We start from the raw sequence: 117,179 nt of genomic DNA on the forward strand, positions 1-117,179 counted from the left end.
GAAAGAGAAGAAAACAATCCCATTTACAATTGCATCAAAAATAATATTATATCATGCTCATGGACTAGAAGAATTAATATTGTTAAAATGAACATACCCAAGGCAATCTACAGATTCAATGCAATCCCTATCAAAATACCAAGGGCGTTTTTCACAGAACTAGAACAAATGATTCTAAAATTTGTATGGAAACACGAAGGGCCCCAAATAGCCAAAACAGTCTTGAGAAAGAAGAATAAAGCTGAAGGTATCACACATTTTGAACTATATAACAGAGCTACAGTAATCAAAACTGTATGGTACTGGCATAAAAACAGACATAGATCACTAGAACAGAACAGAGATCCCAGAAATGAACCCACACTTATTTGGTCAATTAATCTATGAAAAAAGAGGCAAGAATATACAATGGGGAAAAGACAGCTTCTTCAATAAATGGTGCTGGGAAAACTGGACAGCTACCTGCAAAACAACTGAACTAGACAACTTTCCACACCATACACAAAAATAAACTCAAAATGGATTAAATACTTAAATGGAAGACTTGAAACCATAAAACTCCTAGAAGAAAACATAGGCAGTAAGTTCTAAACTGGCAGTTCAATTCAGTGGGGAAAGGGTGGATTTTTAATAAATGAGGCAGGGCTAACTGGTTCATCATCTGGAGGAAAAAATACAGTATCTGCTAAAAATTCTAGCTGGATTAAAGACTCACGTGTAAAAAATAAAATAACATCTTTCAAGAAAACCCAATGGCCAACATATGGAAACAAAGAAACTACCAGCTGAGAAATGACTGAATAAATGATGGGACATATACACCCTGGACATGACACAGCCTTTAAAATGGATTAGAGCTTCAGCAGAAGGTGTGGGGAAAAGAAGGCTCCAAAAATTATGTACAATGGAATCCATCTTCTGTAAAACAGAAACTCCCAAATATGGACCTGCAGATACATACAGATGCTTTATATTGGTGTAGCAAAAATAGAGAAGAAAATACCCCAGGGTATTAACGTGGGTTATTGTGGGGAAGCTACTGATACAAGAGGTAGGAGAATGAAGGGTGGAGTCAGCAAAAAAGGAAAAGAAAAAAGTGGGAGCTGCACTTTAGCAAGGATGACTATGAGGAACACTTCTGCATTTATATGAAATAGGAGGGGTATGTATGAGGTGAGCATATGCATAAAGGAATTAAACATTTCAAAACTGTGATAATCTTGAAGCCCATGTAACATTGAGGAAAGTGTGTCAAAAGACAAAAGCAGGATTCTGAAGTTAACCCACATGGAGGACACACCTGACTCCAGCAAAGGAGCTGCTAAGCTGGGGTTGTCCCCACGTGATGGAGACCACAATGCCCTTGGAGTCCACAGGTCGCCTTACCATCTCGGCCTGAACTGCACCCCAGGATCTGGAGCCCCAGAGGAGACAGCAGACCTTGGGGACTCAGAAGCCACAGTGGAAAATCAGTGTCTGACTTTTTTTTTTTAACAGCTTTATTGAACTATAATTGACATACAATAACTTGCACATATTCAAAGTATACATTTTGGTAAGTCTGACATAGTATACATCTGTGAAACCATCACCACAGACAGTGCACATATCCACCATCCCCCAAAGTTTCCTCACACTCCTTTATATCCCCTGACTCCTCCCCAATACCCTCCTCACCAATCCTGCTGTCCTCAGGCAAACTGTGATCTACTTTCTGCTGCTACAGATTAGTTTGCATTTTCCAGAGTTTTATATAAATGGAATCTGCTATAGAATGGAGGTTTTTGTTCCCTCAAAATTCACATGTTGAAATCCTAACCTCTAAAGTAAGGAGGGGAGGGCGTTTGGGAGGTGATTAGGTCATAAGGGCACAGCCCTCACGAATGGGATCAGTGTCCTTATAAAAGAGACTACGGAGAGCTCCCTTGCCATGCCCATCATGTGAGGACACACAGCAAAAAGACAGCTGTTTGTGAACCAGGAAGCAGGACCTCGCCAGACAGTGAATCTGCTGGTCCCTTGATCTTGGACTTCCCATCCTCCAGAACTGTGAGAAATAAATTTCTGTTGTTTATAAGCCACCTAGTCTTTGGTTTTTTTTTTTTTTTTTTTGCAGTATGCGGGCCTCTCACTGTTGTGGCCTCTCCCGTTGTGGAGCACAGGCTCCGGACGCGCAGGCTCAGCGGCCATGGCTCACGGGCCCAGCAGCTCCACAGCATGTGGGATCTTCCCAGACCGGGGCACGAACCCATGTCCCCTGCATCGGCAGGCGGACTCTCAACCACTGCGCCACCAGGGAAGTCCATTCTTTGGTATTTTGTTACAGCAGCCTGAACAGACCAAGACAGAGCATACAGCATATACTCCTTTTTTGTCTGGCTCTTTCACTAAGCATCATTATTTTGAGATTCATTCATGTTGTATCAATACATCAGTCATTCCTTTTATTGCCAAGCATGGATGTATCACAATTTGTTATCTGTTTTATCTATTTTCTCTACCACTTATTGAGTGTCCTTGAGTAGGTCTCCTCCCCACCCTTTATTTGCACATGTATAAAATGGGGATATCCCTGCTATCTCTTCAACCAGGCTGTTGGGAGGATCTGACAAGACCTGATATGCAATGCTCTATAAAGAACCAAGGAGAGACTTCCCTGGTGGCGCAGTGGTTGAGAATCTACCTGCCAGTGCCAGGGACACGGGTTCGAGCCCTGGTCCGGGAGGATCCCACATGTCACAGAGCAACTAAGTCAGTGCACCGCAACTACTGAGCCTGCACTCTAGATCCTGCGAGCCACAACTACTGAAGTCCGCGCACCTAGAGCCCGTGCTCCACAACAAGAGAAGCCCCCACTTGCCGCAACTAGAGAAAGCCTGCGCACAGCAACAAAGACCCAATGCAGTCAAAAACAAATAAATTAAAAAAAAAAAAAAGAACCAAGGAGAGCTCTGTTTGGGATGGAGGGGGCCACACATCTTATCTGCTAAGGCAACTGTGTCTGAACTTCTCCCCAAACCATCCCAAGAAGAGAACAGGCCCTGAAGCCCTGGAGAGCCACTGGAGGGGTATGAACAGGAGAGTGACACAATTTTGGTTTATAACTTTACAATTTCACTCTGGCTGCTCTGCTGCCTATAGACTGCAGAGTGCACAAGGGTGGAAGTGGGGGCACAAGGGTGGAAGCAGGGACACCACTTAGGAGGCCACTGTAGTGATCCAGGTTCTAAGGGATATGCTGACAGTGTGGACTAGGATGGAAGCAGAGGATAGAATTGGATTGGAAATAGAGTCAACAGAACTAGGTCATGGCTTAGCTGATGGAGATGATGATGATGAGTAACTTTCATCCCTTCCCCCCTCTAAAACCCAGCACTGGGTTCCTGACTAAACCACTGGGAAGATGAGAGATACACTATGAGGATGGGGAAAACTAAGGGCTGACCAGGTTTGAGGTTCCACTTTGGACATGGTCATACTGGGACATATCCAAGTGCATATGTGAATCTGCTGGCCCAGAGATAAGACTCCAGATGCCTTCCTCACATATGGGAAAGGGCAGTATCAGCTAGGGAGAGCTCACTCTGAGCTCCAAGGCCTCTTTATATTTGGAAGTTAGAAAGAGGTGGAAGTGGGCAGTACCAAAGTGGAGAGAAGAGATGATCATGATCTCTGAGACAAGAAGAGGTGAGCATCTCCAGACAAGGGAGAGAGGGAAAGTGAGGGGCTTGTAAGGGCACAGACCAGGCCCACTCTGGTAATATCAATCTCTGTTAATGGTGCAAGAATAGCCCTAACCACAAGAATCCAACCTTCTAAGAGAAGTGGGTACCCACCTTCAGGAGGCCCCCAGGCAAGTGAAAAAATTGAATTAGAAATTAAAAATCATCCTTCTAATAACAGGCCCAGATGGCTTCACTGGTGAATTGTATCAAATATTTTAAAAAATAATACTAATTCTTCACAAACTCTTAGAGAAATAAGTAGGAAACACTTCACTCATTCTATAAGGCCAGTATCAAAGGCCAAAGCCATCACAAGAAAAGAGAACTACAGAAAATAGCTCTCTAGTGAACACAGATGCAAAAACTACTCTTAAAAAAATCAGCAAACCATCCAGCAACATAAAAAGGATTACACACCATTACTAAGTGAGATTTATCCCAGGAATCCAATGTTAGGTCAACATCTTGAAAATCAATTAATATTATATACATATTAACAGCTTAAAGGACAAAAACCACATGATGATCTCAATAGGTGCAGGAAAAGCATTTGATAAAACCTAACACCCATTCATGAAAAAAACTTCTTCAGGGCTTCCCTGGTGGCGCAGTGGTTGAGAGTCCGCCTGCCGATGCAGGGGACATGGGTTCGTGCCCCGGTCCGGGAAGATCCCACGTGCCGCGGAGTGGCTGAGCCCGTGAACCACGGCCGCTGGGCCTGCGCGTCCGGAGCCTGTGCTCCGCAACGGGAGAGGCCGCAACAGCGAGAGGCCTGCGTACCGCAAAAAAAAAAAACCCAAAAAAAACTTCTTCAACTTGAAAAAAGACATTGATAAAAAATCCACAGCTTAACATATTTAATGGTGAAGGACTAAATGTTTAATGTTTTCCTCCCTCAGACTGAGAACAAGGCAAGAATGTCCACTTGTGCAACTTCTACACAACACTGTACTGGAGGTTCTTTTTTTTTTGCCCAGGCCGTGCAGCTTTCAGGATCTCAGTTCCGCAACCAGGGATTGAACCTGGGCCATGGCAAGTCCTAACCACTAGGTCACCAAGGAACTCCCTGTACTGGAGATTCTAGCCAGTGCAACAAAGCAGGAAAAAATTAAAGGCTTCTAGATTGGAAAGAAAAAAAGTTCAACTGTCTTCATTCACAGATGACATATCATGCATGTAGAAAATCCCAAGGAATACACATATACATTTTTTTTTTTTTTTGCGGTACGCGGGCCTCTCACTGCTGTGGCCTCTCCCATTGCGGAGCACAGGCTCTGGATGCACAGGCTCAGAGGCCGTGGCTCACCGGCCCAGCCGCTCCATGGCATGTGGGATCTTCCCGGACCGGGGCACAAACCCGTGTTCCCTGCAATGGCAGGCGGACTCTCAACCACTGTGCCACCAGGGAAGCCCCAATTTTTGTTTTTAAAAGATAAAATCTAATAGGGAGTTCCCTGGGAGTCTAGTGGTTAGGTTTTGGCAGTTTCACTGCTATGGCCCGGGTTCAATCCCTGGTTGGTGAACATCCCTCAAGCCACGTGGCGCAGCCAAAAAAAAAAGAAAAGAAAAACTAATAGCTAAATTTAGCAAAGTCACAGAATATAAGATCAATATACAAAAAAACAACAGTATTTCTATATACTAGCACCAAAAAACCCCCCAAATTAAAATTAAGCAAGCACTTCCATCCACAACAGCATAAAAACAAAAATACTTAGGATCAATTTAACAGAAGGAAGTGCAACACTCATACAACAAAAATGGCAAAATATTGCTAAGAGAAATAGAGGAAGATCTAAACAAATGACATTCCATGTTCATGGATTGGAAGCCTTTGTATTGTCAGTATGGTAATTCTCCCCAAATGAACTATAAATTCAAGACAATATCTATTAAAAACCCAGAAAACTTTTTGTAGAAATTGACAAGCTGACCTATAAAAGCTATATGGGAATGCAAAGTACCTAAAATATTCAACAGAATTTTTAAAAAGAACAAAGTTGGAGAACTTACATGATCTAATTTTAAGACTTACTTTAAAGCTGGAAAACTCAGTACCATACAATCAGTGTGGTATTGGCTCATGGACAGCCATAGAGATCAATGAAACAGAATTGAGAGTCTAGAAGTAGAAGTTAACACTTATATTTATGATTAAGTGATTTCAACAACAGTACCAAAGCAATTCAATGGAGGAAGAGATAGCCTTTACAACAAATGTGCTGGGACAAATGGATATCCACGTACAAAAAAAGATGAATTTTAAAATTAACTCAAATGGATTATATACCTACACAAGAACTAAAATTATAAAACTTCTAGAAGAATTTCTTCATGACCTTGGGTTGGGCAAAAGCTCTTAAGATATGACACCAAAAAGCACAATCAATAAAAGAAATAACTGATAAAACTAACTTAATCAAAATTAAAAACTTCTACAACATTATTAAGACACTATTAGGAAAATAAAAAGACAAGCCACAGACTGGGAGAAAATATTTGCAAATCATTTATCTGATAAAGAATTTGTATCAAGAATATGTGAAGAATTCTTTAACTCAATAAGACATATGACCCAATTTAAAAATGGGGAAGTTTTCAGTAGATATTTTCCTACAGATAGACAAATGGCTAACAAGAACATGAAAAGATGCTCAAAAACCATTAGTTGTTAGAGAAATGCAAATTGTCAGTTTCTTAAAATGTTAAACATAAACTTACCGTATGTATGACCCAGCAATTCCACTCCTAGGAATATATTCGAGGAATGAAAATATATGTCACACAAAAACTTGTACATAATAGCAGTACTATTCATAAAAGCCCTAAACTGGAAACAACCTAAATATTCATCAACTGGTAAAAAAAAAAATGGATAAACAAAATGTGGTACATCCATACAGTGGAATACTATTCAGGAACAATAAAATAAAAAGAACAAACTACTGATATATTCTATGACATGAATGAATTTCAAAAACATTATTCTAAGGATAGAAGCCAGACACAGAAGACCACATATTGTATGATTCCATTTATATGAAACATCTAGAACAGGGAAATCTATAGAAACAGAAAGCAAAATAGTGGTTGCCCAAGGATGGGGGTGAGAATGGGGACTGTGTATGGGCACGAGGAAACTTTATGGATTGATGAAAATAGTATAAACTGGGGTAGTGGTAATGGTTGCACAGCTCTGCACATTTACTACAAACTACTGAACTGCACTTACAATGAGTGAATGTTAAAGTATGTAAATTATACCTCAATAAAATTGTAAAAAAAAAAAAACCCAACAGTGATGCAAAACAAAGGGAAACTAGGAAGCATGATTAGGTGAAATCTGAATCTGGCTATACCTGACCTCAAGTTCGTCAAGAAACAATGGTTGTGTCTCTTCCATGTGTCTGGTGTTGGTACACAATTGTGGAGATTCTTAAGGAGCTCACCATCTAGTGGGTGAGACAAGCAAACAGGCCACTGCCCTGCTGGGATACAGTCAGGGACAAGCATGGAGGAGAAGTACCAGGCTGACCAGAGATGCCAGACCACAGCAGCCTTCTATGCCATGCTAGGTAGTTTGGGTTTTTATTCTGAACTGCAAACCTAGAAAAAGAGAATTAAATAGGGAACTGAGCTCCGTTAGAGGAAAACATTTGTGTATCACTAGAGATAAAATAGGAAACAGTAAGCCTGGGATAATTTCTGTAAGAACTGTGAGATTCCCTTGCCATTTTTCCATTGGGTACTGTTATGTTATTGTGAGCAGCAGTAAAAACCAGTACTGTTGATCTTTGGGGTGAAGAGGAGTGGGCTCTGCTGCTAGTTGGGAAAGCAGAGGAGTTCAAAGAACAACAACAACAGAGAAATGGAAAGTCAAGCGGATGAGTCTAGCTAAAGTTCACTTGTCCACTCTCTACCCATGAGCTCTTTGGTTCTGAGCAAAGGGGTGTAGGTTACATGGAAAGGGCTGTTAATACTTTAGAGGCATTTGACCTTTCTCCCACAGTAGAGCCCACAGATAACCTGGTTTCCTCTGTTTCAACACAAAGGTACCTGTTTCCATAATCCAAACAGGGTTCTTCTCTTTCTCTTGCTGCTCAGTCTGCTTCTCGAAGGCCATCACAGTACTGGGCAGCAGACCTCCACACTCGGGGCATGGAGGCTGGATGGATCAGCTTCTCCAGAGAACGAAGACGCTGCTCTTTCCTCAGGTGAACTGGACTGTGAATGTGAAGATCTGGTCTCAATTCTTGACGATACTACCAGTTAGTTGATGAATCAGGTCAGTTACTCAGCCCTTCTGAGAAAATTTATGTTAAAATGAGCTATGTCACCTATTGCACAGAGGTTACTGAGAGGACCAAGTGAGAATCAACAGTATTTATATGTGAAACGTGCTGGGGGGTTGTATGTGGGAGTGACATACCCTTCCAAAAACTTTTTTAAAAAGTTACCATCCAGGGCTTCCCTGGTGGCACAGGGGATAAGAATCCGCCTGCCAATGCAGCAGACACGGGTTCAATCCCTGGTCTGGGAAGATCCCACATGCCGCAGAGCAAATAAGCCCGTGAGCCACAACTACTGAGCCTGCGCTCTAGAGCCCACGAGCCACAACTACTGAACCCGCATGCCACAACTACTGAAGCCCGTGCGCCTACAGCCCATGCTCTGCAACGAGAAGCCACTGCAATGAGAAGCCCTGCACTGCAACGAAGAGTAGCCCCCGCTTGCCACAACCAGAGAAAGGCCACATGCAGCGACGAAGACCCAACACAGCCACACACACACACAAAAAAAAGAAAGTTGTCATCCAAGAGTACAACCATTACCCACTGGATGAGGTTGACCATAAGCTGACTTTTGGTAAAGTGTGAATGAAGAATTTCCTAAAATCCACCACCACAGTAACCAGGATGCAATCTCAGGAAGGCAGATCTGGAATGTGGCTCTATCTGGGAAAGAGGAAACTAAACACTGGAGTCCGGTTCTCACACCGGGATAAGCATACCAACCATGGCGGAAACTTGCCTGCACAAGGGCCTGAGCTGAACCCCAGCCCTAGGGAATTGGTCTCTGGGGAGGGTTCTACAAGTCAACCCGTGGTTTAAAAAATTTCCAGTGACTTTTATGTGCACCAAAGCTAAGCACCTCTGGCTTGGAGGTATAAAAAAGGAGCTGGGGGTTTTGGCTCCAGGCGGTCACAGGCAGTCACATTCCACTTAAGAACTCTAGGAGTTTTACAGCAGGGAGTGAAGAAAAGGGGAAATCCAAGGGAAGTGGTGATCCGGACAGGAGCAAATATGCAACACGCTCATGAACTCTTTTGCATATATTTTTCATCAGAACCCATTCTTATAAAATACACGTCTCTCCAAAGCCTACTTTTGCCATGCTGCTGGGCTTTTTCCTTATTTTCACAGAAAGATTTTCACTTTATCCAATATTTTTTCACTGAATTACAATAAAAATATGATTTATCTCTAATTTAAAAGAATAAAATCAGGAAAGGGCAAGAAGATATTACGAGTGTACTCTTTATTTCTCTTTGGTTTCTTAACACAAAAGACATGCGTTCTATAAATAAAAGGAATTTAAGATTTTTCTGGGAAACAATAAATTGGGGGAAGGGGGAATCAGAATTCCTACCTACTCACATCTCTGTGGCCAAGTCAAAAGGTTGGACTTCAGCTCCCATCCTGGCTTTGCTCTCGGATGAAACCCAGAAGAGAAGGCTCCTTGTGTTATCTAAGGGGAAATACCCTAGGACAGCGAATGCCACAGTCCTCTGCTCAGAGCTGGGCTGGACCCCAAGGTTCACTGTCCACAGTATCTGCCCTATACCCTTTTCACAATATCTATGGGTAGCATCTCTTCTTTTCATGGTTTTACTGGAAAGGCTCCAACACCAAAGGATCAGACCAGCCACCTGTAAACAGTCATCACCATCAGACTGAGGAACCAACTGTGGAGAGTGTGAAAATGTTAGTGTTTGCTCACTTGTGCTCAGAGCCCAGATCAAGGCACTGGCTTCACCTTACTTGGAAACACTGACCCCAGGTGGAGCAGTGTAACTTCTACACCAGGAGGTGGGAGTAGATGTAGGAAGGCTATCACAAGAGCAGCAGATCATGGGAAAATGATCTCTCAACCCCAATGGCAAAATCTGGGTCAGCATCCTAAGGACCTGGTGAGGCCCACTGGCTGATTCTTAACACATTCACAACCCAGGTTTGTCAGTGCTGTTGCAAATTCACAAAAGAAAGGGGCTTATAATAAGAATACAAGCACTGATAACTCCTCTCTAACAGGAAACACAGACCCCACCCTCCTTCCAAGTCTACCTCTAACAGGCAAACCGACAGGGAGCGAGAAATGCCAGAGCTCTACCACGAGCCCAGGCTAAACTATATCAGATTGTTAAGTCTTTTAAAATAAAAACATCATTTTCAAGTGCTTTTAGCAGAGGCCCAGCTCCTAAGTGGCAGGTAACAAAGGTACTTCCCTCTGGAAACATGGCGATTGCACACACTGGTAAACCTCACAGTCCCAGGGTAGGAGAGATGTCTCAGGTGTCACATTGTGCCTTTCTGAACAGGCTTCCAGGACACCCAGGCAGGCAGCGATGGGCAGGAGACCAACCAAGTAAGATTGGGACCCTGAGACCCAGTCTTTTTTTTTTTTTTTTTTTTTTTTGTGGTACGCGGGCCTCTCACTGTTGTGGCCTCTCCCGTTGCGGAGCACAGGCTCCGGACGCGCAAGGCTCAGCGGCCATGGCTCACGGACCCAGCCACTCCGCGGCATGTGGGATCTTCCCAGACCGGGACACGAACCCGTGTCCCCTGCATCGGCAGGCGGACTCTCAACCACTGCGCCACCAGGGAAGCCCTGAGACCCAGTCTTGCACTGGAAATGTATCCTCTTTTAGTCTCTACTGGAAGAATTTTAGAAAACCAAATTTTGGCAGCAGCAGTTGAAGGACAGCTCCACTGCCCAGTGCACTGGTAAGAGAAGAGTCCTCCTGTTGGGGTCCCACTGTGCAGCATCAAGGTCCCATCCAGGGAGGAGGAAGGAGGAGCATGGAGTCTCTTCAAGAGGTCATTAGGTAAGATCATAGGAAGAAATATAAAATCTGTTCTTTGCAGCAGCAAGAGATTCTTTCGGCTTTTAGTTCTTTATGTCATTAAGCCAGCTTTGCTAGAATATAAAGGTCCACCTTGCTGGTCAGTCTGCCAAGGGCTGGAGGGGAGACCAGACCCCTGGAATTGGCGAGTGGATGGAGGAGCAGTGGACTGGCAGGGTAGATAAGGTTACTGGACCACGCCAGCCGTGGCTGGTGGAAGGACCAAGTCTCTGGTTAGGTTCTAGAGGTACAAATGGTCAATGTACCTCAGAAGCATCACGATGAAGAAAACTACCCAAGAATGATAGATGGGCAAATGAGAATCTGGCCAGACCTGCTGTTTCCTGCTGGTCAAATAAGGAAGGAATGAAAGTGGGGTGGGAATCTGCATGAGTGCCATGGTGGCAGTGGGAGATAACCACAGGGGCATCTGGAGCCTCCAGCGACAAGTTGGAGCTCCCACCTAGAAGAGTGGCAATAACTTAGCCAACTCGCTAAGCCTACGATTAAAAAAGTCCTCTGATAGTGGGTGTGAAGACAAACCCCACGAGCACCTTGCTACAGGACTGGTCGAGTGCGCACTGATTCTGGACACGCAGGGGCTCAGAGGGAACCCCGAGTGCCATGCGAGGCCTTAGGACCCTGGGATCCGAATGTGAGAGCGGATACCACCCTTTTCACGTTGGGTGGTTTTCCATTTAAACACATATTTGCCTCTAGTGTCTTTTATGTTTTCTTCTTGCAAAAAAATGTTCACTTTAAAAAATTATTTTTCTTTTCAGTTTCTTTCAAGTGTTTCTTTAACTTTCCTTCAGTTTCTTTCAAGTATCTTTTATCCTCTCCCTCTGTTTCTCCTGAACAAGATGAAAAAGACCTCACTGAAATCCCAAAATTAGACACAGGAAAAGCTTCTGTTCTTCCTGCTTACTCAGCAATGCAGACAAAATTCTCGGTGCACTCGGATGGGAGGAGGAGGTGCGTGGGTGCAACCAGCACTACTGTGGCTGCAGCCTCGCAGTGAGGACAACCCGGCCTGTGTCCCTCCTCTCCCACCCACACCCCACAGTTTCCAACACGCTTGGCCACTGAAGCCACCCCATCGCAAACTGGCCACAACACAGCTGCCGGGCAGTAGGCAAGGAGTGTCAGACGGAAGACACTCTGCAGATGGGCGACCCACAGAGCTGTGGCAGGTGAGAGCTGGGCTTGGATGGAGCCTTTGGACATGTGGACCAGCAAAGCAGTCCTGTGTCACTAGCTGCGGGACCCAGAGGGGCTTCTGTCCCACGCTGTGCATCTTGATGACCTAGGCCTGATGGTCACAAGGGCTGCACAGGGAGGGAGGACTTAAGCACCTGGAAAAACTGTACCTCTGGCGAGCTCACATTTCACCCTGTCTTCTGGTCCACCACCTCTTCCGAGGGGGACTATCCCTGGAAGGAAGTGACTGTGTTTGTACCAGATCCCTACCCCACCACATCCCACCCTTCGCCTTAGATGGTGAGGAGAGGGATGCAGCCCACACCGACCCCTCCCTCGTGACATGCCATGGGGGCCATAAACGTCCAGCGGTCCATGTCTGGGTCGTACATCTCCACCGAGCTCAGGTTCGACTGTCCATCGTAGCCCCCCACGGCGTAGAGCCGCCCACAGCTGGCCACCAGGGAGACCCGGCTCCGGCGTGTGTGCATGGGGACTATCAGGCACCACTGGTCCGCCACAGAGCTGTACACCTCGGCAATGCTGAGGAAGCCCGAGCCGTCGTAGCCCCCGCACACAAACATCTTGCTTCCCAGGGATGCAGCTCCGTGCCGGCAGCGCTTGTTGAGCATGCCGGCCGCCGGGTGCCAGGTGGCTGTGTGGTGGTTGTAGTGTTCCACCTGCAGCGGGGAGAGAGGTGCAGGTTCGGGACAGTCAAAGCCAAAGCTTGGTCACCAGTGGCCCACCTGGCATCAGGCCCCAGGGGGAGGCCTGGGGACAAGGAGCTCTGCCAGTGTGTGCTCTGCCCCTGATGCCCAGTTTCCTCAGCTGCACACCTGCTCATGGGCTTATAGGGACAGGTGAGAGAGAGATGGCCTAACCTGACCAGTTCTGTTTACACCTGAGGAAACAAATCAAGGAGTTGCCCAGGATGCACTGCTATGTAGTGACAGAGCCGGGATGAGAGCAGGGTCTCCTGAGATCCGTGCAGTGTGTTCCCTCACAGCACTGACTGACTTTGGAGGGACCAGTAAATGGCTCTTGAGATTTTTTTAAAAGAATAAATGCAATTTCAAACAAATTATCCAGAAGAATGCAACTATTTGAAAATTCACCCTCTGTATATGACTGGGCTTACTTTGGGCAGGAATTTCACTGGGTCTCACGCAGCATCCGCTGGGAAACTGAACAGGGTGGGGGTGTGGGTGGTATGGCCACACCCTATCTCTCTCCTTTGTGCACACTGGTTCCCATTCTTGGAGGCATTTCGGAGCATGTAGCAGATGGCCTGAGGCCTCTAGATGACACCTTACCTAGCAATGGCAAGGCTGAGGCTTTTTCCAAAGAATATCCTTTCAAAATAACTCTCAAAGATAACAAGAGTAGGTGCCCTTAGCCCAGGAGGAGCCCAGACTCACACTATTGAAGATCTGCAAACCGTCATGGCCGCCCGACACGTATATCCTGCCCTCAAAGACTGTAACCCCTGCAGCACTGCGATTGGAGCTCATCGGGGTCACCACAGTCCACCTTCAGGAAAGAGGCAAAGTAGAAGGGGAGCCATGAGATTTGGTGTTCCTGTCCTCCCAAGACAGCTTAGAAGGATTCAGGGGAACTGTGCTGTGCTCTGTCTTACCCTGGACAATCTCCCCACTTCTTATCGCCTCCCACACCGCCTCTGCTAAGGGCTCACTCTGGCTGCCGCCTCTCACTTTAAGCTTCGGGCCCATAGCTGGTCACCTCTGCCGGCACTCAAAATTAGCATTGCCCAAGCAAGACCTCTCTGATAGATCTGCTCCTCCATCACACTCCCTGGTCTCGATAATGGGACCATTAGCTACTTAGTTGCTATACGTATAATCTCAGCATTTTTATGACCTCTTCTCCATCATCCTCAACATTCTGTGGTCACCACGGCCCCCCTGGTTTGCTTCCTAGTCACTGCTTGTCCCCATCCCACTACTGCTGCCCTAGCTCTGGCCTCTCACTGGACCACTGCAACAGTCCCCTTACAGGTGGTCTGGCTTTCAGACCATCCCCATTCCGATCCTGCACAGCAGGTCCTCTAGTGAGGACTCCTGTTTCCTCTAAGGCAGAATCCAAGTTCCTTAATGCGGTTCTTTACCACTTGGTCCTCATCCACTTTCCAGCTTCGCCTCCTGCCATGCGCCACCCACACATGCTCCTCAACCACACACAGCTCTTTCTTATCTCCAAGCCTCTCTTCCTGCTGTCCCCCCACCTGGGATGCACGTCTCCCACTATCCACGATGGGTCTCCCCTTAGAAGACATCTCTGCAACCTGACTCTCCCTCCCAGCTGTGGGGAAGATGAGAGCCCTCCCCACTCTGTGCCCAAGAGCTCTAGACATAGGTACCCAAGGGAGGACGATCATCTTGTGCTGTGGCCCCAACAGACTAGGTGCTACTTAAGGAGCTGAGACACCCTGCTCGCTGCCCGATACATAGTAAGTTGGTTAAGTGAATGGAATATTGGCTTAAAAGCACTGTGATGAATCCATTCTACTAATGTGCTTATATTGTTATAGTAAAAGCAGATTCAAATACTGAAATGAAGAACTCGGGCTAACCTTGCCAGTGTTTTCCAAAGAGTGTTCCGCAAAATAAGTCCACCAGATGGTGATAGGTGTTAGATAAAATGAAGTTAAGAGGTTTCTCTGCCGCATAATTTTTCAGTCTTTAAAATAGTAATATGTATTATGGGAAGATGAGGCCTCTGGTGGTACAGACATCAATGTTTCCCAAGCTTCTTTGAGTATTTGAAACATAACTTTTTTTTTCCAAATCCTATCTTACCCACTTTGGAAAGTGCTGTTCATCTATTTCTCATCCCCTTCCACCTGCATTTCTATTAAAATGCGCTGATTTAGTTAAGAGGTACAGAGCATTAATAACTGTTTCCAAGTATCTAAGCAGACTGTTTTTAGAATTTATTTAATCATTCATTCATTTAACCAAAAGTTATTAAATACCTATTATATGGAAGGTACTACAGGGGCTAAATAGGTGAGATATTCCCTATCCTTGAGAAGCATGATTAAAAGACTGCAGTTCTGATTTTTCATACTCTGTTTAGCAAGCTCCAGTTGCCCCAGGGGAGCTGGAGTCCTTACTTGTCCGTCTCAGGTGAGTAGGTCTCCACAGAGTTGAGAGAAGAGTTGCCATCATAGCCACCACAGACGTAGATCTGCCCGTCCAGCACGACCGTCCCCATGGCACTGAAACAGAGGTGTCATCCCGATGGGCCTCAGACTTCTTGGGGCAACCTCTCACGCTCACTGAGAAGTAAACCTAGCCCCCAACTGCCTCTTTCTAGAACAGACCTAAATCCCAGGAATGTGACTAAGCAAAGTGTAACACTGAGGGGAAAGGAGCTGCCCTGTGGTTCCTCTTGCCTCCCGCCCCCCTTCTTGGGGTTACTTCCTCTCCCTCCTCCTCAGTCCCTGATATGCTCATCTTCCACCCTGCCGTGCTCAGGGTCTGATTTACCTTTAAGGCCCAGGTCAAATTCCTCTCTCTCCTCCTCCAAAAGGCATCCTGAATCCCCCAGCAAGAATTACTCCCTCCCAACCCCACACTCCCAGAGCAGCTCCTTTATCACAGCTCCTGTCAGTCATCCATTCGTTCAGCACGTTTTCATCAGGCCCTCATGAGGCACACCACGCACCAGGTTTAGAGAACTGAGCAAGCCACACTCCTGCCCACGGGGTACCAGGAATCGACCTGCCATCTCTTAACAAGTGGGGACCTCCTGGAAGACTGGGGTCTCTATCAGTGTGACCCTGACAGTACTTAGTGTGGTGCTTCGTACGTAACAAGCCCTCAACATACGTTTGTTGTGTTACCTTGATTTCCCCACGCAATTCACTATAAAGTTTGACAGACATCTTTTCATTACATACATGGCCCTGCATGTCCCCTAATTTGTCTCAGTGGGTGAGGCAACAGCTTCTGTTTGTTTCGTACTTACTACACACATCGGGTGCTCCACACTTGCTATTTTCCACTCTCACACATCCTACATGAAGTATCACCATCACCACTGTATAGATGAGTAGCTGTGGCTTGGGGAGTCTGGGCTATCCTCTCAGGGCTGCCCAGAGAGAGGCATGCCTTAGATTTCAATGACACAAGTCTGATTCCCACACTGTTCATCATGCCAAGCTCTCCTAAGAATCTTCTACATAAAGCCTCATGAAAAATTAAACATGAATGCCAAGCTGCCCGATTCACTGTTTTCAAACCTGATGCTGGAGAAGATTAAAAATGAATCTGGGTGCCTAACAAATAGGAAAATAAACTATACCAGGCTTTACAGCCCCCTTTCAAATGTACACAGCAAATCAAAGTGATCCACACGATGTCCCTGAACCAGCCTGAAAGAGGAAAAGGACCTGCCTTGGGAGAGGACTGTGGGAAGGTCACAAACTCACTAGACATGTCACTATCCTCCTAGAAGTGGACAAAAGTAACAATTTAGGAGTTCAACAAAAATGTAAGGAAGAATTGATAGGTGCCACAAAACTGTGTGAGATTAACTATCAATGAAACGGTAAAGACAGTGTGAAGAGATAAGGGGAAGAAATGCTGACCAGTGTGGACTGGATAAGGCATGGGAGAAGCCTCCACGCAAGCAGCCTGGAAGACTGGAGAAGGACAGGGAATGACGGCAGAAAGGAGGCTGTCACCAACTGGCAGGACAGAGGGTGTGTGGTTCATCAGGGGAGAAGTGACTATGAACATTTTAAGGTAGCCTCTAATTTAAAGGGGACGAAATGGAGCTGGGCCCACGCTACTAATAACAGGGCATTAACCACAGTGAGGGAAAGGGCTACCCGCAGGGCCCCTCCCAGACAGCACTCCAAACCCTGTGACATCACAGCTAGCAAGTGGCCCAGAGCAGACACACAATGAAGAACAACTGATTGACATCAAAGCGAAAAAGGTCCTCCTCGTTGGGGATATATATGGAGCAGTGAGTCATTCGAGGCCACAGAAAGCTGCAAAGTATCCAAGGAGCAAGAAGGGGAAGCACGGAGGCTGAGGTGGCGGGGGAGGAAGGAACCATGAGAGTGTAGCTTACGGCTTCGGGAGGAGTAGATCTTATATACATACTTTTTCTTCCAAAAACGAAGCTACTTTGGCCTTTTGTGAATCTTACTGGTACAAAGGCAGATTCCCCCCTGCTCAAGGCCACAAACAAACACTACTGAACGTGATACACCATGTGTATCACAGACCATGTGTGACAGTTTTGTGTGACAGTTTCATGTGGCAAAGGACTTCCACACTGAAACATGACTCTTCTTCCTGACCACAGTCAGTGACGATCTTTTTTTTTGGCGGTCATGTGATCTTACAAGTAGAAAACCCAAATCATGGCCAGACAAAGGGGTCTGTAAGGCAAACACTCAGACGAGAGAATTACAAAGCAGAAAGGCCTTTAAAGGGCAACTGGTCCAGTGGTTTTCGAACTGCCCCTTTCAAAAAAAAATTTCATTTAACTTTTGCCTCCTAAAGTTGGGCATATGTCAAGGAAGCTCAATACATAAAGGGATAAATGCAGAGCTGTTCTGGTTAAACGGGTAGGGGGCCTTGGACGGCTGACCTATCTTCCGTTAGTTTTGGAAGAGAAACATCAGAGCGTCATCTGAAACCACGATCTCGGGGCTTCCCTGGTGGCGCAGTGGTTAAGAATCTGCCTGCCAATGCAAGGGACACGGGTTTGAGTCCTGGTCCAGGAAGATCCCACATGCCACGGAGCAACTAAGCCCGTGCGCCACAACTACTGAAGCCCGTGCGCCTAGAGCCCATGCTCCACAACAAGAGAAGCCACCGCAATGAGAAGCCCACGCATTGCAACGAAGAGAAGCCCCGGCTCGCTGCAACTAGAGAAAGCCCACGTGCAGCAACGAAGACCTAACGCAGCCAAAAACAAACAAACAAACAAACAAACAAAACACCACAATCTGGGGCGGCTACCCCAAGGGTAAGAGAACACAGAGCCTGTCCAGTTACACTCTTCCCCTCCAAAGCTCCTGCCGTCTAACCAGGACAATACCCCACACACGGCTGACGTAAGGAAGGATGCTGCCAGTCACTTTGGCACTAAGAAGACTAAATGGAGGCACTATGTTCTCTTACTCAGGAAATGTGAGCAGGAGGAGACAAGTGGCTGGAAGGCGTTAAGAGAAACAAATTCGGGACTTCCCTGGTGGCACAGTGGTTAAGAATCCGTCTGCCAATGCAGGGGACATGGGTTTGAGCCCTGGTCCAGGAGGATCCCACATGCCGCGGAGCAACTCAGCCCATGTGCCACAACTACTGAGCCTGCGCTCTAGAGACCGGGTGCCTAGAGCCTGCGCTCTGCAACAAGAGAAGCCACCGCAATGAGAAGCCCGCGCACCGCAAGGAAGAGTAAGGCTGGCCGCAACTAGAGAAAGCCTGAGCACAGCAATGAAGACCCAATGCAGCCATAAATGAATGAATGAATGAATGAATGAATGGATAAATAAATAAATAAATAAATAAATTAAAAAAGAAGAGAGAGAGACATAAACTCGGTCCACCTCACAACTAGCTGTGTGCTCATGCCTGGGGGACGTGTGGCATCCAGAAGTAAAGAGCACTGTTGTGGTTCACACACTCCCTGGTAGTGAAAGCACATGTGGGTCAGGGATCCTGGGGGAAAGAATATAAAGAGGAGCACCTCGGATTCCCTTTTATGACTAATAAAGTTAAATTCTCCTTATTCTTCAGGTTTCAACTTTAATCTCACCTCTCCCCTGAAATCTTCCAGACGTTCCAGTCCAGCTTCTCTCCTGCCTCGCGTCTTCCATAATACAAACCTTTAGTCCTTACCTGGCACTTAAATAATAATACAACTTCCACACGTCCCTGTCTTCCCTGTCTTGTCTCCCCAAGTTCCTCAAAGGACAAGGCAGGGGTTTTACTTTTAAGCAGATGGGGGCTGGCTTCTAGGAGGTACGGGCAGTGGCTGGCCTGGCTGCAGGGGATCCCCAGGCTGAAGCTAGCGTCTACTTTATAATGTGCCCTGCTTGTCTAGCATGGTGTCCCCCAGAGGCCTGGTGTGTATGCTCAGGACATACAGACTGGCTCCCAGAATACCTTCTCTTGCTATTCATGCTCCCCACTCGGGTCCACGTGTCCGTCTCTGGGTTGTAGACCTCCACAGTGCTCAGCCGCAGCTGGCCGTCATACCCCCCGATGGCATAGAGGAGCCCGTTCACCACGGCCACACCGACACGGCTGCGGGCTGTGGTCATGGGATGGCACTTCTCCCAGCGATTGGCAATGGGGTCGAACACTTCCACCACATTCAGGGAATCACCTGCATAAAAATTTGCTACTCAAATTAAAACAAATGAGACCTCTCGTTTAGATCACAGCTGTTGTGCAATGATTATACGGAATGTTCAACTTCGTCCTATCAGCTCTTCCCGCAGAATTACTCAAGTCAGGAGGGCACACTAAGAAACTGCAGCCATGATTAACCTCAAACTTAATTCTTTAAGGAAAATCAGAATCAGACAGGAGGCATTTATTTACTTTCTAGAGAGGGCAGTTTTAAGTTGCAAGGAGGTTCTTCACCTGCTTAAAGGCAGAGGTGAAGGCAAATGGATCCACTATTTCCCCGACACAGAGCAGGAAATGGCTTCCAATGCGACTCTCACTTCCTAGTGGTGACCCTGGGCAAGCTGCTTTGTATCCCCATCTTCTGTTCTCACATGTGAAATAATCTCCATAGCAGATTTCCCATGAGGATTAAATGATATAATATGTAAAACACCTAGCACAGTTCTAGAATATACTAAGTGCTCAATAAATAGTAGTCACAGAAGCAAGGAATAATAACTCCAACCCTACCGTTTTCATCAGTTTTTTAAGATCAAATAAAATAACTCCCTCCCTGTTTTATTCTGCTTTGGGACACTCAGCACCTGCTAAGCTCTAGCGTTTACTAGTTGAGGACTTACCTTTTCCAGGTCATATGGTTAACAAGTAGCGGAGGCCAGTACCCACCTCCCATTAACTTTCAATTAAAAACAAAACTGCCCAGGACTGCCCACCAGCTCCCCACCTCCCACAAGCTTGGGCTGACTCTGAAAAGACCTGGCCTTCACATCCGAGGTGACGACTCCCTGTGCCACTGCACTGCAAGGATTCACGTGTCTCCACTGCCCTCTCCTAGACTGCTACTGCCCTGCAGTGGTGCCTGGGGTGGGCAGGAGTGGGGGTGCCCCATGGAGGTTTCCTGAAAACTTGACTGTATGATACTAGAACTGCCAATAACACATGGACTACAAGGCATGTGGGTTTCACTGGAGGTAAGAGGTGAAGAGTAAAAAATATTGATAGTGCAGACCATGCGTATTTGGAGAATCTTCCTTCTCATGGTGACACTCTCACAGTCTAAGTCCAGAGATCCACATGACCGAATGTGATTAGCCTGGTAACAGAATTGGGTCTCTGATTATATCCTATCCAAAGCTGAGTAAATCCCATAGGTGACGTGATATTAGGGGAAGAGTGCAGGCTCAGGAACCAAGACCTGAGTTCTAGTCCTTGCTCAGCCAAAAGACTTGTGTGAACATAGCTAAAGTTCCCTGGGCCTCTACTTCCCCATTGTGAAGGAAGGGGGCCAGGCCTCTGGAGTTTCTAAAGGTCCCTTTTGTGCTGATATTCTGTTTCAATGGTATTAATATCTGACATGCGCTAACTGCAGAACAATTATATAAAATCAAGAGGGATAAAGGTGGTGACATGCAAGGGGGAGGAAGCAGAGGGCCAGGCTAGGTTGTTTGGTGCTTCTTCAACCACGGCATCCAAGACAGGGCTCTACAAAGGGGAGCTGCAAGATACCTGCTGAGTTGAGGCCCCCCACGGCATAGATGAGCCCAGCGATAGACGTGCAGCAGCGAGGCCGAGTTCTGAAAGCTGGCAGGTGGGGCCGGCGCTCTGGCATGAGGTGATAGTCCTTTGCTTCATCCACCAGGTCCCTGGAATAAAGTGCAAGATGCTAGGACAGGAGGTATTCTCTCCACTTGGCCCACATTTGTAGGTCTGAGCCTGGCTCCCCCAACCACAACTGCAGGGGAAACATGGGAGGAGAAGCCTTCTGGAAGGTTTGCTCTCAAAGAACCCAGGTGAGTCCAGGGGAAACTATACAAAGCTATTGGGATGTGCTCAGCATCGGAGAGGCAAGATGAGCAGAGCCCATCCCTGTTAGTTTAATAGAAGAAAAACAGGGTGTTCCCTAAAATAGCCAGCCTTGGGGAGGTTCAACAAGCTGCTTGCATCCTGTTGCCACTCAGACCCCGCTCTTCCTTTGCATCCCTATGGCTCACACCCAGCAATTAACCATCTCACCTGGACTGTGGCAGCAGAAGCCAACTGCTCCTGAGAGATCTCCCTGCCTCCAGCCCCACCCCTCCATTCCAGCCTCCACACTGGGGTCCAAGCTGGTTTTCTAAGACCCTTCGATAACTACCCACTGCCTACAGAACAAAGCTCAAACTCCCCAACAGCACTCTTGAGACTGCTCATCACAGGGTCTCAGCTACCTCCAGCTACACCTCCACCCCTCCCTGACACACACACTTTCACGCTGCGTGGACCACGCCACTGACTTCCTCCTGAACCAGCTGTGAATATGAGGAGCAGTTTGAAGGAAGATGCGTATTTTCCTCTGCTGCTCTACTTTTATAACAATCCTTCTACAGGGCTGCCGTGTCCTGAGCTGTTTTGGTGGCTCTGCTGCACCCTGTTGTTTTTGATTTATTCTGGCTAACAGTTTTGCATGCTGCTAAACATGCCCCACCCCTGCCCATCACTGTAGCTGGGCAGACCCACCTGAGGCCAGCACACTGACTAATGTTTACTGAAGAGGATGAGGAGCCCCAGGAAGTCACCAATAAGTCAGCTGCTGGTGTGGACAGGGTCCGGGCAGGCAGTATAGACGCCTGTAGGTCCATAAACAGCTCAATGGAAAGAGATGTTAGAAAATCCTCAAATAACTTAGGGGAGGAGGCACCTTTTGCCTTGATGCTCCCATGCGGCACATTTCTTTGCCCAAGGTGAGAGACTCGGGCTCTTCCAGGTTCTAGACAGAAGGCAGATCAATCTGTGTGCTGTGAATTAAAAACGACCACTCCAAATCCTTCCTCCCCTGAGCTAAGTGGCCAAGTTCTCTTCTCCGTCCAGACCCTCGGCATCATCCTCGTGCAGGCCCCACCTCTGCTCACCTGCATTTGTGGCAGCAACGCACCAGGTCATCCTGCTGCACTCGGTCTGACAGGAACTGGGGCCGGCAGAGGGGCAGGCGGATATTGGACAGCAGCTCAGGCAGGCAGGGTCCCCTCTGCTCCCGGTCGTATCTGACCCAGGCCAACACGGCCTCAAAGACCTGCCACAACAGAGACGGGAAGCTCTGGCGGCAACTCCTCCACCCGTACGCCACAGCCCTGTACCCCCCAATCTCAAACCCTCTGCTCCCTATACTGGGCCCACCAATCTTTCCTCCTACTTGTCTCCTGAATCCACTGTTTTCTCTCCACGTCCCCAGCTACCCCATTCAGTCCACTCTCTTGAAAGGCAAGCCTAGGTTACTGCAACACCTTCCTGGCTTTCATTATGACTTCCTAACGAAAACCTGTCAAAGCTTCCTTCTTCCTTCCTGTACTGTAACGAAGTGCTGTTGACCTTCCCTCCCACTGCTCCTGCACCCTCTTCTCTAGCCAGGCCAGGTGTCCCTTTTACCTCGAATGCCCCCATCTCTTCCTTTCCATCTAAACCCTTTCCCATTTCTTTTAAGGCCTGGATCCAGATCCGTGTTCTCCAAGGAGGCTTCCCTAATGGCTCTGGTCACAAGGATATCTCCCTCTAAAGCCCCACAGCCTTTGTAGAATGCATCACTGCAATAGATGTGAGCTGCCCTGGGTCATATTACCTAGTGGAAGAGCCAGGGACAGAACCCCTTGCTCTTGGGATGGGGTTCTTTCCTACAAATCTCAGGGCCCACACTGCTGAGCTCAGAGTTCACTTTTCTAACGGTCACTAATACGGAAGGGTGAGGACTCTTCAGACATTAAGGAAATGAGCTGAGTTGGGACTAACATCCCAACGGCTTGCCTCCTGGAGCCTGGGGCTCCTTCTGCCGAGGCACAGCTTCATGATAGGCCAGGACTCATGACCAACTGACGAGACAAGCAGAGGCCTTGCTGCAGTGGTGCTCTGGGTGCCTGCAGGGCCAGGTCCAATTCCCCCCACATCCGACGCCCTTCACTGCTCAGTCCTCGTCACCCTCTGCTCAAAGAAACATTGACTCACTGTCCTCTTAAGACACCTTGCACCACACTTCAGTTGAACAGAAAGATGTCCCTCACTCCTCTCTGGCTACTAACACCCTACACTCTCATTTAATCTTTTCTTGACCGCTCCAAGAAGACGTCTTCTTTGTCCTCAGAGGACCCTGTGATCACCCACACCTCACCTTGCCAATAGCTTCACCTCCTCTTCCATGCAACCAACTCCACTTAGCCTTGGGCATGGCTCCCTCTCAGGTCCCCTGCAGCCTATTTCCTCACCTTTCTCTCACCCGACACGGATTCCAAGGGTCATTATTGTCATGCTAGTCTCCTATCTCTCTTAATCACACTTACCTGGAAAAAAATCTGTACCCTGCTGAAGTCCAGCTCTTTATATCCAATTCACCCCCTACCCTGCACCAGTATATGCAGCTGATAGAAAACACACAACAGGGCTGACCAGCTCATATTGAACTTGTGACTGAAAATCTCATCTGGCCCTGCTTCCTATCCAGCCCTCTCCATTTCCCGAGCTTCATCCATTTACTCTCCCCCTTTCCTAGAGGACTGGTTCATACCTTTTCATCTCTCCTCAAACGTCTAACATTCCTCCCTCATCCTCACTCTCAGCTGAGAACACAGAAACAAACAAGAAGAGAGTGTGAATAAAAACTCCCAGCATCTCCCTTCCCACCCATCCATCCTCCCCCTGTGCCGGGCATGTGCTCTCCTTCTCCCTCTTGTGGCCGTGGATGTGAACAGCCTAAGCCCCTCTCAAACACACACCCCGTGCCCTACACTCTGTCTCTTCTCACCTACCCCAGGACACCATTCTCCCTTTTCTCCTACATTACCAATTCTTCCCTCTCTTCCGGAAAATTCCCATCAGCAGTCCAACTGTACTGTAATTTCTCTCATCTTAAAAAAACCAAAACACTCTTGACTTCATATTCCCCCCCCCAGCAACTGCCCCCACACTCTACTCTCCTTTAGAGTAAGACTCTTTCAGAAAGTTATCTATGCTCATTTCCGGTTCACAGAAACATTGTTTCTAATAGTAAATTTTGGAAATAACCTGAACATTGAAGAATGAGGGTCACAGGATTGATAAAAATCAGCTGAATATTATTTAGACACTAAAATGTATAAAAAGTTTTCATGAAAAATGCATATGGTGTGATAAAGCAAACCCATAATAAACAACAGCTGCACACACACCATGATCTACATTTTGAAAAAAGTAAAATAGAAAACAAAGGTTAGAAAGAGCAGCAGCCCCCATGTCACCTCTGGACTGCTCTACAGACCTGCTCCTCTGATTTCACATTCAGCTCATCCCGAGACACCAGCTCAAGCACGTCTTCCAGCGGCAGGGCCAGGAATTCTTCCGACATGGACACCTCCACAAAGTGCTGGTGGATGAAGCTGTTGGCCGCGTCGTATAGCACAGCACACATCATGGTCTCAGCAAACTGGCGTACACCCAGGCAGTTTTTGGGGTGAAGCCTTTTGGCATAAGATAAGATAAAAAGAAAAAAGTTAGAGAAAGAATGTTATCTTTGATCATTCTCAAGTTGGTTCTGGGTAGAGTTACAGAATGGAAAAAAAAAACAAGCTCTGTCCTCAGCTTTAGTGGAAACCCCCTGTGTGACATCAGGTGAGCTTCTCTGGGGCTCAACTTGTAAAGGTATAAAAATAAGGCAGGGGCTTTCCTGGTGGCGTAGTGGTTAAAAATCCGCCTGCCAACGCAGGGGACACAGGTTCAAGCCCTGGTCCGGGAAGATCCCACATGCTGCAGAGCAGCTAAGCCCGTGCGCCACAACTACTGAGTCTACACTCTACAGCCCGCAAGCCAGAACTACTGAAGCCCACGCACCACAACTATTGAAGCCCACATGCCTAGAGCCCATGCTCCTCAACAAGAGAAGCCACCACAATGAGAAGTCCGCACACAACGAAGAGTAGCCCCTGCTTGCTGCAACTAGAGAAAGCCCGCGCGCAGCAACGAAGACCCAATGCTGCCAAAAAAAAAAGAAAAAAAAGGCAGATTATCCTCAAAGGAGCCTGCCTCTTGGGCCTAGTGCTCCGTGTGTCTATGTGGAGTGAGCTCTCTGGGAAGTCCTAGGAAGCAGCTCTCAGGAGAGAGGAATAGAGCACATACTGGAAAACTTTGCTTTCTTTCAGTGGTTGACATTCTTGATTGAATGTCCGCCTCTGGTCACTGGGAAGGCCCTGAAGATGTAGAATGAGAGTTTAAACCACATGGACAGGTGACTTCTTTAATATCAGGACCCTTACACTTTTTTCTTTCCTTTTTTTTTTTTAAACAAAAAGAGGCTCTATGGGCCTGACTGTTCAGTCAACAGCGGCAGCTATCACTTATTTGGCACCATCAGTGAGTCAAGTACTTTGCCAGGGCTTCTAGACACATTCTCCAGGATCTTTTAAACACTCCACAGTAGTAATTGCTCTCATTTTTAGGTGGAAAACTGAGGCTCGGAGAAACTAAGAAATGTGCTCATCATCCCTCTACAAGCAAGTGGTGGTGCTGAGATTGAACTCTGGCCTTTTGTGCACATTCCCACAGTCCCGAGACAGACCTGCACTCATCAGGGCCAGGGAAACCCAGGGTAAATTCTGACCCTGCCACACTGGGCAACTTGGGTGGATTCCTTAGGCTCCTCAAGTGTCAGTAATAGCCTTGCCTAGAAAAGGTGATGACAACAGCTACTCACCTCCTAGGGCTGTGGCCATGACTAAGTAGGAATGTAGGAAATGCATCCGACATAGTGCTTGGTATGAAGTTAGCTTCTGGTTTAATTTTTAATATGGTTGTTTTTCTTACTACTATTACACTTGAGAAAATTCCAAATGAGCCCAATGTGGTTCCAAAATCTTGGTGACAGCAGTGGACCATGGGGGATATGGCTTTTCTTATTTTGATTTTGTGACTGACAATCTTGTGATGGGAGATGGTACATATTAGATTAAAATTGCCCAGGTTTACTCTTCTTTGTGAGAACGTTTTCTCTTCCCCCCCTCCCCCATATTGATTTAAGGGTTACAGTAAGCTATACTTACTAATCAATATTCACCATTGCCCACCGCCAGTAAGTAGCAAACCTGTCAGGGACTGAAAGGGCAGAGCATCTCAGGAGCCTGGCTTTATGACTAGTCTAAATTCTGCATAGCTGTTGTTTCATTCCAGCCTAAACTGGCTCTGTCCATTGCTTTGGAAACCTAGGCCATTTCCAAAGGCCAAGGAAACATAAGCATTGAGCACCCCTGGGCAAGCAGCATGGCCAGGGAGAAATACGGGACTCAGGGTCAGAATGTCAGCTCAGTCATCTGTCAAGTAACGTTAGCCTTTCTCCTGGTTGAGACTTGTTAAAAGCACGTATGGCAGATCAGATACGAGGACAGACCCTCCCTGGGCCTCTACAGCATGTGCTTCACTCATCCCTACTACTCTGACATCAAGTCAAGAGGAGGGTTCAAATACCACGGATAAGAAACTGGATAGAGTCCAAAGACACAGGACAGGATGATCCACTTTGCTGACTGGCACACATTTCCATCCTTTCCCTCCCAGGTTAGGATTCCTGTGCCTCACCTTTGGTTGTCTTTGACTGGCTTGGAATAATTAAGCACAAAACACACTTTCCACTGAAGTGGGCTTTCACATCTAAGAGGGTAGGATGTGGGGAGCCTGTCTGTAAGCCAACTGGTGGGGAAAAGGGAGGGAGAGCTGCCATGCAGGAGAGGGGACCATTCAGGAGAAGGAGGAAGACAAGAGGGACAATAACCCAAAGGGCAGATAGAGACCCATATCTGTCAACAGCCACTTTACAACCTCCTTCCTTGCTGACATAGCTTGACCATGATAAGATGTAATGCTTTATTGACTTGAATTAAATAAGTTATTGGCTTGGTTCATTGACGCATCTGATGTTCTGATCCAGTTCTGAGAGAAGAATTTTGGAAAATACACACCTCCAATCCTCACCTAAAAACAAGGAGGTCCATTCATCTGAAGGCTGGATAAGGAGCCACAGAAAAAAATCAACCCCAACCTCATGGGGAAAAAAAAAAAATCAGCAGGCCGAATATCTAACAGGCAAAATGGCCTCAGGAACTACTGCTCTAAGAACTCTGACGGCTTTGCAGCTTTTCTGTGCTGTCATGCCCTGTCCTTTTCACAACCGCTCAGGATGGTTTCCCTCAAGTCTTCAGTAATCAAACCTTGAAACTGAAGGGCCCACATGCTTGTCTTCAAGAACACACAGGAAGGGGGCAGCTGGGAGACTCCATCACACTCTGCAGCCAGGCTCAGGGAAAACCACCCCCAGGAACACAGGCAGTGATGGTAGCTATTGAAAAGAAAACAGAAAGGCCAAACCTCTGGGGCCTGTGGCAGAGAATAAAAACAGGAATAAGGTGTGAGTTTAGGCTTCAGAATGGGGCTCCCCGTGCTGAAAAGAAAAATGTCAAGGACAGACTCAAAGCATCAGGCTTTGTGCTAAAAGTACCTTTTCCTAATATGTCACTGGTGCATGTAAAAACTGCACTGGTCTAAAAATCACTTCTAAGCATCTTTTACATGACACTACTTTATAATAGAGCCTGGATCCAGTGTTGACAGTGAGGAACTCAAAAGCCCCTAGGTGGAGCTGTTGTCCCCTTGTGAGAATGGCCAACTTCATCCTTTCCACAGGGCCTTAGTCATTCTCCAAATTCTGTGGGAATACAGAGATGAACCAAGTCCAGTCTGCGTCCTTAAGCTCGCAAATAATGTAGGACAGACAGTGTGCGCCCTACAGCCCATCACACGCAGCTCTCTAGCCTGACCCAGAAGGCATCCTAGGGCAGGTTAAGCCAGGCTCTGGGGCTGCACTCACTACGTGGTCTCCAGCTGCAAAACCCGAACAGGCCACCTACCTCCCAACGAAACCAGCACAGAGCGCCTCTGAGTGTTAGCATCATTACCACGGTCGCTAAGACCATCTGCACACACAGCAGTGCTCACTGATGCCCGTCAGCACCATAGGCAGGATGTGGACCTCAGGCAGGGTCCACAGAGCTGCTAAGTGAGTTGAGCTGGTGGAACAGAAATGGGGGAGGGAGAGGTTGGCTCTAAGAAGGGATGAGGTTCAGGAAGCCAGGTCTGAGGCAGAGGAATGCTGGTCTTCAGGCCAGGGGCCTTGTGATTAGAGGAGCTCAGGCGGAGCCAGGCCTTGGAGAGACCACAGAGGGGCACTGTTCTGGTTTCTCCCTGCCTGTGTGTAGCCCAGCACTAACCCTCACCCCCAAGCCTCTAGTGGTTAAAGGTGGCTTTTACCTTGTGACTAAGAGCTCTGCCTCTTGAGGGGGAGGAAGAGCCTTCTTATCTGCTCAGTCCTCAAAAGGTCATGGCCAAGTACTGGACGTAGGTAGGGGTATAATCCATGGTCCTTACTCTAAAGGAGCATATAATGATTGCTCCCAGGGGACTGAAGGGGACAGAGAATTTCAGGAGGTGAAATTTGGGTGGGCTCTTGCAGAGCAGAAGGAAAAAAGAAGGCCAAGAAATTCAAGGAGGGAGAAGGACCTAAACAAAGAGGGAGACAGCTGTGGAACAGTTAGGGAGCACTGAATAAATCTGGTGGTGGCTGGTTAGATTGGACAGAGAGGACCAGAAGAAGAGGCACATGTCAGACCAAGGGAGAGTGCAGGCAAGGCTCCATAAATCATGTCCCTGAAAGGTTCATCCCAAAGAACCGGGTACTGCTTGATATTGATTTCAAGAAGGGTCATTTCCGCAGAGTTATCTTCCCAGCTCACTCCCTTCTTGCAACTCTCCATGCCCCCAAAGACTCAGCAAACTGGCAGGGGGTCCCAGAAATGAAACGGTCTGCTCCCCGACACAGGCCAAGCCCATCACATCACCTCACCGTTCTCGGAGGAATGTGCAGCAGGCGTCTTTGATGCTCTGCAGCTGCAGGAAACTTGCCCCCATCAGCAACGACTGGACGTTTTGCTGGTCAATGGCAAGGTGGCCGTTGTAGGCAAAGTTGATCAGAGCTTCCAGGGCGCTAGAGGAAAGAGGAAAGACGCTCTTCAGAGATGGTGTTCGGCCCACAGGATACTCAGGCCCTAAGGAAGCTGACATTGTTACCTGAGGAATGGGTGGGCCCCGCTCTCAAATACATTTAGCCCACGCCCTTTGAGAATCTACCTGAATGGAATAATTACTTCACCATAGCTATCATTCTACTTCTTAGGTTGTCTTTACTGCCCAAATGATTTTATTATAGAAGGTTCTGAAAAGACAAAGCAATGACCCAGAATCTCACTACTGAGTCAACTGTAGTCATTTTTCTAGATTAAATTTCATTTCCTATTTGCCTGCATGCTTAAGTCGTATGGATATAATCATGTAATACTTATGAAGCCCTTTCCCATGTTTCTACACTGACTTCATGTTCAACTTTCTTTTTTTTTTGGCAGTGCCACGCGGTTTGTGGGATCTCAGTTCTCCCCAACCAGGGATTGAACGTGGGCTATGGCAGTGGGAACGCTGAGTCCTAACCACTAGATCGCCAGGGAACTCCCCATGTTTGACATTTTCAACGGCTGCTATACAGTAATCCAACATGTAAATGTGCTATAATTTATTTCCTTTATTGGTAAGCATAATAGCTATTATAAATAACATTTTTGGATTATTTCTTTGGGATAAGTTTCCAGCCTGAGGTTTCCAACATTTTTTTCTGCCTTCCAATTCACACCAAGAATGAAATCCAAATTCTGTCTATAGGGCTGTATGTGGTCTGGCCCCTTTCCATCTCTCTGACCTCATCACCTTCTACTCTTTCCCCCACACTCTATTCCAATATGCTGAACACACTCTCACTTCAGGGCCTTTGCACTGGCTACTCCCTCTGTTTGAATGGCTCCTCCCCCAGATGTCTTGCTCCCTCACTCCAACTAAGGTCTTGGCTCAAATATCACCTCATCACAGAGGGCTTTCCTGATCACCCTGAAATAGCACAGACCCTCACCATCATTCGCTAGCCTTTATTCTGCTTTACTTTTCTCATATCACTTTCACTTCCCAGCCATATCATGTATGTATTTGTTTACTGCCAGATCACCACTACTAGCAAGTTGGAATAGTAAGAGGTGCTTTCTGTTTCCTCTGCTATACCTCAGTACCTACAGCAGCACAGATCACAGGTGCTCAGTCTGTTAAATGAAGCACTTGGATGGTGCATGGTGATTAGCATGGCTCTGTCAGACACAGACCTCAGAGATGAGAGTGTACAACTGCCCTTGGATATAGACACACTTCTATGTCTTTCATTACAAGTAGCTGGCCTGAGATTGCACCCTTGCAGTGGGTATACAGATCCTCTCCATGTACTGGGGCAAATCACCTTCAATCATCCAGAAGGTACCATACAGTTTCCTAGCTCCTTTCCTTCAAGTTTTCACCACGGGGAGATTAAGACGTTAGGCAACAAATGACAGCTTACTGGCTAATATTTTGGAGTTATTGGTTTATTTATTGTCTCTCTCCCAACAAGAATCATCTTGCGTGTCCTGTTTGCTGCTGCATGCCCAGACCCCAGAACAATGCCAGGTACATAGTAGGTGCACAGTGGACCCTTGGATGTAGCCTAGGTTATAAACACACAGCCTCGGCTCACAGACTTGCAGTAAAATCTTTTAAGTCATAAAATATGCCTTTTTCCTTTCAAGGCCCCAAAAGGCATAATGTGGAATATGTTTATATAAAGCCTTTATACAGAAGTCAGGAAAGTATTTCTGTAAAGAGGGTCTAGATGTAAGGATAACTTTAAGTAAGTGTGTAAATGATGCAATTTCAGGGTTTATAGTACTGCCTCCTGACCCTAAAATTTATCTAGGGCAGAATTTCTCAACCTCAGCACTACTGACATTTGGAGCCAATGATTCCGTTATGGAGGGCTTTCTGGGACACTGAAAGACGTTTAGATGGGATAAACTCTGGGCTTGACCTCCTTGGACTTCAGTTTTCTTCTATTTTAAATTTTACTTATTTATTTTTTTCGCTACATTGGGTCTTCATTGCTGCGCGTAGGCTTTTTCTAGTTGCAGCGTGTGGGGGTTACCCTTCGTTGTGGTGCGCGGGCTTCTCATTGCCGTGGTTTCTCTTGTTGCGGAGCATGGGCCCTAGAGCGCATGAGTTTCAGCAGTTGTAGCACGCGGGCTCAGCAGTTGTGGCTCGTGGGCTTTAGAATGCAGGCTCAGTAGTCACGGTGCACGGGCTTAGTTGCTCTGCGGCATGTGGGATCTTCCCAGACCAGGGCTCAAACCTGTGTCCCCTGCATTGGCAGGCGGATTCTTAACCACTGCTCCACCAGGGAAGTCCCGGGCTTCAGTTTTCTCACCCATCAAATAACCATGATTTCTGCTACTTTCTCGACCTGCGTCATCCCATTAACAGCCAGTAGACACACGTGGCTAATTAAAACTAAATTTATGATTATGTTTTATTTATCTATCTATCTATCTATCTATCTATCTATCTATTTATTTATTTCTTGGCCACACTGCGTGGCTTGCAGGATCTTAGTTCTCCGACCAGGGATTGAACCCAGGCCCTCGGCAGTGAAAGCATGGAGTCCTAACCACTGGACTGCCAGGGAATTCCCCTAAAATTAAATTTAAATGAATTAAAATTAAATAGTATTTAAAATTCAGTCCCCCAGTCCCACTAGTCACATTTCAAGCGCTCAACAGCTACATGTGTTAGTGACTACCAATTTGGAGAGGACAAACAGAACATCTCCATCGAGGCAGAAAGTTGGACAAGAGTGGACAACAATGTTCTGGACTGATGGGAAGGGTAATGAATGAAGACACTTATTTGAAAGACTAGTCTGCCAGCTAAAAAGCCTAGCACAGAAAAGTGAAGAGAATAATATACCACTAACTTTGTACCCAGTCCTAGTTTTAAAAACGTATCTTGGACTCTAGTTCCTATGAGACGTGTTACTCTCATTGAGTTAAAACACATCAAAACTCTCCTTATTTTAACCCTGTCTCAGGCCCCTGGCTGAGGTTCTAGCTTGTTTACTGGTCACCTACTATGTGTGTGGAGCTGTGCTAGATACTGGGTCCTGCTGGAAGGCCCTCAAAGGGCACCAAACACAAGGCTGAAACTGCACCTAGAAAGCAGGTTGTGAAACCTGATGGAGGAATTTAGTACCTTGGGTCCATTCCTTGCATTACAATCTCATCCTGCTTGCACTCCATCATGTCATTTGTAAACATAGCGTGGAAATACGGGATTGAGGCTGCTAAGACGATCCGGTGAGCACTGAATTTGTGGTCCCCAATCTGCGGGCAAAGTAAAATACAAAGACAGATATTGAGGAATGCAAATACAAAAACCCACCCTGCTCCTTCCACAGCTCAACTCTCTGCCCACTGGAGTGGTACTGAAGGCATCCCAGTATGTGACAGCCGAGGCTTTTCATGGAGACCCTGAAGTATTTTAAACTCAACATACGCGGTTATAGTAGGAGAATGTAGACGACACATTTTCATAAGGTATTAAAATGGTTAAAAGTTTTTATTTATATGGCAAGCTTCACTGCACCCCTCCAAACTCCCCCCACCAACTCAAAGACCTGATTTCTCGAACACTTTATCCTGATTCCAATTTTATTAGATGGCAGATGGAAGAGACAAACTGGCCAAGAACGCTGAAGCACCTAACAGTAGGTTCCTCCAGAAGAGTAAACAGACAATGACAGGAAGAGATGAGGAGAAACAAGACCAAGCTTGAATAGGGGGTGCATGTGGGGATCAAGGACAGAGGAGGCATTGTGGGCACAGATGTTAGGGGGTCCCTGGGCACCAACCAGGCTGTGGTAGACCACAAGGAGCCCAGAGTCCTCTAAGGAACATGACCCTGGCAGCAGCAGCTGGAAGGACTGGGGCTGTGGACTGGCCAGTGCTCTGCATGGCCCGCAGGGCTCATGTGGACAGAGGCAGACTCTCTCTCTAACTTGTATCAAACGCTCAGGAACACATCCTTAGCCTGGGGAGTTCCGTAAAGTGCTTTCCAACTATCTGCCAAAAGGATACTCCCTTTAACTTTGCCATTTATAGCTCCAAGACACATAAACATTTCCACTTCAGCATTTTCTACTCCTCAGAAAGAGCAAACAGTCTTTTTTTCCTTCCCCTTCACCTAAGTTCCACATTAGTGAAATGCCAGAGCCATCTCACTATCTGATGCTCATCTCTTTGTGTCATATTTATTCAAGGATTCTAGCTCAGGTTCTGTCACTATGTCCTCTTTTTCACTGAACTTTAGGTTTATTATCTGTAAACTGTCCTTCAAGATCAAGCACACAACCATCCAAATACCAAAGGATCCTTACTAGATTCAGATTCTAGGAGTTCCTCATATAATCCATGTGTTGTTCTACTACCAGTGTTGGGGACATTAAATGGCTGCATGCTTTGAGGGTTTTTCATAATTAAAAAAAAAATCACAGTAATAAATGCAAATATTTCTTAAAGTTGTTCTACAAGGCTTATAATGAAAACCAGAAGTTTCTGTTTCCCTGATTTCTGTTCCCAGGGCAGCCACTTTCTTCTGGTATTTATCTCTATCTTTCTAAGTAATATGCCTCTAATATTATTTCTTGAATTTTCACTTTTAGTTATTACTTGTGGTAGTCAGCCTCCAAATAGCTCCCAACTCATCCCTGCCTTCTGGTATTCATGTTGTGCAGGTCCCTCCCACAGTGTCTCAGGGTTGGTCTGTGTGACTGATGGAACGTAGCAGAAGTGATGATGGTATGTCACGTTAAGGCTAGGTCATAAAACACACTGCAAATTCCTCTAATTGTCTCTCCTGGGTCACATGCTCTCAGGGAAGCCAGATAACAACATATCCTGAGAGGCCCAGATGACTGCAGCCCAAGGTGACACCTGGACTGTAACCTCATGAGAGCTTCTCTAATCCTGCTTCTCAATTTCTGACCCACAGAAACTGTGAGATAATAAATATCTGTTATTTTAAGTCACTACATTTTGGGGTAATTTGTTATGTGGCAAAATATAACTATTATGTTACGTATTTAATTCTTATGATGGAAGATTAGGATTTTGCTCTGACATGCTCTCTTCACATACTACTCCATACTACTTCACATACTATCTCCATTTTCCCATAGAATTATGCCAAATTTTGGTCAAATTAACATTAAGAATTGCATTATTAGATCTATGTGAATACTATTTGTAGACAAGCCAGGATGTATACTATGATTACATTTCTTTGTTGGTATCATTTCTGTTTTCCCTGAAGAGAATAATAAAGTGTAAAACTCCCTTTAATATGTTCCATCAGGTACCCTATCAGTTTGTTCTTGTGACATCCATACTGGAACTCTGTCTTTCTGGGAATTCCTTTCCCCTTGCCTATACTGGAACTCCTGTTTCCTGGATCCCATTTAGTCCTCTTCTTTATTATTCCCTTGTTCTGGTGAAAAGTGTCTTCTAGCAGAGCTTCCTAAGAAAGGGTGTACTATAAACTGTTTTTAACTCACAGCGCTTCTTTCACGATATGTGTGGGTTTGTTCTCACACCAACCAATTCTCCAACTTTCCAGATACCAATTGGTATCCTACAATTTAATTCAAATCTGACACTAACTACCTAGAGTTAGTGCAGACCCCACAGGTTAAGGACTCAGTCCCACCAGACTGCCCCTGCTTCAGATGCTAACTGGGCCACTCATACTTCTGACCCATCAGCTATAAGGTCAGGGTGTGGGCGGTGTCCCCAAAACCTCCTCTTCAGGTTTGATAATTTTCTAGAATGGGATTTTTCTGTAGGCATGACTGATTAACTCATTGGTGATTAACTCAATCTCCAGCCCCTCTCCCCTCCCCAGAGGCAGAGAGGTGGTGCTGAAAGTTCCAACCCTCTGATTACATGGGTGGTTCTTCTGGCAATGAGCCCCCAACCTGAAGCTATCTAGGGGCCCACAAAGAGTTACCTCATTAGTGTAAACTTAGCTGACTTCTCCTCTTACCCCTATCACTCAGAAAATTCCAAGGGTTTTAGAAGCTCTTGTGTCAGGAACTGAGAACAAAGGGCAAATATTACAACAAAAGATGCTCTTATTACCCTTACTACTCAGGAAGTTATAATGATTTTAGGAGGTCTGTGCCAGGAACCAGGGACAAAGACCAAAAACACATTTCTTATTATATCACAATATCAGAGGGCATATGCACAAAATGTCTGAAAATGTCTTTATTATCCTTAAACTTGAGTGACAGTTTAGCTGGCTATAAAATTCTAAGTTGAGAATATTTTTTTCTGTCAGAATTTTTTGGTTTTTTGCCATGCCATGTGGCTTGTGGGATCTTAGTTCCCCAACCAGGAATCGAACCCACGCCCTCGGCAGTGAAAGCAAGGAGTCCTAACCACTGTACCGCCAGGGAATTCACCTGTGTCAGAATTTTTTTTTTTTTTGCGGTATGAGGCCCTCTCACTGTTGTGGCCTCACCTGTTGCGGAGCACAGGCTCCGGACGCGCAGGCTCAGCGGCCATGGCTCACGGGCCCAGCCGCTCCGCGGCATGTGGGATCTTCCCCGACCAGGGCACGAACCCGTGTCCCCTGCATCGGCAGGCGGACTCTCAACCACTGCGCCACCAGGGAAGCCCTAGTTTGTGGCTTTTGAGCAAGCTAATGCCATTTTGAATACTAACATTATATGACTATTCTCTCTAGAGGCTTTGGGACTTTCTCTTTATCCTCAGAGATCTGCAATTTCACAGGGCTGTAACTTGGAGTTGGTTTTCTTTCATTCACTGTGCTGTATCAATATATAGATATGATTTTAGTTCTGAAAACATCTTTTCATACCATTTCTTTGATAATTTCCCCCTCTCTATTGTTTATTTCTTCTCAAATTTCCATTAGTCAGGTGTTAGAACTCTTGGAATGATCCTCTATAATTTATTTTATCTGTTCTCCCCAATTTTCCATCTCTTTCATTTGGTCTATCTTCTGGGAATCGTCTTTAACTTTACCTTTCAATATTTCTGTGTTGTATTTTTCATACTTGCTATCATATTTTTAATTCCTTTTTTGGGGGGGTGGCATGACATGTGGCATGCGGGATCCTAGTTCCTCAACCAGGGGTCGAACCTGTGCCCCCAACATTGGGAGCACAGAGTCTTACCACTGGACTGCCAAGGAAGTCATCATATTTTTAATTTCTAAGAGGTCTTGTTTTCTGGAGGTTCTTTTTTTTTTTTTTTTTTTTAAAGAATCTAGTTCATCTTTTATGCATGCAATATTTTCTCTAATCTCTCTCAAGATATTATAGTTAAAATCTTTCCTTCTTCTCCTCCCTGATTTTACTGTTTCCTGAGTTCTTTTCACCTCCATTTGATTTGGACTCTTTTTTTTTCCCCCTAAGGAACCATTTAGAGTTTCAGAACAGTACTTTTTATTTTATTTTATTTTTTGGCCATGCGGCATGTGGGATCCCAGTTCCCCAAACAGGGATGGAACCCACACCCTCTGCATTGGAAGTGCAGAGTCTTAACCACTGGACCGCCAGGGAAGTCTCCTGGACTCTGTCTTTTATGTTCTTTAAATGTCTCATGACACTTGGCTATCTGCTCATACTTTTAGAAGCTGTTTGAAAGCTCTGTGTATGGGAGCTAAGCTTGCCAACTTGTGCGCTTCACATTAGGGTGATCAGGCAAGAAGAATCTGCCATTTTATTGAGGATCCCCAAAAGTAGATAGTATCGTTAAGACTTTTTCTCTGGGATTAAATTTATCAGAGAAGGATCTTTCAGTCTCTTGCATGAGAGCACCTGCCTGCAGATATTCTGAAAACTGTGAGAAAGGGGAATGGTCCTATTAATCACTATATAGAACTTTGTCTTAAAGCCCCTATTTTCAGTTTTGCTCCATATTCCATCTCATCTTCTGTGCTTGGTGTGCCTCTGGTTCAATATCTAAGACTAAAATATCTGTCTCCTGAGAGAGTAGAGGAGGGGCTGTAGGCATCTAACTGCTTTTCACATAGACTTTCAACTAATCTTCCTGTTTTCAATATTTGGTTTCTCTGATTCTGGAGCTATTCCAGGGTTCTGCATTACAAATCCTCTTTGTTAGTTCCCCGCCACCTCTCCCTGCCAAAGCAGGCACCTTCAGTTCCTCTGGCCCACTAAGTTCATCACACTTGCTTCCTGGCTTCAACATTCCGTTGACCTCTCATTTGCTGATCTCTCTTTTCCCTCTTACTATCATTCTAATGGGATTACAGGAGGAAATGAGGGCAAAATGTGCATTCAGTTTGCTGTGTTACACTGCTATGCATTTATTTTCCATCTACAAAGTAAACAGAAGACAAAAGAACAAGCTGTATGTGCACGAACTAGGTGACCTGATTTCCCAAAAAAGCTCAGCTAAAGAGAAGACAGGCCTATCTTGGGATATGCTAGGCAGATTACATCTGAATTCTGTGTTCAGTTAAGGGGAACAACTAATTTGTCTTTATCTAGAAGAGGGAGACCAAGATGGAAAAGGGTCTGGAAGCTACATCTTACGAGGAATGGCTAAAGGACAGGTAATTTAGGGATGACTATAGCTGTCCTCAAAGACTAGAAGGGCTATCACATGGATGAGGGCAGATCTGCAAGTTACAAGGAGGCACATTTTAGTTTATCACAAAGAATAACAGCTTATTACCTAAGAACGTTTAGGGAAGTCCTTCACTGATTCTAAAACTATTAAGGGACCTTCCAGTTCTACAATCCTAGGATAATACACTATGGTGAAAAGCTTAAAAAAACCCCAAATACTCTCACTGTACTCTTAGTTAAAAAAAAAAAAAAATGAGATGATCATTCATTTATGAAGTTCCTTTTGCTAAGTACCCATTACACATATTTTCTCATTTTAGTCCTCACAGCAACCCTCTGCATTAAGTAGCTACTGTGAATTCCATTTTATAGATGAGGAAACCGAGATTTAGAATTAACTTGCCCCAGTTAAGTAGCTATTATGTGAAAGAAAATTATACTCGAGTTGTTTACTGGTGGAGTTTGAGAGGGATCCAGTAAATAACACACCCCTCCCAGCTCAAGTTCTCAGCCAACTGGGAAATTTTTAGAATTAAAAAATAAACTAACACACATAATAAAAGTATATAGAATTAAATACACACAGGTGAATGAAAGTAAAACTGGGCAAATCTGAATAAGAGTAGCTGATTGTGTCAATGTCAATATTCTGCTTGTAATGCTGTACTATAATTTTGCAAGATATTACCACTGAGGGAAACTGGGCAAAGGGTACACGGGAATCTCACTGTTAATATTTCTTAACTGCATGTGAATCTACAATTATCTCAAAATAAAAAGTTCCCTAAAAAAAAAAAAGGGACAAAGCAAATGGGAAATCCAAATGATAAATCTAATATTGTAAACTACAGCTTATACAGGAGGACAGTGTGTTCCCTATTTTAACATCTTTAATTACACAGGCCCATGCAAAGGCTACTTTCTCCACTGATCTTCAATTACACACTGTTACTGCAAATCTCCTCCCTTTTCCATCCCTAAGGTGGCAAAGAAATGTGAACTGCTGCTACAGAAGTTAGGAAAAAATAATCAATAAGCAACATATAATTGATTGGTCAGAAAAGTTAAGGCTATCTGGCATATATCTCTACCTTTAATCACATTTTGCTATACCTACCTTTAAATAAACAATATTATAAATATTAATAAAACAATATTTATTATAATCATAAAGTATTAGCAATGCAATTGAATCAGACAGTAAATTAAATGAATTTAATTAAATATTAGTGAATTAAATGGAATCAGATAGTAAAGTATTGGGAAGACCCAGGTTCAAAGTCCAAGATAGGAGGGAAGGAAAGAAATGAATCTATGGTGTCATGAAACACTCTGAACTGAAAGAGCTAAACTCATGAACACACATGTGGAAGTTACCCAGGTGGGATCAAGGTATTAGGTACACAACACACCTCTAGTGCCCGTGCTCAAAGGACCACTTACTACGTGTGTATCAGCGCCAGCCACTTAACCACTGTGGGATGATTTGCAATGACCAGCATCTGTGGAGCAAATTAGGGGCAATCACAAGACTTCCTAGGTATATACAATTCTGCGAAATTTGCTTCTAAGAAAAAAAAAATCAATTCAAACGGGAAAGCCCAAACCACTTCCACTAAAACTGCAGCAAAGACTGAGCATTCTTGCCACTTAGCTTCTACAAAGAGTGGACACAGAGCCTTTTCCTGAGCAGTGGTGGTGCACCAGACAGGTGGTGTAGCATCAACATTGGAGTTAGAAGGCCCTCACCAGTTATGTTACCTCAGACGCGTCCCCTCCAAGTTTGGCTTCCCAACTAAAAAAGTGAGACCATTCCTATTCATCTGACTTCTCAAGTGTATTTGAGAAGATCTAATTTAAGAATGGTTGATATGAACATCATTTGACCAAATGACCAGGGTCACTCCAAATTCCTGAAGCTCCAATGGGAAAAAAGTATTGTCCTGTGCAGACCAAGCTGATGTTGCTGTCAATCCTGGGTCTTGTTTGGAGGGATGGATCTGTGCTGATTTGTCCTAGCCTGGCCACCAATGGGAATAATTCAAGGGCACTTTTGCAAACAACAGAGGTGCTCCATAATGGTGAACAGATAAATAAATAAATACCTGGATGGATGGGCTTTGGAGCAGAGTGCTATTTAGCTTGTTCTGAGAGGGGCCTCAGCATTGCCACTTTGTTCACGTTAAATTAAGTTATATACAATACATGTGAAAACACCCAGCTCAGCATCAGGCACTTAACAGAGATTTAAAAGTTTTTTGTTGCACCCAGCTGAGAGCAACGGCCATGAAAGACCAAGATATAAATAACTGAAATCCTCTCAAGTTCCGTCTGATTAATAGAACCCTGGTAGAGAGATTAAATCTCTGAGTTTTAGGGCCAGCTCTACTATAGATACAAGCAAGCTGCCTAATTTTACCATACCTCAGGTTTCCAGGTTGGAATATAGGATTATTACTTATATGCGCACAGCAAGGAATATACTCGTTTAAAAAAACTTCTTAAAAGCAGCACCAAAAATACTGGAAAAAACATCACAATCAACCACTCTATTAGGCATTATTAGAAAGTTCAGCATGGGGTCAAAGGTCAAAATACTTGCCAGTCTCTACCTGTGCCCATGCCAGAGGAGACGGAGAGCACAAGCCACATGATACATATAAACTGCACCGATTTCAAGGCCAGCTGTTCCTTTTCTGTATGACCCAGGCAAATCTCTTCCCTTTATCCCTGAGCCTCAGTTTCTTCATCTGTAAATAAAGGGCTTTAACTGGATCAGGGTTCTCAAAAGGTAGTAGCTGTGTTAATAACAGTAGCCTATCACGAATTCAGTAAAGCTTTCTTTTTAATCATGATGGAATCTACATGCATTTGAAAAATAACTGTACCACACCTAAACGATATAATTTATCTGGCCCACAGATTGGTGCACATATAGATTTGAGGGCCCCCTGCAATAACTCTGCAGAATCCCTGTAGCACAGGAACCCCTGCACCAGAGGTTCTCAGAGGTCCCTTCTAGTTAGTAGTGTCTGAGACCTTGACTGAGCAAAAGGAACCAGAAATCCTGAGCACCTCATGTCTACCTAAGTTTTGACTTGGTTTAACACACACACACACACACACACACACACACACACACACACACACACACACACACACACACACACACACACACACACACACACACACACACACACACACACACACACACACACACACACACACACACACACACACACACACACACACACACACACACACACACACACACACACACACACACACACACACACACCCCCCTCCCATTTTCTTCCTTGGAAAGACTGGGAAATCTTCCATTCCTGACCCTGCCCTGGTGGTATCTTTGGATCAACAGGGATAGTGTAGCGTGACACCACAAATTCTGTTCCCTATCACAGGCAGGTGAGGCGCAAGATTCAACCAGTTGCTTATTCAAGCAGGAAAAGCAGCAGGACAAAATCTGAGTTGGAAGTAATCTGAGACAGGTGTTCCCAAAGAAAGCAAAAGATACACCCAGAATTGATTTCTCTTTGATGGAAAACATTTTGATACTATTGCTCCTACCTTCAAGGAGCCCACAATGAACATAAATTAAACAATAAGTGAACAGTTAAGTGCCCTGCCTGTGCAGACAGAATACCCTTGGGATCAGTGGGGTTTAAGACTAAGCGTTTAGGCAGTCACAAGAAATGCTGAAAGTGCATAAATAGTAATCCATAATTTTACTAAGGCACACATTTGAATCATAAAGGCTATGAATCTTGTGTGTAAGAATGAGCCTGTAAGAATGAGTAGCGATGGGTTAATCTCTAAAATTCCTTTGGGCTAGAAAGTCAATAATTAAGAGAGACAGTATATCATGGTAGATAAGAACATACTCTGGAACTAAATTACCTGGGTTCAAATCTAGGTTTTGCCATTTACTAGCAGTGTAACTCTGGACTAGTTACTTAGCTTCACTGTGCCTCAATTCACGAAATCTGCAAAAATGGGGTAAACAGTACCTCCCTCATTGGGTTATTGTGAAGATTAAATTAGCATTTAATGCATGGCATTTAAAACAGTGTGTAGCACATATTAAGTGCTAAATAAGTGCTTGTTAAATAAATAAAATGTCCTTAAATTGAGAACTTTATAGAATTTATTTTTAAGACCTTTAGAGAACGGTTTGGCAAACCATGGTTATGGGCCAAAATTTGGCCTTCCTGCCTCTTGGTTTTTTCTCATGAGCTAAGTGTAGTTTTTTTTTGTTTGTTTTTTGTTTTTGCGGTATGTGGGCCTCTCACTGTTGTGGCCTCTCTCTTTGCGGAGCACAGGCTCCGGACGCACAGGCTCAGCAGCCATGGCTCACGGGCCCAGCCGCTCCGCGGCATGTGGGATCTTCCCAGACCGGGGCACAAACCCGTGTCCCCTGCATCGGCAGGCAGACTTTCAACCACTGCGCCACCAGGGAAGCCCCTAAGTGTAGTTTTTACATTTTTAAATGGTTGAAAAAAATCAACCCTAATATTTCATGACATGTGAAAATTGTATAAAATCCAAATTTCAGTGTCCATATATAAAGTTTAATTGGAACACAGACATGCCCATACAATGGCAAAACTGAGTAGGTGTGATAGTGACCAACGGCTTGCAAAGCCAAAAATATTTACTATCTGCTTCTTTATAGAAAAAGTTTGCTGACCACTGCTCTAGAGTCACAGGAAGAAATATTATGAACAGGGATGTGAACACATTCTCTAGAAAGAAGAAGATGCTGATCACTTATCTAAGACCGCCCCCCCATTCTCCACCCACGTCACACCTGATTTTCTGCTGGTATTCACAGACTCCCCTGCCAAACCAGTATGATCTGTCTGCACTTTGTGGAATCCAACACTGAGATAAAGTGTCTTATACAACGCTTGCTCCTCTTCAAAAGGAAGTGAGCTAAGGCATTCACTCTGGAGTCATGAATAGCCTGTAACCACCAAATGCCTTGTTATTTTTTTGTTTGTTTGTTTGTTTGTTTTTGCAGTACACAGGCCTCTCACTGTTGTGGCCTCTCCTGCCGTGGAGCGCAGGCTCAGCTGCCATGGCTCACGGGCCTAACCGCTCTGCGGCACGTGGGATCTTCCCAGACCGGGGCACGAACCCGCATCCTCTGCATCGGCAGGCGGACTCTCAACCACTGCGCCACCAGGGAAGCCCCAAATGCCTTGTTTTAAAAACTTCAGTTTCTTTCTTTTTTTAAAAAAAATTATTATTTATTTTCTTTATTTTTTTGGCTGCATCGGGTCTTAGTTGCAACATGAGGGATCTTGGTTGAGGCATGCAGGATCTTTTGTTGCGGCACGTGGTCTCTTCGTTGCAGCACGTGGGCTTCTCTCTAGTTGTGGCCTGCGGGTTTTCTCTCTCTCGTTGCAGCGTGAGAGCTCAGTTGTGGTGCACAGGGCATGTGGGATCTTAGTTCCCCGACCAGGGATCGAACCCGAGGTCCCCTGCATTGGAAGGCGGATTCTTTACCACTGGACCACCAGGGAAGTCCCTAAAACTTCAGTTTCTTAATCATAGTTATACAATTATTCTTTCTCCAACCCCCCACCCCCATGGAGTTTCAATGCTAATTAGCCTCAGCAAATAATGCAGCCTTGTCCATCAGATACATAGGAGATGGACTGCGTGGAGATGCCTTGAAGCATCTGCCTTCCAACCTCAGGTATCAACCTATCCTCCACGTTATTCAGCGACCACCCAGCACAAAGCCAGCTCAGCCCACCTCTCCACGGCAACCAAAATCTTACACGTGAGACAAGTAAGGCTACTCCATGTTAGAGATGGGAAGCCTCAGTCTCAAGAATTGCACTTTTCTGGGCTTCCCTGGTGGCACAGTGGTTGAGAGTCCGCCTGCCGATGCAGGGGACACGGGTTCGTGTCCTGGTCCGGGAAGATCCCACATAGGCCCATGAGCCATGGCCACTGAGCCTGCGCGTCCGGAGCCTGTGCTCCGCAACGGGAGAGGCCATAGCAGTGAGAGGCCCGCGTAACGCAAAAAAAAAAAAAAAAGAATTGTACTTTTCTGTTCTTACCTACTCCAGTGGACTTCAAACTCTTTGAGGTAATAAGGGTCTTGTACATCCCCTAAACAGTTCAGTAAATATTTATTGAAATTAAAATACCAACTCTATCCTTAATAGCTGCCCAGAAAATCAACAATTCCCTGTGAAAATAAATTAACCCTGTAGACAAAAAGGCAGTTTCACTAAAAGTTATAGTCAAAATGGACTGCAGGTTCTTTCAGTTAAGTTTACAAAAGGATATGGAAGACTGAGAAGGAGGCACTGTGATTTTTCTACTCATTTCCTTCAAAATCTTCTTACATATATAAGTAGGTACAGTAAATCTTCAAATAACCACAACACTTGAGGGCTAGTACAACAATCTATTATTATTATTTACTATCAACTAGACATCATATGATCTCTATATAGCTATGTAGTATAAATTTAGCTATTAATTATGTATTAATACTGCTATAATAATATATTAATCATGAATGATCTATAATAGTACGATGATGATGATCTATTAACAGTTTTAGGTTACTTGAAGGTTAACAGAAACACTTGTAGCTTCAATACATGCCACTAAAAACCTTCCAAACAAACATGACTAGCTATGGACTCTACCTCATGTCAGCTGTATTCAGTGTGCCTTACCTTCTTCTGGGAATGTCTTCTATCTTCATTCCCACCACACTATACAAAATATGACCTAAGCCCTACCAATTAGACCCTTCCTCAGGATTTTTCAAATAAGGAAGAAGGAAGAGGGACAATCCCTCCAGGTACCAAGGAGCTATCAGGTGCTCCATCCCCTTCCGTGTGTGATGAAGCAGTCTGCAGTGGGAGAAGGATGCTGACCACAGAAGGGACGAGTCTTAGCAGCATTTCAGTCCCCCAGGCCCATCATCAACCCTATCTTTTCTCCTGTTTGATTACATAAGCCAATAAATGATTGGTCTAGACTACTGAGGCTAGTTCTGCCATTAAGAGCCAGAGCTCTGAGCACTGTGGTCTGGAGAAAGCCCTGGGGAAATGCAGGAAAGGGGGACCTTCCTTCCTGATCTTAATAGATGGGCTCTAACTAAAAGTGGTTTCGGCTCTGATTGCACCCTGGTGGTGCCTCAAGGCCCCCACTCTGCTCAACAGTTAGGTCTTAAAGGATCCCATGTGTGAAAACACCAGGGTGACAGCATCCGCTACAGGCATCATAGGCATAAAGCAAACACAGTGTTTTATTGACTGGGAACACTGCGGGGGATGCAGAAATGGGCAACAGATACCTGTTGCATGGATGACTCATTTTTCGAATTCCTAGCAGTTTATCTTCTGAGAAAAATATCGTAACGTTGGATAGGGATAGCCAAACCCAGCATCTGAATCCCCATCATAACTGGGGTATGTGACCTGCCTGAGGTCAGATGGACAGGAGCTAGGGCTACTTAGTGTCCTCCTCTGTAAGTGTGAACAGTAGACTCTGAAGAAATGTTACTCCTAGCTCACACTCCCCCTCCCTTTCCCCCTCCAAAATGAGACCCTGATCATTTTAATAGCCCTATAGCTAATAAAGAAATCGATTTTGTAATTTTAAAACCCCTGAAAAGAAGGTCTCCAGGCTCAGGTGGTTTCACTAGAGAATTCCACCAAACATTTAAAAAAGAACTAATACCAATTCTAAACAATCTCTTCCAGAAAATAGAAGAGGAGGGGACAACTCAAATTTATTTTATGAAGCCAGTATTAGCCTAATACCCAAACTAGACAAAGATCGTACAAAAAAAAGAGAAAACTACAGACCAATATCCCTCATGAATATAGATGCAGAAACCCTTAACAAAATATTAGCAAATAGAATTCAGCAATATATGAAAAGAACTATATACTGTGACCAAGTACAGTTTATTTCAGGGATCCAAGGCAGGTTCAATATTCAAAACTCAATCAATATAACCCACCATACTAACAAGTTAAAAGAAAAAGAAGTCACATGATCCTCTCAATCAACGTAGAAAAAGCATATTACAAAATTCAACACCTATTCATGATAAACACTAGGAGTAGACGGTAATTTCCTCAACTTGATAAAGAATGTCTACAAAAAAACTTTAGCTAACTTCATACTTACTGGTAAAAGACTGAATGCTCTCCCCTAAAATGAAGAAAAAGGCAAGGATGTCTACTCCTACCACTGCTATTTAACACAGTTCTGGAAGTTCCAGCCAGTGCAGTAAGGTAACAAAATGAAATAAAAGGAATACACATTAGAAAATAAGAAATAATACTATCCCTATTTGCTAATGACACGACAGTTTATGTCCAAAATCCAAAGCAATCTACCAACTCCCACCCCACACAGAAACACCAAACCCCACACAGAACTAACCTAGAACTAATGAGTGAGTTCAGCAAGGTCACAGTACATAAGGCTACAGGACACAATACTGACATAGAAAATCAACTGTATTTCCACATACTACCCATTAACGTGTGTAAATCAGAATTTGAAATATAATTATATAATTGTTCAAAAAAGTAAATACTTCAGTGTAAATCCAACAAGCTGATTTAGAGGACTTACATGCTACAAATGCTGATGAAAGACATCAAAGATCTAAATAAATGGAGAGACATACTGTGTCCAAGGATGACAAGACTCAATGCAATAAAGACGTCAATTCTCCCCAAACTGGTGTACAGATTTAATGCAATTCCTATCAAAATTCCAGCAAGATTATTTTTATAGATATAAAGATTATTCTCAAATTTATATGGAAAGGCAAAGGAACGAAAACAGCTAAAACAATTTTTAACAAAAATTAAGTGCAAATGGCCAATAAGCACATGAAAAGATGTTTAACATCATTAATCATCTGGGAAATATAAATCAAAACCACAATGAGACACCACTTCACACCACACTCACGAGGATAGCTATTAACAAAGAAAAAAAAAACAAACAGAAAATAACAAGTGTTGGTGAAGATGTGGCGATACTGGAACCCTTGTGCACTGCTGGTGAGATGCAAAATGGTGTAGCCACTGTGGAAAGCAGTTTGGTGGTTTCTCAAAAAGTTAAACACAGAACAATATGACACAGCAATTCCACTCCTAGGTATGTATCCAAAAGAACTGAAAGCAGAGTCTCAAAGAGGTATTTGTACACCCATGTTCATAGCATCATTATTCACAGTAGCCAAAAGATGGAAACAACCCAAGTGCCCATCAATAGATGAACGGATAAACAAAACATGGTATATACATACAACAGATTATCACTGAGCCCTAAAAAGAATGAAATCAAGAAAGAAGCCACAGATTGGAAGAAAATATTTGTAAAACACATGTCTGATAAAGGACTGTTATTCAAAATATGCAAAAAATTCTTAAAATCCAACAATAAGAAAACAGCTGAATTTAAAAATGGGCAAAAGACTAACAGAAATCTCACCAAAGAAGATACACAGATGACAACTAAGCATATTAAATAAGCATATTAAGATACTCCACACCACGTCAACAGGGAAACGCAAATTAAAACAATGAGGTAAAAATACACATCTACTAGAATGGCTAAAATCCAGAGCACTGACAACACCAAATGCTGGCAAGGATGTGGAGCAACAGAAACTCTCATTCATCGCTGGTGGGAATGTAAAATGGTAAAGCCACTTTGGAAGACAGTTTGGCACCTTCTGACAAAACTCAACATATTCTTATCATATAATCCAGCAATCACACTCCCTGGGATTTTCCCAAAGGAGTTAAAAATGTATGTCCACATAAAAATCTGCACATAAATGTTTATAGCAACTTTATTCATAACTGCTAAAACCTGGAATCAACCAAGATGTCCTTCAGTAGGTGAGTGGATAAATAAACTGTGGTACATCAGGTCAATGAAATATTTTTCAGCATTAAAAAGAAATGAGCTAGGACTTCCCTGGTGGCTCAGTGGTTGAGAATCCGCCTGCCAATGCAGGGGACACGGGTTCGAGCCCTGGTCCAGGAAGATCCCACATGCCGCGGAGCAACTAAGCCCATGCACCACAACTACTGAGCCTGCGCTCTAGAGCCCGCAAGCCACAACTACTGAGCCCACGTGCCACAACTACTGAAGCCCGCACGCCTAGAGCCCGTGCTCTGCAACAAAAGAAGCCACTGCAATGAGAAGCCCACGCAACACAATGAAGAGTAGCCCCTGCTCGCCGCAACTAGAGAAAGCCTGCGCACAGCAACAAAGACCCAATGCAGCCAAAAATAAATAAATTAATTAATTTAAAAAAAAGAAATGAACTATCAGGCCATGAAAAGACAGGGAGGAACCTTAAATGCATATTTAAGTGAAAGTAGCCAATCTTAAAAAGTTACATACTGTATGATTCCAACTACATGACATTCTAGAAAAGGCACAACTATGGCGATAGTACAAGGATCACTGGTTGCCAGGGGTTAGGGAGGGATTAATAGGTGGAGCACAGATGATATTTAGGGCAGAGTTTTAGGGCACAGAATATGTTTTTTTTTTTTTTTTTGCTGTACGCGGGTCTCTCACTGTTGTGGCCTCTCCCGTTGCAGAGCACAGGCTCCGGATGCACAGGCTCAGCAGCCATGGCTCATGGGCCCAGCCGCTCCGCAGCATGTGGGATCTTCCCAGACTGGGGCACGAACCTGTGTCCCCTGCATCGGCAGGCGGACTCTCAACCACTGTGCCACCAGGGAAGCCCACAGAAAATGTTTTTTTTTTTTTTTTTTTTTTTGCGGTATGCGGGCCTCTCACTGCTGTGGCCCCTCCCGTTGCGGAGCACAGGCTCCGGACGCACAGGCTCAGCGGCCACGGCTCACGGGCCCAGCCGCTCCACGGCACGTGGGATCTTCCCGGACCGGGGCACAAGCCCACGTCCCCTGCATCGGCAGGTGGACTCTCAACCACTGCGCCACCAGGGAAGCCCAGAAAATGGTTTTTGATAAACATATGACACACATTTATCACAAAAGTGCTCCCTAATGTAAATTATGGACTTTGGGTGATAATGATGTCTCGATATAGGTTTATCTATTATAACAAATGTACCACTCCGGTGCAGGATACTGATAGTGGGGGAGGCTGTGTGTGCAGTGCGAATAGGGAGTGTATGGGAAACCTCTGTGCTCTGTTCATTTTTGCTGTGAACCTAAAGCTGCTCTAACAAAGCAAAAGACTATTTTTTTAAAAAGGAATGATATTCTAATACATACTACAACATAGATGAACCCTGAAAACATTATACTAAGCCAAATAAACCAGGGACAAAAGGACAATATTTTATGATTCCAGTTATATGAAGGGTCTAGAATAGGGAAAATCATAGGGACAAAAAATAAAACAAAGGCTACCAGGGGCTGGGATAAGGGGCATTGAGGCATTATTGCTTAATGTTTATAGAGTTCTGCTTTGGGTGATGAAAAAGTTTTTATAAATAGATAGCAGTCGGGCTTCCCTGGTGGCGCAGTGGTTGAGAGTCTGCCTGCCGATGCAGGGGACTCAGGTTCGTGCCCCGGTCCGGGAGGATCCCACGTGCCGCGGAGCGGCTGGGCCCGTGAGCCATGGCTGCTGAGCCTGCACGTCCGAAGCCTGTGCTCCGCAACGGGAGAGGCCACAACAGTGAGAGGCCCGCATACCGCAAAAAAAAAAAAAAAAAAGATAGCAGTGATGGCTATACAACATTGTAAATACATTTAATGAAACTGAATTGTACAATTAAAAACAGTTACAATGGGGGAAAAGGTAAAATAAAATAGTACAGTGGGAGGAGTAACTACCCATTTCACGATTTATTACACAGACGGCTAGAATAAGCAAAACTGTGCTGTACTGGTGCAGGAATAGGGACACTGACCAATGAAACAGAACAGAGAACCCAGAAGTAGTCCCACACAGGTACAGCCAACTGGTTTTCGACAAAGGTACACAAGCATTTGTGTACCTTGAATGGAGGAAAGACAGTCTCTTCAGCAAATAGGACTGGAGCAATTGGACGTCTTTAGGCAAAAAAAGGAACTTTGACATAAACCTCAGTTTATACAAAAAATAACTGAAATCTGCCAGCAAGTGGGAAATAAAGGCAGGGTTTCTATGTTGCAACCTGGAAGAACTGTTTCTTCTTTGGGAAACCTCAGTTTTTGCTCTTAAGACCTTAGACTGATTGGATGAGGCCCATTACATTACGGAAGGTCATTTGCTTTACTCTAAGTCTACTATTTATTTATTTATTTATTTTTCTTTTCGGTATGCGGGCCTCTCACTGCAGTGGCTTCTCCCGTTGCGGAGCACAGGCTCCGGACGCGCAGGCTCAGCGGCCATGGCTCACGGGCCCAGCTGCTCCGCGGCATGTGGGATCTTCCCTGACCAGGGCACGAACCCGTGTCGCCTGCATCGGCAGGCGGACTCTCAACCACTGCACCACCAGGGAAGCCCCTCTAAGTCTACTATTTAAATGTTAATCACATCTAAAAAATATGTTCACAGCAACATCTAGACTGGTGTTTGATCAAACAACTGGGCACCAAAGCCTAGTCAAGCTGACACACAAAATTAACCATTGCACTCACATATGCTGGTAGGAATGTAAAATGGTACAGCTACTCTGGAAAGCAGTTTGGTGATTTCTTCTAAAACTGAGAATGAATTTACCATGTGGCACAGCAGTTGTAGTCTTGGGCATTTATCCCAGAGAAATGAATACCTACATTCATACAAAATCCTGTAAATGAAAGTTCACAGCACCTTTATTCGTAATACACCCAAACTGGAAAGAACCTAAATGCTCTTCAGTGGGTGAGTGGTTAAACAAAACGTGGTGCATCCATACCATGGACTACTACTCAGAACTATAAAGGAAAAAACTATCGATACAACAACTTGGATGGCCCTCAAATGCATTATGCTGAGTGAAAAAAGCCAATCTCAAAGGTCAAATACAACACTCTTGAAATGAGATATGGAGAACAAGTTAGTGGTTGCTAGCGATTAGAGATGGTGGGAGGGAGGGAGATGGGCCTGATGATAAAGGGGTAGCACAAGGGAGATCTTTGTGGTCACGGAATAGCTCTACATCGTGGAAGTGGAGGTCACTGGTAACCTTGACAAGAGCAAATGGTGGCTGCCTGACAATATGAACTTACCTATCCTACTAAAACACGAGTCCCACCAAGGGAGCAATCTTTCATGTTTCCTGGAATAGTCTAGCAATTAACACTCAGTATATGTTGAATGAATGAAGTTTCTGAATGAATCAACTCGATTTAAAATTGAGGCTGGTCGTGTCAGTCTCCATTTTGTTGAGCTCCCTACTGCCTGAGTCAGATCCAAATTCTAAACTGGCACCAATCTACCCTAACCAGTTTTATTCTCCACCAGGCCTCTCTTCCAAGCCTGTGCCAATTCCCTTACATCGCTCTATTTCCTCTGCTTGGATCCTTATCCCTTACTTTTCTGCCTGGTGAATTATTCCTTATCCTTGAAGATCCAGCTCAAATGTTCCCTCCTGAGGGGCTAACCTGACTTCCAGGCAGTCAGCTCTCCCCTTCCTGTAGCACCTGGTACAAGCCTCTAGCACACAAGATACCACACTATGTTGTCCCTAATGAATGTCTCTGCATCAAGGCTGAATATTCTTCCCATGGAAAGGATTGTATCCTAGCGCTTAGTGCCTCATTCTCGAGTCTTCTTAATGAATCCTAAAACGATTTCATCTAAAAGGTAGCTCTCAGTCCTTCATCTGAGATAAAAATAACAAAACTTCTATGAGTTTCACCTCTGTTTTTTAATCCTGGTCTTCTGGCTCAGGGCTGGTGGAACTGGTGGGAGGAAGGCACTGGCCCTTAACTACAGAAAGCATCAGGAGTGTTACTCTCTAACCTTATCTGAAAATTTATTAGTTGAAGTAAAAGCCTCAAGAAAAAGATGATAAGGCTTGGGGCCAACTGGCAGAGGGCTTGCCTTCCAAGCTAACAGTGCATTCTCAACCCTGGAAGAAATAAGCCACTCCACAGTTGTCTAGTTCAGGTGCATGTCTAACAAGGTGGCATGTAATGAAATGGGGTGGCGGGGGTGTCACTTCGTCTTGAATGCTGGATAGCTTGCCTGCCAGCCCAGAACACGGTCAGAGGGATGCTCATCCATCCTACTCTACGCAGAAATGTTTAGTCCTCACAAACCCATGGGGCCGGGAAACAGATGACAAGTACAATGAAACAAATGGAATTGGTTTGGTCTGGGGTTTTGATGGCATTTAAAGCACACTGTGTGAAACCCTCTGTGATGGAGCTTGGGTGTCTCTGCTTTAGGGGGCCCCACAGGGTAAGTGATTCAGGAAGGGGGTGAGAGAGGAAGTGGCTGACCAGCTAGCACTAAAAAAAAGACCTGGGGCTATGGTCCCACGGGAAGAGCCAGTAAAGAGCTGGCTAAACACTCAGGCCTGTCCCCACCTCTTCCAAACCCTTCCCTGGCTCACCCATGTCCAGCAAGGTAGAATGGGAGGTAAGCAGGAGACAGGAGGGAGGAGTCATCAGAAACCACTCAACATCTAACTGTACCAACCACGTGTGATTTGCAAATGTTTCTTACCAGTTCAGACTCCTGACCATGAGAATTCAAGGAGTTCAGTCTGCATTCAACCCACCTCCCCAAACACACCTTCCACCTTGCTCCTCCATGTCTTACCTGTTCAAGAAACATCCTGCATATGCACTTTCATGCCTGGGCCCTTGAACAGGCTCTCCCCAGCATGGAATGCCTCTTCCTACCATATCTGTCTGTCAAAGTCCTATTCATCTTGCAAGGTACCAATCAGACACCATCCTCTCCATGAAACCATCACAAACCCTCTAAACTGGAAATAACTGCCGTCTCTCTGGTGTTCCCTCAGGCCTCTGGTGACACCGGGGCAGTTACAGAATTAATCACACTCTGCCTTGTCTCATAGTTAACTGATGGGTAGCTCTCTCTCTCACCAATCTTTAAATGCCAAAGATAGGGGCTGACTCCTACTCATAGCAGGGTGCCTCACGTACCTAGCAAAGCACCATGCACAGCTAAATGCACTTCAACAATATGTTGACTGAAGGAGCGTCTCGAACATAATGGCAGGGGCCCTTGAGGGTAATTCAGCAAACACTTTTCAACACTTGAAACACGCCAAGTACTGTGTTAACTAATGGATGCTTCACGTGCTTCCAAAGCTCAACATCTAGAGGTGGAGAAAGACTCTCTTAACACACCTACATCCTGCTCAGTATGCTAAGGGGGGTAGGTGCAAAGTGTTAAGGCAATGTTTCTCCAACTTTCAGGTGCACAGGACGTAAGAATCACCAGATTCTAGCTTAGTAGGTCTGACATCCTGCATTTCTCACAGGCTCTCAGGCAATGCTGATGCAATGACAATACTCTGAGTAACAAGGGGTTAAAGTGGGAGAGGGAGAGATTAACTGCACCTGGAGGAATGAGAAAACTCTTCAGAGAGATGGGATTTCACACAACTCCCCACTGTGATAGGGCAAAAGAAAGAAGATGGCACAGGTCTCTGCCCAACAGAAACACAGGTTGGCAGGGAGTCAGGCAAGCAATCTTTCGACCACAAGACAATGCTGAACAGACACAAATGCAAAGTGCTTTAGGAGAAGAGAGGAAGGAGGGTTTGGCCGCTTCTCTCCCCTTAAGAAAACTACAAAAGGAGCTTTAAAGCGTGGGTAGGACTCTGCTGGCCGAGGTGAGTGGGTACTCCAAGCCAAAGGAATACTAGAGCAGAGCCCCAGAAGTTGGAGAACTTAGGTCCTTAGAGACAGCCAGCAGGCGGAGACTGTGTGCAACTAGGGGAGAAAGGCAGAGAGGGGCCAAGTCTGAAGGAACTGGACTATCAAGAACACAGATGGAGGGCTTCCCTGGTGGTGCAGTGGTTAAGAATCCGCCTGCCAATTCAGGGGACATGGGTTCGAGCCCTGGTCTGGGAAGATCCCACATGCTGCGGAGCAACTAAGCCCGTGTGCCACAACTACTGATCCTGCACTCTAGAGCCCACGAGCCACAACTACTGAAGCCTGCGCACCTAGAGCCCGTGCTCCACAACAAGAGAAGCCACCGCAATGAGAAACCCGCACACTGCAACAAAGAGTAGCCCCCGCTCATCGCAACTAGAGAAAGCCCGCGCACAGCAACGAAGACCTAACACAGCCAAAAATAAATAAATTTATAAAAAAGAACACAGGTGGAGATCCTAGAAAATTCACCCAGAGTGGCAGTCGACACCAACAGAACATCCTTAAGCTTCTCCCTCTTATATCTCACAGAAGGCAGTGACAGATTTCTGTGAGCAGCTTAGAATAATCAGAGATTCAGTTAAATCAGCAGTCCTTCCAATAATCCTAGAGAAAACCAGCCAGCAGCTGCTGCTCCTGCACTGCCACTAGCCCATGGCTCTTCCCAGATGTCTTGCTGACTTAAAGTGATAGCCTATGGACATGTGGAAAAAAAGGCAAGCTTTACCCAACATGGGTAGGACCACCTTTGAAAACCACCAAGAGCCGAGCAGCTCTGTTCTACTTCCTGCTCCCCTGACAAGTTTCTAACCTCTGATTTTCTCTGTGGTGTGGAAGAACAGACGTTCCTTCAACAACAAGCCAGAATTGGTCTTTCTTGCTCTGGCCATTACCATTATCTCTCCTGAACGGACAAGAAGGGGAAAATGGAAACGATATTCTGTGCTTGCTTCATGAACTATGGAAAATGCATCCTACCTCTCTTAGATACATCTCTAAGACTCACCCTGCCCTGCCGATTCTTCATTCACTCATTCATAAATAAATAAATACTGTCTAGCTTCATTCATTCATTCATTCACTCATTCAACAAGTATCTACTGAGCTGTACTGTACTGTACTAGGAATTATGCTGGGCCTGGGGGTTACCTCTCCGACCTTGTGTCCTTCCCCTTTTCTCCTGGGTCATGCTATTCTTATCACACCAGCTGCCTGCTATTTCCCCAAAATGCCAACTATGCTCCTGCTTCAGCTGTGCTGATTATTCCCTCTGCCTAGAATACTCTTCCCTCAGATACACTCATGGATCCCTCCTTCCCTTCCTTCAGGTCTCTACTTAGAGAGACTGGCTCTGGTCCCTCTGAGAAAACAGCACTCAGTCCCCTTATGGTCCTTTATTTTTCTCCATAGTACGCATCACCACTGGACATTTTATATCTATTCATTTGTTTATTGTGTCGTCCTGTCCCCCACACCCCCAGGCTGGAAGGTAAGCTCACACTCACAGAGGTTCTGCCTACTCTGCTCACTGCTGCGGCCCCAGCACTTAGGACAGTACTTGGCTCATGGAAGGCGCTGACATATCTGCTGATACACTGTTGAATGAGAATGAAAGGGAAGTCACTCAGAGCAGGAGAATGACATGATCAGAGCTGAAAAACAATCCCTTAGCTATACCAGGATCATCCCCTAAAGGGTTTATAAGAATTCTCAGCAAGCTGCTAGAGTTAAAGAAACCCCAGGTTAGGTAAAAGGTGAAGAGGGTCTGAATTAGGACAGTGGGTTACTGAGCACCTGTTATGCAGACACCTCAGTAAACGATTCAGTCACAGCCCCTGCTCTCACAGTTACAATACTGTAAATAATTATGTAACTGTCATTATGATAAATGCTACAAATACACCTAAAGGAGAGGGGACAAGCCAAAGCCAATCCCGGAGTTTCAATCCTACATGACTAGATGGATGGTGTGCCATCCTTACACAAAGGGAACAAAAGAAGAGATTTTGAGAAGGGAAAGAGGCTTCATTTTAGACTTAATGAGCATAAGGATCAACAGGACAAATGGAAATGCAGGTCTAGCGTTTAGGACCAAAATAAGCGGTTGGAGCAAAGATCTGAAAGTCATTTGTAACTTGTAAACTATGCCAACAAACCTTCAGTGGAAGACAGGTTAGCATAGTATGTTTTGCTGATCCTCGGGATAGCTCTGTTAAAGGTTACATGACATTCAGATTTTACAAATCAGTACAGGAAAAATAAGCTTATAACATGTGTGCATCACTTAAATGTGTATCTCTTAGAAGTCAATTCCTTTTAAGTGACCACTTGAAGTGCAGCCACAGGGCTGAGCTAATAAAATGTGGCTCTTAACAGCTGAAGCAGCTTACTGCAAAAGCTAAAGAAGATTACTCCTTAGTATGAAATGTTTTTGATCAGTGGATCCGGACAGAGACAAATTCTGTTTTTAGTGTCTCTCCAATCACAAAGCACTATGAGCAATCTCATTCGCCCACTTGCTAACAAGTCTTCTTCAGCTTCTCTTTTCTTTTTTAATTGTAGTAAAATATACATAAAATTTACCATTTAAACCATTTTTAAGTGTACGGTTCAGTGGCATTAAGTACATTCACACTGTTGTACAACCATTACCACCATCCATCTCCAGAACTTCTTCATCTTCCTAAACTGAGATTCTGTACCCATTAAACACTAACTCCCGATTCCCTCCTTCTCCCAAGCACTGCGAAATCTCCATTCTACTATTTATTTTTATGAATTTGACTACTCTAGTTACCTCATTTAAGAAGAATCATACGATATTTGTCCTTCTGTGATTGGCTTATTTCAAAAGTCAGACCAATGTCTTTAAGGTTCATCCATGTTGCAGTATGTGTCAGAATTTCCTTCCTTTTTAAGGCTGAATAATATTCCAGTGTATATATGGAATATTATTCCATTGTACGTATGGAACAAAATGTACGACATTTTATCCATTCAATCACTGATGCAGTCCACCATTGGGCTGCTTCCATCTTTTGCATATTGTGAACAACTATGCTATGAACATGCTTGCACAAATATCTGTTCTTGAGCTTATTTTCTAAAAAGCATTTTTGTGTTCTCATCAGATATGCAGCACACTGCCCAGACAAGTTGGGCCATACCTGAACTACTGATCTACTTTGCCTGCCAAAAGCCCAAACTCTGGCCCTTACCTTCACGGCCCTGCACACAGCCGTTCAGGTCCACTGGAACACAGGAGCCATCACGGTCTCCTCTGGCCTGCCATTGTGCAAGCAGCTAAGCATCCTCAGCTTCAACTAAGACAGAAAGGGAGCATGGTGTCTTTAGTTAATGCTTTGGAATAGTCTGCTTCAAGCTTCAGCAGAGCTACAAGACTTTAAAGATGAGATGCAAAATATAACAGTAACTTCTCCTATGTCAGTTATTCAGTCACCGACCAGGACAGTCCCATGATCACCTGCAGTAAGCTGGAAAAAGAAAGTTTTTCACTTCTGGTTCACCCGTACTCTTTAACAAGAGATGCTTCCAATTTCTGAAGTATACGCCGGGGCAATAAAGCAACTGTAATCTACTCCAAAAACCTTAAACTTTACAAAGGCCATATCAGTATACAATATGGGTAAGGCAACAGGTCTGGCCCACACCTGTTTTTGTAAATAAAATTTTACTGGAACACAGCCAGACCCATTCATTTATGTACTGTGTACAGCTGCTCTAGTGCTATAACACCAGAGTTGAGTAGCTGCAACTGAAACTGTATGACCCACAAATCCTAAAATATTTACTATCTGGCTCTTTACAGAAAATGCTTGCCAACTCCTGGTTCACACATCTTGGTTCATTCTCTCTTCTCCCCACCTAGAAACAAGTAATGATGTGATCAGCTGTTTGGGTACAAAAGGCCTAAACTGATTGTGGGGAAGCCGGCTGGCTTCTATGCCAAGAAGGCAATGTGAGTGCCAACAGTCAACAAACCAAAAGTAGGAAGGTAGATGCCATACTTGTAATTCAGGAGGGGCTACAGGAACACATCTTCGGAAAAACACTGTGGTCTCATTTTCCATCAACCAGCCCACAAGCTGAACCAGGCACGGCCAAGGGGCAAACAATGGAATCTCACGCAGAAAACAATAGAGGAACCACCTGCAGTAAGAAGCATCCCCAAACACAGGCTTCTTAAATTCACCCAACTGGACGGCAAAGCTCCAGAAGCCTCAGAATGAATGCCATGAATGTTGCTCAGCTAGTAACTGATTTTCCAAGATACCTCTGTTGGGCTGCACACAACAGGCAACATGGCCTGCACTTGTCCAGCTTTAAGACCAAAGAAAGAGCCCGGAGTCTGCAGCAACAGAGACATCAATGGTGTAATGGATGGGGGACCTTACGTGTCTGAAGCAAGGTCCTGGAGTGACACCCCACCGTGTGCGGCAGACAGCGGGCAGGACAGGGTGGCAGTCTTCATTCCCACATGGAAGGGGAGATTGCTAGTTATAGGGGAATTGATGTCAGGTGGGCTCATTAGTTACCACGGAAACCAGCAGAGGGGCACACCCCTCCCAGCTCCTTTGATAAGAACAATCACCAGCTGGTGTGGGGAAAAGAGTGTAGACTGACAGAGTGTAGACATACAAAGACTGACTCTCTCATTCATCTAATTGGTGTCCAAATTTAACAGCATCACCTACAACATAACTCACAGAAAAAAGAGCAAAACTGACTTTTTGATATGAATTCATATCACAAGTGCACATTGTGATATGTGCGCACATGCTCTAAAGGAGCACATTCTTGCCCTTAGTTTTAATTACTCATTAAGAAGAGGCAAGGCTGAAAATGAAACACAATTACCTGAAGAAAGACAGTAGAAAGCCCCGGGAATGAGCAATATTCAGAGGCACAATATCTCCCAATACAGTGTCATTTCCAAATCGAAACAGTCAAAAATTCATATGTCCAGAAAACTGCAGAAAAAGCCTGCATCTGTCTTCTCTCCTGAAATAGAACAGTGGTGTTGCATCTGGCCATACACATCACTGTCCTCCATGCTCACAGATGACACTGCAGATGGTGTTTGTTCCCTGCTCTGCTTTATACCATTAGCAGGGCAGGTGAGTAATCTGACAGAGGATGTAAAAGCAAGCTTCCACCAAACAGCTGTGTTGGATCTCAGATAATATAGCTTTGTGCCTTGGGCAATCCCTTAATATCACTAAGCCTCAGGGTTTTTTCACCTGTAAAATGGATGGCTTTGATAGAAGACCTCTATGGCTCCTTTTAATATGATTATTCTAGCTTTATAATTACACCCGTGTAACTCACCACACTACACATAACATAAAAATGGCATGCATCAACAAGTCCTTACCTCACTTCCTGACATCCTTCTCCACCTACTCTTTCATCACAAAATCAGCATGACAGCAAATTAAGCAAGATTCCACACTCAAATGTGAGGCTCTTGAAGTCAGTTTCAGTGAAAATTTAGTACCTGGATTCAGTGGGGCAAAAGGAAATATTCTAATACTGTGCCTTTCACCCATGAAAAGATATTTCCTTCTGAAGGCTAAATTCTCAGATCTGGGTTCAAAACTTTAGCAAGGGCCTTGGGAAAATGCTGGGAAGGCTGATGCCAGCAGATCTTTGAGGAACCCTTTATTAGTGGGTGCAAAACAGTGTGTGTGTGTGTGTGTGTGTGTGTCTGTGTGTGTGTGTGTGTGTGTGTGTGTGTGTGTGTAGAGGAGGTTCCTGTCTCTTCTAAGCTTATGGATCAGCGAATAGTATGTATATGCGGTGATCCCATTCTGCTCTCACAAATAAAGAAAAAGAAAGGATATGTGAGGAAAGAATAGAAATATAGGAATCTGGTGAGTCTAAAGCTCATGAATAAGAGATTGTGGAGAACACGCATTGCATCTGGGGAGTCTGCCCAATTTGCTGGATCCAGATGAACATGACAGATGCGGCCTAAGCACTGGGCTCCTGGTAGCCCAGAGGAAAGGGGATGAAACCAACTGTTGGGAAGAGGAGATAAGAGCCTCTGTGACTGCAAACCTCTCTACCCAGACTTAGTCTTATGTTACAGGCTGCCAAGAAGTCTTGCACTACTATCCTTCTAACCTTTAAGATAAAATGATTTGCCAAGGAAAAAGACATGGGCTTTTTTCCTAATAGAAGAATAATACTCAGTTCTATTCATAACCCAAGATCCAAAGATGGGCTCCAGGGGAACTGCTCTTATGACTGAATGCAAAAGTTTGCACATATGTAAGTATGTGCATTTTTCTGGGGAGAGAGTTCAGTGCTTTCAGTTTCTCAAAGAAGTTCGAGTCACCATAGATATAAAATGTGATTCTAAAAAATCCAGTATATCAATATTACTCTTTTCTGTTATGCCTCTACTTAACTATCCAACAGGCATCTAAGGAATTTAAATTTCAAATATTTCCAAAAAGAAAATTAAGCAAGGTTCAAGAGTTGGCAGTGTATTTTGAGAAAGTGGCACGCTTGCTAATGCTGTCACACTCTCCCTAAGACTTGGAAAGATAGAAAAGGTGACATGTTGTTAAGGATGAGTACAATTGACCTGAGGTAGATTAATTCAAATGGTAGCAGCTGAAATCAGTTCAGTCACTGTCACTGATAGAAGAGGCAACAGGAGAGCAGGAAGGAACACCTGACCTGGAGCCTGGACACCAGGAGTCTAGTCTCTAGTTCTAGCTCTACCCAATTTAATTTGTGACCTTGGATGAGTCCCCTCTGCCTCTAGGCTTGGTCCTCATCTGTAAAACGCAAGCTATGGAAGTAGATCAGTGCTTTGCAAATGCTTTTAAGGCAATGAACATAATGTTTAGATAAAACCATCTAGAATTAAACCGAGTCTAAAACGAATTCAAAATGGCAGGCAGAACACATGCATTTATCTCCACTTCCCCTTAATAGGAAATCCCATTAAGTTATTATTCATAAATATCTTCTACTTACTGAATATTTACTACATGATTGTTTTAAGTGCATTAACTAGTGGAATCCTCAACACTCTTACTAGGTAGGTGATGATCCCCATTTTACAGATGAAGGAACTGAATCACCAGCATTTAAGGAACTTGTCCAAGTTTTCACTGCTAATAAGTGGCAGAGTCAGTATTCAAACCCAGGCGATCTGGCTCAAGTCTGTATTGTGCTACCTCTCAGACTGACAATCAAGGAATAGCAAAGCTCCCAAGTACAAAGAAGCTGAGAGAGCAGATTAGAAATGTCACCATATTTTGGAAGATGAAAAGCAGACAAACGGATAGTAACTGACTTATATGGAGAATACTGAGTGCTCTAGATGGCAAGTCACTCCAGAACACCCTCCAAAACTCAACTGTTGAAGATATAGGTTTCCTCTGAAGGTGTGAACATAAGGAAGGCTGTAAACAGGCAGTACTGGTTCCCTGCCCCAGGCAAGTGCCCTGTCACTGCCCCAGCAGAAGTCTGGAGGTTTATTCTCTGGACAGGATGAACCAGAGACTCCAGACTTGGGTAACCAGAGCACCAAGGAAGACATGAAGTGGTACTATTCAGGGGGATTAAGGGAAAGTCTGCATACAGAAGCAAGAGCTCCCAGTCCCCTCCCACTATCAGCTCCTAGAATGATAACAGCCAGGCTTACTCCATGTAGGCAGAAGCCTGAAGGAAGATCCATGGACTCTGAACATATCCCATAGAAAAGGACAGGTCCACCACCTTACAGGTATGGCTCTCAGGATGTGGCCCGAGACCAGGAGTAGTATCACTGCGGAAGTTATCAGAAATGTGAATTCTCAGGTCCATTCCAGACCTACTGAATAAGAAATTCTGGGGTGAACAATGTTTGAACAACTGTTTTTTAACAAGGTTACCAGGTGATTCTAATGTCTGCTAAAGTTTGAGAACCACAGCCCTACTGGGAGGCCCACTAATCAATAAACCCATCCCATGCCAAAAAGCTTCCAACCAGCTTTTCAGTTTCTATTTATTTGGAAGAAAGTCTGGAATCACCAGAAGTTTCAGGAAAGACTCTATCTTGAAAAAGAGAGACCGAGGGACTTCCCTGATGGTCCAGTGGTTGAGACTCTGCGCTGCCAGTGCAGAGGGCCCAGGTTCCATCCCTGGTCAAGGAACTAGATCCCGCATGCCGCAACTAAGACCTGGCACAGCCAAATATTGATTAATTAACTAATTAAAGAAAAAAAAGAGAGACTGAAACAGATTTCACAGAGCAGCTCTAGGGAAGGGGAGTGAAATGCGGCAGAGCTTGGTTTGCTTGGCCTCTCTCTGGGCCCTACCATAACAGGGCATTGAACTACTCCTCAGGCTCCACAGAATAGTCAGAAAACCAATGAAGCAGAGCTTTCTACAGTCCTGTCCAGCTCTAGCCTATGCCTTTATACTGGTCCTTATGTCCCAGATCCTTGAAACTAATATAGCAATTTAGACAGACATTCTCAGCTGGAATCACTTCTGATAATTTACTTGTCCCTTTGAGTGAACAAAAAGTATTTCAATGGAAAAAACACACAAGCATTTTTATGCTACGGGGTTGCTATACTCTATATGTGCATTAAGTGCAGAGGCAAAATGCAATGCTTTAACTTACGTAGCGTGACCATCTCACTCTATCATTCCCTATTTGCTTCTCTGTGTCTTATAAGCTTTCCCTGGCTTACCCTTACAGCCTAAATCTTAATCCGAAAATTCGCCCCCACTCACCCCAAGTGTTACTGCCACAACCAGATCATTCTTTTGTTTACAAATCTCTAGTAGCCTCGACATCTACTACCATGTAATCACCGTGGACAAAAATCTCTCATTCATATTTACTTGCTCTGCTTCCTTCCAGCTCATTTTTCTCAAACCCCTTGGTTCCCCACTAAAGATGCTCTCCCCTCTCAGTCCACTTCACTCCTCTACTGGAAAACTAATCTCCTTCAGGAGGGGTTTATAGTGATGAAAACCTTAGGCCAGGCATTATGCAAAGAATACCACAAATTTTCTCATTTAATCCTCGTATGAATACGAAGAATTAGGAATCATCCATTTTTACACTGGGAAAGCTGATGCTTAGAGAGATTAAGTAACTTTCCCAAGGATTTTAATCCAAATCCTTCTATCTCCAAAGCCACACTCTTCTTTTTTTTTTTTTTTAGTCTTTGGTTGAACCATATACCATTCTCAATGCCACACTCTTAACCATTCTACTTTACTGTCTCCAGAGGTCTGACTCAAATATGTGGAAGAGGAAGTTTCCTTAACGTTGTCGAAAATAAGAAGAGCAAACAGATCTCTGCATAGTTTTATTGTTTAAACAGGGTCCTTCACAGATGCTGACAGCCTTCTAGACAAAGCCCAACAGGGAACAGGGTTTGCAGCAGCATCTCCCCGCCTGGAGAGCCCCACCTGGCTCAACAGCTTGGCCAAGGAGCAGCACAGCATGCCTCTCTAGCAGGAATGGATGCAAAGCACGGGAGGAAGCCTGGCTCTTGCGCCCAGAATGCCAATAGGGAACAGGTGGTTAAGAGAGCCCTCTCCCCACACAGCCCATCAGTCCATTCTCCGAGACCTTTGTGGTGCTGCTGGTGGTGGTAGTGTGCCTTCTAGTGCGAGGCAGAGTGGTTGCCCACCTCAAAAGATTTCCAGATGCGATTTTAAAAGCTCTTAAGAGACAAGGTAGTAATCTATCAGTCAAGGGCAAGCAATGACTCCTCAGGAAAAGCCCACGCCTCTACCACAGCGCAGCTAACTTCGAGGGGCACAAAGAAACGTCTGTAGTGGCAAGAAAAGGTGCTTCCGTAGTGCCCATCAGAATGTAGACAGAGCCACAGCCCCTTCGTCCATAGAGGAGCTGCAAGTCCATTTTCTCTCGTCTGAGTGACAGAAAAGGGAGGCGGGCACCCCAATGCCTCCACTCCGAGGGCCTCAGCGGCGCACCTCTCAGCCTTTCTTTCTAAGGGCTGAGAGGCTGTCCCTGTCCGTCTCCCCACTCAGTCCCAACCCCCTCTCCCAGTCAGCACCCCTCTCTCCCCTACTCGCTCTCCCTCCAACCTCCTTTCCCCACCCCGCTGAGCTCTAGACCTCTCTTCCCTTATCCCCCGCCTCTCTTCCCTCCCCATTCTGTCCCCTGGCCCTCAGCCCCGCGCCGCCCAGCACCCGGGACCTTGAGCGTCACGTCGCACAGCTTGCCCTGCCGCCGGATCTCCTCCATGACGCCGTAGCCGCGACTAGGCAACTCGGACACGGAGAAGTGCACCAGGTCCTCCAGCTCCTCCGCGCCGTCCTCCACCATCTTCCCCGGCCGCCGCGACTGCGCAGGCCTGGCCGGCTGGCTCGAAGCTAAGCTGGGCGGGGCGAGGGCGCCTATGGACGGCAGCTCGGAGCGCAAGGCTGGAGTTAGGCGGAGCTGCGCGGCCGCCGTAGTCTCAAACAGCTGTGAGCCGGAAGCCCGGCTGCCCCGTTTCCTGGTTCTTGCGCATCCTTCGTTCCCCCGCTACCCCTACCCTGGCTTCGCGCCTGCAGCTGCCGCAGTCTTTTTGGATTAATCGGTCCCATCTCCCGTCCTCCTAATTCGGCCCTGGCCTTACTCGTATCTCAACAGAGGACCACGGACTTCATTTCCGCCACCACCCCCTACTTCCGGAATCTCCGGAAGCGGCCTGTTGCCACGGCGACTGTGTACACAGCCCGGCAGCCGAGCTTGCCGGGTTTCTGTAGCTGCTAATGCAGTGGTCGGGCTGCGGAAGGGCTCCAGCCTCCGGAGCGGTAAGCAGGGGTCACGCGCGGTCCGGGTGGGGAGAAAGAAGGCCGGAAAGGGGGTGTCCGCCCGGGCGGCGGGCAGCTGCTGGAATCTGAACACCGCTCCACCCGGGAGTCCCCCAGCTTTGGCTCGCTGATCTCTGAAACCCGGGCGGAGGAGGGTGAGGCGTCGATGCTGCGGCTTAGGGTCTTCGGATCTAACGTTTCCTGGCCCCACGAGGGTCCTACGTCGCCCCTGAGGTTCAGAGATCTCTGGTCTTCTGGACTCTTCTGTATTCGGTTTTCTAACTGGAGGGGGGCTTCGGGATTGCCATGCCGGCCCTTCGCTTTACAAATGCGGAAATCGCTCCGGAGAGGCACAGGAATGGTCCCAAGGCCCACTGCCTCCCAGGCACCACACAGGGGTCCAGCATGTTGGGTTAGAAAAAGGAGAAAGACCAGTTTGGCCTGGGTCCGAGTCTTTTGTTTAGTCCAAGGCCACGTGCGTTTGGACCCTCTTTTGGGGGGTTCAGATGCTGCTACCTTGCTGGTGGCTACGAGTGTTCTCCTTGAGAGCCTCTGTTCTGGACAGGAACGCTGGAAGATAGGGACCCACCTGGTCCTCTCCTTTTGTTGATCTTTCAGGGGTGCTTGGTGGCAATCTGTTAATTCCCACCTCTAAAACAAATGAGGAAACTGTGAACCTTTCAGCAGAGAGGGCTCTAGGTGACCACTCAAAGGTTCACTTATTTACACCAGAAATATCTAAGGGTGGTGTCCACGAGGGAGAGGCATTCCCCACAAGGTCCTGAGAGAGAAGGACCCTACTAAAAGGGAGAGCGTGGTGAGGGGCTGAAGTTGGCTTCTTGCAAGTGGGCCTGGAAACCCAGTGTCCTCCTGGAAGGGCTGTGGGCTCAGGGGTTGGAGGCGGTGAGGGAGGCGAGTGACATCATGTGCCCTTTGGGACTCTCTCAGTAATGACCGAAGATGGACCCACATATGGAGATTCCGCCACCCTCTGACTTCCAGTCATGACCATCACCACCAATCACCATTTCTTAAGCACCTACTCTGTGCTGGGCACTGTTCTGGACTTTGAGGGGGGATTCAAAAGAAATAAAAGACATAGTCCTGTCCCTCAAACAGCTTGTAATTTAATTTGGGAGCTGAAACCCACTCAAATGATGTGGTGTAAGAACGGTAACAAGCATTATTTCAGTAAGTGCAAGTTGGCGTGGGGTCTCCAAATGACTGGGTGTTGAGGGGCTGCTGGGTAGTGGATTCGCAGGAGGGATGTAGTTAATAGAGAAGGCTTGTGTCAGGTGGATATGGCTCCTGGCGTGCCTGGAGCCATGGGCGTGAGCATGGGGAGAATTGGGAAGCACAGATAGAATGACTGCATGTGCATGTTGGCAAATTGCTGGGCAGAAAAGGGGCAGGCTCTGAGGGGAGGGTAATGCTTGGAGCTGGCCTGTGCTGCCTTTGGGCTGTCTGTGGGTAGGGGCTGCCAGGAGGGAGGCTTGAGCAACCACCCTACTTCTTCATGGTCCCTTTCAGAGGGCACCCTGGGCAGCATCTTAACTTCCCTGGGCAGGAGGATGGGCCATCGGACTGGTATGGGGAATGGTTCCCAGAACTTTAGAAATTGAGTGTTAGTGTTTGCTTGAGTCAGCACACCTCTCTCCACTCTTCACTTCCCAAAAGCCTAGATCAAAGTGAACTTGGAGATGAGATCATCTCTTAAGTTTCCTCAGTTTGGGAGTCCTGTTAGAGCTATTTGTGGCTTTTTATTTCTAGAGCTCAATTTTGCAAACAAAAATCTTAGACCTGAAATTGGACAAGCCATTATCCTTACTCACCTGAATACCTTACAGATTCACTTTCTAAAAATTAAAAGATCTGAGTGATCCCACAGTGACCAGGAAAAGACTTCCATGAAATAATTACTTGAGGACTGTGGGAAGTGGACTCACACTCTACAGTAGGCAGGTGTGAAAGTAGTTTGCTTATTTAATGTGACATCTGAAGGGTTTGTAATAGGGGTTAGAGTTTTATTTTGCCCACTTCATTGAAACTGTAAACTGAATGGGCAGGGCCTTTCTCTATTTAATTTGCTTCTGTAGAGATACTTAATGCCACTTGATGATAGCTAAGATAATTGTATGAGGAAATCAAGTGGTCACCACAAGTTGTGTCTAGAAATGTGGAGGGACATTAATTTTTTAACAGTCAAGGTCTTGCAAATTAGCTTTTTAAAAATATTGGCCATCTGATCAGTTTATTTGTTAGAACACTTTGCAGTAGCACAAACAAGCTATTTCTTTCTGAACAACTGTGATGGTATTGCTATTTACCAATTTGAAGATGAAATTGAGTCAGCTCCCTATCCCTCATGTTTCCCTACCTCTTCATAAATTCAGGAATTCCTTTGCTGGTTGTCTTTTTCAGAAGTATCCAGGAGTTTTCTTTAGCCTCAAATCCTCTGTCCTGCCCCATGAAAGTACAGGTTATTTTAGGGGCAAATGCCTCATTTCTTATGGAACTGGCCCAACGCTGTCAGGGACATCAAAAGAGAAGTGCATGATGCAGCACACATCCTGACCCTCAGGCATTGTCTCTGTTCAAAGTCTGTTTTGTACTTTGTGGAGCATTAACTCTAAATGAGTTCTGGGGTTTTTGTTTGTTTGTTTTTTTGCGGTATGCGGGCCTCTCACTGTTGTGGCCTCTCCCGTTGCGGAGCACAGGCTCCTGACGTGCAGGCTCAGTGGCCATGGCTCACGGGCCCAGCTGCTCCGCGGCATGTGGGATCTTCCTGGACCGGGGCACAAACCCGTGTCCCCTGCAGCGGCAGGCGGACTCTCAACCACTGCGCCACCAGGGAAGCCCAGTTTTGTTTTTTTTTAAATAAATTTATTTATTTATTATTTTTGGCTGCGTTGGGTCTTCGTTGCTGCGCGCGGGCTTTCTCTAGTTGCAGCGAGCAGGGCTACTCTTTTGTTGCAGTGTGCGGGCTTCTCATTGCAGTGGCTTCTCTTGTGGAGCACGGGCTCTAGGCGCACGGACTTCAGTAGTTGTGGTACGCAGGCTCAGTAGTTGTGGCTTGCGGGCTCTAGAGCGCAGGCTCAGTAGTTGTGGCGCACTGCTTAGTTGCTCTGGGGCATGTGGGATCTTCCCGGACCAGGGATTGAACCCATGTCCCCTGCGTTGGCAGGTGGATTCTTAACCACTGCACCACCAGGGAATTCCTGTACAATTCAATTTTTTTAAATGTTTATGAAATACTTTAGTTGGACAGGATATTAGAGATCAATTAACTCTCCCTGTAATACAAACAATCCCTTTTGTAGCATCTCTGCTAGTTGGCATCTTGCTTGACTGTTTATAGTGTTTATGGTCCTTACTTTGAGAAAGTCTTTCCCACTATAGGAAAACTCCACATAATAAGAAGTTAATTTACCTAAGTCTCCCTCCCTGTCATTTATAACTATAAGCTTTCAACCTATTCGATGAAGCTACATTCAATGTTTATTTTAACATTTTATTATACATGGTAATTACTTGTGATAGTATAAATGAAGGAATACAAATATATGTGTGTCTGCCTGAAAGAAAATGATGAGAATATACATAATTACGTTTTAGGAGAGGCAGAGGAGGTAGGGGACTGAGATTTTTCTCTCAATGGAGTGGCAGAGAAGAAAGAATATTAGACTATGGGCTAGATTAAATGTACTTCCAGGGAATCTTTTTCTGAGCTAAGTTAGTCTAATGGAGGTAGAGAAGGAGGTGCTACATCTGAAGTAAGGTATATTAATGAAAAAAAGAAAATTAGTTCTAATGCATTTCATAGTCAGTATTTTAGAGGAAAATATAGTGAATAAGTCAAAGTGTAGGTAAACTCTGATACGGAACATTTCTAGAAACCACATCTAAAATTAGGCCACTAAAGGAAGCATTCTTTTTGCTTTGTATTTCAGTCTCTTAGGGGGTTGTTGGTGGAGAGTGGTGAGGCACCCTGTAAAGTAGGAAGTACACGGACTTGTTGAACAGCATCCTGTGAACAGATCACTGAAATGCTGGGGGGCAAAAGGAAGACTGGCTCTCAGTGGGAGAGGAAAACATGGACTGCACATCATGTTTTCTGATCTTCTTGATGAATGACACCTCCGTTCTAATGGTTGTTGGAGGATGACTACTGAAAATTTTTCTATTTTCTTCTTTTTAGCTAGAATGGGTACTAGGAAAAAAGTTCATGCATTTGTCCGTGTCAAACCTACTGATGACTTTGCTCATGAAATGATCAAATATGGAGATGACAACAAAGTAAGTACAGTGTGTTTGCCTTCACCTGCCTGGGCATCTCTCTGTCCCTCCTCACTACAACCTCTAAGGTTTCCAAGCAACCTTTTAAGGACCAAGACAGAATTGGTAAAAGTTCAGATGGAATCTAGAGTCATTCAAGGCCAAAGCACTCCCCCACAATGTTGTTGATGAGGAAACTCATGAAACTCCCATTTTTAATGGGAGTAGGTCCTTGTTGGTTATCCATTTTAGATACAGCAGTGTGTACATGTCAATCTCAAAATGGGAAAAGAATTTGAAAAAGAATAGTTAGATGTATAACTGAATTACTTTGCTGTACACCTGAAACTAACACAACATTGTTAATCAACTATACTCCAATATAAAATAAAAAGTTAAAAAAAAGTTTACCTTTATCCTTATATCTGACATAGGAAGCTGACATTTGTGCACACTCATAAAACTTCCTGGTGATCAGATCTCCCAGGAAGTACAACAGGAATGTCTTCAGATGATTATTATTAAACTTACCAAAGGGAGGGAGAAACTCTTATGGAGAGAACTGGAAAGATCTATCCATCCCCCTGTCCCCACCACTGTCCTGACAACTCTTCTGAAGGCTGTGACAGGCTTAGGACACCTCGAGACTATGGGATGTTTTCATTCAGCAAACATTTGCGGATCTACTATGGGCAGCATGGAGACATTAAGAGAGGAATTCAAAGGCCAACTTCTCAAGGTTCGAAAGTCCTGGCAGTCAGAAAGAAACTCACATGCAGCGCTGTGAAGTGCACCCTTCTGGACATGGATTCAGTGATGACTGAAGCACAGAGCATTTAATGTATGAATAGACCAAGGCTTTCTCTGTTGAACTTAGTTTTTCTGCGTGTGGCTGTGTCTTGGCTTCTGGACTAGGGCAGCCAGTATAAGATTCCAGTGAGAGTCTGTTTACTTTAGAAGTCCCCATTTCGAAGATTGGAATCTACCATTGACCTAACCCAATATGTTTCTAAACTAGCTGCTGCCACAGTGGCTTGCTATGGAGGGATCTAAAACTCTAAAAAATTTTTTTAGAAATCTTTGCATCTAAAAATCTGCTGATTACAAGTAGGTAGTCACCCTCAATTTAATACCAGTGAGTAACTGTGTCTGAGGAGTCCAGAGCCTTTCCTGTGGCTATCATTTCATCATTGCTCACATTAGCCCATAGCGTGTGTGTGGAAGTAAGTGCTCACCACAGTGCTGAGGGAGGCCTCACCGCCAGTCACGAGGGAGATGGGGCTCAAGCCCAGGCCTCTATCACCAAGCCTGCTATTCTCTCTGGCCTAATTCAAGGCCTCCCTGTGCTTATTGAATTTATCTAAAGCTTGTTTAATGTGATAAATATTGATATGTGATAAATATGTTTGACCCCATATCAGAAATGGGGGAACCAAGACAGACAGCACCCTGAACACTAGGGTGAGATGTGCTGAAACCAGCAAGTGCTCCAGTCTCCTGATCCTTCCACCTTGAGGGTGTGTGGCCTCCCTGCAGTGCCTTCCTTCCCACCTCCCAAAGGTCGTCCAGAATACGTGCAAGTCCCTGTTCTTCCTAAAGTTCACCTTCTCTGTTTCCTCCAGGTCAGGCCTTGGCTATCAGTGACTTTTTTGTTCGTTTGTTTGTTTGTTTTTGCAGTACGCAGGCCTCTCACTGTTGTGGCCTCTCCCATTGCGGACGGACGTGCAGGCTCAGCGGCCATGACTCACGGGCCCAGCCGTTCCGCGGCATGTGGGATGCTCCCGGACCGGGGCACGAACCCGTGTCCCCTGCACCAGCAGGCAGACTCTCAACCACTGCGCCACCAGGGAAGCCCCTCAGTGACTTTTTTATACCAGTTTCTTAACAACTATCTCTCTCTCTTCCTAGACCATTGATATTCACTTAAAAAAAGATACTCGGAGAGGAGTTGTCAATAACCAGCAGACAGACTGGTCATTCAAGCTGGATGGAGTTCTCCATGATGCCTCCCAGGACTTGGTTTATGAGACAGTCGCCAAGGATGTGGTTTCTCAAGCCCTCAATGGCTATAATGGTAATTTAGTTAATTAATTGTTGTTTTACATAAGAAGCTGTGGAACCCCTGCCCACCCAGGAAGAGGTACAAGTATTTTATGGTGAATAAAATACAACTTCACTTACTAACTTTTGTTTGATTATTTGTCTGTCTCCATGTTCTTATGGTGGAAAACTTATTTGCTTGGTGATACTGTGGGCATGGCTTGATCCATGGTCCTGGGATCCTACCTTCATAGGAAGATTATATGACCCTGACTCTCTGTAGGTCATGGGGATTCAACTATTATCCTGTTTCAAATCCCTGAATATTAGTTTTGAACATAAAGTCTTTATGATAAATTTGATGGAGTCAAAACATTTTTCTCTTGGCTACCTGCTAGGGGATATTTCCATTCATTCTACCAGCACAATCAATCTATTCCATTGTATTATAGTATTATTTACATATATCACTAAAGACTTGAGTACAGTTTGAGTTTCTTAAAAGCTTAACTAAAAAGCTTTTTTAACAAATTAAAATTTATTGGGAAATTTTTACAAACTAGTTCGCTCTAAGACTGTTCCAAAATCTTTTTTTTTTAATATTTATTTATTTATTTATTTATTTGGCTGCACCAGGTCTTAGTTGCAGCATGTGGGATCTAGTTCCCTGACCAGGGATCAAACCTGCCTCCCCTGTATTGGGAGCACAGAGTCTTAGCCGCTGGACCACCAGGAAAGTCCCTTAAAATCTTAAAAAGATTTAAAAATCCATAGAGGGACTTCCCTGGCAGTCCAGTGGTTAAGACTCTGTGCTTCCACTGTAGAGACAGCAGGTTTGATCCTTGGTCGGGGAACTAAGATCCCGTATACCACGCGGCGTGACCAAAAAAAGAAAGAAAAAATACATAGAAAAAAATATATCACAGTCTGTAGACTTTGCCCGTCTGGTGGCTCCTGACTAGAATGTTCCCTGTTTGCAAGTTTTAGGTCTTCTGCTTAAAAGTCCGTTGAGTGTAGATGCCTAAATGTTGTAACGTATCCTGTGTGTGATATATAGCTATGGTCTCCATTGGTCCTGAGGGGATGTGGCCCTGAGGAAGCAGAGACAAAGGAGCTAAGGCCCGGGGAGGCTAAGAGTCGTGGGCTCTGAGTCCCAGCTGAACTGACTCCTTCCTGCACATTTCTGCAGGATTAATAGACACCGCTTCTGACTCCAGCTCAGATGCTGAATTAAGACCCCTTGTGTAAAACCTACCAATCCCAGGAACTTCACGTGGCAAAGGCAAACACTGATTTCCATGGCCCAGCATTGCCCGGGCAGATCTGTTTTGTAAATGCCCAGAAGCAGCCTTTGGGTTGGGTCTGGCTCAGGCTGCTCAAGCCAGGAAGAAGAGCAGATGGGAACCGGAGCCCGTGACTGGTTTGTGTCCCAGAGCCTGCTGATGGTAGACCTAAAGCATGAGAGAGGTCCAAGTGAAAGTCTTCCCAGAGAGGGCAATGTGACAGATCAGGGCTTGGTCATGGTGTTCCATTTCTGAAAGTGGCCTGGGACCAACTAGCAGCCCTTCAGTCCAGTGGGAACTTGCAGTCTACAAAGAATTCCCATCACTAACAGAAAATGCCCTTCTGACTCCCATCTCTTCCTGGGGATTTTGAAAGCCCTTCTTTCCTCCTGCCTGGGCTGCCCTGCAGGGAGGCCAAGCCCTGAGAGCCTGGGTGTTCATGATCTTGCTAAAGAAGGGCTGAGTTCAATGCTCTTATCTCCCTCATCTTTCTAGGAAAATTCCCAGTTCCTCTGTTCCCTGGAATTCCCTGCTCTCCTCAGAAGCCCTAGGATCAGATCCCCTCTTTGGAGAGGAGGCAGTAGAGAACTACATGGACCACAGATTCGGAGCAGCTGTCTGTGTTTTGACCATTTATATCCCTGTTTCCCTGCTCACCCACCCTCCATGGCAGGAATTCCTGCTGTCCTTGGCTGCTCCTGATGACCACCTTCACACTAGGGTTCTGGCTGGCACTGGGCATGCTGGGGGATGGGAGAGCTATCCTTGGAGCTGTTTTTCTGGATGTCACCAAGACGTGTTTTGAAATGTTTGCAGGCACCATCATGTGTTATGGGCAGACGGGAGCTGGCAAGACATACACCATGACGGGGGCAACTGAGAATTACAAGCACCGGGGGATCCTCCCTCGTGCCCTACAACAGGTAGAGAGTGGGCCCGTGGTGGGATGCCACATAGGTCCCCTCTTTCTACCATACATGCTGCCCGTCCCAGGCGAGCTCCTGGAGACAGTGGGGTCCAGCCTCAAAGGAGTTGCAGCCTGTAGGGGAGACAGGTTACCCATGGTGGGGTGTGTGTGTGTGTGTAAACCAAGAGTTTAGGTTCCAGGCTCTGACCTACGCCCATGCTGAGCCTGTTTCCTCATTTGTTAAAGAGGCAGTCAGATGTGCTGACTGGCTTCTTGCTGCTCTGATGGTCTGTGACCCTGTAATTGAGGATTCAGAGGTCCTAATCCTGTTCCTTCCTGGTTTTAATGAGGGAGGTATGAACCCTTGCAGAGCTTCCTTACTGGCCTGCTCTGGTTTCTTGCACCACCACAGCCCCAGAAAGAGCAAAGGGAAGAAGCAGGGCACGACATGAGCTTTCAGGACCGAGTCAGCCTTGGGGGTCTGGGAAGTGTGACTGAAGACAGGACAGATGGGCCTTCCTTCAGAGTCTGCTAGCCTGCGTTCTGTGAGAACCCTCTTTTTGAAGGTGGGAGGAAAAGGACTTTTCCCTAAAAAGCATCTTGAGGTTTTATAGCCCTGTGCTGTAAGAAGTGTAGATGTCCCTCTAGTGTATGACCATCCATGCGATAATTTCTTGAAGCAATATCCTTAACATCCCACTGTCAATGCTTCAGTATCTCAGCATCTTAGACTTTATAGTCTAGCCCAGCACTGCCCAATAGAAATATAATGTAAGTCACATATGCAATTTTAGGTTTTCCAATAGCCACATTTAAAAAAGTAAAACAAGTGAAATTATTTTTAAATAATATATAATAATATATTTTATTTAACTCAATATAGCCAAAATAGCATTTCCACATGTAATCAATATGAAAATTATTGAGATATTTTACATTCTTTTTCTTTATACTGAGTCTTTGAAATCTGGTATGTATTTTACATTTACAGCCCATTTCTATTTAAGACACTAAATAGTCATCAGAAAGAGCTGCTCTGTATTTACAGTTCATGAAATTTACAGTTGAAAAGGTAGATTTATAAACCCAAGTTGTTCCAAACATACTTAAAAGTTTACCAATAACTGAATTTAGGATCAGTTTTAAATTTTTGGTTAAAATTAAATAAAATTTAAAAACCAGTTCCTCATTTGCACAAGCCAGATTTCAAGTGCTCAGCAGCCCCCTGTGGCTAGTGTCTAGCATATTGGACAGCACAAATCTAGCCTGTTAGAGCAAGGCAGGGACTTCAGGGATCATCCAGCCCAACTCCCCATTTAATGGATAAGAAAGTTAAGGTCTAGAGAGAGGAAAAGACCAGCCCAAAGTCACCTGCTGATAAGCACTGGGGAGGGTATTAGGAGTCAAGAAGGCTGAGTTCTGGCTTGACTTCTTCCCTTAGTAGCTGAGCCACCACAGATGGGTATTGCCCCTGCCCTGCTTCAGTCGCAGTGGCATCATGAGGGTAGAATTTTAAAATGGATGTGAAAGAAGCTTATATGTGGTGAAACCCCACAAAACAAGAGATCTTCACTCCAGAGTCCTTTCTGTTCATCATGCCTCTACTTCTTGAGACTGTACAAGTATTAGCCAATCTGTAAGTCAGGCCTCAAAAAACTACAAGATGATAATAAATACTGCCCGATAGACTGCAACTACTAATAATTGTTGTTGCTGATGACCATCACACCAACTAGACTGTAAATTCTTCTAGGGCAAAGGATTCCTTCCTAAGGTAAGAACTCCCCTAGCACTGGCTGGCCATTGGAGTTCTGCTCTCAGTGACTGCTGTCCAATCTCCCATCTAGGTTTTTAAGATGATCGAAGAACACCCCACACAGGCCATCACTGTTCGTGTTTCCTACCTGGAAATCTATAATGAGAGCCTGTTTGATCTCCTGTCCACTCTGCCTTACGTTGGACCCTCGGTCACACCTATGACCATCGTGGGAAGTCCTCAGGGGGTCTTCATTAAGGGCTTGTCGGTCCACCTCACAAGTCGGGAGGAGGATGCATTCAGCCTCCTTTTTGAGGTGAGATGATCAAGTCTACGGGTTCCTTCCTCCTTACCTTTCCTCCCTCCTTTACTTTTTTTTTCTTTTCCTCCCTCCTTAGTTTTTTACTTACTTTGATAACCAGAATGAAAATTAATATATGCTTGTTTAGCAAGTTCAGATAGTAATGAAAAATACAGAAGCAAAAAAAGAATTCACTCATCTGTTTTCTACATATGGCAACAATAATGTGTATTTTGGCTTATTTCCTTCTAGTCTTTTTTCTTGTGAAGTTTTTTCTTTATTTAGTTGAAATTGTCCTTTTATTAGTTATCATTAAATCACAGGCATTTGTGGTATAGAAAAAAAAAAGAATTAATGTCCTTGGTATATAAAAACTCTTACAAATCAATAAAAAAAATTCCCCGGGATATGTTATTCTTTTAAAAATCATGTAGATTAAAACTCTGTGCATTGCTGGTGAAATGTAAAATGGTGCAACCATTTTGGCAGTTTCCTAAAAAGTTAAACATTAATTTTATCATAGGACCTAGCACTTCTACTCCTAGAAATCTACCCAAGAGAAATGAAATGTGCACACAAAGACTTGTACACAAATATTCATATTAAGACTATTCATAATAGCCAAAGACCGGAAATAACCAAAATATTCCTCAATGGAGAATGGATGAACAAAATGTGGTACATCCATACAACGGAAAACTGTTTAGCAATAAAAAGAAATGGAGCACTGAGACATGCTACAGCTTGGATGAATCTCAAAAAAATGCTAAGTAAAAGAAATAAAAAAGTTACCTGTTGTATGATTCCATTCATTTGAAATGTCCAGATAACCCCATCTATAGAGACAGAAAGCAGATTAGTAGTTGCCTGGGGGAGGGGACAGGAAGTGACTGCAAATGGGCCTGAGATAACTTTTTGGAGTGATACAACATTTTAAAAATAGAATTGTGGTGATGGTTGCACAACCCTGTAATTTTACTGATTTTAAAAATCATTGAATTGTATACTTAAAACAATGAGTCTTTTTTTTTTTTTTAAACAGTGAGTCTTATGGTATTTAAAATACATGTAGGGGACTTCCCTGGTGGTCCAGTGGCTAAGACTCCACACTCCCAATGCAAGGGGCATGGATTCAATCCCTGGTTGGGGAACTAAGATCCCACATGCCACGCGGTACAGCCTAAAAAAAATATATATATATATATATATATATATATATATATATATATATACACATATATGTATATATGTCAAATAAAACTTTTTTAAAAAAATGTCATTTAGGTGTCCTCAGGGGTGATATAAACCTGGATCCCTTGCATGTACACAGAAGAAAGAGCCTCCCAGGTGGCAGCAATGAGGCATTCTCGTCTTATTGTTGCTTCTGACATTTCACCATGAAGAATGTTTGCCGTAGGTTTTTGGTGGCTTAAGTTAAGTTTAAAGAAGGTCCAAGTTTGTGAAGAGGTTTTTTTTTTTGCGGTACATGGGCCTCTCACTGCTGTGGCCTCTCCCGCTGCGGAGCACAGCCTCCGGACGTGCAGGCTCAGCGGCCATGGCTCACGGGCCCAGCCGCTCCGCGGCATGTGGGATCCCCCCGGACCAGGACACAAACCCGCGTCCCCTGCATTGGCAGGTGGACTCTCAACCACTGCACCACCAGGGAAGCCCAAGAGTTTTTTTAATCATGAATAATTATTTATTCATACCCTTAGAAGTAAGCACTCTCCTGACTTGTATGGTAATCATTTCCTTGGTCTTCTTTATAGCTTTACCACCTGGAGCATCCCACCTATGTTTTCTCAAGCAGCATAAGTTACTTTTTTGGAAATTTATATACAAGGAATCATGTAGGATGAATTCTGTCTTATTTCTTTTACCTTTTATCTACTTTTTATGTGTAATTCATCTGATGTTGCTGTATATTTTTCACTTTCATCATATTACATTGTGTGAATATACTACAATTTAGTTATCCATTCTACTTCTGATGGACAGTTGGGTTTTCCTAGATTGGGTGTATTTCAGACACGGCCATTAGGAATGAGAACTAGCAACATTCTTGTATGTATATCTGGGGCACATAAGCATGAATTTCTCTAGGTAAAATCAAGAACTGTAATTGCTGAGTCATACAGTGTGTGTGTCTTAAGCTTTCTTAAATGATACCAACTATTTTCCATAATGGTATACTCCCACAACATGTTATCAGAATTCCCATTATTCTGACCCTAAAATCTTGACCAATCTGGCTGATGTGTAGTGTTTCCCACTGTGGTCCCACTCATTGGTTTATATTTCCCTGATTACCAGTGAGATTAAGGACCTTACTATGTATTTTTTGACCATTTGGATTTCCCTGTTCATGTCATTTGTTTATTTTCTTTACAGATGTCTTTTTTTTCTCTCTTACTTGTTTGTATAAATTCTTTATATATTCTGAAAACTAGTTCTTTTTTCAGTTGTGTGTATTACAATGTTTTCTATTTCCTGTGACTTTTTTTTCTCTTGATGTGTTACTTGATGAACAAAAATTCTTAAATTTAGGTTAGTTGAATGTGTATAAATTTCTTGTTTTGGCTTTTTGTGTAAAGAGCATATGAGAGGATTTTTAAAAATTTACTCTGACAGTCTTTATCTTTTAACTGAAGCATTTCATTCCATTTGCACTTAACGTAGTTTCTGAAATACTTGGGTTTAAATCTGTCATTTGACTGTGTGTTCTTTGTCCCATTTATTTTTCTTACCTGTTTTGCCTTCTTTTTCATTGGATTTTTTTATTATATATTTTTATTTTTTATTATATTTGTTTCCCTCTTTACTAGTTTGGAAGTTATATATTCATTCATATTTATATTTTCTCTCTTGTTTTTCCTAGAAATAACAACTTGCATAGTTAGTTAATGCACACACATACAGACATACATACACAAATAAGTTGTATAACTGGTGAAATCTGAATAAGCACTGTGGATTATACCAATGTCAATTTCTTGGTTTTGACATTGTACTACCATTTTACAAGATGTTAATCATAGGGAGAGGCTGAGTAGAAGGTAGAGAGGACCTCCCTGTATATTTCTTCCAAACGTTCTATGAATCAAAATAAAATGTTACCTTATCATAACAAGTATATTTTGTAATTTGATTATAAGCTCTACTCCCTTGGCCCTTTATCAGTGGGTCTTTTTTGAGGCTTGGGTTGAGACTATATTACTTTAGAGTATAGTTTTTTCTTTCAGGAGCCTAGGGAGCATTACCAATCCAGGGCCTCTTTAAATCAGATTTTAAAATTTTTTTAAAATTTATTTAATTTATTTATTTTTGGCTGCGTTGGGTCTTCGTTGCTGCGCGCGGGCTTTCTCCAGTTGCAGCGAGCGGGGGCTACTTTTCATTGCGGTGCACAGGCTTCTCATTGCAGTGGCTTCTCTTGTTGTGGAGCATAGGTTGTAGGCACGCAGGCTTCAGTAGTTGTGGCACGCAGGCTCAGTAGTTGTGGCACACGGGCTTAGTTGCTCGGCAGCACGTGGGATCTTCCTGGACCAGGGCTCGAACCCGTGTTCTCTGCATTGGCAGGCGGATTCCTAACCACTGCACCACCAGGGAAGCCCTACAGAGGGGAGAGGGTGTCTGTACTATTGGAGAGGAATTCCAAAGTTACGAATCTCAGAGCTTATATAGGAGCTGGTACATTTATGCCTCTTCCCCTCTGTTAGGATAGAGAGAGATTGCAGCGTGGGGTGGGGCGGAGGTGGCAGGTGGTAAAGCTAGAGACAGAAAGGGAGGATGAGAGAGAGCATGTGCTTTTATTTTGAAATGTAAGTAAATCCTCTCTTAGGAAAGGAGGGCAAGGTCTCTACCTGGAAGTTAAGCTTTTGTTTCTGAAGGAGAAAGATCTTATCACCCTTTGAATGTAACAGATGGCTTGGGTGGGGGGATGGGAGTGGAGGGAGGTGAGGGAAGACAAAAGTGGCTCTAGGTCTACCACCCTCAGAATGTGAAGAGCAAATGGCTCTGGGAGCAAAAGGAGATATTCTCTATCTTTATAACATGTCAATTTCATTACTCAGAGAATCACCAAGAAATCCAGCAAGGGCTATCTTACAGCACCTCCGTCTGCAGGTGCCCTCAGGGCAATAAGAGCACTGGTTCTAGCTTGCAGTTCCTGGATTCCTGCTCCTGCTTTGTGTCTGGCCCTGGGTACTGGCCTTACTTTCTTGCAGTCTCAGCCATGCATTCAAAAGGAATTTTTAAATATTCTCTCTATCATCTTTAGGTGTTTTGCAGTAGGAAGTTTTCTGAATATTTAGTCCATTGTATTCCTGGAAGGCCCCCTTGATGTTTTGGGCTGTGATACAGTGCAAAAGGTGTAGAACTTAGAACTGGGGACTTGGGCTCAAATTCAGGTTTCTTTCAATCTATGAAGCCTTAATGTCGAGCAAATCATTAATCTCTTCAAGCTTCAGTTTGCTAATCTATAAAAGTGGAGACACTGTTTTTAAACCTACCCTAAAACATTGTTATGAGAATCAGATGGGATCGGGCATTTTTTTAAATTGAGGTATAACTGGCTTGTAACATTATATTAGTTTCAGGTGTACAACATAATAATTCAATATTTGTATATATTGCCAAATGATCACCATAATAACTCTAGTTAACATCCGTCACCGTATATAGTTACACATTTTTTTCTGTGTGCTGAGAACTTCTAAGATCTACTCTCTTTGAAACTTTAAAACTTTCAAATATGCAATACAGTATTATTAATAGTCACCATGCTGTACATTACATCCCTGTGATTTACTTTATAAATACTCTGAAGTGGGATTGCTGGATCATATGGTAGTTCTATTTTTAAATTTTTGAAGAGGGCTCCTCTGGTGGCGCAGTGGTTAAGAATCCGCCTGCAAAGGCAGGGGACACGGGTTTGATCCCTGGTCCGGGAAGATCCCACATGCCACGGAGCAACTAAGCCTGTGTGCTACAACTACTAAGCCTGCGCTCTAGAGCCTGCGAGCCACAACTACTGAAGCCCACGTGCCCTAGGGCCCATGTTCCACAACAAGAGAAGCCACCGCAATGAGAAGTCCACACACCACAACGAAGAGTAGCCCCCACTCACCACAACTAGAGAAAGCCTGTGCACAGCAACGAAGACCCAACGCATCCAAAAATAAATAAAATAAATTAAAAAAATTTTTTTTGAAGAGCCTCCGCATTGTTTCCCATAACAGAGGCACCAGATGGGATCAAGCATTTTGAGCACTGACTACAGAGCCTTGCACACAATAAGTGCTCAGTGGATGCTGTTCAGAAGCATGATTGGCACTGCCTGAGCACTCATATTTAGAATTGAACCAGGCATTTTGTTTGCAGCAGTAGTTCCTCAAGGGCTGTGTCCTTGCTAGGCAATGATGGTGGAAGGATAAATGTGAGGCCTAAAGAGGCTCACCGTGGGGTGGAGAAGGATGAGGAAGAAACCCGTGACAACCACGGCACAATCTGAACTGTGCTCCAGGAGTGGCAGACACCTGGATGGATGTCAGGGTGAGGGCAGTCAGCAAAGGACTCTTCATGGAGGAAAGGACACTTCTCTGGCCTTCAGAGGTTGCTTAATTAGAAGGCAGAAAGACAAGCAAAGAGGGCACTTCAGAAAGAGGGGACTGAAGGATAAAGGTGAAGTGACCCCTTGTACTCTTGGTGAATGTCACTGAATTTGCAGGAGAGGTGGACAGTATGAGGCAATGAGGGTATAGCCTGGAGGCCAGCTAGGCACACAGCCCAGGGCCTCCCCTCCTCTTTGGGTGCTCCACTCTCCCCAGGGGAACGTGGCATCACTGATTTGAGGCTTGTTCATAGCACCTCTCAGGAGCCTTTAAGGAGACGGAGTCCCTCCTGCAAGGATCTCTTTCTCTAAGAACAGCCATTTATTTCCACAACATTTCCTTTTAAGTGTATTCTGGTCATAGTGCCCAATCCTTTGAATTAGAGGCAAGGGCCTGCTGTCCCTTTAAAGAAACAAATCATTGACTTTTCCTAACTTTTAAAAGTAATACATGTTCACTGTAAAAAAAAAAAAAATGAAAGCACAAGCCCTCATATATAAAAATTCACCTATAAACTCCAACCCAGAAGTGACCATTATTAACATCTTGGTAGCACCATCTGTCTATTCTTTCTTCTATGAATGCTTTTGCATTCCTTAGATTGTACCATCATATGATTTTGTCCTTCATTTTGTTAATGAAGTGTATTACATTGATTGATTTGTGTATGTCAAACCATCCTTGCATCCCGGGGTATGCAAGGATGTGGTTGTGGTGTATAGTCCTTTTATTGTGCTGTGGAAGTCAGTTTGCTATGATTTTGGATTCTGCATTTTTCTGTTATTAAAGACTATTTGTCGGGACTTCCCAGGTGGCTCAGTGGTTAAGAATCTGCCTGCCAATGCAGGGGACATGGGTTCGAGCCCTGGTCCTGGAAGATCCCACATGCCATGGAACAACTAAGCCCGTGTGCCACACTACTGAGCCTGCACTCTAGAGCCCTTGAGCCACAACTACTGAAGCCCGTGCACATAGAGCCCGTGCTCCACAACAAGAGAAGCCACTGCAGTGAGAAGCCCGCGCACTGCAACAAAGAGTAACCCCCACTTGCCGCAACTAGAGAAAGCCTGCCTGCAGCAACGAAGACCCAACACAGCTGAAAATAAATAAATAAATATTAAAAAAAAAAAACTATTTGTCAGCATTCTCCTGGCTGCATAACATTTCATTGTACAGCTAGACCATTCCCTAATTGTTGGATATGTACGTTGGTTATGATTCGATATTCATGAACATTTTTAAGGCTCTTAATTCTTATTGCTGCTTTGCTTTTCAGAAAGATATTATACAGGGAATTCCCTGGTGGTCCAGTGGTGAGGACTTGGAGCTTTCACTCACAAGGGTGCAGGTTCAGTCCCTGGTCGGGGAACTAAGATCCCGCAAGCTGCATGGCGTGGCCAAAAAAAAAAGAAGGAAAGAAAACTATTATACAAATTCACACATCTCTAGCAGTGAGTGAAAGTATAGGTCTGGACTCCAATTTGTCTTCTATTCTACTAGTTTATAAGTGAGGTTTCCCTGGAAGGCCTGGCTGATTGCAGTGATATAAATATCATTTCTGCATAATTGAAAAATTATCCAAATGCCATGTTATTTTAATATTTCAAAATGTCTGTGTTTTCCGTCCTCTTCAGGGAGAGACCAACAGGATTATAGCCTCCCACACAATGAACAAGAACTCATCTAGGTCACACTGCATTTTCACAATCTACATGGAGGTAAGTGCAAGCTCTCTGAAGAGCCGAGAGGGGTGGTCGATTCCCATGGGGCCTGCTCAGTAAGAACCTTCTCCCTGTGACAGTTTAACCTCTTTTTGGGTGTTTCGTAGGCCCATTCGCGGACCTTATCAGACGAAAAGTACATCACTTCCAAAATTAACTTGGTGGATCTAGCAGGCTCCGAGAGGCTGGGGAAGTCTGCAGTAAGTGGGGGAGCAGGAAGTTCTTCCTCAAGAAGCCACAGCTCTGTTTCCGGCTTAGTTTCTGTGCACCTGGGCCGTCCCTCATAGGGCATTCGTGAGCACCATCCCGAGCTAGGAGCAGTGGAGCTGGAGGGACAGAACTAGCAGAGGTGAAACAGAGAGGCAGTTCCTACCTGGAAGGATTTTTGTAAACATTAAATGAGATGATGGCTCCTAAATTCTTAGCAAAGTACCTGGCACTCAGTCAGTGCTCAGTCAATGCTCCATGCTCGTATTAGCGTTTCTCTATTTATCAGTGTGAGTGTTCACACAATGAATATTTGCATGAATTTTTCATCTCACATAAATATTCATGTGAGTATATTAACATAAGTATTCACAAGAGCATTCAAATGAGCATTCCTATGTGCGTTCTTATGAATGTTTGTATTTGTGTATTGAATGAATGTATATTCCCAGGATTATTTGCTCAAGTATCTGCACAAATATTCCCATGTGTATTCATAATAGTGTGACTCTTAAGAGAGTATTCATATACATATTCACATAAGTATTCATATTCACATGAGCATTCATTCATAAGAATATTTGCACGAGTGTTCCTGTGAGTGTTCCCATTAGCCCAAGATGGATACAATACAATCCCATGACAGGGAGAGAAGACCTGGTTCTGGGAAGGAGGCTCTGGCCTGGCCACAGACCTGCAGTGTTCTTTGTGGGGCAGCCTCTCCACTTGGTCTGATGAGGAACTGACCTTTGGTTTGTAGTCTGAGGGCCGAGTCCTGAAGGAAGCCACCTACATCAACAAGTCACTGTCATTCCTGGAGCAGGCCATCATTGCCCTCGGGGACCAGAAGCGAGACCACATCCCCTTCCGGCAGTGCAAGCTCACCCACGCCCTGAAGGATTCCTTAGGTGAGGGTGTGGTTGGTGCACAGCAGGGGACAGACAGGCCTGGCATGTCTGTTACTGGTGATAATGGATTTGCTCCCTCCTGGTGGCATGGACTTACCTGCAGCCTTTTCACAGTGACCTCAGGCACACCTGGAAAGGCAGAATCAAGCACAGTGCCCTCTCATGTCCCCCATGCCATTCTCTTCACTCCTCAGAACCTTTGCTTAAGCTTTTGCCTCTACCGGAAGTACCTTCTCATTTCCCCTCATCCTTGAACCAGCTGGCAGAATCCTTCATCACCTTGAAGACCAAGGTGGAGGGCTTCTCCTGTGACGTCCTCCCTTCCCTGACTGAGGAGCTGGGGCTGTGTCTTGTCATCCTTGTGTTCCCATGCTTTCGCATTGGGCCCAATGGCACGGTGGTTGGTGTGTGATTATTAACTGAGTGCTCCCCCCACCCCCCCATAAGCAAAGCCCTGGCCTAGAGGCCTCTGCCCTACCCCAGGCCTTCTCTCCTCTGCTTTTCCCCCAGCTCCTCTTTTAGGTACATTTGACAGCCTCTCCTGCTTCTCTTCTTCTTCCCCTTGCCTCCCAGCCTCATGCATGCTTGCGTGTGTCCTCTCTGACCCTGTCTCAGCTCAGGCTGCTAGAACAAAATATCACGGACTGGGTGGCTTAAACAACAGACACCTATTTCTCACAGTCCTGGAACCTGGAAGTCCCAGGTCAAGATCTGGCAGGAATGGCTCCTGGTGAAAACTCTCTTCCTGGCCTGTAGATGGCCACTTTCTCGTTGTGTCTTCACATGGCAAAGAGAGAGAGAGAGAAAGAAAAGAAAGAGGTCAGAAAGGGAGACAGGGCCCTGGTCTCTTTTTCTTTTCTTACAAGGGCACTAATCCCATCATGGGGCTCCACCTTCATGACCTCTTGTACTTAATTACTTCCTGCAGGTGCCACCTCCAAATACCATCACATTGAGGGTTAGGACTTCAATATATGAATTTTGAAGGGACACAAATGTTCAGAGCCCTCCCGCCCCCGCCACCCACCAGCCTCAAAGGAATCTCTTGGCAGAAAACCCACATGGTTCATGGCCCTTCTGTGTCCTGCTTTCTGCAGGGGGAAATTGCAATATGGTCCTTGTGACAAACATCTATGGAGAAGCCGCCCAGTTAGAAGAGACGGTATGTAAAGACAGCCAGTGCAACCGGGATGGAATCCCTCCTCATGCATGCCAGGGCTGGGTAAACTGACACAGTAGCTATAGACACGGTCAAGGCTGGAGGGATCCAGGGATGAGTCTGAGCCAAAATTGCTGAAGGGGGCCCAGCCAGGATCCAAATACCAAGTACCAAGGGGCAGAAGCCATGTCAAGGAAGAGGCAAGGCAGGTGGCAAGCTCAGTGTGGGGGCCTATGTGAGAAGAGAAGGCTGAGAGCCAGCTTTGTGGGGCAAGGACTGTGTTTTCTGGCCCATGCCAGGAGTATTTTGCCACTGCAGCGAGGAGCTCGGGAAGGAGAGGAAGAAGAAGAAGGTGCAGCGGCTGGATGGGCCCTGGCGGCCATGCTGAGGCCTTGGCTATTCTGCTCCAGGTGGCTGGGGCTGTCACAGGGTTTTAGTAGGAGAGGGCTGTGGCCAGAGTTGTGACTCAGGGAGATTAATCCAGCAGCAGTAAACAGGTGATCTGGGGAGGTGAGAAGCTTATGAGAACCAGAGGCAGGAATACGAAGTGAGCCAGTGACACAGGTGAGTCCACATAGCTAGGCACCCAGGCTGGGGCTCCCCGCCTCTCCTCCCTACCCATCCTAAATAAGATAGGTTTGTAAATCTCTCCCTAGACATTTTGGTCAAATGTGGATGTTTGGGGCAAGCTTCAGTCATCTGGAGAATCCACTAGGTGAAACAGGTCATTTCCAGGGACATTGCAGGGCAAGATGCTCCTGCAGGGCCTCCCAGCTTGGTGCATTAGGGACCATCCCAGCTTCCAGGGGGAGTTCTCCTGCCACATACCCAGTGCCCTGGGACTTGGGAGGCCAGGGAGGGGAGCTCCAGCTGACGTGCAGACAGCATCCCCAGAGGAAGGCTTCAGGCACCTACTGGTCTCACAGCATAACAAAGCATGAGTGAACCCCAAGAGGAGTCATACGAATATTGGGCCTCCTGGCTGCCTGGTTAAGAAATACGTCCTCCAAGATCGTGGAAGACCCTTTCTCCCCTTATCCCCACCCCTGAGATGGTCACATAGGAAGCAGCTCTCCTGGTACCTGCTTTCCCCTGAGGCTTGTGCCCACATCACCTGGGATCTCTGATTAGGACTGAGCCCACAGGAGCCCTAAGGAGCTGCTGGAAGAGTTTCGGGGGTTGGGACAAAGGCATATTGGGGGTGCAGAAGCTCATGATTCTCTTCTCCAAATGCTTTAAAACTTTAAAACTGTTCCTGTCATGATTCGTGTTTTATGCAGTGAACATGCATGTGTGTATGAGGGAGTCGTGGCCACACTTGCTGCTGTGCTTACAGCAGGAGAGTCTGATTTCACCCTCACAGAAGCAACTCCAACTAAAATGACAGGGGTCTCTTCCTGAGGGCTCTCTGTGGGCCAGTTCTGTCCAGAGCACATTACATACCTCAGCACTAAGTCTCCCAGTGACCCTGTGAGGCAGGTCTTCCCAACTTTACAGAGAAGTTACAAGACCTGTCTGAGGTTGTGCAGTCAGTTGGTTGGTGGCAGAGCTCTTAACTACTAGGCAAGACTGTCCAATGGAAGAGCCCTTTCAGGCCTTCCTCAGGCTACTTCTGGGTTACCCATCCCCCCTCCAAGTCGGCTTCCCTGTTTCAGGGCTCCAAGTCAGCCCAGCACAGTATGAGGCTAGGATGTCAGGGCTCACTGGCAGCTCATGTGCCACTGGCTGCTCCTCACTGCCAGGGAGCAGCCCTCCACTCCTCATGGAACATCAACACAGTGGGGCTGTTTCCCAAGTGCCCGCTTCTGTGGCCACCCCATGGGCCCCCCAGCCATAATTACCCCTGGCTGGCTGTGCCCCCAGAGGGACTCAGGCAGGACCCCCAGATGTCACTCCATGGGCCCATGGAGCATTCCTCTCTGCAGGGAGACTTGTTTTCTAGTGGAATCCTTCAACCTGTTTTGCACATATCTCTACTCACAAGTAATTGACCAAGAACAAAGAGGTCTGTCTGATGTGTTTTTCAGCTGTCTTCACTGCGGTTTGCCAGCAGGATGAAGCTGGTCACCACTGAGCCTGCCATCAACGAAAAGTATGACGCTGAGGTACTAAGGGGCTTGTAGGCAGGTATCTCGCTGTGGGGAAGGTGTATGGGTTTGCAGGCTGGGTCACAAGAGCCTGGCTTCCCTTCCTGCCTTGACCAAAGATACACATGTGATCCTGGGTCAGTCCCTTTCTGCTCTGGGATAGGCCAGTGTTTAGAGTCCCTTGGGGGCTGCCACAAAGGTGAAAGGGCTAGGTCAGGCCCCCACCCAATTCATATGTGGGGCTTCAAGTCCTCTGAGTGCCCCTGGGCTTCTGCATGAGAGTCCTTAGAGCTAATTGTTTCTGAGTTAAATCAGTGTGGACCATCTCTCAGACTCATCTGATTAGGTCACTACAGAGCCTCTTTCTTCCCAGCCTGAGCGATGCCTCTCAGCAAACAGCTGACCAATCAGAAGAATGATCAGCCTCACCATTAGCAGGGAAATGCAAGTTAAAACCTTAGTGGAATTCCACCCTCAGACTAGCAAAAATTAGAAATTTCCTGACAGTGTAGAAACAATGGTGAGTATGTGCAGAAACAGCAATGCTTATTTATTTCTGGTCAAAGTGTAATTGACAACCACTTTGGAGAGCATTTTGGCAACATCTAGTAAAGTAAAAACACATTTACCAATAATTTGGTTTTCCTTTAAGATGCTTATGCAATCGTAGTTACTGGAGACAGGAGCATATACATGTCCTAAACCCATGACAAACCAGCTAAACTTTCTAGATTCTAAATCCTGAAGGAAAATAACAGTCCGGGGGCTCTGTGGATCTAACCCATGGTTTGGAGGTTGAGGAGGACGTAGAGCTTAGAGCAGTGGTTCTCAAACTTGAGTGGGTGTCAGAATCACCCTGCGGGCTCATTGAACCACAGGTCACTGCACCCGTTCCCAGAGTTCCTGATTCCATCGGTCTGGGGTGGGGGCTGAGGATTCAAATTTCTCATGAGTGTCCCCAGTGCTGCTGCTGCTGCTGCTGTTCTGGGGCCACACTTGGAGAATGAGGGGCACAGTAGTTAAGAACGCTGGCCCCTGCGTTGGGCTATCCTGGTTCAGCAGCCTACTCTTTCCTTCGTCAGCTGTATAACCTCAGCGAGATACTTATTCTTTCTAAGGCAGGAGTAACAGAGTTCACTCTCAAAGAGATGTGAAGAACAAGATAATGGGTAGGAATCTTTTAGCACAGTGCTGTCATGGAGTAAATGCTCAGGAAATGTTAGCTAGCACTATAGTCACTTCTGTAGACCAGCAGTATCACTTCTAGGTATATAGTCTAGCAGCATTCTCACATATGCACATAAAGAGACTTATAGAAGATGGTGCTGCACTGCTTGTTGTAATGGTGAAAAGTTAGGAACATGATTAATAGCCTTTAACAGAAAAGTAGCTAAGTAGGTTGCAGAGGGAGGGAGTCAGTGAGCTGCGAGCATGGATAATCTCTAGTGAGAAAACAACTTGGGGATTGAATGGTGGCATCTCTCGTTTATACCAAGTATAAGAACATACGAAGCAATGCTGATCATCATTAGTGGATAGATGTGTGTACAAAGAAAAAATGTATGGGAGTGAAAAGACCAAACTGAGCAGAGGTTCCTTCTGGATGTCAGGGTGGGGAATGAATTTGGAGTGGGGTAGCCAGGGGCTTCACATTTATCTGAAATGTTTTATTTCTTAAAAAAACAAAAACACCTGAAGCCAACATGGTGGCATGCTGTTAAAGTCAGATTTTAGGGTGGTCTTCCCAAGGTTTCATGGCATTATTTTCTATGCTTTTCTGTAGCTTGGAGCTTTTCTTATTTATTTTTCTTATTTTCTTATTTGGTGCTCTCTTAGCTTAGGACTACCACATTACCACCTGTGAACCTGGCTGAGTGGGCGTTGCACCTGGCAGTGAGGACTTTCATTTTAATGTAATTCCTGTTCTGAAATCTGCACTGTTGTTCCTGGACAGCCAAGTTGCCATGTCACCAAATGCAAATGTGTTTATAATCTTTATGATAAGCATTTTCCTTTATATGTATGAGTTCTCGAGAGAGACCTGGAAAATTATTTTGGTTGTTGCCTTTCCTAGACTGTAGCCAGTATTCCCAGGTTTCCAGCACCATTTTCAGTACTGACACCTGTTTTCAAGGGGGTGGAATAGCTTCTGTAGAGTTTCCTTGGTTGGTGGGGCTGGCTGGAAGGTGGTAGACTGAGTTCCTGATCCACCTCTGCTACCAGCTCTCTGTGGTGAGTTGCTCAGGCTCTGAGCCTCAGGATATTCATCTGTGAACTAGGAGGTTGGACTGATGACTTCCAGCAACCCTCCCACTGTGTCATTCTGTGATTCTGTGAGGTGGTGTAAGGGTTGTGAGCCACAGGCATAAACAGACAGCAGAGAGACTTGGGGTACCCTACTCTGCCAAGAGGAAGCACACCTGCACGCTGCCGTGGGGTCAAAATAGGGAAACTTCTTAGGCTGATAGCTGCTCACAACCTGGCGTGGACTTAAGCAGAACTCTCTGAATTATCCTCATTACATTTATGATGGAAACACCTAGCCATCAAGGATCTTACATGGGTCTGTACTGTCTCTGAGGCATTTTTTTTCCATCCAGAAAATGCCCCTGTTTCTTATAAGGGAGTTGGTCAGCCAGGAGGTGCTGCCAGACCCTATTCTGTGTGGTCTTCTGCTTCAGCCCTATTTCCAAGCAGCTTCTTTCCAGTCAGTAGAAGAGGGCAAGTTAGAGGCCACTAAGCCTGCCAGGTAGTAGGAGAAATGGCTTCCATACTGTCAGGGTGCAGCATAGAGGCTGGTGACCCGTGGGAGCAGATGGCTCATTTCCACCATCACCTGATTGGCCCAGAGGTCTAACCTGGCTCCTCATGCCACACTGGACAGAGTCATCCAGCTGGAGGTCGCCAGCAGCTCAGCCAGACTTTTCCTAGCTGGGCATAGTGCACTTTCTAGAGCTGAGATCCCTCAGCTGAGAGGAAGGGATGGAGATGAGTAGGGGCCGGCCACCAGTCCTCTCCCGTTCACCTCACAGGGAGTCCACCTGAAGGACCATCTTGAGGATGCCCAGAGGGGCAGAGTCAGAATCTGGACCCTGGTCATGTGTCTTGAGTTCAGGCTTTGTGCCCTGATTTGCCACTGAGCCACCAGGACCCCTTGTTACAGACTGGTCACAGCTTTGGTCACCAGTCCTGAGAACCAGCTGTCAGGGGCTCCCTCCAGTGGCCATTTTTTGACAACTAAAGGAAGCCCTGTTGTTCACAGTGAAGGTTCTCAGCATGAAGTCCCTTGTGATTCTTATATGAAAAACACTAGGACAATATCTATCAAATGTAAAATGACTTAGCAATTCTGCTTCTAGAAATGTATCATTTATTCATTCAGCTAAAATTTCTGGAGTACTTACTATGTGCCAGGCACTTTTTGAAGCACTTGGGATGTATCAGTGTACCAACAGAAACACAAATCTCTGTCTTTGAAGAGCTGACAGTCTGCTGGGGGAGGGAGAGATAGATATAATAAACATAAGAAATCAGTCATTTCTAGATTTGCTATTTACGACAACATGGATGAACCTAGAGGACATTATGCTAAGTGAAATAAGCCAGACACAGAAAGAAAAATACTGCATGAGCTCATTTATATGTGGAACCTAACAAAGTCAAATTCATAGAAGCAGACATAGAGCAGTGATTACCAGGAGTGGGGTGGGGGCAGGCTGAGAAATGGGGAGATGTTGGTCAAAGGGTACATATTTTTAGTTCTAAGATGAATTAGTTCTGGGGACCTAATATATAGCATGGTGACTATAATTAATAGTAGTGTATTGTATACTGAAAATTTGCTAGGAAAGCAGATCTCAGATGCTCATACCACACACACAAAAAATGGTAACTAGTGGATATGTTAATAGCTTGACTGTAGTAATCATTTCACTGTGTACATGTATATCAAAACATCATGTTGTAGGGCTTCCCTGGTGGCGAAGTGGTTGAGAGTCCACCTGCCGATGCAGGGGACACGGGTTCATGCCCCAGTCCAGGAAGATCCCACATGCCGCGGAGCGGCTGGGCCCGTGAGCCATGGCCGCTGAGCCTGCGCGTCCGGAGCCTGTGCTCTGCAATGGGAGAGGCCACAACAGTGAGGGGCCCGTGTACTGCAAAACAAACAAACAAACAAACAAACAAAAAACACATCATGTTGTACACCTTAAATATATATAATTTTTCTTAAAACCAAAATAGGTAAGTTGTAGAGCTTCACTGTCCAATACAGTAGCCACTACTCACATGTGGCTACTGAAATCAGTAAAAAAAAATTTTTTTTTCGGCTGTGCTACACGGCATGTGGGATCCTAATTCCCCAACCAGGGATCGAACTTGTGCCCACTGCAGTGGAAGTGCGGAGTCTTAACCACTGGACCACCAGGGAAGTCCCCTGAAATCACTAAAATTAAATAAAATTAAAAATTCACTTACTTGGTCCCACCAGTCACATTTTAAGTGTTCAACAGCTTTATGTGGCTTGCAGCACAAACACAGAACATTTTCATCATTACAGCAAGTTCTATTAGACAAGACTGCTCTAGGGTATGTTCTATGAAAGAAAAGTAGAGCAAGATTTTTTAAAAGAGTGGTGTGAGGGTGGGGAGGGGATTGCAGTTTTACATGGGGTGATAGAGATGCGCCTAATTTAGAAGCTTTTGAACAAAGACTTGAGGGAGGTGAGCCATGGAAATACCTGGGAGAAGAGTGTCCCAGGCAGAGGGGACAGACAATGCAGAGGCAGGAATGTGCCCATTTGGTGGGAATGGAGTGAGCAGGGAGAAAAGAGTAGAAAAGAAGTAATGGGGCAGATCACATAGAGCTCATACATCACTGTGTTCTCGTACACAAAGATGTAAGTGCAAAGATGTTTTGCAGCATTTTTTGTAGCAGCAATAAATTGGAGGTGGCATACCTGATTATCAGTGGGGAATGGTAATGCTTTGTGTAGTGGTTGGGAAGGATGAGGGTCAATGCATCCTGGAGGCATGGGCTGCACTGAGAGGGCCATTACCCTGTTGGACTGGAGTATCCTGGAGCTCCTGGGAGTCAGGGTTTGAGGTGGCCCTAGGGGTGCCTGTGCTCACTCTGTTCTCAGTCTCCTCTGCAGTAAGAGGCAGAGACCAGAGGACTGCTGAGACCCCCTCAAACCCTAAAGTCACCCAGTTGGGGAAAAGTCACCAGTGGGGAGGGAATCATCCAGATGCTGAGATCACACCCCATGGATTACCTGGAAGAGCCAGGATGTCCAGGCACGGGTGGGGAATTATAGGCTTTATATGGAAGAGGCAGGGTGGCTTCTCTGACTGTCCTCCCTGCTTTCCCCCTCACCCCGCCCCCGACCCCACAATATGTTTCCCTGGCAGCAAATGGTCAAGAACCTGGAGAAGGAGCTGGCACTGCTCAAGCAGGAACTAGCCATCCATGACAGCCTGGTAAGGGGCTAGAGGTGGTGGTGGGGCGTGGTTGCCAGAATGCTAGAGGGACTAGGGTCAGGGTACCAGGTGGGCAGAAGGGCTAGGTTGGGAGGGGGCAAAGGGTCAGGGCAGGGATGCTGGATGAGCAAAGCCGGTTGGGTGGGCAGAGGGACTGGGTGGACAGGGGGCCATATGGGTCAGGGGCCGAGTAGAGAGACTCGGGGGTGGGGCAGAAGTGCTGGGAGACCAGGAATGTCTGGTAGGCAGGGACACTGGACAAACAAGAAGATGTGGACAGGGGTGTCAGATGGTCAGGCAGTAGGCAGGGGGGATGAGGGGCAGGGGCCAGAGGCCTGGCAGGGGTACAGGGGCAGACAGCATGATGGGTCAAGGTCAGGAGAGGTGGCCCCTGACCAAGGCTGGATGGTCGGGTGGGAACAGCAGCAGGGAGCCATGAAGGTAGGGGGTGGGGGCAGGAGTCCTCCAGTAGCCTGTCTGAGCTAATGCTCATGGTTCAGAGGAGCCTCAAGGCAGAGGCTGCCCCCTCCGTCCTGTGGCCCTCATTCTACAGAGTCTGCTGAGACTCAGTCAGCAGAATCCCCTTGTTTGGAGTAGCAGGCCCCCTGTTGGGCACCCTTTCCTTCCCCGCCCTACCTGGTTGTCCCTTGCTGACATGAACACCTGGCCTGTGAGTCAGGCCCTCCTTGCCAGGACGTGGTGATGAAGGGAATGGAGCTGGATTGGGCGGCCAGGGTCTGTGCCCAACTTCCCCACTTTGGTTCTCAGAATGGTCCCTGCCACCCCACTTGGGCTCGGGTGCTTGGAGCTTAACAATATGTTCCTTTTCCTCCTCCAAGGCCAACCGTACCCTCGTTAACTATGACCCCATGGATGAAATTCAAATTGCCGAGATCAACTCCCAGGTGCGGAGGTACCTGGAGGGAACGCTGGACGAGATTGACGTAAGGAGCCCCTCAGGACCACCGTGTCCAGCTGGCCCCGGCCTCCATCTCCTGGCCACACCCCGATGCGTGCTATGCTAGCCTTGTAACCTCACACTGAGAGGGTACAGGGGGTGTAGGGTAGGTGGTGCTGGACTCCTGGCCTCAGGGCCCTTTAGCCCACCTCAGGGTCTCGGCATCCATGTTTAGGGTTGCAGGGGGTGACCCACAGAGTGGCTGACAGCCTTAAACAGCCTTGAATACACAGGAGGTGGTCCATCACTGGGGGCACAAGTGTGGACCCTGGAGCTAGGCTGCCCTGGATCGAATCTCAGCTCAGCTATCTCCTTGCTGAGTGACCTCAGGAAAATGCTCAAGCTTGTGTACTCTGGTGGCCTCACCTGTACTGTGTGGTGGGGAGGGAAACCGAGCTGGGATGAACTGAGATGCAGCACCTCAGGGGCTTGACTGTGCCAGACAGAGTGAGGGCATTAAAGGATGACAGTCATGCTGGTTGTCTACAAGGCAGACCCCCCAGGGCCCATGCTGGAGTGGGCCAAGGAGGAGGAGACAGCAGCCACACAGGGAAAGATGCATTGTTTTTATAGCACAAGCTGGCAGACCTCTTATCAGGGAGCTCATGGGCAGAACCTCGCCTGACCTGTTACTGTGAGCAGCTGCCAGAGGCAAGCCTGGGACAACTGAGGGGCAGGCTGCTCTGGTCTTCCTAATAAGGGCAGCCCCAGACTGACCAAGGCATCGAGGGTAATGCTGGTGGGCTATAGGCTCAAGAGGGAGGCTGATGGCCTTCCTCCAGCCACAGGTGAGTGTGTCTGTGCCCACACAGAAAAGTTTGTAATGGAACCTTTTGCAGGAGAGAGCTGAGGACAATAAATTTTATTTAAATGTTTTCTTAGTATTCTCAAGAACTAGAGTCATTTTAATTTTATAGAGGTCTTCACTCAGAAAAGGTGATTTTCATAGTCGCAGTAAATAGTTTTACAACTACTAATCAGGTGTTTCTCTGTTCTTGAGGAGGGCTGGACCGCCACTTTCCTGAGAGGGTGTTGGCAGATGTCCAATTCGTTGTTGTTTTTTTTTTTTTTGGTACGCGGGCCTCTCCCATCGCGGAGCACAGGCTCCAGACGCGCAGGCTCAGTGGCCATGGCTCACGGGCCCAGCCGCTCCGCAGCATGTGGGATCTTCCCGGACCGGGGCACGAACCCGTGTCCCCTGCATCGGCAGGTGGACTCTCAACCACTGCGCCACCAGAGAAGCCCTCTTTTTAAATATTTATTTATTTATTTATTTATGGCTGCGTTGGGTCTTCGTTGCTGTGCACAGGCTTTCTCTAGTTGCAGTGAGCAGGGGTTACTCTTCATCATGGTGTGCGGGCTTCTCATTGCTGTGGCTTCTCTTGTTGAGGAGCACGGGCTCTAGGCGTGCAGGCTTTAGCAGTTGTGGCTCACGGGCTCTAGAGTGCAGGCTCAGTAGTTGTGGCACACAGGCCTACTTGCTCTGCGGCATGTGGGATCTTCCCGGACCAGGGATCAAACCCATGTCCCCTGCGTTGGCAGGTGGATTCTTAACCGCTGTGCTACCAGGGAAGTCCCAGATGTCCCATTCTTGAGACAGATGGTCCACGGGTTAGCCAAGGGGTCCTGGTTTCTCTACTAACACAGACACAGCCTTGGTCCCATGGTGCGCTTGGTCTAACCTCTGCCTTGTTCTCTTGCCTCCAGATAATCAACCTCAGACAGATCCAGGAGGTGTTCAACCAGTTCCGGGTGGTTCTGAGGTAAGGGTCCCACCCCATCCACCCCATTGCTACGTCAGGCTGCCATTTTCATTTCCCATGGTATGGATGCCGGTCTCCAAGTGCACTGCCTTCTCTCTGGTGTGTGAGGAGCCAGATCAGAGGCCTCTGGGTATGGCAGGCCCTGGGTGTCCCCGACAGCCTCTGCCCCTGAGCTCTTATATCCTCCTGCCCTTCCCTTCCCCTGGGGGAAGTGGGGAGGACAGCCCTCCATTCAAGGGCTACTCAGAAACGAGGTGGTCTCCGGTTTCCTGAGTTTATTAATTGGACAGGAGGTCCTTATGGAGTGCCAGCCCTGAAGATGGCCGGAGCAGGACACTTTGATACTCCCCACACCCCCCTCCCCACCTCAGGAGGGATTTGTGGTTTATTTGGGTACAGACATACCTGTAGCCTGACTGGCTGATGCTGGATGGTATCACAGAAGATGGGTATGTGATTTTGAAGGGCCTGTTAGAGACAGACAGGTGGGAAAGCATGGTGCCGAGGCAGGCTTATGGTCCTTGTTAAAGGTCATCTTAGAGCAGTTGTGCTTGGCACATAAGGTGGCCCCTGCAGATTTGGGGGCCGGACAATGGGTACACGCACTGGGGAGTGGGGAGCAGGGGAATGAGCGTTTTTGGTCTGGTCTGGTTCATGATGAGGATATGGCTCTGTCGCAGGGGCCACACACAAACGACTTCTAACTCCAGTACTTGGTGCTCGCCCCAGTGGGTTCAGCATGGCCCCAGCTGTGAGGGGTTCTTTCACTCTCTCTCCCAAGCCAACAGGAACAGGAAGTGGAGTCCACTTTGCGCAGGAAGTACACCCTCATAGACAAGAATGACTTTGCAGCCATCTCTGCTGTCCAGAAGGTAAGCACAATTGCCTCTTGCCGACAAGACTCACATCAGATTTTTCCATCCCCAGATCTTTCCAGAGACAGTGAGTGTCTTGCATTAAAGCAGATCTAGGGTTGCGACAGATAAAGGTAACACCAGCATGAGCATGGGGTGATCCAGGCAGGAGTAAACCACATATGAGTTCAAAATGTTCTCCATAAAATGGAGATGTGGCTAGTAGTAAACAAGACCAATTCCCAGAGTTAGGTTGGAAACGGGCCCCAAGAGCCTCAGCATATGGAATGAGACACCAGACCATGAGAGGAGTTGATGTAGGAAGTGGACATTGGGTAGGGTGGTCAGAGACAGCTCTGCTGGGGACAGCCTGAAGTGACATCAGCAGGAGCCACATCTCGGTGTGTGGGATGAACATGTCCACCTTTGGTCCATATACGCCTGGTTCCCCAGGGAGCCTGAACCCTTAATCTAACCACAGACCTGCAACTGGCCTCTGTCCAGGCAGGGCTCATGGACGTTGACGGCCACCTAGTGGGCGAGCCTGACGGACAAGGCTTTGGACTCGGAGTCGCCCCTTTCTCTACCAGACCCGGGAAGAAATCCAAGTCCAAGAAGATGTTCAAAGAGCAGCTCAGGTGAATGACCTTCCTGCTGCTCCAGCTGATCAGCACCTGGCCCTCCTTGGCTGGTGAAAGGGAGGACATAAGCTGTCCCTCCCTTCCCCTGGTATCTTAGTTATGGGGTGGTCACAATGGATACCTCTCCTGCCAATACCAGCAGCATCTCTGGGGCCTAGGCTGGGGCTGGTCACCTGTCATCCTCACAGCAGTTCCACGAGGTGGGAGTTCATGTCTCCATTTTAACTGAGAAAACCAAGGCTCAGAGAGGGGAATTCATTCCAAGGTCACATTGCTAAGGTGCGGTAGAGTGGAAGTGAGAAGCCAGGCTGGCACTCGCCCTCCAGTACTTCATGTGGAAACCCAGCCCCCACCACCAGGTTCCTTCTGTGACCCAGCTAATTGGCACCCACATCACCTAAAAACTCCAGCTCACCTTTCAGGCAAGACTCGTTTGTAGATGGAGGGTGTCAAGGTTCCCTTAATGAACCAGCCTCGCTGGGAAGTGCTGTGTCGTGGTGGACAAAGCACACGCTCTGGAGGTAACTCCTGGGCTCACCTCTCTGCTCAGTAGTTCTTTCACCCAAGGGGGTCACCTCTGTGAGGTGTAAGAGCCTCTCTGCCTCTGTTCCCTCATCCCTAAGATGGGAATAATAATAATAATAGCATTAGTCACTGGGGTGGTTTTGAGGATAAGTGAGTAAATGCAATCCCTGTCCCTGGAAGACCTCAATACAAATATGTTGTTACCATTATTATCACTTGTAAAAGGACACGGGCCAGAGCTGATTGTAGAAAACTGTCACATGCAGTACTGGAGTTGGGTAGGAGGATGCCCTGGCCTCCTCCTGCCTCTTCAGGAAGGGAGGTCACACCCCCACCCTCTCTGTTCTGCCGTTGGGTAATTAGTGCAGTAACAAATGGATCAAGGCTTGGTTCCCCCAAGCCACATCTGTTGCAAGAAGAAAAGAGAAGGAAACAGTGGAAGGAGCCATGTATATCCTCCCTTTAGTTCAGTCCTGCTCACATGTACCTCTCTGGGAGGGAACACCCCAGGTGCCATCAGTTGGAGAGGGAGGATAGCTACTTTCTGGGGAGCTGGTGTGGGCACTGACAGAGGTGGGAGAGCAAGTCGTGGACTGATCAGAGCAGCGGGGCAGACGTGTCTCTCTTTACTGTTGGTCCGCAGACAGACGCACCCTGGGTGGGGGATCTGCTACTCCTTCCCAGGGATGCCTGTGTGACTAATACCTCAGCAGGCATGATGCTCCTTAAAGCCTGTGGCCCACCCCAAAGGTCCTTATGCTTCCAAACTGGAGACTGCCCATTCTTCCCAGGTGTCTCCTGCTGAAACTGCTGGAAGGAGGACTTCTTGTTCTGATAAAAGGGAGAGAAATTCTCTCCTCTTCCGCCCCATCTGCATGGCTTAGGGTTGTACTCTTTGCCCTTTGGCCTGGGTTTATGTTCAAGATAGGAGCTGAGCGGGCTGGGGCTTCTGGTGTATAAGTGCTGAGCAAGATTACTCCCCTCAGCATCAGAGACACTGAGCCTGGGGTCTCCCTGCCTTCTCCTTCCAGCTCCTTGGCAAGAAAGGAGGGTGCCAGCAGCCCTGTGAGTGGCAAGGACTTGGATGCTTCCACCTCCAAGACCCAGTTGACCCCATCCTCCAAGGATGGAGATGTCAAAGACATGCTTCTGCAGGACCGGGAGACCTCCAGTATTGAGCCCCTTGCCTCGGAATCCCCAAAGGAGGAATTACGCCCACCCAGGTGACCATCTAACGGTAACTCCTGCACCAGATCATACAAAATCAGAGCATGACAAGGAAAGAGCGCCTGCAGATAGAAGAGAAATAAAATGGGGGTAATAGGCAAAGACTAGGAGCACAGTCCAAAAAAGAAGAAATATGATGGCTTATACACGTGCAAAATGGTTCAACCTCAGGAGTCATCCAAGATACACAATTATACACGGAATCATTTTAGACCCTCCAAATAGCAATTATTTAAATAATTAAATTTGCCTATTTTGAATAAGTAATATATTCAAAAGATACAAAATTCTCAGGTATGAGACCCTTCCTCCAGCCACCCAGTTCCTCTCCGTGGTGAGTCAGTGATTGAGTTTTTAGGAATCTATCCTGAGGAACTATTTAGAGATGTAGACAAAGATTTATACAAAAAGATTGTGTCATTAATTTAAAAAGCAAAATAAAAAATTTTTGGTAACACCTTCAATAGTTGACATTAGGGAAAGGGCACTAAGTGAATTATTTTCTCTGCCCTTGAAATGTACAAAGATGTACATGAAGAATTTTTCCCCACCCTGGGGAAAAAATTCCAAACATTCAGAGAAGTTGGAAGAATTGTATAGTGAACACCCTCTTGATTCTACCGTTAATGTTACTATAGTATTTCATCATGTGTCTTTCTCTCCATCCTTCCATCCATCTTTTTTTAAAAAATGGATTTCAAAGTACGTTGCAGACAATCTACTTTCCCCTGCCCAGCACTTCATCTTACATCTTATTAACTAGAGTTCTCAAAGAGTTTTTAATAGCATGAAAGAATGCTTCTGTGAAAAAAGTAAGATGTAAAATTATATATATTGCATGACTCCAAATATTAAAACAGTTATCAAAGAAATGAAGGAGATACACCAAAGTGTGGTTGCCAATAGGTAATGAGTGGTATTTTGGGGGGTTTTTTGGGTAACTTTTCCTTACTTTCCTCATTTTCTGCAACAGTCACGTGCCCTTGTGTGCTCAGTAAAACGAGACGAGAGAATGATTCCTACACAGTTTAGCTCCCATCTGGGGTAGGTGGTGCCCAGGAATTCTGACCTCCTGCTTACGGAAGCTCCAGGGAAGAAAGGTGAAGTGCCCGGTGGCTCCAAGACAGCTGCCCCATTTCTCCCTCCTCCTTCCCCTCCATCTTCAGGCCCAGCACCCCACCCGCCAAGCCTGTGGCCTTTGAGGACTTTAAGAATGAACGGGGTAGTGAGATCAACCGCATCTTCAAAGAAAACAAATCCATTTTGAACGAGCGGAGGAAAAGGGCCAGCGAGACCACACAGCGCATCAATGCCATCAAGCGGGAGATCGACATGACCAAGGAGGCACTAAATTTCCATAAGTCACTACGAGAGAAGCAAGGTAAAGGTGATGGGAAGATAGTTGGGGGACAGTGGCATCTGAGTCATCCTGCTCGGGATGGGGCAGACTTGGGCACTGGAGGACTGAGTTGGTAGGCGGCCAGCAGGGGATGTTGGGGTGCAGGCTTCATCCCTGGGTCATCACTTGGCTCTAGTCAGCCCTGGGGAACCACAGAGTCCTTCCCTGTCAGCTAGCTTCTGCCTGCAAGTCCCCTTTCTTGCATTATCTCAGATCTAAGTGCTGGACCTTCCATCTGATATGTGCTTCTGCCCATGGAGGGACAGAATGTTGGTCTTGTAGACACTTCCCCAGGGAGATGGGTGGCTGGCGACCACCACAAGGTCCATGGGTCCTGGTGTTGTCTCCTCACTGACCACAGTGGTCTGATTGGGGTAGGGGTGCTAGTCAAGACATGAGAAACTGAGGAGGGAATGAGAATGTGGATACCAAGGGCCAAGTGGTTCACTGTCACTAAGACCATTCCTCATGCCAACCCCGCAACAAACTGGCCTAGCAAAGTCTCATCTCTTAAGGCAGGTGGTGCGGGAAGCCCTCAGGCTCAACGAGCAGGGACCTCTGTGTGGGGAGTGGGGAGAGTGCTCACCTGGTTACCCTGACCTGGTGCCCTTGTCCCAGTGGCAGACACTGCCCATACCTTCAATGTGCACCAAGAACCCTCAAGCTTGAGTAAGCAGAGGACTCATTTGGAAGGGCTGGTCAAGTGCAGATTCCTAGGCTGCAATCAGTGGCTCTGACTCAGGAAATCTGGAGCAGGGCCCAGAACCTGCATTTTAATGGGTAACCATCCCAACACTGAGGCTGGTGGTTCAGAGGCCACACTCTTGTTCACAGGCAGGGCACACAACTGGTTACTGGGCTTTCCCTTGCTAAATCGCAACCCTATGCTAGGCCAGCCTTCTTGAATGATCTCACTGATCACCTGGGCATCTCCAGGTGGCACTTGGTTTTCTGCAGGTCAGGGGGATCATCTCACTCACAGAGGTTGCATTTTACTCACTTATTTCTCAGAGGGCAACTTTATTTCCAAATTCTTGGGGCTACTTTGCTCATACCCTACGGACCAAGCGTAACACACTGTTCTAGAGGGCAAAGCCCTCCATGGGTTTGGGAAGTAGGGGAAGGTGGGTGATGATGGCTCCAGACATGCCCCCACCCAGAACCTCTAGAGTGAAGGCCTTGCAGGACCAACAAGCACTTCTCTGTGCCTTCTGCCTACACCTTTTTTTTCTTCCAAATATTTATATATTTATTTATTTGGTCGTGCCAGTTTTTAGCTGTGGCAGGTGGGCTCCTTGATTGCAGCTCCAGGGCTCCTTAGTTGTGGCACGTGGGCTCCTTAGTTGTGGCATGCGAACTCTTAGTTGTGGCATGCATTTGGGATCTAGTTCCCTGACCAGGGATGGAACCCGGGCCCCCTGCATTGGGAGCGTGGAGTCTTAACCACTGTGCCACCAGGGAAGTCCCCCCACACCTCCTTTGAATATGCAACCCCTTATTATATATTTACATATTTTAAATAATATATATGTATGCTATGCTGATATATCACTTACTGCTCAATATACCTGAAAATGGACATTTTTAAAGCATGGGATGAAGAAGAAATAAACAATATTTTAAAATATTTAAACTTTTATCAGTATCAAAAAACATTTTTGCTCTTTCCCCCCGAAAGCAGTTGTTTTCCCATTGGTTGTTAAAATAGCAAGTAAAATACCTTTATCTTAAGGGAACACATCGAGTAAATTCATTTTTAAAAATATTTTCTAGGTACCTTGACTGACAGCCACTTATCAGCCCAGAACAGTCACTGAATTTGAGACATTAATTAGTCTTTTGTGAAAAAAAAAAAAGAAAAAGAAAAATCATCTTAAGTTCAGCTCTCATAAGTGTTTTCTGTGGAGATAATCAGAGAACCTCTGGGTAGTACAAAAGATGTTGTCACTCCCCATGTCAACAGAGTGCTCTAAAGACTCTACTCTGTGATTGACGGATTTGTCTGTATCAAAGTGACCACATCAGGCCCACGGCATGCAAACCAGGTTGCTCTGCACTGAAGGTGAGGGCTACCCTGGACACCACTCCCCCCGCCACTGCAAACACCTTGAATTGGAACCCTTGCCTCTCCATGAATGGTGTCAGTGACACTTCGTGTGCCTCACTTCTTCCCTGTAAACATCAGCGGAAGTGCTAATGCTTTCCTCCGGTACCTGGGGACTGCCTCGTGCACCCTGGCCACACACCTCGGTCACACACAGGACTCACTCTCCAGGGGTCCTTGGGCTCGGTGTTGACATGACGCCTTTGCTGAACTTTCAAGGTGCTATGAGCAGTAGACAGCCAGGTGAGTGGCTCCACAGATATCGTTATTTTGTCTTAACCTAACAACCTTCATCACACTGACAGACCTTAAAAGGTCCATACAAAGAGACAGTGAGTGGAGGAGATGACTAATAGCACAACTGACCCCTCTCCTCCTGGAGCCCTCTGACAGCCATTCGACAAGATGTCTGATGGCCTCTGACAAGAAGGTAGCCGGCGAATGCTGAAATCGTCAAGAAGACAATTTGAAATGTGGGTTTACATCTGTTATTAATAAGGAACCCTGCCCAACTGCCCTGTGGTACTAGCCGGTGGGGGCAGCTTGTTTACATAATTTATAAAAGTAAACACCTGTATAATAGAGGTATTTACTGGATATCTTTGGCTAGTGGGGTTTAAGGTCAAAATAATCGTGGAACATGGGCCATCTCTACCCTTTCCTCTGCCCACCCCTCATGTTTGTCCTAAAAATGCCAGTGTGGTCCTCTGACCTGAGCTCCCTCTCCCTGTGAGACATATCCTAGTAGCCTGGCCTTCTCATGCCTTGTCCACCTCCATGCTGCACCCCAGCCCTTCCCAGGTCCTGTCTTCATGCTTTGCCAGCACTCTCCCCTCTTTCTGACCACCTCAGGTGGGCACCTCATTCCCTAACCTCCTCCTTCCCCTTGCAGGCGAGTATGAGAACAAGGGGCTGATGATCATTGATGAGGAGGAATTCCTGCTGATCTTGAAGCTTAAAGACCTCAAGAAGCAGTACCGGACAGAGTATCAGGACCTACAGGACCTCAGGGCTGAGATCGAGTACTGCCAGCACCTGGTGGATCAGTGTCGACATCGCCTGCTCACGGGTGTGCCATTTGGGAAGGTTGGGTGGCCACCTGGGGTTCCAGGAGGCACAGGGCAGGGCTACCGTCTGGGTTCTAGAAGTGGCTTCAGAACTTTTCTCTGGCAGAGGCAGGGGCTGGACAGGACTTTTTTTTTGGCTGTGCCCTGGGACATGCGGGATCCTAGTTCCCCTAGTTCCTGCTGCAGGGATCAAAGCCTGCATTGGGGTCTTAACCACTGGACTGCCAGGGAAGTCCCTGGACGGGGCTTTAGATGTGTGTTTCCAGGATTCTGAGGGCAGGAGATGGAGATGGGAAAGGGTGAGGCCCTGGAGCAGGAAGTGAAGAGAGGGTGAGCTGTGACAAGTACAAGACAGACAGACACACACAGCCTTGACCTGCTTCCTCAGGGACTCCCCACCCTCACAGTGCCATCTCCCTGTCTCCCTGCAGAATTTGACATCTGGTACAATGAGTCCTTCTTTGTCCCTGAGGACCTGCAGGCGGCACTGAAGCCAGGTGGCAGTATCCGTCCAGGCATGATGCCTCTCAGCAGGATTGTGTCTCTGGTGAGTGGCACAGGGCAGGGGTGGGGATGGTGGACAAGCACAGGGCAGTGGGCAGTGCCCCTTGTCCTCTGTTCTCCACAAGCTTGGCAGTGTACCGGCGGCTCCCAGCCTCTCCTACAGCTGGCCCAGGCAGGTGGGCAGGTACAGGTCTCTCCCCTGTTATCAAGGATGAGGACACAGAAAACACCACATGCTGCTGCACCCCTTCCTGAGTGGCTCATCTTGCCCTGGTGGCGGTTACAGGGTGTCCGTGATGACACTGGAAAACATGAGGCTGGGGGATTGTGAGCTATCCTGGGTGGAGGTCTGCAGACCCAGCGAGAGGCTGCCCTAATGCCCACCACAGGCCCTGTCAGAGTGGATCCTGACAATGCCAGGCTGAAGGAACTGTGCTGTGTTGGGACTCTTGTAGGGAGAAGATGACCAGGACAGGTTCAGCCGGCTGCAGCAGACGATGCTGCCAGAGGGCCCTGATTCTGTCTCCTTCTACAATGCCAAAGTCAAGACAGAACAGAAGGTAACTCGGGGGATTCATGTCTCCAGGAAGGCAAGGCCTCAGGGACCTCATTACTAGGACACCCAGGATTACACTCCCCACTGTAGAGAGGCAGAGGAGGAATAAGCCAGTCCAGGGAAATCCAGAGTCACCCAGAGTCAGTGGGTACCTTCTGCCAACTCCAGAGTCCTGGGGCTGGGCTGGAACCAATAGGGGTCCCACAGACTTTGGCCAGGCCTGGACATGGCTGGTGAGTGCTAAGACAGCCCATGTGTGAATAACATGCCAGGACAGGGCCTGGGGCTCCCCTGAGGCCACTTCCTGTTGGGGAGAACCTCTCCAGTGGAGGCGACTGTGCACAGGTGGCAGGGGACCAGAGGACCACAGGCAGCCAAGGCAAAGCTAGACATGGCCTGGTACTCTCCTCACTGAGCGGGCTGGAACAAAGGGTCTCCGCTCTGCTGAGGCTCAGCCTGGAGCCAGAACACAGGAGGCCTGTATGCTGTGTGCTTTTCTGTGCCCAGAGGCAGTTCTTATATGGCAGGTGGCAGCGGCACATGGGGTGACTGCCCAAGTGAGCTCATTGTTTTAAAAATATTTTTGTGGTATTCATTTACATTTTCAATAGGATGATACAACTGAAGCATTAAAAAGCACGAAAATACTAATACCCAGTCCCCCATCAGTCCAGCTCCCACCAGTCCCCTCTGGCAAGGAACCGCTGTCACTTATTTCTAGTGTTCCTCCTGCACATTGTTCTGCATCTCGCTTTTTCCACTTAACAGTCTATTCTGAAGATCGTCCCCTTTCAACCTGTTGGTGCTGCTGTGTTCTTTTTCACAGCTGCATGGTAGTACTCCGTTGCAAGGATCTATCAGAATTCATTTAATGCATCTCATATTGAGGGATTTTAGGAGGTTCCATTTCTTTACTATGACAAACATTGCTGTGATAATTAACCTTGTACAAATGTGAATTCACACAGGAGTGAAAGGCAAGTTTGTAGGAGTGAATTTCTTGGCCAAAAGGACATTTGTACTTTTGATAGATGGTGCCGAATTGCCTGCCTAGAGCTGAACCCATCACCCACACCCTACCCCCCAGCAGCATATACACGATGCTAGTTCCCCACAGCCTCTCCGCAAGATGCAGTATCCTGCTTTTTGGGTTTTTCCAATGTGAAAGGTGAAAATGGTCTCTCAGTCTAGCCTTGATTTGTATTTCTCTTATTATCAGTAAAGTCAAGCTTCTTTTCATATGTTTAAGGGCCATTTTAATTTCTTTTCCTATAAACTGCCTGTTGATATTTTTGCCCATTTTTCTATTGGTTGTTGGTATTTTTCTTATTAATTTATAGGAACTCTTGATATATTGGGGAGATTAGCTCTTTATGATATGAGTTGCAAATATTTCCCCCTATTTGTCTTTTGGCTTTACTTACTTTTTTTTGTAGTTATTTTGCTGATTTTTATGAAATCAAGTTTATCAGTCTTGTCTTTCTTGGCTTCTGGATTTTGTGTTATAGTTAGAAAGCCCTTCTCCTGACTGAGTTCATTCTTTACATTTATAGTTAAACTGATACCTTCACTGACCTTTGATGGCTGTGAGGAGCTAAAGCCCACTCAAAGAAGCTTGAGTGAAGGGGTTTGTTAACACAGATTTTGAAGGTTCCATAGTAGCACCTCTCACCCTGTGCTGTGTACATACATCACCAGGAGTCTTGTTAGAATGCAGATTCTGATGCAGCAGGTCCAGGGTGAATCTGAGGGTCTTCACTTTTAATAAGTACCCAGATGGTGCCCATGCAGCTAGTCCAAGGCCACACTTTGATTAGCAGGCCATAGAACTCATCTGTAGGAAGCAGGGCCCAGGCTCCTCTCCCTCCAGGCCTTTCTCCTTCCAGATCTGACCTTAGCTTCTCCCTGAGGTTTGATCCTTCATCTATCTGTTCTCCCCTCCCCACCTCTCAATTTCTAGCTCCAGCCTTGGCCCTGGCATGCCCTTATTTTCCAAGACTTCACAGCCCCAGTGCCCAGTATCACCTGACTACTTACTTTGTGTCTCTCTGGAGGGAGAAGCCTAACTGACTCTTCTTGGGTTAAGTGTGCATTCTTGGTTCAGTCAGCTGTGGCTTGGGGCAGGGTCACCTGCCCATCCTAGTTGCCTGGGCCCACTCCTTCAGCAGGAGAGAGGATGGCTTTATCCAGGCAGCCATTTAGCCTTATGCTGTGAGCATCAAGCTTTATTAACTCTGGCCCCTGAAGGGAAGCCCAGATCAGTCCTGGATCAAGGAAGCCCAGACCTGTAGGAGGGCAGGGCTCTATGGGAGAGAATGGAGTGGGGTCAAGTAGGCATAGGCAGCCCAGCCTCGGACATTGTTTGACTGTGACCACTATGCAGGAGCTTCCTTGTCTGACCACAGAGAGGCCTACCCCTTCTGGGCTCAGAGGAGGGGGCATATGATGTGAGGCAGGGGTCCAACTTTATTCTTTTCCATGTGGATATCCAGTTTTCCCAGTGCCAATTGTTGAAAAAATGATTCTTTCTCCGTTGAATTGTCTGGTACCCTTGTTGAAATTCAGTTGACCATAAATGTGATTGAACTTAAGCTCTAAGAGTCCTGAATGTACAAGCTGAAATTACTTTCCTCCTGAAAGAGTTTGCACCTGCTTTTGCCATGCGGCATTACCAACACAGGACCATTTTAAACTCCTTCAAGAATTCCAGCCTGATAAGGGATTAATATCCAGAATATACAGAGAATTCCTAAAACTCAACAACCAGAAAACAAAATCCAATTCAAAAATGGGCAAAGGATTTGAATAGACATTTCTCCAAAGAAGATATACAGATGGACAGTAAACACATGAAACGATGCTCAACATTACTAATCATTAGAGAAATGCAAATCAAAACTACAATGAAATACCACCTTACACGCATTAGGATGGCTAGTAATAAAAAAAAAAAAAGAAAAGAACAAGTGCTGGCAAGGATGTGGAGTAATTGGAACCCTCGTGAGCTGTTGGTGGGAATGTAAAATGGTACAGCCACTGTGTGAAATAAACCAGTCATACAAAGACAAATAACTGTATGGTTCCACTTACATGAGGTACTTAGAGTAGTCAGAAATCATAAAGATAGACTATACATAGAAAATCCTAAAGATGCTACCAGAAAACTACTAGAGTTCATCAATGAATCTGGTAAAGTTGCAGGATACAAAATTAATACACAGAAATCTGTTGCATTTCTATACAGTAACAACAAAGGATCAGAAAGAGTAATTAAGGAAACAATCCCATTTACCATTGCAACAAAAAGAATAAAATACCTAGGAATAAACCTACCTAAGGAGGCAAAAGACCTGTACTCAGAAAATAAGATACTGATGAGAGAAATCAAACATGACACAAACAGATGGAGGGATATACCATGTTCTTGGATTGGAAGAGTCAATATTGTGAAAATGACTATACTACCCAAAGCATTCTACAGATTCAGTGCAATCCCTATCGAATTACCAATGGCATTTTTCACAGAATTAGAACAAAAAATTTTGCAATTTGTATGGAAACACAAAAGACCTCGAATAGCCAAAGCAATCCTGAGAAAGAAAAATGGAGCTGGAGGAATCAGGCTTCCTGACTTCAGACTATACTACAAAGCTACAGTAATCAAGACAGTATGGTACTGGCACAAAAACAGAAATATAGATCAATGGAACAGGATAGAAAGCCCAGAGAGAAACCCACGCAATATGGTCACCTTATCTTTGATAAAGGAGGCAAGAATATACAGTGGAGAATAGACAGCCTCTTCAATAAGTGGTGCTGGGAAAACTGGACAGGTACATGTAAAAGTATGAAATTAGAACACTCCCTAACACCATACACAAAAATAAACTCAAAATGGATTAAAGACCTAAATGTAAGGCCAGACACTATCAAACTCTTAGAGGAAAACATAGGCAGAACACTCTATGACATAAATCACAGCAAGATCCTTTTTGACCCAGCTCCTAGAGAAATGGAAATAAAAACAAAAATAAACAAATGGGATCTAATGAAACTTCAAAGCTTTTGCACAGCAAAGGAATCCATAAACAAGATGAAAAGACAGCCCTCAGAATGGGGGAAAAATTTGCAAATGAAGCAACTGACAAAGGATTAATCTCCAAGATTTACAAGCAGCTCATGCAGCTCTATAACAAAAAAACAAACAACCCAATCCAAAAATGGGCAGAAGACCTAAATAGACATTGCTCCAAAGAAGATATACAGATTGCCAACAAACACATGAAAGAATGCTCAACGTCATTAATCATTAGAGAAATGCAAATCAAAACTACAATGAGATATCATCTCACACCAGTCAGAATGGCCATCATCAAAAAATCTAGAAACAATAAATGCTGGAGAGGGTGTGGAGAAAAGGGAACACTCTTGCACTGTTGGTGGGAATGTAAATTGATACAGCCACTATGGAGAACAGTATGGAGGTTCCTTAAAAAACTACAAATAGAACTACCATACGACCCAGCAATCCCACTACTGGGCATATACCCTGAGAAAACCATAATTCAAAAAGAGTCATGTACCACAATGTTCACTGCAGCTCTATTTACAATAGCCAGGACATGGAAGCAACCTAACTGTCCATCATCGGATGAATGGATAAAGAAGATGTGGCACATATATACAATGGAATATTACTCAGCCATAAAAAGAAACGAAATTGAGATATTTGTAGTGAGGTGGATGGACCTAGAGTCTGTCATACAGAGTGAAGTAAGTCAGAAAGAGAAAACCAAATACCGTACACTAACACATATATATGGAATCTAAGAAAAAAAAAGTCATGAAGAAGCTAGGGGTAAGACGGGAATAAAGACACAGACCTACTAGAGAATGGACTTGAGGATATGGGGAGGGGGAAGGCTAAGCTGTGACAAAGTGAGAGGGTGGCATGGACATATATACACTACCAAACGTAAAATAGATAGCTAGTGGGAAGCAGCCGCATAGCACAGGGAGATCAACTCGGTGCTTTGTGACCACCTAGAGGGGTGGGATAGGGAGGGTGGGAGGGAGGGAGACGCAAGAGGGAAGAGATATGGGAACATATGTTTATGTATAACTGATTCACTTTGTTATGAAGCAGAAACTAACACACCATTGTAAAGCAATCATACTGCAATAAAGATGTTAAAAAAACAAACAAAAAAACCCAGTATGGTACTGGCACAAAAACAGAAATATAGATCATTGGAACAGAATAGAAAGTCCAGAGATAAACCCACGCACCTATGGTCACCTAATCTATGACAAAGGAGACAAGAATATACAATGAAGAAAATAACAGCCTGTTCAATAAGTGGTGCTGGGAAAACTGTACAGCTACATGTAAAAGAATGAAATTAGAACACTCCCTAACACCACACACAAAAATAAACTCAAAATGGATTGGAGACCTAAAGGTAAGGCTGGACACTATAAAACTCTTAGAGGAAAACATAGGAAGAACACTCTTTGACATAAATTGCAGCAAGATCTTTTTTGATCCACCTCCTAGAGTAATGAAAATAAACACAAAAATAAACAAATAGAATCTAGTTAAACTTAAAAGCTTTTGCACAGAAACGGAAACCATAAACAAAGCAACAAGACAACCCTCAGAATGGGAGAAAATATTTGCAAGTCAAGCAACCAACAAGGGATTAATCTCCAAAGTACACAACCAGCTCATGCAGCTCAATATCAAGAAAACAGACAACCCAATCAAAAAAATGGGCAGGGCTTCCCTGGTGGCGCAGTGGTTGAGAGTCCGCCTGCCGATGCAGGGGACACGGGTTCGTGCCCCGGTCTGGGAGGATCCCACATGCCGCGGAGCGGTTGGTCCCGTGAGCCGTGGCCACTGAGCCTGCGCGTCCGCAATGGGAGAGGCCACAACAGTGAGAGGCCCGCATACCGCAAAAAAAAAAAAAAAAAAAAATGGGCAGAAGATCTAAATAGACGTTTCTCCAAAGAAGACATACAGATGGCCAAAAAACACATGAAAAGATGCTCAACATAACTAATTATTAGAGAAATGCATATCAAAACCTCAATGAGGGGACTCCCCTGGCGCTGGTTAAGACTCCCTGCTTCCAACACAGGGGATGCAGGTTCGATCCTTGGTCGGGGAACTAAGATCCCACATGCTGCACTGCTTGGGCAAAATAACTAACTAAAACAAACAAACAAACAAACAAAAACTATCAATACAATGAGGTATCCCCTCACACTGGTGAGAATGGCGATGATCAGAAAGTCCACAAACAAAATGCTGAACTCATAGAAACAGAGATTAGAATGGTGGTTACCAGGGGCTGGGGGTGGGGGTGGGGAATAGGGAGATGTTGGTCAAAGGACACAAACTTCCAGTTATAAGATGAATAAGTTCTGGGGATCTAATGTATAGCATGGTAATTATAGTTAATAATGCTGTAGTATATACTTGAAAGTTGCTAAGAGAGTAGATCTTAAATGTTCTCACCACAAAAAAGAAATAGTACTTATATGATATGATGGAGGTGTTAGCTAATGCTATGGTTGCAGTCACTTTACAATATATAAGTGTGTCAAATCAACACACTGTACACCTTAAACTTATGCAATATTATATTATATGGCAATTACATCTCAATAAATCTGGGGGGGGGGAAAGTCCACAAAAAATAAATGCTGGTGGACATATACATACTACCAAATGTAAAACAGATAGCTAGTGGGAAGCAGCTGCATAGCACAGGGAGATCAGCTCGGTGCTTTGTGAGCACCTAGAGGGGTGGGATAGGGAATGGGAGGGAAACGCAAGAGGGAGGAGATATGGGGAATGTGTATATGTATAGCTGATTCACTTTGTTATAAAGCAGAAACTAATACACCAAAAAATATAAATAAATAAAAATGAATAAATAAATAAATGCTGGAGAGGGTGTGGAGAAAACGGAACCCTCCTACACTGTTGGTGGGAATGTAAATTGGTACAACCACTATACAGAACAGTATGGCGGTTCCTTAAAAAAACTAAAAATAGAACTACTGTATGACCCAGCAATCCCACTCCTGGGCATAAACCCAGAGAAAACCAAAATCCGAAAAGATAGATGCACCCCAATGTTCATTGCAGCACTATTTACAATAGCCAAGATATGGAAGCAACCTAAATGTACATCGACAGAGGAATGGATAAAGATGTGGTACATGTATACAATGGAATACTACTCAGCCATAAAAAAGAATGAAATAATGCCATTTGCAGCAACATGGTGTGACCTAGAGATTATCATACTAAGTGAAGTAACTCAGACAGAGAAAGACCAATATCATATGATGTCACTCATATGTGGAATCTAATTGTTTTAAATGATACAAATGAACTTACTTACAAAATAGAAACAGACTTACAGATATTGAAAACAAACTTATGGTTACCAAAGGGGAAATGTGGCAGGGAGGGATAAATCAGGAACTTGGGATTAACAGACAACACACTACAATATATAAGATAGATAACCAACAGAGACCTACTATATGGCACAGGGAACTCTACTCAATATTCTGGGACAACCTATATTCTGGGATAACCTATATGTGAAAAGAATCTAAAAAAGAATGAATATATGTATATGTATAATTGAATCACTATGCTGTACACCTGAAACTAACACAACATTGTAAATCAACTACACTCCAATAACACTTAAACAAATAATTTAAAAATTAAGTGACTGACTTAAAAAAGTCATAAAGATTGAAAGTATAGTGGTGATTTTCAGGGTCTGCGGGGAGAGGGGAACGGGGAGTTACTGTTCAAAGCATATGGAATTTCAGTTTGGGATGATGAAAAGAGTTATGGAGATAGATGGTAGTGATGGCTGCACAACATTCTCCATGTATTTAATACCACTAAACTGTACACTTAAACACAGTTAAGATGGAAATTTGTATGTTTTGTGTATTTTACCACAATAAAAAATTGGGGTAAAATAATTCCAGCTTCATGTGGGAGCTTCAGTTTCAGTTCAGATTCACCATGTGGGGAATCTAGGATTCACCTCCAAATTCCATGTTCGTTTTAGCATTTGCTTGCTCACTGCCCTGCCCACTGATTCTGTTTCAGCTTACTTTTTCCACATGCTTTCCAAGAGCCTAGCAGTTCATTAAAAGGGTAGGATTCACGAACATCTAGTTGATTTGCAGAGGGAAGGCCCTTCAGAATACATGGGCCCCCACCCCTCTGGAGAGAGAGCCCTTTTCTTTTTTTGAACCTACTTCTTGTCAGAAGCTTTCAAGTGGGCCCTTGAAACACGCCTGTCTCCTTTTAAACATTTAAAAACAGTTTTACACACTTTCTTTAGCATGAAAGAATGAGAGGGATTGAATGGAACATTATTTCTCACAGAACGGGCTAGTCAAAGGGAATCCTTGTCCTCAAACAGTGATATTTGCAGGAAGAATGATGGGGTGGATATAAGTGGTGTGGCTTCTGAGTCCTTGTTAGGTCCGCATGTCCTAATTAACTTCTGTATTCTCCCCTTTTCTGTGTCTAGCACAATTATTTGAAAACCATGATGGGCCTCCAGCAGACACATAGAAAATAGGGAGTCACTGCCACTGCGTTGAAGGACGAAACCACCAGCTACTCCTGCCTGCTCTAGAGGCACTGCCAAAGCACCTGCCCAGACTCCAATCCCTCTGCTCCAAGGCTGGGTGCAGCCCAGAGAACACACAATGGCCTGCCTGCCAGGAGGAACAGCCTTCAAAGGACACCTTCGAATATCTTCACAGAACACTTTTGGTTTCGATTCACTATCTTATATGCAGGGACAGGATAAAATAACTTCCTAGTTTGGCTTTCGGTGCTCATCCAAGAACTTTATTTTATTTCCTATCTGGGAGGATGTCTTCCCTATGTAGAGGTGGGGTCCTAACTGAGTCTCCAGTAAGAAAGTGAAGAAGTAGCTCAGCCAGTCTCCCTTTGGCAGGCATTTGTCCCACTGGTCAGCCTCTTTCCTTTCCTGGATGGCCATCCTGGGGATGAGCTGGGTCCGAGGAGCCCTGGTTCTCATGGGTGAGACTGTAGGTTCTCGCAGGGAATCCTCTCTGTGTTCCTGAGCCAGTGAAGGCAGGAGGTGCTTCTTCCTCAGCAGCCAGGAGAGGATGGGGTGTAGGTGGAAATGATTGAAAGGCAGATTTTTACCTCAAAATAAGAAGAGGCTTAAAATGAGATCATTCCTACCATGAAGTTAGCAGTGAGAACCCCATGGTGGGAGGCTGTCTGGCGAGGAGATTGCAGAACCTGCACTAGCTGGAAGGTTGAACTACATGGCATCTTTCCAATCAAAGACACTGTGGTTCTGTTCTTCAGCCCATCAATGAGCAGCCAGATGGGGGTTTTGTTGAAGAGAGAAAGCTGAAGGCTTTCCTTAAGGTCTCTGCCCTCTCTCCTATCCACCCCCTTTCTCTTTCACTGACTGGCAGATACACAATGGTCCTGAAACAGCTTTCAGAGACTCCTTCTATGCCAAGGCTTCCCGGAGCAGCTTTGAAGTCCCCTGACTTCATTCCCCTGGATGACACACGGGGAATGTCAGTCCTCATGTTTCCTTTAAATGTGGCCAAACAGGCAGATATGTCCAGGCTCTGCTCATCATCCCAGCTGATGAGTTGGAGGCCTTAGAGATTTCAGATTCTTTCCCTTCTTGGCTGCCCTTGCCCTTACCAGGACTTGTTTGGGGTTCCCGCATCTTTGGAGCAGCTCAGGAAATAGAACATAGTAAACGGGTACATCATCCTGCTGGAGCCACAGGAAGCAGCCATTTGTGGTATAACCAGTCCCCCTTCCCTTCATTCCCTGTCACTGGCTAGAATGGAATGTGGCATGCTGGACGTCCCTGCACAGAATTCCTGGACAGCCAGTCCTGGGGCCTGCAGGCCAGGGCAGGCTGGGCCTCTGTCATGGCAGTTGGTCCCATGTGTCTCTAGCTCATTCATCATCACATACGCCTCGGTCAGTTCCGGCACAAACTGAAACAAGTAATCATCAGCGTGGGCAGAGCCACAGGAATAAGCCAAACAGTGCTCTGTAGATCACCCTCCATGCAAACTCCTCACAGAAGCAGATGCTTCCAACATGACAGGGAGCTAGGGGGCATGACATCCACTCAAATATGCCTGTTGTTCTAGAAAAGTTCCTGCTGAGCTAATCTGACCATCACATTCACCCCTAAAGGGACTTCCAATTCCATCAATGTGACAGATCAGGTAACCTGAAAACACTCTGGCTACAAACAGAGATACTGTCTAAAGTATAACATTCTTTTAAATGCAAAGCTAAATTTGCAGGAAAGAAAGGGAACTGCCAGGAGCTGGAGAATTGAAAACCAGAGTGGTCAGTGTGTGAACCGGCTGTGGCTGGTAGAAGGTGTGTGAGTGGACGGTTGCTCTTGAGTGTTAATGCCCACATAAGTGTGAGAAATAAGACTATGGCCCATGCCTCATAGAAAGATGGAAATGGGACCCCTTGCATAAAGGTAGCACCCGATGAAGAGGTGAGCTAAAAAAATTTCCCCACTGACATGGAGAAATAACATAATTTCCCCAGGGATGAGGGAGAACAGGTCCTGTGAGAATTTGCAACCATGCACAGGTTTGGGATTCAAATTTACACTGTGTGGTCCAGGGGCCACCAGGCTGAAGAATTAGCATAAAAATTAGCCCAAGGCTTCAATAAAACTGGAGATCTAAATGTTTGTTTTTAGACAGAAAAAAAATATTTTCTCAAGGTTGAAACACCCAGTAGAATCAAATTTTAAAATCTAGTGTTCAGGCCCTTTATCCAGCTACACAGCATTCCCACAAAGCCCTAGTAAACATGAGCTCCAAAGATTAACACACAGAGACACATGCATATGCATGCATGTGTGCACATGTGGCATACATGGAAACAATGTATCATGATGGAGGCACAGTGTAAACAGAATCAGAGTTTCAGAGTTAAGAACTTCAGATAACAAATTACTGGATAAAGATTATACAATATATATGTTATGTTTTAAATAAAGACAAAGTATGTGTCAAACATATGATAAAGGCTATTAAAATAGAGTGCATATTTTTTTAAAAAGAATTTCTAGGAATGAAGAAAATGTAGTTCTAAAAGTTAAAATGACAGACTATAAACAGTGAAAGAGAGAATTAATGACCTAGATGTTGGATCTGAAGAAACTGCTGGGACTTGTAGCGTAGAGGGAGGAAGAGAAAGAAAATTGAAAGCACGTTTAAGAGTCATGGTGGAGAGAATGAGAAGATTTAGGAAACATCTAATCACAGATCCAGAGGAGATAATAGGGAGATCACTCTCTTGGTGATCTCATCCAGCCTTGTGGCTTTAAGCATCATCCATGTACCAAGTCTCAATTTTATATATCTAGCTTAGGCTGCTCTCCTGATCTCCAAAACTGTACAGGCATACCTTGGAGATACTGTGGGTTTGATTCCAGACCACTGCAATAAAGTGAATATCTCAATAAAGCAAGTCATATGAATTTTTTAGTTTCCCAGTGCATATAAAAGTTATGTTCACACTGTAGTCTAATAAGTGTATAATAGCATTATGTCTAAAAAATGTACATACCTTAATTAAAAATTACTTTATTACTAAAAAATGCAAACCATCATCTGAGCCTTCAGTGAGTTGTAATCTTTTGCAATAGTAGCATCAAAGATCACTGATCATAGATCACCATAACAAGTATAATAATAATGAAAAATTTTTAAATATTGTGAGAATTACCAAAATGTGACACAGAGATGCAAGTTGAGCAAATGCTGTTAGAAAAATTACACCAATAGATTTGCTCAATGCAATGTTGCCATAAATCTTTAATTTGTAAAAAGCTCAGTATCTGCAAAGTGCAAAAAGCAAAATGTAATAAAACAAGGTATACCTGTATAGCTAACTGCTAACTTGGCATCTCCACTCGAGTGTCTATTAAGATATCTACAAATCAGCATGTTTAAAACTAAATGCTCGGACTCCCCTGGTGGCGCAGTGGTTAAGAATCCACCTGCCAGTGCAGGGGACGCAGGTTCAAGCCCTGGTCCGGGAAGATTCCACATGCTGTGGAGCAACTAAGCCCATGAGCCACAACTACCGAGCCTGCGCTCTAGAGCCCACAAGCTACAACTACTGAGCCCATGTGCCACGACTACTGAAGCCCACGCACCTAGAGCCCATGCTCTGCAACAAGAGAAGCCACTGCAATGAGAAGCCTGCACACTGCAACGAAGAGTAGCCCCCGTTTGCTCCAGCTGGAGAAAAGCCCACAGGCAGCTACGACCCAACACAGCCAAAAATAAATAAATAAATTTATTTATTTAAAAAAAAACAAAAAAAAACCCTAAATGCTCAAATGCCACCCCAAAACATGCTCCACCCACAGCCTTCTTTATCTCAGCCCTATTGCTCAGGCTAAAATCCTTAGTTTTGTATTTCACTCCTCTTACACCCCACATTGAATCTGTCAAGAAATTCAGTGGACATTAACCTTTGAACTATATTAAAAATCTGATCATTTATCAGCTTGCAGGATCTCCACAGTGAAAGCGCATAGTCTTTAGCCACTGCACTGCCAGGGAATTCCCGGGAGTCCCACTCTGAACTTGACTGTTGATCAGTGGTTGCACTTTTCTGAGGCAATATGATATAGGGGTAGAATATGGGCGTAAACATCTTACTGGTGTGGGACCTTGGAACAAGTTGTCCAATTTCCCTGCCTTCCTTTCCTCATGTGTAAAACAACTAATTATCCTGGGGCTCTGTGAAATGAAATTAATTTATGCCTAGTGCACAGTAGGACCTCAACCAACTGAAACTGCCATGACAGTAACAATAACTATAATAATAATAAAGATATGAATGTGCTCAGCATTACATCTGATAGATGGTGAACAAACACACACACGTGCGCACACACACACACACACACACACACCAACCAATGTTAGGCTCCCTTTCCACTCCCCAAAATAGATTTTGGATTTGAGAAGGCTGGCATTCAGACTGGCATTATCTTTCTCCAATTAATCCTGACTGATGGCTT

General features: G+C 45.5%; 2 protein-coding genes across 5 annotated transcripts; one reads left to right on the plus strand and one right to left on the minus strand.

The window, feature by feature from the left end:
- Positions 1-12,341: 12,341 nt before the first annotated feature.
- KLHL18 (kelch like family member 18) lies at positions 12,342-64,275 on the minus strand (the record flags this gene model as incomplete). Of its 2 annotated transcripts, none has more annotated exons than XM_079713307.1 (10): positions 12,342-12,728; positions 13,467-13,578; positions 15,182-15,286; positions 19,197-19,434; positions 20,952-21,088; positions 22,334-22,494; positions 24,703-24,901; positions 29,326-29,466; positions 32,628-32,758; positions 64,117-64,275. In XM_079713307.1, 10 exons carry the CDS (start codon positions 64,243-64,245, stop codon positions 12,342-12,344), a joined length of 1,740 nt encoding a protein of 579 aa, XP_079569433.1. The 2 variants fall into 2 exon arrangements, with proteins under 2 accessions (XP_079569433.1, XP_079569432.1); XM_079713306.1 differs by having other exon boundaries at positions 19,197-19,419; positions 64,117-64,245.
- A 307-nt stretch (positions 64,276-64,582) lies between these two features.
- KIF9 (kinesin family member 9) lies at positions 64,583-112,844 on the plus strand. Of its 3 annotated transcripts, none has more exons than XM_079712285.1 (21): positions 64,583-64,718; positions 68,917-69,014; positions 70,902-71,067; positions 73,133-73,239; positions 75,071-75,295; positions 82,524-82,607; positions 82,718-82,810; positions 83,578-83,725; positions 84,823-84,887; positions 86,912-86,989; positions 92,380-92,448; positions 93,288-93,392; positions 95,114-95,169; positions 95,951-96,041; positions 96,528-96,661; positions 98,221-98,412; positions 99,583-99,797; positions 102,812-102,988; positions 103,418-103,533; positions 103,946-104,050; positions 112,626-112,844. In XM_079712285.1, exons 2-21 carry the CDS (start codon positions 68,922-68,924, stop codon positions 112,674-112,676), a joined length of 2,370 nt encoding a protein of 789 aa, XP_079568411.1. In that variant the 5' UTR covers positions 64,583-64,718; positions 68,917-68,921; the 3' UTR covers positions 112,677-112,844. The 3 variants fall into 3 exon arrangements, with proteins under 3 accessions (XP_079568411.1, XP_079568409.1, XP_079568410.1); XM_079712283.1 differs by lacking the exon at positions 64,583-64,718 and adding an exon at positions 65,858-65,909; XM_079712284.1 differs by lacking the exons at positions 64,583-64,718; positions 98,221-98,412 and adding an exon at positions 65,858-65,891.
- The last annotated feature ends 4,335 nt before the right edge of the window (positions 112,845-117,179 follow it).

The sequence above is a fragment of the Hyperoodon ampullatus genome (genome assembly GCF_949752795.1).
Source record: "Hyperoodon ampullatus genome assembly, chromosome: 10".
Classification (NCBI taxonomy): domain Eukaryota; kingdom Metazoa; phylum Chordata; class Mammalia; order Artiodactyla; family Ziphiidae; genus Hyperoodon; species Hyperoodon ampullatus.

What these genes read in the sequence shown, in the direction of transcription:
- KIF9 (XM_079712283.1), top strand. Translation starts at nt 65,873, where the DNA reads ATGATGTGGTGTAAGAACGGTAACAAGCATTATTTCA. An exon ending in TCAGCAGGATTGTGTCTCTG is followed by an intron (nt 103,534 to 103,945) that starts GTGAGTGGCACA and finishes GGACTCTTGTAG; the next exon opens with GGAGAAGATGACCAGGACAG. An exon ending in AAGTCAAGACAGAACAGAAG is followed by an intron (nt 104,051 to 112,625) that starts GTAACTCGGGGG and finishes TTCTGTGTCTAG; the next exon opens with CACAATTATTTGAAAACCAT.